We start from the raw sequence: 144,179 nt of genomic DNA on the forward strand, positions 1-144,179 counted from the left end.
AACAAAAACCCACTAATTCTGACAAACTCCAAGAAGTGATTATGAAAGAATGGGTTGCTATCAGTCAGGATTTGGCCCAGAAGTTGATTGAGAGCATGCCCAGTCGAATTGCAGAGGTCCTGAAAAAGAAGGGCCAACACTGCAAATACTGACTCTTTGCATAAATGTCATGTAATTTTCGATAAAAGCCTTTGAAACGTATGAAGTGCTTGTAATTATATTTCAGTACATCACAGAAACAACTGAAACAAAGATCTAAAAGCAGTTTAGCAGCAAACTTTTTGAAAACTAATATTTATGTAATTCTCAAAACTTTTGGCCACGACTGTATATATACACATATATGTATATATATATATACACACACACACACACACATAATTATAAATACATTATACATATTTTACATATTTTTCTAAAATATAGGCTATACATGCATGTACATGTATACATAATAAATAAAGCTTGCACAGTGCACACACATATAAAATGAAAATAGCCCGAATTTTTTTCTTCTATCATTTCGTATGTCAGGCTTCAAAGAGTAAAAGCCTGAATTAAAACTGTTAACCATATAAGCGATCTTTTTGTTTATTTAAACCGCCCAGTTTATCGATTGCCTATGTGTTTAATCATTTGAATCCTCAAGTTTTTTGCTGCAGACTTTGAGTGGAGGGGAATAGAAATATCTTAACTGTATTATGAAGATGATCGAAAGTCTTATGATTAGGAACGCTTCCGATCAGTAAACGACGACAGAATTTCAATTTTTAAGTGAACTGTCCATTGAATGTTGTTGTTTCGTGTCTGAATGTATCCCTATGTTACTGTGGTATATTATGCTAATTACATGATACTGGAATTTTAGACAAAAAAAAATATAGTTTTGCTCTGCGTGTTGAAAGTGTAGCTTCTAGCTTGTCTCCAGCGCTTGTGACAACTAGCCCCGGTGTGTTTGTGCGCTGTGTGGGCGGCAGCAGCATCACTCAGAGTCAGACTCAAACTCGCTCGCTCTCAGTGAAGTCACATCTGCTCATGGTCAGGTGCATGCGGCCGATGCGATCTGTGATTTTACTCCATGATTTCACCGAAGATGGTCGCGGCACACACCTCCAGCCACCCGTCCACCTCTGCTGAGTGGATCATCTGTCTGGATAAGAGGTACATCGTTTACCCTCAACAAACTTCATTCGTCTGTCCTAATGTTGTTGTTCAGCAGTCTTTTACACATCAGTGCCTCATGGAAAAGACATCCCAATCACTCTTGATTTGTTAAACACTGTCAGAGTATAAGTTTGATGTCAAGAATGTCAAATGCACTGGTCAGTGAGATTTATATAGGCTACTGCATGTGTTTCATTCACAGTGCGACAGATTTCAGATGACACATTCAATGCAAGCTTGACGTCTTTCGCTGCTTTCGTTGTGAATGTAGTACTTGTGAACTAAAGTGTATTGAGTGGAGCTTGTAAAGGGTTGTTTGTCACCTGGAGGAGGTCACCAGTGCTGCAGTGCTTACCGCAGATGCACGAAGACACACTTTCTGCTGTGGAGGGCTTCAGCAACCCAGAACAAACTTAAAGGAATAGTTCCCCCCAAAATGAGAATCCGTTCTTCATTCACCCTCAGGTCCTATTAAACCCATGTGCTTCTTAAGTTGAGCACAAAACAAGTTTAGCAGAATGTCCGGGGTGCTTTTTCATACAGCTAAATGCATGTAGACTAGATGGTTAAAGGAAAAAGGCTGATAAATAATGAAATCAATTTTTTTTGTTAGTTTTTTTTTGGTCTTTGATGATTATTACTATTATTATTTAGAAACGTTGAACTGAAGCAAGAATTTAATGTGAATACAAAGGTACTAGCGTTAACAGCGTTATTGGGAGAACGAACTACAATCCCATGAGGCATTGCGAATGACATCAAATTAAAAACAACAGATAAAAATAAAAACACATATTGATTTAAAGTTGATTTAAACTTGTGCACTTGAAATTGAAGAAATGACTTGTGTAGACTTCTTTAATTATACATTTATGGTGCTGATTTCAATTTTTTGTGGCAGCTGCTGGTCTTTTGATTCCATAATTTGGAAAGACACAAGGGTTAATGATGAGTCTATGGACTCTGGCCATGATAGCCTAGATACAGGACACCTAGGACATATCCAGCATTTTAAAGCAGTTAACAAACATTACAGGCTCATGATCAAGCATGGAGCAGAGATTTGTGTGTAATGTGTTTATGACATACTCTAATGCGCTCCGACCTGCTCTTCCTGCAGTGAATGTCTCCATCTCGCTGTAGATCAATATTTACACACCTAAAGCAGATGGGCACAGGTCTGTTGAAAAGAGTAAATGTGCCAGTACTCTTCCCTCCTAGTTCCCATCTTTATCTAATTTCACCTGACATTGTTTGGATGGAGAGATAGATGCATAACAGCAATGTCCAGACGTCTTGAGTGGAGCTGTATTTGATTTTCACTGCACTTGTTTCCCCTCTGGCTCGTATGAAAACATAGCGATTGCTGCTTCAAAATGCAAATATTATTGATGTAACTGATGTAAATGCTCCAAGTCTAACCCCCTGAAGCTAGGAGGTTGTTCATATCATTAACCCTTTAGTACTTGCTATGGAGGGAATGTGTGGTTTTGATGAAAACCTTTGGGTTAATCATGTTGGTCACGCTGACAGTGTTTTTCAGGTTTTGATATAGAACTGTTTGCATAGTAAATGGATTTTTAATCCCTGTTAAACACTCTGAGACACATAGGCACATGATCACATATTGTTTGCACAGGTGTGTCTGACCCTTAAGTGGACATGTGCAGCTAAGAGGGAAGACCATTAGCTTAGACTTAGACTTAGACGAAATCACTGACTGCTGGGTGCATATTTCACTCAAAACAGGAAAAGGAAGGGCACACATTGTTGTAATTTTAATCTTTATCATTGGAAACAAAATAGGATTTGCGAGGTTGATATGCTGAACTAATTCCAAAGCTATTGCTAGATATGTGGATAGTAAACGTTCTGGCTGTAAACGACTGATCATGTTGTTATAATTTTCTGAGTGAAACCTAGAGATACGTTCACAAACTTGTGCCTCTTTAGTTTGCAAGACATGTTAAGACTGCAGTGTTTTGCTTGACTTGCTCTGTGTAAAGTGTTAATTAGCCGTTACTGTCAATATCCCATTACTCCACACTGCTTAAACCTTAAAGATTCATGCGTGATCGATCTCAGTGCCATTCTGCTTGGCCACAGCTGTTTCATTAGAGAGTACCTGCATTGTATTGGCTCTCTAGATATCAGCATTGGTCATCTAAATCCTTTATCGTTTTACCACTATGTCACATTATTGTTACTACTGTTAAACCATGTTAAATTTGTATGGGATCACCTTCAAGCCTTTCAAAAATCTGTATTAAATGAGCATATATCAATGGAGGTATATTTGAACAAAAATGCTTTTATGTAAATAAAAGCAAAGCTTAGATAATATGCAAAACACATTACTTTATTTGTCTACAAATAGCTGCATAGATACTGAGTAGCTTTTGCCCTGAGCCATAGATATATAAAAATAAAACATTCCCACAAAATGTGCTATATATATATATATATATATATATATATTCTGCAATCATACACTATAGAAATAATGAAAAGCACATTTTTCTTAAGGCATGCCTTTAGCTCTGTTGTACCCAAAGTGTTTTAAATGGACTAGATCCACCATTGTGCAAAACTCTATAAGCAAATAAATGAAAAGGCATGTGAATGAGCAAATAATGTCATTTTAATTTTCGAGTCAGCTATTGCTGTACTTTGTCTTGTATGTGTGTATGCAGACCAGAGGAGCGTTCAGGGGAGGATGTGGACATCATCTTGGCCCGTCTGAAAGGTGTGAAGGCCTTTGAGAAGTTCCACCCTGCTCTACATCAGCAGATCTGTCTGTGTGGCTTCTACGAGTGTTTGGAGAAAGGCATCACATGTGAGGCAAACACACACACACGGGATGAAACCATTGTTTGTTGACAGAATTTCCTCACACAAGGTGGCATTGTGACTGAGTTTGGTGTTAGATTATGAGTTTTAAATAGTGCGCTACTTTCTGTGTGTGTTTGTTAGTGTACAGGCAGGGTGACATCGGGACTAACTGGTACACCGTCCTGTCCGGCTCTCTAGATGTCAAAGTCTCAGAAACAGCAAACCATCAGGTATGTTATCACTTCAGTCATGTTTTTAAATACTAGAGAAGAGCTCACCCTCTATCAGAACTATCGAAGAAATGAAAATATTAACATCATTTTAGCCCTGTAGTATATACTCACTGCTTCATAGCATATGTAGTATGTACTGTGTGCTATATACAGTTGCAAATCTCAACTGTTTGTCTGTTTGTACCCTTGCAAAATTATTATAAGGTTAGATAATGTATCGGCATATAGTATAATCGCATAAAGAGCTAATTATACCAAATAAATCTCAACTGTATTTGAATATATTTAATGTGTATTGTGTAAAGCACTATATAAATGAATCTGACTTGATAAAAGAACACACAGTACACATGCTCACACATTCACTATAGTTCATCAGGGACAAACAGTTATGTAAATTTTAATTTACATATGTTATTGCACCACATTAACAGGTCTTACTTAAAATGAGTTATATGTACAAGACAATTATGAGAGGAGATTGAGCACTCCCATCTATAAAGTTGAAATAGTGTCACTGCGATAGCAGGCTAAATTCTGTTCAGGTTGCTGAATGTCCCTCATTTGTTGTGTCACTCTGGTCTTTAGCAGACGCTTTTTTTTTGTTCTTTGTGCTTGTGCCGTGAGCAAACACTACTAAGATAAAAAAAGTCTGAACTGGAACCAGAATCACTTAACTGCTTATGATCATATGCTCACAGTGGACGTTTTATTTTGAGTGCAGTTGCTTAATATAGACCGCAGCAGAAAACTAGAGCAACTCCTATCAGAGCTGCGTCTTACATTACAAGCCTTTGGGACAAATGAGCTGACCTCTGTCTTTCCCTGTGTGTGTTGAGTGAAATTGCCTCTGTCCTTGAGAAAGGCCTGGATCTAAGAGGAAGCACAGCAGTCTCTCAATCAGAAACCTCTCAGATGACCGGTTTGAAAGAGTTTGCTCTGACCTGTGTTCCTCTTCATGTTAGGATGCTGTCACCATCTGTACACTGGGCATCGGCACAGCTTTCGGGGAGTCTATTCTGGACAACACGCCGCGGCACGCCACCATCGTCACCCGGGAGTTCAGTGAACTACTGCGGATTGAGCAGAAGGACTTCAGGAGCCTGTGGCAGGTGTGATATTTCTTTTAAGAAAATACTGAGAATACACACATGTCACCTGTATGAATAATCATGTTTGAAGTTTTTAGGTACAGTATCTGCTTTGTGAGTTTATTGTGCAAATTAGGCAATTAGAAACTGGAAACTGGAGTTATGCTGAAATAAACTAGAATTATTAATAATCAGATTACAACCCTTATGATAAGTACACTTCAGCATACTTTTGAAAAGAGTACTTAATACACTTTAATACACTTTAAAAGAATATACTTAAGTTCTTATATTACTATACTTAAGTTCTTAGCTTATATTAAATGCTAGTATATAAATATATATAAAATCTTAAATTTAATATCAAATAACACACTACAGTTAAAACTTCAATCAAGTACTTTACACATTTTAGTATGTTAGTCAACTCTTCAAAATAAGTGGACTTCTTTTTATGAAGGTAAATCAGTAGCACAACTTGAGAGGTTGAAGATCTGATTTTGAGAACTTGTCATATTAATATTTGTATTTGTAAGTTAAAATTTACACTTACAGCTCTGATGTGAAAAGCTGAATCTTTCAATTTGCACACACAGACAATGATCAAAACACCCGTGTTTTGAATTGGAAGTTGTAGAATAATAGATACAAATGTGTAGAATGACATTCACACAAAGAAAATGACATACACACATGTTTACGACATATTTACTTTTGCACTTTACTTCAGTTTCGCTGCACAACGTCAAGTCGGCACTTACAACCTCTCAGATCTGGAAGTACAAGTTCAAATCCTAGCGCTCTGACTTTTGCTACTCTTTTTGCGGTATCCTGTTGCAAAACTCACTTGTGCACTTGTATATGCAGATGTGAGAGAGCAGAGCTGGGGGCGGGGCTTTGGTGCGAATGAAGACATTTTATTGGTCGATGCCCGACCAATGAACAACGCCAATTGTTTTCACTGAATATCCTTAGCTTTGACAGGATTTTAAGACACTTTGCCATTCAGGTATTATCTAGTAGACAAATAATGCAACATATTTTATATGTATATCCCACTGCATATCACTCTACCAGAGTTGCAATATAGTGCTGTTTTTATTATTTTTATGTTTCGTAAAAATAATTTTAACTTCTTCATTGGGTTAAATTCCTAATTTGTTTGTCAGTAATGAACCTTTTTAAATGCAACATTATTATTATTATTATTATTTTTTATAAAAATCGAGTGTTTAATAATGTCTAAATTTACATTAAACAGCAAAACCTAAAAAATAAGCACTTATGACCAGAAATACTGTTTTGAACAACTAGTAGAGCTAAATACATGTATTTATTAAACATCAACAAGGCCATCTAGTGTTTAAGCAATGGAATTGCATATGAATATTATCTTTCTGGCCACCAAATTACTCTAATTTAAAGCGTGCCTCTTTGCACAGGAATTTAAACCTAAATACTGCAGTTATTGTAGTATAAATAATAACCATATTAGAAAATGTTATATTTCAAATGGTCATTCATGGATCATAATTATTGCGCATATTATTTAGTACCATGATCTCTTCAAATTAACTAAACAGGACTGAGTTAACATGTAGTACAGTTATTTTATTGGTTAAAAGTTACACTTACTTGTTTAGTCACATTTTAACTGCCAAGGAGGAGTATGAGAACATAATGCTGTTCCATTCTCCAGTATAAAATGCTATTGTAACTAGGGCTGCAACTAACGGTTATTTTGATAATCGATTAATCTGTCGATTATTTTTACGATTAATCGATTAATCGGTTTATGTACTTATATTTTAGTTTTTCCCATTCCCCCCCCCCCAAGTAAATTATTAATAAATGGTCTTTATCCTTCAGCATAGATTTTTAAGAGATTTTAACCATTTTGCACTGTCATATCCTCATCAAAAATATACCTGGAGTTGTTTTGCTGTGTTAGTAATCTTTTGTCGAACTCTTCTGCAATCAGAACACTGACCCATACTCATATTGAAATTTCACAAGGAGATTTCAAATAATGTTTTCACCATGGCAGTCCTTAGAGCTCCTAAAGTAGTTTAACATCCCGAACAAAGCTTATTAAGGAATCTTTCAGAACATATTTTCATTAAGAATAAGGATAAAACAATAAAATTGCAGTGCATTGTATTTTATTATTTACTGGAAAACCGCTTTATAGCTTTTGCTGTGAAATTGTAAACAATCCTTCGGAAAAAGTGCCAATGGCATGAAACCTGAATGGAGCTCAGTTTAAAGTAAAATCCATCAGAAGGTTGTCCAGAAAAAAAAATTGGACACACACAAAAAGCCTGCTGTGTGAAAAAGAGCAGTGAATACTTTTCAGATATCATTTCAAATATCTTTAAACATTTACCTCTCTCATTCAGTCATAATTAGGCTGCACGACTGAATTTTGAACTGGTAAACGACAAACTGATCACAGAACATGTTCGTAAAGCTTTAAATGTTAACTGTTAAAAAGCAATGTTATCAGCTTTTACGACTAAACATTTGCAAACAACATTGTACTGGAGAATCTGCACAAATGAAAGTCTTAGGGGCTGTTCACATATCGCGCCTAAAAACGCGTGGAAAATGCTAGGCGCACCGCTTTCTCCTTCTTTCCAAAGCGCTCGGGCAGAAGCGCCCCTGAGGCGTCTGCCTTTGCTAAGCAACCATGACGTGCTCTCTGCTTGAAGACGCGGAAATTTCAGCAAAGGATAAATGGATTTGCAGCTCAAAAAAATCGCTTGCAGTAGCTCTGCTACTAAATTTATTTCAAAATGGAAATCCATATACAACTATGATCAGCTGTTCCTTTCATCTTGACTGAGCTTTTAAAGTTGTTACGGGAAAGGATGAAGCTGATTGGTTAGTTCTTGTCACATGACCCGCGGTGCGCTTGCCGCATTCTGAAAAGTTGAAATGTTTTTAACTCGATGCGGTGCGGTGTTGGAAATAACGAACTTGAGCGCGCAAAAGACGCGATATGTGAACGTCCCCTTAAACAGTTCAGTAGTGCAGAGTTTACAGGTTACTCTTCTTTTTTGAAGGCTCAAAGTAAAGCACTCCCACATCATCACGCTGAATGCTGCAGAGACGCTGTTCGGGAAGCACGTGACATAAAACGAGGCCAGCTATTGGCTATTCGCTACTTCTCCTGCTGTACTGGCTGAGTAAAACCTCTGGTGGCTCATTACTGCCACACTTTGGTCACCGCAGATTTGAAATATGCACGAAATGAGCCGTTTACGGCTAATAAAAGTTATTTAGCAACGAATCGATGACTAAATTAGTTGACAGCTATTTTAATAATCGATTTTAATCGATTAAATCGATTCGTTGTTTCAGCTCTAATTGTAACGCATAGTCATTAGTCAACAGTCAACGTAGTTATCCATGTATAATCAATGCACTTTAAGTGTTACAAATTAGAAATCGCTGCAAATATAATGAAACTGCTGTCTGTCCCAATTAATACATTTCAACAAAACGTCTAGTTTAGTACTATTGATAGCTCCATGAACCACGTGACCACGTGGCGGTGAGATCAAAGCATGCTCTGGTTCAGCGAGTTTACTCTGTAATATGCAGTGGGATATACATATAAAATATGTTGCATTATTTGTCTACTAGATAATACCTGAATGGCAAAATTAATGCAGTGTCTTAAAATCCTGTCAAAGCTAAGGATATTCAGTGAAAACAATTGGCGTTGTTCATTGGTCGGGCATCGACCAATAAAATGTCTTCATTCGCACCAAAGCCCCGCCCCCAGCTCTGCTCTCTCACATCTGCATATACAAGTGCACAAGTGAGTTTTGCAACAGGATACCGCAAAAAGAGTAGCAAAAGTCAGAGCGCTAGGATTTGAACTTGTACTTCCAGATCTGAGAGGTTGTAAGTGCCGCCTTGACGTTGTGCAGCGAAACTGAAGTAAAGTGCAAAAGTAAATATGTCGTAAACATGTGTGTATGTCATTTTCTTTGTGTGAATGTCATTCTACACATTTGTATCTATTAATCTACAACTTCCAATTCAAAACACGGGTGTTTTGATCATTGTCTGTGTGTGCAAATTGAAAGATTCAGCTTTTCACATCAGAGCTGTGAGTGTAAATTTTAACTTACAAATACAAATATTAATATGACAAGTTCTCACAATCAGATCTTCAACCTCTCGAGTTTTGCTACTGATTTACCTTCATATCTTTTAAACATGATTTATGATTATCCAGACAATTATTTAAAATATAGTTAAAAGTATTAGTGTTACACTAACAAGTGTGTTAAGACACAGTCATAAAAATGTACACTTGAGTAGCATTTGATTTCATTAATATTATATTGTCTGCAAGTATGGTACACTGTGCCAGTTGGGTGGGTCTGAGTATTTTAGCTGTGTTATCATCAGAAGCCAGCAGGAGGCGGTGGAGGTGTAAGAAATGTCCTGTTCTGTGCTCTTAAAATGTTGTCATCATCCTCTAGTTCAGTGGTTCTCAGCCAGGGGCCAGAAGTCAGGAGCCAATCCCTCAGCACACTTCCAAGGGGGCTCAAGATGGTTTAAAACAGCCTTAAAATAAGATAAAAGAGCTAAACATAAAGATGTCTTATGCCTTCCTCACGAGCCACTGGAAAATGTACATTCATAGGCCACAAAGAACTCTGAAGAACATTATTAAGAATTATTTAAATTGACTTTTATTAAATTAATATAATTACGTTTTATTATACTGGAACTGGAAGCCAGATTTATCATTACCACAGCATTACTAAAAATATTTGTGGGTACATGGCTTTGAATGATGAATGTCTTCAATAATGGATGGCGTTGCAGTCAAAAGGGATTGAGAAACACATCTTTGGTGTGACACTATAAATAAATAATTTCTGTATCGTTCATGTTGAGAGTTGGGAGATCTTAAGCATGTTAAACTCCATTCCCAGCACTCATACTGAATTTTCTATCACTTATTTCTTCAAAAACACAATAGATAAAAATGCTCTTTTTGTCCTTTTCTATCTTTGGCAAAAAAGACAGGGCCGTGAGTTTATTTCCATCTTAGTCTTTCATTCCCTCGTTTTGTACTTTCTGGCCTTTGGGCAATCAGAAATACTGGGCCTGATGGGAAGCTTTTACTGGAGCAGGTCAGAGAAGGACAAAGCAGCCTGGAGCTACACCAGAATGAGAGGAAGACAGGGAAAACAGGAGAGAGAAACAATAGAGGAAAGGAAGGAGAAGGTTGAGGAAAGATATCAGAGACAGAGTTTCCCCTGAGAGGGGCTGCACCTCTGCTGAGTGTGTGTGTGTGTGTGTGTGTGTGTGTGTGTGTGTGTGTGAGTGAGGAGCACGCTGGGGTACCGAGAGGATTCGCAAAAGTTCTCTGCTGTATCTGATATAAATCTAAGGTGATGTCTTATCTCATTTCTGTTTCTGGATGGATGCATTCATAGTCTTGTGCTAATTTTCTGTTATGAAGAAAGTATTTATGGTTGTTTTGATGTGGTGAGTAGTGCTTATATGAGAATTAGTCCAGAGCAAGTCAGTGTAGTGTAAAGATTGTGTGCATTTGTTTATCTGAAAGACAGAATAGGGTCAGATTTTATAAGGTCAAATTCTCACTATAAACTGTCTATTAACTTTGTTTTAGTAAACTAATTTTTTTGCTGCTTATTAATAGCTAGTAAGGTGGTTGTTAAGTTTAGGTGTTGGGTAGGATTAAGGGATCTAAAATATGATCATGCAAACAAGGCGTTAATATGCGCTTTATAAGTACTAATTAAACGGCCAATATGCTAGTAAAAAGCATGCTAATAAGCAGCTGGTTAACAGTGAGAATTAGTGTCTAAACTAGTGTTACCCAAAATAGACAGGTTTTATGAACGTGCCTTTGGTCAGTCTCAGTTTCATTACATTGTTGTTTTTATTTGTGTTGGACACTATTCGGCTCTGTATTGAGATTTTGCAGCAGTGTCCCTTTATAAACAACATTGCTGAATGTACTGAAATCAAATGTGGTATTGTGGTTTGAATAGTTATTTGAGTACAGCTGATATACGCTCAGAGTCACACATTTTCACCTGAGTTGTAAAAGTGAAGGTTTGTGTTAATTGAATCTTCACTGGTCAGTCATGCTGTGCTGTGCTGATGTGATAATGTTGATTTGATTGAAACATGTCTGCGTGAACAGATCCTGAACAGAACAGTGAAGTTCAAATGCTGTCTGATTGCCTCTGCTGGAGTGAAGCATCATGGTGTTGTATCATATAGACAGGTCTTTGTACGGTCACTTTAGTTCTGGCATGGTATGTGAAGCTTAACTTATGATCGATCACAACTCCTAGGTTTCTGGCTGTCCTGGATGGATTGTGGTTGACGAACCTAGCTGTATAGAGAAGTTGTGATGAAGTTCTGGGTTGGCTGAGACCACAAGCAGTTCTGTCTTAGCAAGGTTGAGTTGAAGATGATGGTAATGAATATTTACCTTCAGATCATCTGGTTGGAATGATAAATACAATTTAGTGTCATAGGAAAAGACATTTTTCTGAATGACTGATGCTAAAAATGACATGTAAATAGAGAAAGTGGTCTAAGCACTGAGCCCTGAGGAACCCCAGCAACAAGTTGTGACTTGGAAACCTCACCCCTCCAATATATACTGAAGTACCTACCTGAGAGGTAAGACTTGAGGGTGGACATGGGGATCTGGTGGTTAACTGTGTCAAAAGGAGCAGACAGATCCAGCAAGAAGAGTACTGAGGATTTGGAAGCTGTTGATAATGTGCTTGAGCGCAGGTATTGTCATGATTCTGCCTTCTTGTCTCTGATTTTCCTTGGTCTTGAGGCAGGATCATGACAGGCCCATGTTTTATGTGCAAGCACATGGCCATTTGTTTGGGCCATGTGCTTGCGTTGTCTTATCACCTTACCCCGCCCCCTTGTCATCATATTGTAATCATTAGATTGTTGCTTTCACCTGTGTCACCTGTTCCTGATTAGTTTGCTCCCCATTTAATCCCCTCATGTTCTCTGTCCTGGGTCGGTACATTGTCTAACATTGCGTGTTAATCAATGTGAGAGCTGTCCGTGAGTAAATCTATTGAAAGTCTTGTCTAAGTAGAAGTTTGATCCTGTTTTTGTTATAGTGTAGTTTGTCAAGTGTTAGTCTATTTTGTCTTCTCTCGTCAGTCTTGCCCTTGTTTTGCCCCCTCGTGGGCTTTGTTTTTCCTGTTATTTGTACAATAAACTTTGTTGCTGTGACTACTGTCTGCAATTGGGTTCATCTCCTGCATCTTCATAACGGGTATATCTGAAGAGGAAATGGACTGAAGGGTATGAGTGGAGATAGGATCAAGTGGACAGGTAGTAGAAGGATGGGAAAGGATAGTCAGTTAATTCTATAGATTACCTTAGAAGGATTAATACTTTACCTCCAGACTTGCAATTTGTGATTTCAATGTAGCGCTTTCTTGATTGATTTATGGCAGACTTTAAGTTGTTTTACATTTATGTAGAGTCAGCTTACTTTAACCAAAATAGCAAATGACTGCTCAACTGCTTTCTGACTCCTTTCCGTTTTACAATTATAGACTTGTTCATAACTCTGCTGGGAAATAGACATGTGTATGGGTTTGTGTGTCTTTGTAGTGTAATGCTGGGTCACTGGGTGGGTTGTACAGAGAGCTGACTAACAGGAAACCAGAGAAACACTTTTGTGTCTGTATTTGTCTGCGCACTTATGTGTGTTTAGGGGATTTGGGATGGGCAGGATGACCATGTTTCCATCCCACCCGTACCAGCTTACACACAACCATTATGACTGCATATACACAAACATATGAGCAAGTTTCTGGAATGTGATTTTGAGCTTTTTAAATATTTGAAATCAACAGCTGTACATGCTGCCAGCATTGATTATTATGGCAAGTGGAACTCACAGATTTGGTTTCCAAAACACTCTAATTGTGAATTTTCACCAGTAGGACTTAAATGGATAGTTCACCCCAAAAATGAAAATTCTGTCATTTACTGATCCTTTTACTCACCCAAACCTGAGTTTCTTTCTTCTGTGAAACTCAAAAAGAAGATATTTTGAAGGATGTCAATAACCAAAAAGTTTTGTTTCCATTGACTTACGTTGTCCACGGAGTGGCAGTCAAATGCAAAAATGTGTAGTTACAGCATTCTTGAAAATATCATCTTTTGTCATACAGGTTTGGAGTGACATGAAGTGAGTAAATGACAATTCTTTTTTTTTTTAAATTTTGGATAAACTGCCCCATTAAGAAGGTTAGATCAGCAATATCCTGCACCAAAGCATAAAATTACTCTAATTTTCAGAGATTTTGGAACCATGCCGAGTTTAAATACTGGATTCTCTGAAAGACTACAGCCAGTATATTTCACTGTTAAAATTAATATAATGTTGAATCCTAATTTGTAATGATAATGTAAAAATTCTACAGTAAAAACCTTATTCTGCAAATAAAAGAATCCCCTTACTTTGTATATGGTGAAAAACTGTAATAGTGGAAAAGCTGCTTGTGATGAACTTTGATTTATCTTTTTTTTTAACCACCTGTGTTTTAATGTGGATATAAGTATTTTATAAAGGTATATATATTTACATATATTTTTGATATTTTGCCTGATACTAATTATAGAATAAATAGTTTATTTATTAATGCAGCATCTCCAATTTATATTTATTTCCATTTATAATTATCATTAATTATCAATATAATTAAGTAATAAATAGTACCTGGTGTTCCTGTTTTGACTGCTCATTGGCATTTCGAGGAAACTATATTCATAGATAAAAGACAGCTTTGGCAGGAAGCAGCAGCACCTGTAAGTAACTCATTTCTATTTCAAAGCCTGAAGCTCTGCACTGGGTAATTGTGATGTTTGCTTGAATGACAGTTGTCTCTTTTAAAGCAGCATGTCTCTGTGCCTGTATAGAGGGACAGCTGGCCTTTAATCTGAGACAAACAGATCCTATCACTGCACAGAGCTCTGCCTGTCTCTGAATTAAACCCAACTGCAGACACCGTGTGTCTTTAGGAACTGATCAAAAACAGTGTGGCTTTGCTGCTGTACTATTTCTATCCAAGGTCTTTGACTGGTTGCAGGTGGGTTATTTCACCCCAAAATATCCTCCTGAAACTTTTGAGATCCAAATAAAGCAGTTTGTGTGTCAGTGTTTTGTTGTCAGTTGACATTGTTGAAAGTGTCTGGAAGGGCTGTTAATGTGACCCAGGACTAGTGAAGAACAAAAAGATTAAATCTATGAATTGAGCACATGCGTTGGGTGTCATTAAAAAACAATGAGCAGTATTTTTATAGCTTGATTTTTATTTTATTTTTTCCAAGTTACATGCATGAACTTTTGAAAGTGTATTATGAAAAAAATACATGAATTAACCCTTGTGCATTGTTCAAATGCACTACCCTTTCGAGTTGTTCGGGATTTAAACATCCACTCAATTAAACTGCTGTAAAAATATATCAGATTCAGAACTTCACTCCTGATCAAAACTACCAAATGTTAAAAGAAATCCAAGATTTTAACTCTTTAATTGCCAAGTTCATAAATGATGTCACTGGTTTGGGGGAAAAAACACAGAAAATGACTTATTTTCAATATAAAAGTAATTGTGGCTGGATTTTTTTTTTTTACTTTTTATAACAGTCTTGGGCATGTCAAAGATTAGTAGCAACATTAGCTTTGATGCATTTTTAGTTTTTGTGCAGCATTAGATTTTAATTTTTTCTCCCTCATTTACTGTTCGTGGCTGTTTTTGCCCCATTGACTTCCATTATAACGACATTTTTTGATTGCAAAGCCATGACACCATGTAATCATGCATTCTTGATTGTTTGTGGTTTTCCCTTTTGGGAATAGGTAAAATTTGTTATTTTTACAGTTGATCACTAGGTGGGACCATTAACCCTTTAGATAGGCCTGTGCAAAAAAAGCTTCCACACTGAAATGGCTTTCTTTCTCTGATGTCATTTTGTCGGACGGCTTAACCACACATGCTGGTGGATTCTGTAAAATTAAATTTGGATTATGTAAATGTCGTTTTATATTGTGACCAATAGGTGGCTTCACAGCATCGTGCCAAAGACGTTCTATTTTTGCATTATTGACACTGTTTTCCTAATGAATGTTGTTCAGTTGCTTTGACGCAATGTATTTTGTTTAAAGCGCTATATAAATAAAGGTGACATTGACATTGACATTGACGTTCTTTTATGCATTCGTAAAATACAGCTACGAATTTCAAAATAGCTAACAACCAAAATGATCAACATGGGAAAATTTGCTACATTTCAACTCGGTATGCCACACCGAACCAGACCAGTCACATCAACCCCGAAATTTTGCAGAGTTATAGAGCTCATTTTAACGATCCAAATGCAAAGTGTAAAGTGCATGGTGCAGGTGCACTCAGGGCGTGTCCAAATCCACTTCTGCTATTTTAACGACGTAATTGGTGAGTAATGGGTGTAACATTCAATAAACCAGAGTGTCATCTCCCATTCTCTTTTAAGAGCGAGATGCGCTTGCGCCAGGGCAGATCGCTATTTACATGGCAGAATTTGTTGGCGTAAAAGCTGAACGCTTCTCAAGCAAAGAAACTGATCTACTCGTGCGCGAAGTTAAAACGCGCGCACAGATCATCTTCGGGACAAGCAGGAATCCACCAAAGCTCCGCGCGATGAGTCAGTTAATATATATGTATGTATATATATATATATATATATATATATATATATATATATATATGTGTGTGTGTGTGTGTATGTGTGTGTGTGTGTTGGCACGATTGTTCAATTAATTAGCCAATTTCATTCGTCATTATAAGTAGTAATAGGCTGAATTGTAAATAGGTAGCCTGATTCTTATACACGCTATGACTATCCATCATTACATTTTTTTACACAATAATATTCTTTTACACTGTAATCCTTTTGTTTTTAATATTTGGCATGTTTGTGTCATGCGCATCCCTGTGTGTAATAAACAAAGTCATTGCGCACTATGGACCCGCCCAGGGGCACATTTTCTACCAACACACTCTTTAAATGACAAAAAATATTGCGCCATTGACTTTAGACTTTAGACCAGGTTTGAGATGGACTATGGCGCAGTCTGTTTTCAGCTTCTTAAAATGTGCCAGAGCACACCTCTTTTTTAGACCAGCACGCCCATGGGCGCACAAATGGGCGCAAATGCATTTGCTAATTGAACCACGTGGCACTGGATGGGAAAATGCGAACGGCACCGGACTGAAACTAGCAAACACACTTGTGCTGCAACTTGTATTGCATTCGCCGGGTGTATGATAGGGCCTCATAACCTTACATGTTCCTCATGCACTTGCATGGGTCAAAGAAAAGAAAAAAATGAATTTAGTTTTTAGCCCTTACACTTCAAAAGTTATTATGCAGCTTTGACAGTTGGTAGCGCTAGAGAGTTTGAGGTAGATGCTTCAAAATAGCTGTGGATAATTTTGAGACTATCTGTGTGCCAAATTACCTAACTTTCTATGGGGTGAAAATTGTTGCTTTATTCCAAATAAATAGATTATGATCCACAAATAAATGTAACAAGATTCACAAAAATATATCAAATTCACAAATAAATGTACAGAGTTTCACAAAAAAATATAAAACTCACAAATAAATAAAATGAGATTTGCAAATAAAAATATATATATTTACAAATGTGTTTAATGTCACAAACACAACTCTACCTGGTATTTATTTGTGAACCGCTGTCTGTGCATTTGTAAATCACTGCACGCATTTGTGGATCGGTTCCTGTGCATTTGTGGATTTGAAACACTTCTAGCGTCGACGTGCAGATAAATCCACAAATAAGTGGACTCCACCCACCGTTTACTCAAGCCAATCAAATAACGGCCACATTGAGCTGACCAATCGTAGCACGTTATCGCTTCAACCAATCACGTTTTGGCTTAAATCCAGGGGGGGGGGCGTCTTGCCTGATCGGCCATGTTGTGCGTACTTGTCTGTAACGTTACTTGTGGACTTGTGAAATGTCATCAGTCGCTGCCCAAGTACTGTTTCCCTTTTCAAAGTTCACATCTAGCCAAGTCCAGTTCAAATCCCCGGATGTGTTCTTGCTCCGCTCCTTTTACCGAGGATGCATGGAGAGGTGACTTGTGCGGACTTGATACGGGCCATAACCCAGAATTCAGCTCGAACCAGGTTAGCATCAATGGCGGAGGAGAAAACTCACAACTGTAAGTTATACATTTCGAAATACTATTGTTGTTTTATCACAAAATGTAACGTAGTTCTAAGAGTTTTGATGCCAGAATGTTGTTTAAACTTCAAAGCTACCGTCGAATTTTGAAAATTTGCTCAGACTATTTCGTTACGAGTTGAAAAGTAGCCTAACCCTCGGCAAGTCCTCCTAAAAAGTAGCTAGGCCCTGTAACATTTTGTAAAATATGGGGCTGCCTGTGTTGATTCTGTAGTGGATAAACATTTGATATATTTTGCTTTGGGTATATCTAATGGGCAATTGTTTTGCCTGAGGGAAAAGTTTCCTAACTAACGTTTGCCTAACGATACTTATATCAAATGCAAACCTTATTTTAGAGTGCTCTTGTCATTTTAACCAAATAGTTTGCTTGTCTTTATTTAAAATTTTTTTACAAATTCTTTTATAATTGTATTATTTTTCATCAACTTAAATTAAGCATTATTTTTTATCAAGGGACTGCTGAGGAAACTCGGGCCTTGATAGAGTGGCGGGCGGCCAACGAAAGGCTTTTCACCGGGAGGCGCAATTCCTCCAAAAGTTGATGGGAGTGAGTATTCATTTTGAGTGCTTGTATAATTCCCTGCATGTCTGAAGGTTTGGAGCTAGATTTGGACAGTCTTCATCCATAAAAATGAATACGTTATTGAAGTGGAATCATGTAAATCTTTATGGTTTTGTTTTGCCTATAGGCATTTTGTTCCACTTCTGGTTTGGCCATAACTGCCAAACAGGCAAAGAAAAAATTGAATAACCTAAAAGATAAATACAAGGTAATCTGCCTGTTTCTCTACTTTCTGTTACTGAAAGAGGCTTACCAAGATGTGTGTAAAGACTTTCCGGTCATATTTGAAACCTAACATAGATGCATTGGCCCTTACATTTTATTTTGTAAAATGTAGTTTACTCCGTTTACATTGTTTACTCTGAGACTGTAAAAAGAATAGTTCACCCCAAAATGAACATTCTGCCATTCACCTACAATTTTAAGTTGTTTCACACCTGTATACACTATTTATTTATTCTTTTTTTTTTTTTTTTGCTTTACACAAAGGAAGAATATTTGTAACCTAAGAGTTCTGGGGCACCACTGACATGTGTAATTTTTTGGTGCCTCAAACTGTTAGGTTACAAAAATTCTTAAGAATATCTTCCTCTGTGTAGAGCAAAAATAAAAAATGTCTAAAAGTGTGGAACAACGTGAGGTGAGAACATGACAGCATTTTGCTTTATTTCAGGAGCTTAGGGACCCACCCACAGGAAAAGGGGTAGAGGCCGGTAGTGTGACTGCTGCAACCTGGCAGTGGTACACTGCAATGGATGCTGCACTCCAGGGGCAGCACTCAGTTACTATGCCCGTAGTTGTTGCATCAAACCCACTGCCACTACAGGTGGCTCAGTCAGCACACCAGGTTCAGCCCCTTCTGTGGAAGCCAGGAGTAGCCAGCAGTCAAGAAAGAGGCGACGGGACAGCCAGGCTCTTCTTTAGTTTCTAAAAGAACAGGCAGAGAGGGAAGAGGAGAGGGAGAGAGAAGCATTGGCGAGAGAAGAGGAGAGAGAGAGGGCAGCAACAGCCAGAGCAGAGACATATGTCTCTTTTTGAAAAACTTAATAAATTCTAAATTAATGTTGTATTTAATGATAAATGATTTTATATAGATTATTTGAATAAAAAAAATAAAAATGAATGTTTCAATTTCAACCCTGGCAAATCATTGTTATAGCAACAGTGTATTCTTTATATTTACAACAAAAACACAAATAATATAAAATAATGTAATATCCAATGTCTATAGTGGTATACAATTATTTACAATCATGCAGTTAAATCTCAAGAAGAACATACCAACATTAAGAAAATGTATAAATGTATCTATACCCATCTACTTGCACATTTATTCATACCTATCTTTCTAATCAATGTCATAGCTATTTCAACTGTTTATGTTGCTCTTTTAATGAACATGACAACATCTGGAAAGGTTTACTGTCTAGATGTAGTACTGTTCAGTTAGACACCCAGGCAGTTCCACGGGAGAAGAAAGCTGAGCAGCCAGACGTCCTCGGAGATGGTTCCCTGATAGGTCCCTCTCACCCACTGCTGCATTCTCACCATCCTCGCTGTCTTCTTGTCCTTGGCTTTCCTCCTCCTCCTCCAAGAGATCACCTCCCATCACACAGATGTTGTGGAGGATACAACAGGCACCAATCACCTTTGGGGCGAACAGTGGCCTGATCTCTAGGGCCCGCAAGAAAATTGCACGCCAGTGAGTTTTTAACATCCCAAAAGTGCGCTCGATGATGTTCCGTGCTTGTGCATAATGCCTGTTGTATCGGGCTTCAACTTGGCCTGTTAATCAAAAATCGTGTAGAAAATGTGTAGTGTATTGCAAATTCATAACAGTAAAAATTTGGTTTATCGTGTGTGTGTGTCTGTCTGTCTGACATAAAAAAAGTGTTCTTACTTGCGACAGGCTGGCGGTATGGGGTCATGATTGCAATAGGATGCTGCAAGCAAGGGTATCCCCCATCTCCCAAAAGATAGTATCCAGCTGGTGAATACAAAGCCTGCTGGTACATTGGTGATCTGCGCAGCACAAGGGCATCCTGTACAGAGCCTGGATTGCCAATATACACATCTATAAATATGCCTTTAGCATCACAGGTGCCCTGTAGAATGATGGAAGGGAAGATCTTTCTATTTATGTAGCATCTTTTTTGTGGCATTGCAGGAGGAACAATCCTGATGTGGCACCAGCAGCACAGCGGAATGCCTCATGGCCAGCAAGGCCCCCCACCTCATCCATTTCCTCTGCTTTTGGAAAATGAATAATTTTGTGGAGGATGGTCATCATCTCCTCCACAACATTGTGAACAGTCCTACAAACTGTTGAAAGTGGCATGCTGAAGTCATCTGATGTGACCCTGTAGGATGCTCAACAGGCAAGCCAATAAACCGTAACAAGTACTTCAATTTCACGGCTCCATCCATGGGCTTTTTGACGGGGCAGCATCTGTACCAGCATGTTGATGCTGTTCCTGGAGAGCCTGAAAGCTGGCTTTAAATCCTCTCCAGAAAAAAACTTGACCAGGATTGGTACCTGGTCATTGATCTGTGAATACCTGCGAGTGGGACTTTGTTCCTGTTAAAATATATAGATAATATATTAAGAATGTTTTTACTTTTGTTGTATTATGTATTTGTTATATGTATTGCTTTTAAAAAGTTGTTACTATATGTACTGTCGTTGCATTGTATTTATTATATTTTTGGATTTAATATAAGCTATATACTCAGTTGTTTTAAGGATTTTGTCTAAAATTTACTAAAATCTGCCATAATTAAATCTCCCTCTAACATTTGCTCTTTTCGTGAAGTATTTCTTTATACTCTATTTCGGTTTCATTCATTTATTGATAAGCTCTAGCACAACATTCATCCCCGAGTCTAAAAGTTGTAGCCTATATGATTATTATAGATATTAAATTGTCCTGTTTGTGTTAATGCAGTAATATGATGTGCACCTAGCTATATAAAGATGATAAACTATAAACTTATTTGAGCACCACAAAGACAAATAAAAGGTGTGTGAAGTGTAAGCTAGTTAATTTAAATGTTATCAACTGTCAAACCTATTGTACTTGTCAGTTTATTTGGTATACTGAAAAATCTAATGTTGTCTCATTACATCCCTGCAATAGTTTACATAACTTTTTGTGAGATAGTACTTTGTAGTCTGTTGATAGGGTGCCTATATGATACATTATAATAAATTTTTATTATGACTTTTCATTTGGATATACCTAACTAAGTCCACATAAGTATATGGGCAGTTTATGAAGAAAGAATAATTAGAAAAACGTACAATGCTAGAGAGACATGCTAATATGGCACGTCTCTTCGCCATCCTCCGCTGCATCCTGGCTTTTCTTTGAAGGATTTGTCTCCTCCGTTCGGCAGCCTCCTCTTCAGCATCTTGATAAATAGCAATTGCAATGGCAATCCTAAGCTGTTCCATTTTGATTTACACTTATTTACAATTGATTTACACTTTTCAACCGTATTATTTAAATTGTAGCTGAGTGGGTTTATTGCTAGATTGTTCTTAATGAAAAGAGGCAGTTGTTTCCACATATTTTATTTATTTTGAACGACGTAAATATAATCACAGTATTAATGTTACCTGAACCACATATTAATGTTTAATAGTTTTTAAAATAAAAAAGAGACAGTCGTTTAATATTATATTCAATTTCATTATAAATATAAAGTGAAAATAATCAGAGTAGGTAAATATTAGTTTTTTAATACTAATATATTTAATATATTGAAAATAAAAAAGAAGTTAATTCAAGTAAAACATGCATGCTGAGTGAAGCTATCAAGTACGCTGCCGTTCCATTTGTAGAATGACTGGACTCGCGTCCTCCCGTCCTCGAGAGTTCGTTCTTCTGAGTCCAACTTGGCATGTCCAAACTCGGAAGGACGGAAGTCCAGACTCTGCGAACTTGGTATTGAGAAATGCCCTGACTGTCTGTTGTTGGTCTCAAGTTCGGTGTCTATTCCCGCAGTTCCCCTGGCTGTAAGCCAAAACGTGATTGGTTGAAGCGATAACGTGCTACGATTGGTCAGCTCAATGTGGCCGTTATTTGATTGGCTTGAGTAAACGGTGGGTGGAGTCCACTTATTTGTGGATTTATCTGCACGTCGACGCTAGAAGTGTTTCAAATCCACAAATGCACAGGAACCGATCCACAAATGCGTGCAGTGATTTACAAATGCACAGACAGCGGTTCACAAATAAATACCAGGTAGAGTTGTGTTTGTGACATTAAACACATTTGTAAATATATATATTTTTATTTGCAAATCTCATTTTATTTATTTGTGAGTTTTATATTTTTTTGTGAAACTCTGTACATTTATTTGTGAATTTGATATATTTTTGTGAATCTTGTTACATTTATTTGTGGATCATAATCTATTTATTTGGAATAAAGCAACAATTCTCACCCCATAACTTTCCCTCAAGCGGTTCTGTGGGCTACCATATACTTCCATAGCTGAAGAGAAGAAACTGGGAATGGTAATGAATGTCCGGGATGAATGTGTCACTGGGTCATGGATGATACATTTGTCAAGTCCTTTGATGGTCTGTGATGGAGAGCAGGTGTGTCTGATTCCACTGTCTCATCAGCCCACATGGCCAGGTGCCTGCCGTTGTCCAGAGCAATGCTAACAGGTGCTCTGATGACTGGCCATAAGAGGAAACATCTCTTACTGTAATGATGCTGCTGAAAGTTCAGCCTCAGTGGGAAAGAGCATCTTTGTGTCTCTCTTTCAGTCTAATAATCACAGTTCTGCTGAAGACAGAAAGCAGAACACCAAACACAAGACGACAGGATGCAGGGGTCTGTTTTACAGAGTGATAAATGCCAGGTCAGTGCATGTGAAAAAGAAATGCACTTAATTGTACTGAATGTGTACTTCAAAATGTGTTTACTTCAAATTTAAAAATATATGAATATATATTCCAGATAATACAATATTAATGAAATAAAAGGATACTTAAGTGTATTTGGAGAGAGACGCTTTCACAACAAATTTAAGTACACCTTTGAAAAGTAAACTTTGTAATAATGTCAAATTAAAAGTTCTCCTTTAAAGTACATTTTAAAGGGGTCCTATTATGCTCTTTAACAAGTTCGTGATTTTGTTTTGGGGGTGTACTAGAATAGGCTCTCATACTAGGTTCGAAAAACACATAATTTTTCACGTATTTTACATTATTACAACAGCTCTGTCTCTAGTCTGGCCTGAACGGCTCAAATAGTTCCTGTATCAAATGAAGGCCCTGCTTTCTGAAATACGAAATGTGTTGTGATTTGGTTGGCTGGGCCAGTGTGTGTTGTGACTGGTTAGCTGGGCCAGTGTGTGTTGTGATTGGTTGGCTGGGCCAGTGTGTGTTGTGATTAGTTAGCTGGGCCAGCGTGTGTTGTGATTGGTTAGCTGGGCCAGCGTGTGTTGTGATTGGTTAGCTGCGCCAGCGTGTGTTGTGATTGGTTGGCTGGGCCAGTGTGTGTTGTGATTGGTTGGCTGGGCCAGCGTGTGTTGTGATTGGTTAGCTGGGCCAGCGTGTGTTGTGATTGGTTAGCTGCGCCAGCGTGTGTTTTGATTGGTTGGCTGGGCCAGTGTGTGTTGTGATTGGTTGGCTGGGCCAGCGTGTGTTGTGATTGGTTAGCTGGGCCAGCGTGTGATGTGATTGGTTGGCTGGGCCAGTGTGTGTTGTGATTGGTTGGCTGGGCCAGCGTGTGATGTGATTGGTTAGCTGGGCCAGCGTGTGATGTGATTGGTTAGCTGCGCCAGCGTGTGTTGTGATTGGTTGGCTGGGCCAGTGTGTGTTGTGATTGGTTGGCTGGGCCAGCGTGTGTTGTGATTGGTTAGCTGCGCCAGCGTGTGTTGTGATTGGTTGGCTGGGCCAGCGTGTGTTGTGATTGGTTAGCTGGGCCAGCGTGTGATGTGATTGGTTAGCTAGGCCAGCGTGTGATGTGATTGGTTAGCTGCGCCAGCGTGTGTTGTGATTGGTTAGCTGGGCCAGCGTGTGTTGTGATTGGTTGGCTGGGCCAGCGTGTGTTGTGATTGGTTAGCTGGACCAGCGTGTGATGTGATTGGTTGGCTGGGCCAGCGTGTGTTGTGATTGGTTAGCTGCGCCAGCGTGTGTTGTGATTGGTTGGCTGGGCCAGCGTGTGTTGTGATTGGTTAGCTGGGCCAGCGTGTGATGTGATTGGTTAGCTGCGCCAGCGTGTGTTGTGATTGGTTGGCTGGGCCAGTGTGTGTTGTGATTGGTTGGCTGGGCCAGTGTGTGTTGTGATTGGTTAGCTGCGCCAGCGTGTGTTGTGATTGGTTGGCTGGGCCAGCGTGTGTTGTGATTGGTTAGCTGGGCCAGCGTGTGATGTGATTGGTTAGCTGGGCCAGTGTGTGTTGTGATTGGTTGGCTGGGCCAGCGTGTGTTGTGATTGGTTAGCTGGGCCAGCGTGTGTTGTGATTGGTTAGCTGCGCCAGCGTGTGTTGTGATTGGTTAGCTGGGCCAGCGTGTGTTGTGATTGGTTGGCTGGGCCAGCGTGTGTTGTGATTGGTTAGCTGGGCCAGTGTGTAGTGTGATTGGTTAGCTGGGCCAGCGTGTGTTGTGATTGGTTAGCTGGGCCAGTGTGTGTTGTGATTGGTTAGCTGGGCCAGTGTGTGTTGTGATTGGTTAGCTGGGCCAGTGTGTGTTGTGATTGACCCCTGGTTGGCAAATGTCATGCCCCTTACCATAGTTGCTTGCTGCGTACCCCAGAGTAAATATTGTGTCCAAATCGAATCAATTTGAGCATGATTTAAACACAGATGATTGTAACCACTCTAAGTTTGTCTGTTTTGGGAAAGCTAGCGTTTCTCCAGCAGAGTGATAACACTCGCTGCCTTCTCTAGAGCAGCTCAACCAGGTCTCGTCCCATTCGTCTGTATTGTGATATTACAAATCCTGGAAAATATGCTTTGTAGTCCAAACGAGTCATTTGTTGTAGTTTTTGAAAAGTAATTTCTGTTAAATAAATATGTCCTTTTGAATTAGACTTTTATGCGCAAACAGCAACATTACAAACTAACTAAAGTTGAAAAAGTTAAAAAAAGCATTAAATAGCTCCCCGTTTAAATAATCTTTTTAACATACTTTTGTCCTGACTCAAAGAAGTACACTTATTTTGATGTGTTCACTAACATGCTAAAACTCTTGTACTTGATTACAGTTTTAACTAGTGAGTTATTTGATATTACATTAAAAGTTAATGTATTTACAACTTCATCATCACGCTTATTTAAATGCATGACTAACAAGTTTAATTAAAAATGATATTAAGTATAATTTAGTTTATACCCTAAATTCTTATCAGTATTTTATATTTCAAATATAATAGTAGTGATGATTTAATTACATATAATGTACTGAAATTCTACTTAAGTGGGTTAAAAAGTTCAGCTGTTTGCATTTAATAAACTTTTAAATTAAAACATTGTCATTTCATTGCAATTAACATATAATTACGTACTTGTTTACACTTAAGTGTATTATTTCCATAATACTGTATGAAATCTTTTAAAAAATATGCTAAAGTGTACTTTTTCACTAGAGAGTGCAAGTCACATTTGTTATGTATAATACACAGCTTATAAAGGCTTTTTTAGCTTTGTTTTACTTTATATAGAATTTCAAACGAATGCATTCTTCTCAAATCGGTGTAATAAATAGCGAGTTCCCACTTAGGATGTGGCAGCATGTGTCAGCATTTTTTTTTTCTTCTAGGGCAATTTAAATATTCAGCTTTTTTGTAGTCAAATAGTTTTGTGTCAATACAAAAAATAACTTTCAGAAATATTTACCCTGAGAAATGTTCACTTGAGAAAAGTGAGACAACAACACCCGGTCTCCCCTGTGTAAGTGTTTGGTTATACATTTTGTGCCACTGGATTGATTTTGATTTATAGCTGATTTTGAAAAAGATTTTATTGATATTTTTCTGATTGAGTTAATGTCTCATATATTATACATCGGTCCAGATGGTAGCATACACTCACTTTGTGTCCGTCTTCTTGAAAACACTGAATTATTAAATAGTCATGTTACCTTTAACATGCCTGAAGAAACAAATACAATTTTAAGCACATTAGACTGTGAATATAGTTGTTTTTAAGTGTTCTGTTGTGTGCTTAAAAAATAAACTATTAGAATAAATACCTAACTAGTCGTTATTATTAATAGACCCTGAACCCTTTTGAACAAAATTCAGATTTTACACACATATGTTTGTGTGTATGTGTGCATGTGCAGTCAGTCGTCGTCAGACCATGATGATTGGAGTACTCAAATCACCTAGCAACCGCTCCGCTCTCACAGGGAGGGGGTCAGCTCCCCGTTCAGCCCTGCACACACACTCACTACATCAGCACACTCTTCTGACTGCCGCTCGGACCACTCACACACACACACACACACACACACACACACACACACACACACACACACTACAGCATACTTGAGCTGTCGTATAGAGCTTTCTGTGTTAGACACTGATAGCTAAAGTGAGAAAAGAAAGATGGAGTTGCATTGACTGCTTCGGTCTGTCACTCATGGATTGCTCACTACTGTAGGTAAGTGTGTGAGCGCTCACTTGATCTGCTTTTGATTTATTTGTGGGGGGTTTTCGGTGACTCTGATGTGTGCTTGATTTTTCTGTATTTATCCTTGTGTAACTTTCTGCACTTACAGGTTTAGGACCGTGAACTGCATGCATGTGCAAGTGTGGATGTGTGTGTGTGTGTGATACTGAGGTTTTTGCTTTTAATGAGGTGAGGTCTTGAGAGAGGAGAATACTGTAGGTTATGTTGAGAATGTATGTGAATTATGTAATGAATGTGTTCAGTGAAAAAAGTGCAGTGAAGCACAGATGCATTTGTATGTCAAGCATGAAAGAGACACAATTTAACATAGTTCTTTCATATTGCTTTCTATACTGTAAGAAAGGAAAAACTGTAGGAAAACTGAAAAGCCACTGATAATTTTCTGGAAGGATATTATGCATATGTTTCCTTTAACCCTAAAACAACACAATCCCAGTTTACAAAATATATGTTATAAGAATGTTTTGATAACATTATGAAAATGCTATTTCTGAATATAAAGGTATTTTTTCTTGGTTATATGAGAACAGTAAGAAAATATTCTATTTTATCTTTAATCAAACATTACTTTCGATGTTCCCTGAATGTTCAGAAACAAATAGTACCATTTAAAAACTTTATGAATGTCCAACTAAAACATTACAGAGTGAAATGTCCCTTTTTGCCCATCAATACCACAAGTTTTAATATTTGGCGTACTATTTAAACACACTTTCATGAGATCAGATTAAATCAAGTGATATGCCAGACAGAGAGTTCTATACTTTATACTATAGATTCAAGACATACCATATGATGCGATTTAATTTCAAGTTTTCCTTTCTCTTTGAAGTGTTACAAGCAGTTCATCAGATAAGATCTAAAAAAGTTGGAAAGACTAAAAGAGATATTCTTAATAAAAGTTAAGACTTGTCCATACCCTACTAAAACACCCTGTTTAAACCATAGACTTTATAAAAACATGGATGTAGTGTCCGTGACGTCACCCGTAGACTCCTGAAGAGAGTTTTTGAAGCTTAAAGTGTATAGAGCGGCCATCGCCATCTTGGCAGCGCATCACCACGCGACTCTCCCGGACAATCGAAAATGGGCAAAAAGGCGGGAACTGTTTGTGGAAGCCACGCCCACCTAGCGCGACAGTGGTGACAGTATAGCGGCAATCCACCTGTCACTCAAGTGACCACGCCCTTAATTATGCATAACTTTAAGGCTTAATATATTTTAAACGGATGGGTTATAAAAAAAATTCACCCCCCTCACAGTTGTCATGAAGGGCAAAATTTAGCTATTTTTTTAAATTATTGTTTGCACCAGGCTGAAAACATGTTTTTTCCTGCTGTAAAGTTGGGCATTTTAACATGGGGAGTCTATGGGACTGACTCCCTTTTGCAGCCAGCCTCAAGCGGCCAGTCGATGAATTGCAGTTTTAGTCACTTCCTTATTGGCTTCACGAGAGAGAGCGGGAGGTTGGCGCTTGGTTTAAACACGCCCCCACGCCTACGTCAAAATGTGGGAAGATTTGCATAATGTTGCCTAAATGTTCACTCAAAGAAATAAAGTGTAACTTTGACTCTCATTGTTGCCACCGGCACCATGTTTTGGAAACGCTGTTTCGTTGTGAAAGCCAAAATACTTAGTTTGGCCTTCCAAAAGAGGACAAAACTAGAAATCAGTGTTTAAGTTGTATTCACAAATGCAAACATGGTTAAATATTTACGTGGTGCAATGCAACGCGTAAAAACACAGTATAAGTCATTATAATCAGTAATTATGTCCCCACTGGATGCAACAAATGGCTCGTTTGTAATGGGCTTTATTGTTTTGTCTCGCCAGTGTTCTGACTGGGACACACATCACAGTATGACAAGAGGCGTAACATTTCCGTCACACGCTTGAGGCATTCGGCCAATCACAACGCACTGGATAGCTGGCCAATAAGAGCACACCTCACTTTTCAGAACAATGAACTTCGTAAAAAAACAACAACACGTTTCATAAAGGCGGGGCATAGAGGAGAAAAAATTATATACATTATGTGGAATTTTTTTTTACAAACTCATTGCATGTTTTTGCAATGATATTAGCACAAATGAAGCACTAATTTTGTATGTGTTCAATACTTCCATCATAATTTCATGAAATGCTTAAGATTAAACATAATTTCACTCTGTCTATATCATTTATATAGCAAACCTATTCATATGGCAGCATGTAAAGCAAGTGCAAAGTACATTTATTCTGGGAATTTCCTTTGGCATTGCTAGAGGCACAGAAATAACATAGCAGCTTAAATGCAAAATATTTATATTTATTTAAATATAATACTTATATATTAAAAATATTATAAAAAATATTAAAATACTATTTGTTTTGTATATAGCAACCACATTTTGATATTTTATTAAGCAACACAAAGATCATCAGCTAAAGATCATCTTAATTCAGCGGAGCAAAACCTACAACCAAGCATTTCTACAGAACGGAAAGTATACTCCAGTTAATATTTCTCAAGGGAAGTCCAAAAGTCATGTCTGAAAGTGAATTTCAGGATTGACAAACGTAAGAATTCAATGCACCATTAAGCCACATTTTGACAGCTTTCAGACTTTTGTGGTAACTAAGTTTTACACACGGTGGATGTGTGACTGTAGCCCATTATCTCAGCACATTTGCTCCAAGTCGATCAGGTTTGGGTGACACCTGTGCACTGCAGTTTTGAAATAATGCCAGATATTCAGGTTTTTTGAGCCAGTCCAGTGTTAATTAGCCTTCCGGTTTACTGTGCTGCTGGAAGGAATTGAGTTTCTTTGAATGTTTCCCTGAATCCTTGTGCATGAAGCTCAGCTTCCTCCTCCATACTTCACTAAAGGAATGTGGATGTGGGCAGTGTTAGATTTGGTCCAAACATATGGCTTTGAAGATTGCATGTCCACACAGCTTTGTTTGCTCTGATTTGACACAACGTCTTTCCGCATGTCTCAGTTGCGACATTGAGCTTTTTTTTGTTCCAGACATGGATATTTCTAAGTAATGGCATCTATCTTCTGGTTGATTGCTGTATCTTTCTCTTTGCCGGTGTCTGGATGGTTTGTGGCTTTCATCTCCTAACATTTGTACCTTCTTCCTAATTGAGGCATTAGTTTGACCTTATATCTCTGCTCTGTCCAGAATAATGATCAGTACCTATAAGGTTTATCAAAAAAACAAAACAAATGCTACTATCAATTATTCGTCGGTTGCAATGATAAGACATTACATTTAAAAATGAAAATGATTAATTTGAGGTTTTATTGGTTGGAAAGACAAATCAAAGAGTTGGGTTGCTGAATACAGTACATTGTTGTTTTCCAGCACACTGTCCGTTAATGGTCTGATGCCCCGCTGATGCTGGAAACACTCCTTAATCTTTACAGTCAAAAAAACTCCAAAGACAAACTCTCATTATCTCAGTGCATGAAGCAGGCTACTGTTGTCATGGCGATGAACACTCTTTTTAGTTCTGTGTTTTATTGTCAGGGTGGCAAAGATCTCACAGATGGTCTTTCATAAACTATTTATTTTCTTTTTTGCATAACAGTTTTGCAGACCACCTCCACAATGGCTTATTTTAGTGAGAATTGCTTTCATTTCCTGTTGATATATTGGCTTTCTGCATTGCTACAGATGTAATTGGCTTGAGTTTATAGTAAAAGCACTAATGAGGAGATTGTCAATGTGAGGTTTCATTACACTCCCAAAACTAACCTCAGTATTTCTGTGTGAGTGGAGAACAGAATTTCTGAGAAACTTAATCCGTGTAGAAGACCTGTAGCGATAAATACCACTTCCCAAAGGAAAGACAAATCACAAATGTGATCTCTCTTTAATATCTCTCTGGGATAAAATTTGGAGATAATTTTTACTTTTGCTGAAAGATCCCATTAAATCAAAATTAAAGTTTTGTAGCTTTTAAACATTCTTGTCTTTCTGCTTTAATGTACAATAATGTTGAGTTTGGTAAGATTTAAAACTTTTTGACAAGTCTCTTATGCACACCAAGGCTGCATTAATTTGAACAAAAATACAGTAAATACAGTAGCACTTTATTTTACAGTCCTGTTCTGCATGTTCATGCTATTATAGTAATTACGATAACTGGGTAATAACAAGGTACTAACCCTGAACCTACCTTTAAAACAAACATAACCAATATAGTTACCTAAGATTACTCATACAGTGTGTTTATCTAAGAAAGTACTATCTACATAAGTGAACATACTGTAAATCTAAAGTGCAACCATACAAAAGTAATATTGTGAAACATTTTTACAATTTAAATGAGCTCGAATTTTACTGCTGTGATGTGCAGCTGTATTTTACGCATCATTACTGTAGACTTCAGTGTCACATGATCTTCAGAAATCATTCTGATATGATGATTTACTGCTCAAAAACGGCTCTGATTATTATCAATGTTGACAGTTGTGCTGCTTCATATTTCTGTGGAAACAGTCCACTGTCATTTTTGATCAGTTTAATGCATCACTGCTGAAGAAAAGTGTTATAAAGTATAATTTATTATTATTATTATTATTTACTGACTCCAAACAGTTTTAATTGATTTAATACAATTTATATCAAATATATTTACATTTATGTCAAATTCTCATATTACAAAATAAAACAAAAACTGCAAACAATAACACAAAAATAATCAAGATAGGTTGCTTGGTTATATAATGAATATCACAGAAATGTTGATCTTTTCAAATCTAGATGACTTGTTTTGGCTGATCTAGTGAGTTTAATGTCTTGCTGTTTTCTGTCTGTTCAGAGATGTGATTCTCAGAGGTTTTTGAGTGTAGAGCTTGGTTATGTAAGAGTTTGCTTGAGATATTCACACACCCTGAGCATGAAGGCTTCATTACTCATTACTCTGCTCAGGTTGGATGCCTGCAACATAAAGAAACAAATCCTGCCACATTCAGTATCACTCCGCACTGCACACATGTGCATGTGCGTGTGCGCTTGTATTTATTGTCTCATCATAATATGTTCAAGTGAGTGACCATTTTTGGGTGATATTTATATACTGTATTTCACATACAGTATTGTCTCCTTCCAGCTTTGTGTGTGCACGCGCGTGTGTATGCATGCATGCCTGTGTTATTTTGTATTCTGTTTATTGAGAGTCTTGGAGTTCCCGCTATTGGAAACTCATTTTTAATTGAACTCATTACTGTCTTGAGCATCAGGTTGCTCCTTTAAATCAACAGCACTGCACAGTCACAGTGATCTAATTATAAGGGTTTTTGTTTTGTATTTAGTGCTGTAGAAACACTGAATAGAAATGTGATTTTGTGTGTGCCGTTTGTGTGTTTGTGCATCTGACTGTGTAATTGTACAGTATATCAGCCTCCACTAAGCACCTCTGGGCTGGCATGTCTCCTCCAGTCACAGCACCCCACTAAAGCCCCATGGGATGATGGGTAAATTATCAGTGTTCTGTTGCTGTACATAATTTAAGTCGTTATAGTTTAGTGTATAGCATATATGCAGGGTTAACTAAACTAAAACTAAAAGCATACTAACACTTTTGTTACTTGAAACAAAATGAACATATATGTAAAATAATAATATAAATATTATTGTAACACTATGTGTAGAGGAAAGGCACACAAAGACAAAAGGTCATCTACACAAGAATTTAATAGAATCCAAAATGATAATCCGTGAAGGCGAAGGGAACACGCAGCAAAAGATCAACAATACCATACCAGGAAGAACTGAAAGGGGGCAACTTACTTGCACAGACCAAGTTAAGATAATGCATACAAATGCATCTCAACACAGGTGAACAATGTTGAGAGTGTCCAAAGGAGAGGCAGAAACTAGGTCAAACTCAAAATGGGCATGAAGACAAAAACTAAATGAAAACACAACAGAAGTCCATATCTGTTACAGTACTCCCTCCTCCCGGAAGGTGGGACCTCATGCCATAGCCGGGCGAGCAATGGAGGGAGGAAAGGGGGAGGACAAGGTGTTGGCATGGGCAGGAAGAGAGGCAGGCAGATGACCAGGGTGGCGACGATGGAGAGAGAAGCCAGTGAGGAAACAGAAGGGACCATTGAGGATCTGGCAGACGGAGGAACCAAGGAGGAATCAGAAAGGACCATGACGGATCAGATGGAGGGAGAAGGAGGGATTTGGAGCAGGTGGAGGAGCCTGGGTGGGACCCAGACCGCAGCCAAAATGACGGCCCATGGTGGAGCCGATAGAGGGAGCAATGGATGATTGGGTTCTGGGTCTGGAGTGGGGCCGGCAAGAACAATGGTGAATGGCGAGTCAATGCTCACCAGCACCCACTCCACGAAGGTGGTGAAACCCTCATGAAGACGAAGGTCATCTACACAAGAGTTAAACAATCTAAGAAGATGATAATCCATGAAGGCAAAGGTAACACACAGAAAAACAACATCAACAATACCGAACCAGGAAGAACTGAAAGGGAGCAACTTAAATTCAAAGACCAAACAAAGATAATTAACTAACACAGGTGAACAGAATGAACTAATCAAAAGGAGAGACAGAAACTAGGTCAAACTCAAAATGTGCTTGAAGAAAAACCCATGTATGAATAAGCATTAACATTCATTAAAGTGACAAGGTTCAAAAACATGATGTTTGTGTTTCTTAATTGGGATGTTATTCATTTAGCTAAAAATTTGTGAATGGAGTTGACTTTTCATTCTGCACTCATAAATACAATAATCCAATGAAATCTTTATAATACATCTCTTTGTCACTTTACCTCCTAATTGTCATTTCATTTTCTTGTGTTTGAGTAATTGACTCTAATTAGTTATTTTGTTTACTCCCCTACAAATACTTTCAGGTTTCCCTTAGTCGGGGTCCATTCTCGTTGATGTTTTTTGTTCATGTAATGAAGATTTATTTGCCTGTCTTTTGGATATTCTAATTAAAATACCTTTTTGTCGACCTCCTTCGTCCTTGTGTGTTTGTGCCTCACCAACTGCACTGCTATACACAGTATGTTTATATATATTAAAACATCTACTGTATAATAATTTAATGTTAATGTAAAGGTTTGTTCCACTATGTAGGAGTGACTGATCAAATTTAGAAAAAAAGCTACTTTCTTTAAGAACTCATCCTTTGAAAAGCTTATAGTTGACTCTGCATGACACGACACTCTAATCACCTTTATCACCCGCCTCATACAGATCTTAACACATGTGACGATCCAGACTGCTTATAAAAGAGTCTCCAAATAACCACCATGGAAACTGCTAAAGTCATAATAGGGGCCCATGTTCAGCTCATCAGTCCTAAAAGACATTTAAATTACACTTTTGGGCTTTTTCACCTTTAAATCACAGGACAGTAGCAGAAGTGACAGCTGTTGCACACGTTGGACCGAGATCCACTAGTCTACGGCTCTGACCTAAAAGACAGTCTGTTGTGGTTTTGGAATTTTTCAGTCATTCACAATTCTATAAACATCTCTCTCGCCACTTGGGTATTTATACTGCGTAATATTTTGGCTAATTTGATAAGCATATAGAAATCTCAGTTCCATTTAACCCAGGTTTAAAGTACAGTATTGAAAATTCTTCATATATTCCATAAAATTGGTACAGAAATGTGATTTTGGGGGGGGGGGGCTGTCAACACTGCTGCTTTCACAAAACTATTCAGGAGCCTATTTGATGATCAGTGGAATAATGAGCATTACATACTGTCATCATTTAATATAATTCTCCTCAGGAGAGCTCTGTGCCATTCGTCTGATTACCATACAAAGATAAATCATTACAAATACAATAGAAACATGACAGAGGCAGAGTAGCGCTCTGCACTGAACTGTCAGATGTTCTGGAGCTTTAGAATGTGAGCGGTTCCTTTCTAGAGATAAAGAAATGTTATTTGTAAGATGACTGGAAAATACAATATATGTTATCCCTTATGAAAAGTTACATGTAAACTGAATGGAATGTTTTCATACACTTATCTGAATGTTAACTGCAATAAAATAATTCTTGTTTGAATTATGTTAAATTCACTTATCTGGACCCACTTAAGCATGACTAAAGTACATAATTACTTAATAGTTATTTTTATTTTTTTTGGAATATGGTTAAAATACTACTGAATGCACTGACAAGCATTTATGATAAATGTAAAATGTACTTTAAAGTTTAACTTTTAATTTGACATTATTAGGAGGTGCACTTTTTAAAAGCGTGTTAAGAATCAATCATGAGAGTGTGCTGTTTTTAAGCACACTTTTTAAGTGGCATTTTATTTAATCCATATTACATGATTTGCTAGTACCTTTTTTTTTTTTTTTTTTTTTAAAGATTAGAAGAACACAACAAGTGTACTTTCCATAAAATTTAGTGCACTTCATTTTCACAAGGGATTGCTGATTGTGAATGGGGTTTGACATGTCACATGAGATGACAATGGTGATGGAAATGTCATTTTTGGGTGAACTGTACCTTTAAGTGTCCATACAGATTTTGGGGCCCATTGTGCACACTCACCCTCTGACTGTTGTGTTTAGTTGTTGTGTTATTTATCGATACATAAAGGTTCAGTTTGTGTGATTTATGGGATGCATCAGTCAGAGATAATTACTTGTCCTCTCTCAGAGAGATGTCCACTCCCCAGAGAGCCAGACAATCAAATCTGTGGCACAGAAAGGCCACATTAACTGTCCCAGGTGTCCTGGTTAATGGCTTAGGCCGCCTCTATGTCATTAGTCACTGAGCTTCATTTATTGGCACCTCCCATTACTAAAACTTTCAGCTTTGAGAGTAATAAAATAAGCTTCTTCTGTCACATTCTGTCTATATAATGATATTTATCAACTGTGTTTTATTGCATGTTCTCCAATCTGAATCCTTTTATAAAGAGACAGTGATGTATAACATCTTCAGTTCTGTATTAGGTTTGATGGATCAAAACAGATATTAATTAAATTTACTGACATATTGCATATGGCCTTTGGGGATGTGTGAAACCGCTGCATGTGGTGGGATCTTTAATAAATTATGGACGAGCTGGACTTTCTGCTCTTTTGCCAAACACTAATTGGGCACTAATCTCTCTTGTGTCTCTATAATTAGCTAGTGCTTTTGTCCAAAGCAGCATAAAGTATACACGTGTTCTCCTCCAGAGAAATCCAAGGTTAAGTGCCTCACCCAACGGCCGGATCTGCCCATCTGTCTGTAGAATTTGTTGTCAGTTATAGATGCTAATTGATATGTTGAGGAACCTTGACTGTGTACTCTTTTATTATCATCTTTTTTTTCTGCAACATTTTGTTTTACATTTTTTTTTTTTTTTTAGTAATGTTTTTCAATAACTTGCTTTTGTAGAACACTGTAAACATGTCAAAATTAGATCCTTTCAAACCAAAATTTTGTGAAATGTTTTATCCTTTGTGGAAAATAAGTGTGCTTAATTGTGTTGAATGTGCACTTTTAATGTACCTATCACATCTTAAAAGTACATAAAAAAACTTGTAAATATACACTTTATGAAAACATCTCTTTAAGTACACTTTGTACACAGTGGCTTTTCATTTCATTAAATACACTTTACGTGCACTTTTTATAGAGCACTTTGTAATAATGTGAAAAAGGTTTTACTTAAAGTACATTTTAAGTTATTATGTTTTAATGATCTTGCCACAAATCAAGCCTCTGTGGCTCCCTCTGATCACCACCAGAGGACTGACCATTCTCCGGACTTCATTTTCCACAATGCTGTGCGTGGGACTGATTACCTGCACCTCATTCGTGGTACTATTTAAGCAGCTCTCAATCTCATTGTGGAGTCTTGTTTTGTGTTTGCAAACATTTCGTGGCCTAGTGGTTAGAGAGTTTGACTCCTAAACCTAGGGTTGTGGGTTTGAGTCTCAGGCCGGCAATACCACTGAGGTGTCCTTGAGCAAGGCACCGATCCCCCAACTGCTCCCCAGGCGCCGCAGCATAAATGGACGTGTGTTCACAGTGTGTCTGTGTTCACTGCTGTGTGTGTGCACTTTGGATGGGTTAAATGCAGAGCACGAATGCTGAGTATGGGTCACAATACTTGGCTGTATGTCACGTCACTTCACTTCATTTTATTGCAATCCTTCCGTCTTCCCTCACCTGACACGAGCATGCCGCCTCCTAAACCTTTACAGACCACTTCCACATCAGCCTCCGCCACTGTCAGTCTTCGTCTGGATTTTCCTAAGAAATTTGATGGCTCTCCTAAGTGCAGAGTCCATTCATCTATTCCTTGTTCAGTCACCTCAGAACCCTGTGATTCTTGGACTTCCCTGGCTACAGATGCATGATCCACAGATTTCATGGACTGAGAAACAGATAACCCATTGGTCCGACTGCTGTCTCCAACCTTGTATTCTAACTATTCCCCAAAAACTATTCCCCTATTGGAACCCTCTTCCATTCCCAATCTCCCACCAGAATATAATGACCTGGCCAATGCCTTTTTAGTAAGAACAAGGCTTGTCAACTTCCACCTCATCGCTCTAGTGACTGCACCATTGATCTCCTAGCCAGCACAACACCTTCTAAGGGCAGGGTCTTTCCATTAACACAACTGGAGTCAGAGGACGTTAAATCTTGCATTAAAGAGGAGCTGGCTAAAGGCCCGTTCACATCAAGAACGATAACTATAAAGATAACTATAAAGATGAGGATATTAGCGTCCACACCAGCGAATGATATTGTCTGTGTATTCTAAGCGGACGCGCGTCTGCTGCTTTAAATTCTCGAGCTCATTACAGCAGGATTGATTCTGATTGGTTGGCAGTATTTTTATCGTTCACCAGAAAAAAAAAATCGTTCTGAAAGTGATTCCAACGATATTGTTTCTCTGTGCCTTTATTGTTAGTCGTTAGTTGTGGTGTGGACTCCGCTATTCTTTAATATTGAGAACGATTTTTAGAACTATATCTTTATCGTTATCTTTATAGTTATCGTGCTTGGTGTGAACGGGCCTTAAGGGTTTCATCCGACCTTCTAACACTCCGGCTTCTGCCGGGTTTTTCTTCATATCTAGAAGAATGGGGGACTTCGTCCTTTGCATCGAGGCCTGAACAAGATTACTGTCAAGTTTTGTTACCAGTTCCCTCTGCTTCCAGCAACCTTTGAACAGCTCCGCACTGCCAAATATTTCACCAAGCTCAATCTCCACAGAGCATACAATCTCATTTGAATCCGTGAGTGTGACAAATGGAAAACGCCATTCTCCACCACATCAAGGCACTTGGCTACACCTTTCGGGCTGGTCAGTAGTCCTCCAGTCTTACATGCCTTCGTCAACGACGTATTAAATACACTGCAGCAATGGGGGGTGGGGGGGCACGTAACACTTATCCTGGTCCAACTTCTCTCCAGTCACTTCTGGTGGCCCACTTTACCATCAGATACTATCACCTTTATTCATGCCTGCCCTACCTGTAATATCTCTAAATCTTCCAGACAACTGACTGCTGGACTGCTACAACCATTACCAGTCCCACAATGCCCTTGGTCACACATTACCATAGATTTTGTCCCTTCCATGGGTCACATAACCGTTACCATTTGACCGGTGATTGAACTCTGCCAATCAGTTTTTGATTTTTTATTAATAAAGCTGCACAGGGATCCCAACTCTGTTGACTCATCATTACAGATCTGTTGTCATGTAGTAATATGTGTTGTAATATGTGACCCTGGACCACAAAACCAGTCTTAAGTTGCTGGGGTATATTTATAACAATAGCCAAAAATACATTGTATGGGTCAAAATGATTGTTTTTTTTTTCTTTTATGCCAAAAATCATTAGGACATTAAGTGAAGATCATGTCCCATGAAAATATTTTGTAGATTTCCTACTGTAAATATATCAAAACTTAATTTTTGATTAGTAATATACCAATGGAAAGCTTATTTATTTAGCTTTTAGGTGATGTATAAATCTTATTTATATGACTGGTTTGTGGTCCAGGTTCACATACTGTCTAGTAAAGCACATGCAAAATACTTCATTAGAACTAGTGTTATTCAATATTACATTTACAGTTTATATTTATATTAAATATACTAATATGCATCTTTATTTGAAATGTGTAATTACAAATATACTTAAATACATGACATACAATTTTCAAAAGAAATTACATAAGTAGATTTTAATTTACTGTAAATGCTCATCTGTATTCGGTTCTACACTCATGACGCTTAGTATCCATATTTCAAAGACAATATAATTAAATATCAAATTACATATACAAATGTACTTAAGTCCTATTCAAGTGGGTCAAAAATGTACAGTATTTAACAAACATAAACAATAACAAATAACAATTAACATTCAGTTAACCCTTTAGTTTATTTATTTTTTTCAATTGTAAGTTTTGTAAGGTCGCCTGATCTTTGATGCAGAAATATTGATTTAATCCAGTGTAATCTTTTCTGATCTGCAGTCAGACCTGATTAAAGAGATTACAGACGGCACTCCGAACTCTTCCTCTAGAACTGCTTTTCTTATTTGTGCTCAGATGATTCCATCGTTCTGGGGAGAAACTCTAAAGCTAAACTAGATTTTAGGTGGCTATTGCAAGAAATGTCATTGGATGTTTAGGCACTAAAGAGAAAAACCTTGAGAGGAAGCAGACTCAGCTGGGAGACGAGGTTTATGGTGTTTTTCGTGTGTGTACCTTTACTCAAACCTCATGTTAGTGATGTCTCTTATACTGTAGCTTTTACATCACTGAGAAAATGTGCGTGTGTTCATGCATGTCTGCATATTTTATTAATATATGACCAACTCTTTTACCCATAAGAAATATTTTTTACAATCCATTTACCTCCACGTTCTGAAATAAAATGGGATATCCAACCAAAAAAATCTTATCAGGAGTTGATTGGATCATAAGAAGTGTCTCTATATCGCAAGTGATTTGCAGAGAAGGGCTAAAAAAAAGTTACATTTGAGAGGCAAGAAAATAAGGAAAGTTTGGCTGAAAGACTGAGAAGTTAAAAATATTTGGATTAACTGACGAAGCTAAGTAATTGGGGTTAAATTTAGTTTCATGTTAATATTTTATTTATTATTGTAAGTAATTGATTAATTTCTTGGTTTCTTTTCAGTGTTTTTGTGCCACGTCTCGTACGTATGTGACTGTAGTGTTGTATCTTTCAGAGTTATCGTCAGTGTATGGCTGGTCTGCTGGTCCCTCCCTACGGTGTTATGGAGAGCGGCCCAAATGCTGACGGTAAGTACAAACACTTGGCTTTGTTCACCAACAATGATAATCCTGCTGTCATTTTTTGTTCCATACATATATGACTTTCATTCTTATGTGGCGCAAAGAAGATAAGTTTTGCCGAATTTCCGAACTTTTTTTTCCCCCAATAAAACTAAAGCGTATAGTGGTGAAAAATCTGTAAAAAATCAAGCAAAACATCAGATTGGAAGTATCATATACAGTAAGCAGTGCAGTGTATGTGCTTGTTAAATGTCCTCGGAAGTCATACAATAGCTTTTTGTGAGAAAAATACCAAAACATACACCATGTCTTTTATTTACACCAAAGATGTATTTATTTATCAAATATACAGAAAAATAATTAATATTGTGAAATATTATTCCGATTTAAATAACTGTTTTGTATTTGAATATATGTTAAAATGTAATTTATTCCTGTGATCAAAGTGCTGAATTTGTGCTTCTGCATAATCAAACCTGTCACATTGAGAACAGCTCTTGATAAGAAGAGTGTTTTGTTTTTTTGGCTAAGAAGTTGCTGTATATAATAATTTATGCACGTAAACTAGCACGTTTTATTTTTCAGATTTCTATGCTAATGTGTGTAGTTCAGTCAGTGTCATATGTTCTCTAAAGAGTGATACGCTGTTGTCCAGGGCTGGAGTTATTGTTCCTGAAGGAGGAAGCTTTTGTAGTGTGTGCACAGTGCTCCCCACAGCCCCTTCAGGACCCATTACTGAAGATTACACACATCCCACAGCCCCATGATGACTTTACACACTATATTTAACCTTATTTCTTAACTACCACTTCTGCTGAACCTGCTGATCTTCAATACATTTTACTCTTGCCATGACTAAATGATGCTGCTCAATATTTATCTATTGCATTTATCATTAAAAAAAAAATGTTTAATTTGTTTACAAGGAATGCCTGACAAAGACAATCTGAACAACAGTTCTGCCGGATCATCATCCAAACACTTAAATAAGGTTTGTTTTAATCTTCTGTCTCTTTCATCTCTTCAGTCAGGGCACATGTTCACTCTTCTGTCCAAAATCATGACCATCTGAGGTCAGTATCTGTCATGAAAATCTGTCATCATCATTTACTCCCCCTCATGTCATGAGTGCTCCAGAAAGCACAATAAAAGGACAATAAAACATCTTAGAAATATGGGTAGCACTTAAGTGCAGGGAACACTTGTCACTATTAACTAGTTGCTTATTAGCATGCAAGACACTTCACATCTATCCCTCACATCCTTGTTTTCATTCCTGTCAAAAATTAAATATGGTACTACACTGACTATAGTATTCCTTACATTATTGTGGTTTTTGACTGTGCATGCTCAATTTTATCTGCATAAAAACTCTTTTTGACAACATAAGATGTCCTGTTTAAATTTATTTTGAAGTGGTTTGTGAATAATCTAGTGCTCTTAAAAAAAATAAAGGTTCTTTTTTTAATTGAAAAATGAATTTCTCCTAGTCAGTTCATGAGAAGTTCCTTTTGGTCCAAATTAGACAGTGCTTGACTCACCTTATGAGCAAAGAGCAGAGTTTGATTCTTGTTATTTCTCCTGTGTGTCAGTTCTGATATAACTGCATCCTTCCTTCCCACCATCTCTCAGACAGAACAAGAATACATTTGTTTGAAATGTAAAATGAACTGGGCAGCTCTGGCATCCTCTCTTTCTCATTTCTGTGTACGTACGTGTTCCTGCTCCTCTGACTCATCTGGTCATTTCCTGTCCACTGCTCATTCACACAGCACTTCTGTCATTTTTACTGCCATAAAGTGTGTAAAATCATGCTGTAAGATGCTGAAGAGCTCAGCTGACACACTTAAATTGATTCAAACTTGGATGAGATCACAGTTAATACTGCTCACAGTCTGTTCTGTATGAGTTAAGCTCTGCATTAGAGAAGCTTGGCTGGACTGCAGACAGAATCTGTTCGTTTGGAACAGAAATATTTTTGAGATTTTTACTTTGTTTCAGTTAAAGGGATAGTTCAAATTAAATTTTGGTATGTTTTAGCTTACCTCAAGGACATCCAAGATGTAGGTTTCTTTGTTTCCTCAGTATTTCCCATTTTGATATTTTTAGGTCCAACCGTTCTTGTCTGTGACTCACATAATGGATGTCTATGGTCACCACCTCAAAGAGCATGCACAGAGGAGTCCAAATTAAACAATTCCCCATCATAAGTACACATTGATGACCTAATACACGAAACGAGCGGATTGTGTAAGAAAACGGACAGTATTTATATCGTTTTTACTAGGGGTGCTCCGATCACGATCGGCCGATCGTTAATGCGCATCTCGTCAGTAATGCAGGTTCTCTAATCAGCGGTAAATTCCCTCACGTGCGTGATTTCACATAGAGCAGCTGTTACTACACAGAGCCGTTGTTAACTGAGAAGATGCGCAAATAAACGCTGAAAATGAACGTGGATTTGCACATCTTCTCAGTTAACAACGGCTCTGTGTAGTAACAGCTGCTCTATGTGAAATCACGCACCTGAGGGAATTTACCGCTGATTAGAGAACCGGCTTTACTGACGAGATGCGCATAACGATCGGCCGATCGTGATCGGAGCACCCCTAGTTTTTACCTCTTGTACACAACCACATCCAACTGATCTGAGTTCGCGAGTGCTTCCCGATGTGACGTGCGCGCGCGCGCGCTCTGGCTTAGTCTGGGCAAGCGCGGAAAGCACCGGAAGCGATCTCTGGCGCGTACACATCACTCATTGTTTACCACACGCTACGCCACCATCTGCACTGTCTGAAATATAATACAGTAATTGTAATAAATTAATGTTTATAATGCACCCTATACTTGTTGCGTTTATAATAAAAATACAACACATTACTCACTCTATTGACAGCATGCCATTGGGTCCCTCTGGCATTGGACGTCGCCTCCAGTTTATACGTGGCAAACTAAACACAACGTGCAAAACGCTGCGTCTCAACAGCGGAGAAACCTCAGGATCTTCAGTCAGGCAGGTGTGTGATGCGATACTGTCAATGTCTTGTAGTTGTTTCATTCGTGACAACATATGCTCTCCACTTCTGTTGGCATCTCACAACACTTGCTACACCACCAATTTTAAAGAGATCTCTGTCTCTGAGGCTTGAAGACGTGCTGCTGCAGCGGATCGCTCCTGAGTACTTGGTCTGTGTATTCTGTTTCAAATAAATATGGTTGTGAAAAAAATTCAACGTTGTCTATGGATATATTGAAATCGTCTTCCATTGCAATTTCCTGTACGTCTAAATATGTTTAGATCTTCACAGTGAAAGGTAATACTTCCGAAATCTGTGTCAACCATAGGCAGTAAGTGTAAACAATGAGTGATGTGTACGCGCGAGAGATCGCTTCCAGTGCTTTCCGCGCTCGCCCAGACTAAGCCAGAGCGCGCGCACGTCACATCGGGAAGCAATCGCGCACTCAGATCAGTTAGACGTGGTTGTGTACAAGAGGTAAAAACTATATAAATACTGTTCGTTTTCTTACACAATCCGCTAGTTTCGTGTCTTAGGTCATCAATGTGTACTTACGATGGGGAATTGTTTAATTTTGACTCCTCTGTGCATGCTCTTTGAGTTGGTGACCATAGACATCCATTATGTGAGTCACAGACAAGAACGGTTGGACCTAAAAATATCAAAATGGGAAATACTGAGGAAACAGAGAAACCTACATCTTGGATGTCCTTGAGGTAAGCTAAAACATACCAAAATTTAATTTGAGAGTGAACTATCCCTTTAATGGTGTTTTTGAACTGGGAAGAAGTTCTGAGTTCTGAAAGCATGTTTTAATTTCATATACACACACAGTATATATAAATATATAATTTGCATGCATTTCTAGAACAGGAATCTGAACATTGGATAATGGCAGGGTCAAAATTCTTGTTTTCTTTTGTTGACATATTAAAGGATTTTACAGAAGGGATTTTGGATGTAAATAATAATAATTAAACAAAAATTGTCAAGAGCCAGAATTTTTTTTTTTTTTATAAAATATTATATAAATTACACAAATTATGCCAAGGATCTAGCCATCCCACCAGTGTCAGTGTTTTTGATTTTTTGCACCTGCCTTAATCCAATTAAGAGATGCTTATAAACCCACGCTCACAGACACCTAACCACGTCTATCGTTTATGTGTAAGTCTGTTATGTGTGTGTAAGTCATCATTAAGTTTGTGGAAGACACAACGGTGGTAGGTCTCATCAGCAACAGTGATGAAACGCACTACAGAGAGGAAGTGGCACAACTGGCTGAATGGTGTGGCACTAACAACTGTCCCTCAATGTGGAGAAGACAAAGGAGGTTGTGATGGACTTCAGGAGAAACTCCATTGACCACCCCCCACTGACCATCGCCATTCTACTGTGGAGAGAGACAGCAGCACTAAATTCCTGGGGGTGCACATCCCAGAGGATCTCACCTGGAACACCAACACCATGTCACTCTCCAAGAAGGCACAACAGTGCCTACCCTTTCACCACCGGCTGAAAAGAGCAAGTCTCTCTCCACCCATCCTCACCACATTCTACAGAGGAACCATAGAGAGCGTGCGGACCAGCTGCATCACTGTCTGGTATGGGAACTGTAGTGCAGCAGAACGCAAGACCCTCAAGTGGACAGTGAATACAGCTGCAAAGATCATCATTGGTGCCCCTCTCCCCTCCATCCTGGACATTTTCACACGATGCTCCAGTAAAGCTCCACCCATCCCTCCCACAGTCTCTTCCAGCTCTTGCCATCAGGAAGACATTACCAGAGCATCAGAGCCGCTCCACCAGACTGCTCAACAGCTTTTCCCCCAGGCTGTGAGAGCCCTGAACTCAAACCACCCTGCCCTTCTCTGAAACCCCACTCAAACCGCCTACCTCCTGAAACATGAACCATCTCACATCCTACATCCCCAAACACCCCCAACCTTTCCACATCACAGAAAAACTGCCTGAAACATTTTTGTGCAATTAACTCTATGCCCGCTAGATACTTTTCACACATACTGTATGTACATAATCCCACAAAAGAAGTAATATGTGTGTTTACATGCTCATGCACTACAAATCATCTTGCACTGTTCCCCAGCCAGCTGCTTGATTATGGTGTTTCTCTTTGCACATGTACAGTACTATGTGAAGCATTCTTATAGTCTATATATTTTTCTGTTTCTGTCTATGTATAGCTCAACATTTATATATAGTATAAAGTAAAAATCTGTCAGTAGGTTGATTGTGTATAGGTGTAGTATTATTTGAAGCATTCGTATAGTCAGTTCTCTTACGAGAGCTCTCTCGTACTGCGTCTTAGCTAAGACGCTACGGGAAAAGTCTCTTTTCACGAAATACTGAAGCAAAAAATTATCCTTAATTTTGTATTTTTGTAAAGCGCATTTGCAGCAGTACACAGCCATAGGTGAGACGGCTCGTTCGCTCATTGGCTTGTTCTGCGGCAACTGCACAGCCTATCGAGCGCGGGCTGATGCAACATCAGACCAATAAGGGCGCTTCGCGCACTTCTTGCCACTTCCCGCCGAAACGGGTGTGGCCCAACCTATAAAAGGAGCTCGAAAAGGCTGACTCACCTGATTTTTCATCTCTTCAGCGAAGCTCACGCATCGCTGGATCACGGAGGAAGCAAGCGCCGTCTGAGAAAGCACATCAGCAGGACGAGCCATTCTGAAGCTGCTGGCATCGCCGCCTTCCACTGCCGTTCCTGCTGCGCTATCCGGCGCCTATATCCTTTCAATCCTGTTATATCCAAGCTGTTCTTTATGTGTGTGTGTGTGTTCGCCCTGCGACACACACTCGTAAAAGAGCTCGCGTCTTTTTTAAGATGCCTTCCTGCGGCTCGTCAGAGCCCCACTCAGCGAGGGAGACCGGTACGTCATCTGTGTCTCCTGCCTGGGTGAAGATGCAGCGCTCGCTCGCTGACGGCGGATGCCCCCACTGCGAGCTGTTGCCATGGTGACTCTGAGGACTCACCTGGCCTTTTTCTCTGAGCCTGCATTCTCCGCTGCGCTGAGGCGCCGTAAAAGCATCGCTTCCAGCGGATTCCGGAACCGTCTTCAGCTCAACCGAGCTCGCCGGTTCGCCCTGCTTCACCGCCCCCCCCCCTGCATCGCTTCCCGGTGGGCAGCGCCCGCTGTTTGCCGGCGCGTCGTCGGGAAGAGGACACGCGCTCTCGGCTAGCTTCGGGCAGTGAGGGCTGGGCGAGCTCCGAGGATCTCGCGCCTTCTGCTCAGAAGCCCAGCAGACGAGCTGACATCGAGAAGGAGCCGGGGCGGATGCTTGTGTTGGCCGCGATGAGTCCACCAGCGTCCCCCCTCTCGTTCCCGGCTGGATGGTATTTCCCTTTCGGATGAGCGTACTTCTCAAAGCCTGCCTCTTTTCTTCCTGAGCTTCACGAAGAGGTGGCGAAGGCTTGGAACGCTCCATATTCCACTGTGGCAGGGCTCTCACCTAAGCGCGCCGCTGTTTCAGTTTCCAGAGATTGTGACTGTTTCAGCGTTTTTTGCGATGCGCAAGCCTGTACGGTTGCCCGCTTGCCTGCACACGAAAACCGTTATCACGGCAACCCAGATATCTCCCGAAAAATGTGTAATTTCTGGTGTCCCGGCCACGGCCGATGGTGCTATAAATGTAGTGACGATGCCCACTGCTCAGTGCCCATCTCCACATATAAGCACAACCCTTCACACAGGGCTCGCACCCATAAAAGCGACTCAAGTCGATCACGCGCACTACATAGTAGACGTGCCCACTCCTCAGTGCCCACAATCACTATGTCACACGCGTCATGTGGTTTCTGTAAAAACGAAACCCGTGCACGTTCGTCCGGCCACGGCCGATGGTGCTATAAATGTAGTGACGATGCCCACTCCTCAGTGCCCATCTCCACATGTAAGCACAGCCCTGCACACAGGGCCTGCGCCCATAATGTCGACTCAAGTCGGTCGCGCACACTGCATAGTAAACGTGCCCACCCCTCAGTGCCCACAATTACTATGTCACACGCGTCATGTGGTTTCTGTAAAAACGAAACCCGTGCATGCTCGTCCGGCCACGGCCGATGGTGCTATAAATGCAGTGACGATGCCCACTACCCAGTGCCCACAGGGCTAGCGCACATAAGATCGACACAGATCGGTCGAGCGCGCCGCATAGTAAACGTGCCCACTTCCAAGTGCCCACAAACACTATGTCACATACGGCGCGGGGCTTCTGTAAAAACGAGGCCCGTGCACGTACATTCTGCACAGGCAGACAGCGAGTTGAAAGTGGTAAAAGTGCACACATGCAGCCCACGGTTACTCGCAGATATATCGAGTCCCACGGGACCCGCTCAGCCTCCCTCCAGTCGGTTAAGCGCCGGAACGGGGTCGAGGAAGAGCGATCTGCCCGCTGTGATCAGCGCGCTCCCCGCCTCAGATGCGCAGCACACTCGAGCGCCGCCGTTGCCCAGTCAACAGAGCGCGTTTCGCATCCAGCCCTTAGCCATTCATGCAGATGCATGGTCAGTGCTTCCAGGGGTTTCGGATTGGGTGCTAGGCATTATAAAGAGAGGCTACTCGCTACAGTTTTCTCGACGCCCACCGCGCTTTTCAGCGCGCGTCGAAACTACGGTCAAAACAGAAGTAGCACACATACTTCGGGCCGAAATATCAAAACTGTTGAGCAAAGGGGCTGTAGAGCCTGTGTCTCAAAGCGAGGGGGGGCTGTACAGCAGATACTTTCTGGTGCCCAAGAGAGACGGGGGTCTCAGGCCCATACTGGATCTAAGACAGCTGAACAAGGCATTGATGAAACGCAGTTTCAAAATGCTCACGACCAGGAAGCTCCTCGCGCAGATTCGCAGAGGGGACTGGTTCATGTCAATAGATCTGAAGGACGCGTATTTTCAAATACAGATAGCGTCAAACCACAGCCGATATTTGAGATTCGCCTTCGAGGGCCAGGCATACCAGTTTGCAGTCCTGCCATTCGGCTTGTCCGTAGCTCCTCGTACGTTTTACGAGGTGCATGGATGCAGCGCTCGCTCCTCTCAGACTCAGAGGCATACGATTGCTGAATTATTTGAACGACTGGCTGGTTCTGGCCCGATCATGAGTGGAGCTCGTGGGCCACAGAGCCGTTTTACTCGATCACCTCGAGAAGCTCGGCCTCAGTGTCAATTGGGCGAAGAGTTCGCTGAACCCCAGTCAGACGATCCTGTTTCTGGGTATAGTTCTGAACTCGTGTTCCATGACGGCGCGGCTGTCACCACAGCGCGCGATGGGCATTCAGCGTGCAGCGAGTTCTTTCCGCTGTGGCGCGACTGTGTCGCTCAAACACTGTCAAAAGATGCTGGGTCTCATGGCCTCAGCATCTCCGGTTCTGCGGCTGGGCCTGCTCCGCATGCGCCCCCTGCAGTTCTGGCTGAAGGCTCAGGTGCCGCGCAGAGCGTGGGCGTCTGGCCGGCTGCATTTCAAGGTCGATCAGAGCTGTGTTGCGGCTCTAGCACCTTGGACAGCGAACGGCTGGTACAGATCAGGTGTAAGCCTGGGGACATCCCCGAGTGTGAAAGTGGTGTCGACGGACGCCTCCACTTCGGGATGGGGAGCGCTGCTCGAAGGCAGACCGTCCTTTGGCCTATGGTCAGAACTGGAAAAGCTCCATCATATCAACTGCCTGGAAATGCTGGCAGTGGAGAACGCGCTGACGCGCTTTCGTCCCCATATCAAGGATCACCACGTCGTAGTCCGTTCGGACAACATGTCCGTGGTGTCCTACATAAATCGCCAGGGCGGTCTCGGGTCCCGAAACCTGTGCAGGCTGACGGAACGCCTCCTGATTTGGGCTCAGCGCAACATGCGCTCGCTGAGAGCAGTGCATGTGCCTGGACTGCAGAATCTGGGTCCAGACAGGCTGTCCAGAGGCAATGTTCCTACGGGCGAATGGTCTCTACACCCGCAAACAGTCCGGCTGTTGTGGGAGAGATCTGGCATGGCGGAGGTGGACCTCTTTACGTCCCACGAAAACGCTCACTGCCCCGCGTTCTTTCCAAGAACGAAAGCGCGCTGTCACGGAGATGGCCGTGCTGCCCGCTTTATGCGTTCCCTCCCATCTCCCTCCTTCCGCAGGTGATAGAACGGGTGAGAGAAACGAGATGTTCAATACTACTTGTAGCACCTCTTTGGAAGAACCAACCATGGTTCCCAGATCTGATGCAGTTAGTAGATGTCGCCCCGTGGCCGGTACCGTTGAGGAGAGACCTCCTCTCGCAGGTCAGGGGCTCGATTTGGCACCCTGAACCGGAGTTGTGGTCCCTCTATGTATGGGCACTCAACGGTTACCCGTTGATCTCGCAGTGGGAGTGCTAAATACCATCACTCAGGCTAGAGCTCCGTCGACACAACGTCTGTATGCCTCGAAGTGGTCGGTGTTCTCCAGCTGGTGCACAGCTCGAGGTTATTTACCCCTTAGTTGTGAGGTGACGGAGGTCCTCTCCTTCCTTCAGGAGCTGTTGGATAAGGGCAGAGCCCCATCCACGCTCAAAGTTTATGTGGCTGCCATCGCGGCGTTTTCTGAAACGGCGTCCGGTCAGTCAATAGGAAGGAATGATTTAGTCATCCGGTTCCTCAGAGGATCTAGGAGGCTGAATCCTCCCAGACCTCCGTCAGTCCCTATGTGGGACCTCGCGGCGGTTTTGGAGGCCTTGAAGGGTCCCCCTTTCAAGCCTATCCAATCGATTAGCCTTCAGCATCTGTCGTTCAAGACAGTATTCTTGTTGGCTCTCGCTTCTGTGAAGCGTGTGGGTGATTTGCACGCGCTCTCGGTGAGCCAGTCGTGCTTGGAGTTTGGGCCCAATGACTCAAGAGTCATACTCAAATCTAGGCACGGTTATGTGCCGAAATCCCTCAACACACCGTTTCGGGCTCAGGTTATTGCCTTGTCTGCCCTGCCGGTGTCAGGGGAGGATGGAGACTCGAGTCTTCTTTGTCCTGTCAGGGTTTTAAGAGCTTTTGTGTCTCGCTCTGCTGCCTTTCGGCAGACGGAGCAGCTATTTGTCTCGTTCAGTGGGCGTTCCAAGGGAATGGCTGTTTTGAGACAGACGCTATCCAGATGGATAGTTGACGCCATAGCGTTAGCTTACGCTTCCAGGGGCCTTCAGTGCCCGTTGGGCGTCAGAGCAGAAGGCCATGGAAGAGAATGTAGAAGAGGCTCTTCGCCGGGGTTACATCCGGCCTTGTACATCCGGCCTTGTACATCCCCTGCATCTTCCATTTTTTTCTTTGTAGCCAAGAAAGATGGAGGGTTAAGACCTTGTATTGATTATCAGGCCCTTAACAAGCAGACCGTACTGTATAAATATCCCCTTCCCCTGGTACCAGTGGGGCTTGAGTTGTTGAAATGTGCTTGCATTTTCACCAAGTTGGACCTGCGCAGTGCGTACAAACTCAACCGGATACGGAGGGGGGATGAATGGAAGACCGCCTTCATCATACCATCAAGAGATTTTGAATATCGGGTCATGCTGTATGGGCTAGCCAACTCACCCTCCATATTCCAGGCCTTCATGAATGATTACCTGCATCGTTTTGTGATCATTTACATAAATGACATTCTAATCTACTCCAGGAATGAGTCAGACCATTGTCTCCACGTTGCGCAGGTCCTCCAAAGACTGAGGAAGAATCACTTGTCCCCCAAACTAGAAAAAGATGAATTTCATTGCTCCTCTATTCAGTTCCTGGGCTACATCATCGATGCCAAAGGTATACAAATGGACCAGAAGAAGGTGGACACAGTCCATCAATGGCCCATTCCCACTTCTGTTAAGGAACTTCAATGATTTCTGGGTTGTGCTCATTTTTATTGCCTTTTTGTCACTAACTTTAGCACCTTAGCAGATTCCCTCACCTCCCTCCTATGGAAAATGCCCAAACATCTGTCATGGTTTCCAGCTGCATCAGAGACCTTTTCCCAGCTCTTCACCTGGTTTCAATTCACTGTGACTTACCGTCCAGGAACAAAGAATCAAAGGGCCGACACTCTTTCCCGCATCAATTCCCCTGACCAAGCTACCTATCTACCAGAATCCATTCTCCCTCCAGCCATCATCATCAGTCCCATCCATTGGGCTCTAAATGATCAGATCGTCTGAGCAACTCTCACTGAACCTGCTCTACCTGGAGTTCCCAAGGGGCTGACCTATGTCCCATCAGCTCTACGACTGCCCCTCATGGACTCGGTACACTCTTCCATAGGGTCAGGACATCCAGGCAGACAACAGACCCTCTTGCTCATCTGCAATCGATATTGGTAGCCTGGAATGTCCTGAGAAGTCAACCGCTTTGTTCAAGATGTTCCACCTTTGCCATCTCCAAGGTACCACACCACACCACACCACATCTTCCAGAGGGGAAATTGCTTCCACTGCCTAATCCTCGCCGACCATGGTCACGCCGATGAAGCCCTATTTAATCAGGTATTCTGAAACCATGGACTACCTGAAGACATTATCTCTAACCGAGAGCCTCAGTTTATTTCCAGAGTTTGGAGGGCTTTCTTGCGTCTCCTAGGTGTGTCAGTGAACTTAACATCCAGCTATCCCCCGCAATCGAATGGGCAGACTAAAAGGAAAATACAGAAGATTGGATGACTGCATCATCCGTCTTCTGGAGCTGCCCGTGGAGGAGGGGGTACTGTAACGGATCCTGCCATCCCACCAGCGTCAGACCCTACAGCTCCACCTTCCCGTTCCAGCTCACCCCGAGTATTGATTCCTCGCACCTGCCTCTGCCCAGTTAAGAGATGCTTATAAACCTGCACTCACAGACACTTAACCGTCTGGTCTCGTCTATCGCTTGTGTAAGACTTACCCAACTCCTGGTTTCCTGTTGTCAGATCGTCATCGTCTTTTTCAGCCGCTGGTCATTTGTCATCGATTCCTATCCTCCCTGAAGTACACAAGGACTGGTGATTTTGAGATAATTATATCTGATACTGGGCATTCACGTCGTATCAACTTACCCTGAGTGTTTCCCTTAAATAAAGTCCTGTGAACATTCGTCTTGTTTCCTGTGCTTCAGTGGTTTGTGACAATATGTTAAGAAGCCCTTGTGTAAAAACTTTCAGAATATCAATTGTTTATCAAAGTGTGCAATATGCTGATATATTTTAGACATTTCCGAGCTGAGCATAACTGAGCAAAGATGAGCAAAAACATTCCATGTTTGGTTAGAAAAAATAGGTTTTATTTTATCTATTGCCATGATTTTTCATGGCCTGGATTTTTTTTTAATTCCCTGATAAAAGAGATCAGACATGCGGTGACTGGACTGCTTTGAACAAGTTGGACAGAGAGCGTGCGCAATCCCATAAAGAATGAGCAATGTGCTATTTTTGCTTGCAAAATTGCACCCAAGACACATGCATCACAGAAACACATTGACTGATTGATTGAAGCAGTGTGAAGTGTGTCTAGTAATCACCGTGGAGTTGCTACAGTACCAGTACAGTCTGGTTGAGGATGGTCATGAATAATGTAAACGGTTTGGTATAAAATGCAGCACACTGGCCCAAGACCAGCATCAGGAGGGAAAGCAGACCTGCTGCTCAAGCACTGAGAAACACTGCAGTATGACACCATGACATGAGTTATATAATTTGAGAAGAAAATATCTGCATCAGCAGAATTCTACACAAGCTGCTCGTGATTATCTTTGTTCTGATATTAAAGCACACAATTTAATGCTAGTGGGATTATGGCAAATTTTTACTTTCAAGGAAGTAATAAAAGCATGTTTGCAACCAATATTTACTTGCCAGAATTTTGTGGCATGTGAAAGAAACAGTAATTAAATGAATATATTAACTAAATCATTGGGGTATAAAGGTTCAAGTAAAAGAATGAATGAATGAATGATCAAACAAACAAATTAATGATCAAAGATGATTAATCAAAAATAAATGAATGAATAGGTAACATGATTATGTGAAAATAGAAAAAAGGATAAACAATGAGATTTTTTATTTGTCTTTTTCCTATGCTGTAGAAAATGTGCAAATGTTGCTTTCCAAGTATTACAATTTTATGTCATCTTTATTTTATTTTTTAATAGAGGGTGACATTTAATTATTGTACCTCCTGCACCAACTATCATTCAAAGCTAGTTTTATGTGAGTCCTGATATTGTAAATTCTTTATAGAAAAGTGTCTATAGAAATGAGATGTTATTATATTGCTCACTAGGCATTTTGCCTTATATATGGTGTCAGTCTGGCTGAATGTTTCACATTTATTATTGAAGAGTTTTACAGTTTACTCTGTCACCCAGAAGCAATATACAGTAAAACTGTCTGCCAATATTTCACTGTTCAATTCAATTTTATATTCAAGTTTATTTGTATAGTTCTTTTCACAATGCAAATTGTTGTAAAGCAGCTTTAAAAAAAAAACAAGTTTCTACATTGTGGTAAAAGTTAACAAAAGACTTAAGAATAAACCTAACGGTCCCGCATTCCACCTCATCCCCATCTTTTTTCATGAATGTTTTCCAGAAATCATTCATTCAGAGTCCCACCAAATTTCACCCCGAATCCATTACTCAGGTATTTGAACCATCCTGTTATCAGTCTGACAGCTGTCAATCACAGTGTTGAGTTGTGTGGTATTATACATCCTGTGTTATGTGTAGAGTGCTTTATGATTGTCTCTCTCTCTATTTGTCTCTCAGGTGCTGTCAGAAAAGATCCTGCGGGCAGGTAAAGTGTTACGAAACACCATCCTGTCCAGAGCACCTCACATGATCAGAGACAGGAAGTACCACCTTAAAACATACAGGTAAGTGTAGGAAGTGTATAGTAAGACATAAGAATAATAATTATTCTAATGTAGCCCCTATTGTATCTGTATGTTTTATTATTATTATTATTATTTTTTTTTTTTATTAATCGCCAATGGGAGTCTATGGCAGCCCTATGAAGGGAACATAGGAAAATTATGAAATTTGGCATGCTTCTAGTTATTATTGTTATTGGATTAATTATGATGTGCCGTATTCATTATTACATTTTTTTCTTATAAATTATTTATATCATTTTATTATATTCTTATCTTTTAGAGTTAATTATGTTCTGATCTCAGTGTTGAGTGGTTCAGTGGATTACCTGTATTCTCTGTGTGTGTGTGTGTGTGTGTGTGTAGGAGGTGCTGTATGGGCACGGAGCTCGTTGATTGGCTGATGCAGCACACTTCCTGTGTTCACTCTCGTGTTCAGGCTGTAGGGATGTGGCAGGTGCTGCTGGAGGAGGGCGTCCTAAACCACGGTGAGTGTGTCATACTCATACACTAGCAGTCAAAAGCCTTTTTTATACTTTTATTCTGAAAGGACTGATAATGTTATGAAAAATATATATATTTCCATGCTGTTCTTTAGAATTCAATTTTTTCGAAGACTCAGGGATTCAAAAAAAAAAAAAAAAAAAAAAAATTAAGCAGCACAACTGTTTTAAACATTGAAAATAATCAGAAATGTTTCTAAAGCAGTCAATCAGTATATTAGAATGATTTCTGAAGATCATGTGACGCTGAAGACTGGAGGAATGATGCTGGAAATACAGCTTTGATCACAGGAATAAATTACATTTACTATATATACAAATTAAAAAGTTACTTATTTTTACAGTAGATGTACTGCTTTTTACTGTATTTTAAATCAAATACATGCAGTCTTGGTGAGCATAATTAAACAATTCATTAAAAAATCTTACCAAGCTCAAGGGTAGTGCACATGTATAATCACCGATTACATGCAGGTCAGTCACTGATTAATGCACTAAACCACAGAACAATTACTGAACTTAATTAAAACAATATTAAACAAAATAATTAACTGAATAATGACACCATTGCCTTCCGAAGAGCTGCTGTATTTTCGTAACTGAAAATTGATGAATTGTACAACAATGTTATTTTCCTGTTTATTAATGTGAAGCTGATTTGAAACAATCCGTATTGTATGAAGCACTATATAAATACTTGTGACTTTACATCATAACACATGAGCACGGTTTGTGGGAGCTCTTAATTAAGATCTATAATGCAGATGATCATTTCTTCATACACTTTTAGAAAAAAGGGATAAAAGCAGTCACTGAGGGCGGTACCTTTCAAAAGGTAGAACTATAACAGTGCATATTAGTCTCATAAAGGTACATATTTGTAAAATATCCACACCAGTGACCGCTTTTGTCCCCTTTTTCTCAGAGAGTGTAGAGTGAGCCACACAAGAGCTCAAGTGTTCACACTACAGATGTGATGTTGGTCTTCATTACTGTGTTTGTGATGTGTTTTCTGTTCTGTGTTTGGCTACAGTGGACCAGGAGCTGAGTTTCCAAGATAAGTATCTGTTTTATCGCTTCCTGGACGATGAGACCGAAGACGCACACCTCCCCACTGAGGAGGAGAAGAAAGAGAGTGATGAAGAGCTACAGGACACCCTCCTGCTCCTCTCTCAGCTCGGACCTGACGCCCATCTGCGAATGATCCTGAGGAAACGGTAGGTTCTCCTTCAGAAGCAGCAGGAGCGCCGGTTACATCCCCCAGAAGACTCAGGGTTATTAAGAGAAGGGCCTCCGAGTGATCTGATCTGTATCTGAGACTGTTTGGATGCTTTCCTATGAACCTTCCCACAATTCTGATCATCTGAAAGTCTCTAAAGGCAGATAAGACTTGCTGTAACTGAAAAAGAGACCTTTTAAAGGTCCTGGGGGATGTAATGTCTGCACCAGGACAATGTCAGAATAATTTTCAAAGTCTTCTCTGGGCTCCCTGCTCTTCTCTGCAGGCCTGGCCAGAGGACAGTAGATGACCTGGAGATCATTTATGAGGAGCTGCTGCATATTAAAGCCTTGTCCCATCTGTCCACCACTGTAAGTGCACACATCTCAGTAAAAGAGACAAAAATGAAACTTCTGTGCGACTTTTGCAGAATGTCCAAGCTTCGGTTTCTCACGAAATGAAAGGGAATAGGAAGCGATGCTGTTCATCTTCACGAAAGACACTAAAATAATAACCACCCATAAGATGAAAGCTGAAAAAAAGTGTGCTTATTTGTATCGCATGTGCTCTTGTAGTGTACTTCAAATCCTAAAACTTAAAGTACATCACGTTAAATCTTGTCATGGTTTATGGTCCACTAGAATAGACGATGTTGTGTTTTCTCGTCAGGTGAAGAGGGAACTGGCTGGTGCTCTGATATTTGAGTCCCACGCTAAAGCAGGCACAGTGTGTGAGTGTCAGAATCATTATTCCAGCTTTAAATGAGGGCTGAATTTCAGTGTGGGATTGCTATTTGTCTAATATGGGTTTGATATTCATTATCGATGTCTTTTGTTCCTAGTGTTTAATCAAGGGGAGGAGGGCACGTCATGGTACATCATCCTGAAGGGCTCTGTTAACGTGGTGATCTATGGAAAGGTCAGACTAATGAAGTGTTTCATGTGTGATAATGCGGACCAGCTCTCTCTCATCACTCTCAAGCCAATTCTTGTACATGCAGACTGTGCCAGGAAAATGCAAATCATATTACAGCTGGAATATGTTTTCCTAACTGTCTGTTTAGATGTCATGTCTGGTTTCAGGGTGTAGTGTGCACGCTACATGAGGGAGATGACTTCGGGAAGCTGGCTCTGGTGAATGACGCACCTCGGGCAGCGTCTATCGTCCTGAGAGAGGACAACTGCCACTTCCTGAGAGTGGATAAAGAAGACTTCAACAGAGTCCTCAGGGTCAGCGCGCATTAGTCACAACAAAACAAATGCCCTACACTGAGAAAAGGGCTTTGTCAGATAAATGTTGTTTTGTTGGTGCAATATTTAAGTTTATTCAGTGATTCGAAATAATATTGTAGACTGTAAAATAAAATAAAATAGATCTAAATTAAGTCGCTTTATTTAAGATATGATATGACAGATTTAACATGTAATGCCATGGTACACAGATGCATACACTACCAATGCTCAAATGTTTCAAATGTATTCATAGACAAATGTAAATAGTATCAGTGTCAGTAATATGATTTATATATAGTACATATTAATATTTGGCTTTTATTTTTTTCGATTTTCAGCCTACAATTTTAATAATAAAGTTGTAGTAATTTTAGTAATTTTAGTAATTTGAATTATTATGAAGTTTTCGTGTTTTTATTGTTTTATTGTTAGTTAGCTGTTTTTTTATTATTATTATATGTATTTTTTTACCTAATCAAAATAAGCCATCTGTAGTTTGATTGAGATTAATTTTAATGCACAATGCAAAAAAACAACAACGAAAAAACATTATTAGAGTTATTCTTCATACTGTATGTTAATGCAATGACAACATGCCTCTGTCTTCCCTATAAAACAATTAGTCAGTAAATGTTTAATTTCTTATATTAATTGAAAGGTTAGAACATTACTTAAAATCTCAAGTGTACTTTTAAAAAGTCAATTCTAACTTAAAGTCATTTATCACAAGCCTTCAGACAAAATGGGTTGAGAAGCCCAGCTGTAACTTGAGTATCAGTCTCCCTCTACTGGTCATGATGCTGGACTACAACATACAGTACATCACCAGAGTGACATTGTGGACCACTTTACACCTCCAGTCGATCATTCATGATTCAGCTGTATGACCTGAGCTCTCGGTTCATGGCTGTAATCGTGAGTTTAGTGTGCATTGCTGCTAATCCATCCAGTAGCTCATGTCCTGAACACTGTCCCAGCAGCACTAATCCACCATTAACTGAGCACATCTGATCTTAGTGCATTACATTTGATTTGTTATGATCACATCTAAGACTGTTTCATGTGTGTGTGTGTCTTCAGGATGTGGAGGCAAACACGGTCCGTCTGAAGGAACATGAGGAGGATGTGTTAGTTTTGGAGAAAACGAACAACAGGAGCTCCAGTTCCTCTCCTCTAAAGTACATTTCTATTCTTCTGTCAGTTTTAACATTAATACCTCAAACTGCATGTCAGTGCGTGAGCCTTGTGCGCTTGTTCTTCAGGTACACCGTGATGTCAGGAACTCCAGAGAAGATTCTGGAGCATCTTCTGGAGACGCTGAAGCTGGACTCGCACTTCACTGAGTCAGGTGCTTTGCAGTGCGTTCAGTGAGAGAAATAATATGCAGCAGGAAGTGGCTAAATGCAACCTTATTTTCTATTTTACACATGCTTCACGTTTTGTTCGTTATGGCGTTAATGCAGAATTATCCTGTTTGGCCTGAAATATGAGCAGAGCTCACCAACATAATCAATCACATAAGCTTTCAATTAATAAACAATGCAGTATTTCCCACACTAATGGAAAACCAGGAAATATGATGAATTTTTAAAGTTTTCAACAACTCAAAAAGTCATGAAGAGTCATATAATGAACATATTTCATGTTACTGTATGCTGATCCCTAAAATGTCATCATATACGCTACTGTTTACTTATTACCTATTTATTCAGCAAGGATGCATTAAATTGTGGAATGTGACAGTGAAAACATTTATAATGTTACAAAAAAATTCTTCTGCAAATAAATACTGATGCTGAGAAACGTTTTCAGCATTGATAATAATCAGAAATGTTTCTTGAGCAGCAAATCAGCAAATTAGAAGCATCATGTGACACTGGAGTAAAGATGCTGAAAAATCAGCTTTACATCACAGGAATAAATTACAGTTTAACATATATTCCAATATAAAATTGTTATTTTGAATTTTAAAAATATTTCAGAATTATATCACAAAATTATTCAACCGTAAACATTTTTCCATCCCCATAACTTTGAACGATAGTATAGATTCTGCCCTTTTGTACAGCATTTGTAAAACTTGCTTGCAAGTCATAGTAATGTTCAATTAATCAGTCAAACTGGTGGGAAAATGGTGTCAATGATTCATTAATAAATCAACGATCAAAATGATTTTTAAAAGTCTTTATCCAGGAAGCACACACAGTAATCACAACTAGAAAAAATGTCCAGGGGAAATCAAGAGTGGCAACTCTGTAAATATACATTATACAGTGCATAGATGAAACATACATTACATGCGTTTACTGAAGAAGCCAATAACTTTTCTTTTCTCTGTCTCTGTAGATCCTGCTCTGGATGACTTTTTGCTTATGCACTGTGTTTTTGTCCCAAACAGTCAGCTGTGTCCACTGCTCATGGCCCAATATCCTTTCTCTGTAGTTCATCAACTTGATTAAGATGGTCAATGTGCCATAGCTGTGTCCTTTATGAACACCAGATGAGAAGCCTACTGAACTGTGTGTGTGTGTGTGTGAGGTCCTTAGCTGTCGTTCACCTATCACGCTCAGCCGTCCCAGGGCAGTGAACAGGAGCGGGTGGAGTACGCTCTCAATAACAAGCGCAGGGTGATTCGTCTGGTCTTACAGTGGGCCGCCGTCAACACAGACCACCTGCAGGAGGAGGACAGCTCGTTCAACTTCCTCCAGGTCAGCAGCTTCGGGAGCCTTTCTGGTCCCGCCGGGATTCAGTGTGTGTTTCATTGTCCGTCTGAGCGTGTTGTTTGTTGCAGGAGTTTAATGAGACAGTGTGTGATGAGTCCAGACTCCTTCCAGCTCTGAAAGACCAGCTGCCTGAACTAGAGAAGATCATCAGACAGAAGTAAGAGCACAGTCTTACAGACCTGAGCTTTATAACCCTGTTTAGACATACAGTATAAAGTCATAGTCAGAAACATCTTCTGCACATGTGTTTTTGTTGGGTATTATATTTGATAAATCAAGCTTTTTTTTTCCGCTCATATACTGTTAAAGTGATAATATGAAGCTTATACCCAAGGTGGAAAAACACTTACGTTTTATTCAAAGGCCCTGAGAAAAAATTATGCAATTCGGTCAAGATGCTGATATTTATAAGACCAAATATTAAGATGATATTCAGACAGCTTGTATTGTAAATCGATGAGATCCTTATAACAGTGTGACAAACTTACATAAATGCATATAAATAAAAAAACTCATACATTTATTCACAGCTGTGAGGAGGGCCGGCCCTCTCAGAAAAAGGTGAGGGGACGATAAAAACAAAGCGTTTCTGTAGGGTTCTCTGAATAAGTGTCCTGTCATAGTCCTTCTCTCTCGTTTCAGCACAAAGTCCTGCTGCGTCAGTTCAGCACGGGGAACGACAGACTGCAGAAGAAACAACCAATCAGAAGCACAGACGAGAGTGAGTCTGTAGCTGACACTTTTATTTAGTTAGTTATTTTGAGTGGGATCAAAAATGAACAGAAGAACGTGTTCTTTTCAAATATGTGTGTGTGTGTGTGTGTGTGTTGTTGAAGTCCTCTTTAAGGTGTACTGCAGTGATCATACGTACTCCACTATCCGAGTGACCGTCGCTGCGTCTGTCCAAGAGGTCGTCGCCGCGGTTACTGATAAACTGGGGTCAGGAGATGATCTACTGCTCATCCACCTCAACTCAGCCGGAGGTGAAAACACACACACACACACACACACACGCACACACACACACATCCATAATGCCACTTTGGCTTGAGTTGACATCACATTCACATGGTGTGTCTGGATGCTATAACAGTGTGCTTTATAATAACCTTCAACCTTTGACCCTCTCTACATCATCAACACTGCAACATTACGACAGTGTTACGTCTCCATATCATGCTGCTGAAGCTTTTCTTCCTCTCTTTTGCTCAATGTCTTTGAATCAGCTGGTGTTTTGGTGATTTTTGTGAATGAATGAAGTGGAGAGAATCACACTATAAACAAACTGTCACGGCCGGGATCCAATGAGGCACAGAGATAGAACCAATTGCGAGTAAGTCTTTTATTAAGGGCAATCCAAAAGGGTAAACAGTCCAGGCAGAGGTCGATACCAAACAAAACCAAACCAAACATAAACAAACAAGGACACAAGGCAAGAGCACGACAAGATGACGGACATGAATTAACATCACATTAAACAAGGACTCCGTGACTAAGACTCAGACAGACCAGGTATAAATACACAAAAGGATAATGGGGAAACAGGAGACAGGTGGGGAACAATCAATTAACTAAACAAGGAGGAAGGTGACCAAATAAGGAGACAGGAAGTGATAATATGATAAACACCGTGGGAACTGAGGACACCTAGTGGTAACCCAGGGAACACAACCCAGACACTGTGACAGTACCCCCCTTCTACGGAGCGGCTCCCAGACGCTCCAAGACAGACACAAAACAGAGACCAGGAGGGAGGCGGACAGGTGGAGGCTCAGGGAGAGGGACGGAGGGCCAGAAAAGAAAAACATGGGGAACAGGCACCAGAATGTAACACAACACAGAAAGACCAGGAGGGAGGAGGACCGGAGGAGGTTCAGGGGGAGGGACGGAGGGCCAGACTAACAGAAAGGAACAGGGACAGACATTAACACAAAAACAAAAGGAAAAAACAACATGAAGCCCCCCAGTGCGGAGCAGAAGACCACCACACCCTTGTGGTCAAGGCCAGAGTCCTCCAGGGCGGAGCGGAAGACCACCACAACTGTGTAGTCAGGGCAAGCGCCCCCCAGGGCGGAGCAGAAGACCACCATGTCCGTGTGGTCAGAGCAGAAGCCCCCCAGGGCGGAGCAGAAGACCACCACGTCCGTGTGGTCAGAGTGGAAGCCCCCCCAGGGCAGAGCAGAGGACCACCACGTCCTCGTGGTCGATGCCAGAGTCCCCCAGGGCGGAGCGGAAGACCACCACAACCGTGTAGTCAGGGCAAGCGCCCCCCAGGGCGGAGCAGAAGACCACCATGTCCGTGTGGTCAGAGCGGAAGCCCCCCAGGGCGGAGCAGATGACCACCACACCCCTGTGGTCGATGCCGGAGTCCAACAGGGCGGAGCAGAAGGCCACCCAGTGACTTGACCTGACTCTGAAAGGTCCACGATGACTAGCCTTGTCTCTGGAAAGTCCATGGTACCTAGCCCTGGCTCTGGAAGGTCATCAGTGACTGGCCCTAACTCTGGATGGTCATCGGTGATTGGCCCTGACTCTGGAAGGTCATCGGTGACTAGTCCTGACTCTGAAGGGTCATCGGTGACTAGCCCTGACTCTGGAAGGTCAACGGTGACTAACCCTGAATCTGGAGGGTCCACAAGCACCTGACTAGCCTCTGGAAGGTCAACCGGCACCTCACTCAACTCTGAAAATTCAACAGTCACCTGACTCGACTCTGGAAGGTCAACAGGAACTTGACTCGACTCTGGAGGGTCAACAGGAACATGACTTGATTAAAGAGGAACAACTGGAACATGACTCGACTCTGGAAGGTCAACAGGAACTAGCCCTGACTCTAGAGGGTCAACGGTAACTAACCCTGACTCTGGAGGGTCCACAAACATCTGACTCGACTCTGGAGGGTAAACTGGAACCTGACTCGACTCTGGAAGGTCAACAGGAACTAGCCCTGACTCTAGACCGGTCTCGGGCACCGCATCGGGAGTGGCCTCGGGCACCGCATCGGGAACGGAACTGGGAGTGGCCTCCGGAACAGCATCGGCCTCCGGAACTGCATCGGGCACCGCCTCGGCCACCGGAACAGCATCGGCCTCCGGAACTGCATCGGGCACCGCCTCGGCCACCGGAACAGCATCGGCATCCACCTCGGCCTCCGGAACAGCATCGGCATCCACCTCGGCCTCCGGAACAGCATCGGGCACCGCCTCAGCCTCTGGAACAGCATCGGGCACCGCCTCGGCCTCCGGAACAGCATCGGGCACCGCCTCAGCCTCCGGAACAGCATCGGGCACCGCCTCGGCCTCCGGAACAGCATCGGCCTCCGGAACGGCATCGGGCACCGCCTCGGCCTCCGGAACAGCCTCGGCCTCCGGAACGGCATCGGGCACCGCCTCGGCCTCCGGAACGGCATCGGGCACCGCCTCGGCCTCCGGAACCGCATTGGGCACCGTCTCGGCCTCCGGAACAGCATTGGGCACCGTCTCGGCCTCCGGAACAGCATCGGGCACCGCCTCAGCCTCCAGAACAGCATCGGACACTGCCTCTGGAACGTCCTCTGGGCTTTGAGGAATGGTTGCCGCCTGTCTCCTCCTCCTCCGCCCTCTATGATGGCGAGTCGGTGACACCTTGTCTGGAGACTCAGGCGTTGAGTCGGCCATCTTGTGCTGTGGCTCCAAGCTGGTGGCCATCTTGTGCTGTGGCGCTGGGCTGGCGGCCATCTTGTGCTGTGGCTCTGGGCTGGCAGCCATCTTGTGCTGTGGCACTGGGCTGGCAGCCATCTTGTGCTGTGGCTCTGGGCTGGCAGCCATCTTGTGCTGTGGCTCTGGGCTGGCGGCCATCTTGTGCTGAGGCGCTGGCTCAGCAGCCATGACGTTAACCGTCTTGGGAATCTCTAGGATCTTGGACAGCTTAGCGAAATAATCCAAGAATGAGTCAGCGGCCTTCTTGGGCGTTGGGCCTGAGCTGGCGGCCATTTTGCACCGTGGCACTGGACTCGCAGCAATCATGGGCAGTGGCGCCACCGTGGCGGACGTGCGCTTCCTCTCCCCTCTCCGTCCGCCATGGTGAGACGGTGGCTCTGATCCATCCCACACGAGCCCCGGGTCGAAGGGAGGCCATGGTTGAGAGCGATGCTGAGTCTCCTCTCGACCACTCCCTCCTCGGCGACCTCCCCTGGTCCCCCAGAAAACCACCAGGCGAGTTCCCTCAAAACCGTCTCTCTCCCGCTCTGTGGCTGGGGATGAGACATAGGCAGACATACCGCTGGTTCTTACTGTGACGGAGTCCTTCTGTCACGGCCGGGATCCAATGAGGCACAGAGATAGAACCAATTGCGAGTAAGTCTTTTATTAAGGGCAATCCAAAAGGGTAAACAGTACAGGCAGAGGTCGATACCAAACAAAACCAAACCAAACATAAACAAACAAGGACACAAGGCAAGAGCACGACAAGATGACGGACATGAATTAACATCACATTAAACAAGGACTCCGTGACTAAGACTCAGACAGACCAGGTATAAATACACAAAAGGATAATGGGGAAACAGGAGACAGGTGGGGAACAATCAATTAACTAAACAAGGAGGAAGGTGACCAAATAAGGAGACAGGAAGTGATAATATGATAAACACTGTGGGAACTGAGGACACCTAGTGGGAACCCAGGAAACACAACCCAGACACTGTGACACAAACATGATCAACTAACGTTTCGCAAACACAAAGTGTCACAGTTTATCATCTTTTTAAACCGAAGCATGCCCTTTTAATAAAATAAGCATATCTGTTGAGTATTTCAGAATCAGAATCAGAATCAGAAAGAGCTTTATTGCCAAGTATGCTTGCGCATACAAGGAATTTGTTTTAGTGACATAAGCTTCCAGTAAACAGAGACAACAACACACAGACAAAAAAAAAAAAAAAAACAAAAAAAAAATTACAGGAGATTTACAAATTGGCAAATAAATAAGTGTATAAACAATTGTGCTATAAATGATAATGGAATAGGATTGAGTGAGATGCAGGAATGTTCTAGGATGGAGGGGTAACAAATAAATAAGGATATTGCACATTTTTGCATAAGTTTAAGTGGGAAACATTTAACTGTTCATGAGGTAGATTGCCTGGGGGAAGAAACTATTCTTGTGCCTTGCTGTTCTTGTATTTGCGGCTCTGAGGCGCCGGCCAGATGGCAAAAGTTCAAAGATGGGGTGACTTGGATGTGAGGGATCCAGAGTGATTTTCTGAGTCCTTTTCCTCACTCTGGATGTGTACAGTTCTTGGAGGGTGGGCAGGGGAGCACCAATAATCCTTTCAGCAGTCCGAACAGTTCTCTGTAGTCTTCTGATATCTGATTTTGTTGCTGAACCAAACCAGACAGTAATTGAAGTACACAGGACTGACTCAATGACGGCTGAGTAGAACTGTTTCAGCAGCTCCTGTGGCAGGTTAAACTTCCTCAGCTGGCGAAGGAAGTACAACCTTTGTTGGGCTTTTTTCACAATGGAGCCAATGTGATTGTCCCACTTCAGGTCCTGAGAGATGGTGGTTCCCAGGAATCTGAATGACTCCACTGCAGTCACAGTGCTGTTCATGATGGTGAGTGGGGAAAGTGCAGGGGGGTTTCTCCTAAAGTCCACAGTCATCTCCACTGTTTTGAGCGTGTTCAGCTCCAGGTTGTTAAGACTGCACCAGACAGCCAGCTGCTCAACCTCCTGTCTGTAAGCAGACTCGTCACCGTCCTGGATGAGGCCGATGACTGTAGTGTCGTCTGCAAACTTCAGGAGCTTGACAGAGGGGTCTTTAGAGGTGCAGTCGTTGGTGTACAGGGAGAAGAGCAGAGGGGAGAGAACACATCCCTGAGGGGCACCAGTGTTGGTGGAGCAGCTGTTTGACATGAATTTCCCCAGTCTCACTAACTGTTGCCTATCTGTCAGAAAGCTGGTGATCCACTGACAGATAGAGCTAGGAACAGAGAGCTGGGTCAGTTTGGTCTGGAGGGTTGTTGGGATGATGGTGTTGAAAGCTGAACTAAAGTCCACAAACAGGATCCTCACATAAGTCCCTGTTTTGTCCAGATGTTGCAGGATGAAGTGCAATGCCATGTTGATTGCATCATCCACGGACCTGTTTGCTCGGTACGCAAACTGCAGGGGGTCCAGTAAGGGTCCAGTGATGTCCTTCAGATAAGCCAGAACCAGTTTTTCAAACGACTTCATGACGACAGACGTTAGAGCCACAGGTCTGTAGTCGTTAAGTCCTGTTATCTTGGGTTTCTTTGGAATGGGAAACGACAAGCGTTTGAAGCAGGAAGGCACTTCACACAACTCCAGAGATCTGTTGAAGATCTGTGAAAAGATGGGGGCCAGCTGGTCAGCACAGGTTTTCAGACAGGCTGGTGTAACGCCATCTGGGCCTGGTGCTTTTCTTCTTTTGTTTTTCTTGAAGACCTGGCGCACATCATCTTCACAGATTTGAAGAGCAGGAGGTATGGAGAGGGCGATTGCAGGAGGTGTTAATGGTTGTGTAGGGAGATGATCAGAGTGGGTGTTGGGGGTTTCAAATCTACAATAAAACTCATTCAGGTCGTTAGCAAGTCGTTGATTAGCCTCAGTGCAAGGGGATGGTGTCTTGTAGTTTGTGATGGCTCTCAGTCCTCTCCAAACTGAAGTAGAGTCGTTGGAAGTAAACTGGTCTTCCAACTTTTTAGCGTAGGTCTTTTTAGCCGCTCTAATCTCTTTGTTCAGTGTGTTCCTGGCCTGATTGTACAAGACCCTGTCCCCATTTCTGTAGGCATCCTCTTTGGCCTGAAGAAGGTGTCTGAGTTTTACTGTAAACCATGGCTTATCATTGTTGAATGTTAAATAAGTCCTGGTAGGAATGCATATATCCTCACAGAAACTAATATAGGATGTTACGGTCTCTGTGAGTTCGTCCAGATCGGTGGTAGCAGCTTCAAAAACGCTCCAGTCTGTGATGTCAAAACAAGATTGTAAATCCTGCTCTGTTTCGCTGGTCCATCTCTTCACAGTCTTTACTACAGGTTTAGCAGATTTAAGTTTCTGCTTGTAGGTCGGTATAAGATGAACCAGACAGTGATCAGAACGTCCCAAAGCTGCTCGTGGAACAGAGTGATATGCATCCTTTATTGTGGTGTAACAGTGATCCAGTATATTACTGTCTCTGGTGGGACAGGTAACATGCTGTCTGTATTTTGGCAGTTCACGGGAGAGATTGGCTTTATTAAAGTCCCCAAGAATGATTAAAACAGAGTCCGGGTGTTGTTGTTCTGTGTCTGTGATCTGATCAGCGAGTTTCTGTAAAGCCAGACTTACTTGCGCTTGAGGAGGGATGTAAACACTAACCAGAATGAACGAGTGAAACTCCCGCGGCGAATAGAACGGCTTGCAGTTGATAAACTGCGTTTCTAGATCAGGACAGCACATCTTCTTTAATACAGTTACATCTGTACACCACCGTTCATTGATGTAAAAGCATGTCCCGCCGCCACGCGATTTCCCCGTTGATTCTGCTTCGCGGTCCGCTCTAAACAGCTGAAAGCCCGGCAGATGGAGTGCGCTGTCCGGTATGGCGTCATTCAGCCAGGTTTCCGTGAAACACAGAGCAGCAGAGTGAGAGAAATCCTTATTTGTCCGAGAGAGCAGAAGGAGTTTGTCCGTTTTGTTGGGTAGAGAGCGGAGATTTGCGAGATGGATGCTAGGCAACGGCGTTCGAAATCCGCGCTTCCTGAGTCTGACGAGCGCTCCCGCTCGCTTTCCCCGTCTGCGCGTCCTGAAGCGCTTGATCAGCGCCGCTGCTCCTCCGATAACAATGTTCAGTAAAACGTCTGTATAATAGAAATCCGGAAAAATATCATGTGGTGTGTTCTGCCGAATGTTCAGCAGTTCATCCCTGGTGAAACTGATCGTGTTTGTTAAACAAAAAACAGGAAAAACGAACAAAAACAGTACAAACACTGGAGAGCCAAGCACTGAAGCAGCCATGTGCGGCGCCATCTTGGATCTTCAAGGAATATTCAGAGAATATTTGTAAAATCTTAACTTGCAGATAATATAAATGTAATGAAATAAAAGGACATTTAAGTATTAGTGTTAGGTTAAGCATAGTGTTTATTTTTATCTTAATACTGTGTCACACAAACATTATCAGCAAGGCTAATAATGTTGTCTGTGTGTGTGTGTGTGTGTGTGTGCTCTTGTTTTTGTGACATATCAGGACACAACTCTGTATAATGACATGGGTATAACACAGGTATTACAAGGAGAGGGTGACTTATGAGGACATAACCCATGTCCCCATTTTTCAAAACGCTTATAAATCATACAGAATGAGTTTTTTTGAGAAAGTAAAGATGCACAAAGTTTCCTGTGAGGGTTAGGGTTAGGGTTGGTGTAGGGCCATAGAATATACAGTTTGTACAGTATAAAAACCATTACGCCTATGGGATGAACCCACTATTCACAAAAACAAACGTGTGTGTGTGTTTCTTGTGGTGTGCTGATGTAAGAGGCAGCTGGTTGAAGGTGAAGTAATTTTCTTTTTTTTCTGAAAATGTACTCACCCTCAGGCCATCTGAGATGTAGATGAGTTTGTTTCTTCATCAGAACAGATTTGGAGAAATGTAGCATTGCATCAGTTGCTCACCAATGGATGCTCTGCAGTGAATGGGTGCCGTCAGAATGAGAGCTGATTAAAAAAATCACAGTGATCCACAAGTAATCCACATGAAGTCGAGTCCAGCAATTAATGTCTTATCTTTTAGTTTCACAAGATGTTAACTGATGGACTTGAGTGGTGTGGATTACTTGTCAATTATTGTGATGTTTTTTAATAAGCTCTCATTCTGACGGCACCCATTCATTGTAGGGCATCCATTGGTGAACAACTGATGCAATGCTACATTTCTCCAAATCTGTTCTGATGAAGAAACAAACTCATCTACATCTCGGATGGCATGACGGTGAGTACATTTTCAGAAAAATGTAGTTTTGGTGAACTATCATTTTAACTTATGTTTTGCTTTTTAACATGTAAATATTGCAAAGAAATGCTTTGAGAAGCAGCTGATAACTGACATCTGTAAAAGCAGTAATACTGACGACCTGGTGTTTGTATTTTTCAGATAAAGAGCTTCTAAAGCCATCAGATGTGTCCATCTTCTCATCGCTGAGTATTAATGGCCGTCTGTTTGTCTGCCCGATGGACCAGATCGACTCTTTGGTGTGTAAGAGCCCCTGGAGACTGCATTTAAAACACACAGGATCAAACATACATTCACTTACTGGCTGACTAACCTATCAGTCGATTGACTTGTGCATGTAGACTCCACTGCCCGAGCAGGAAGGTCCGTCTGCTGGCTCCATGTACACGTTTGAGCTCATGAGCTCTAAAGATCTGGCTCATCAGATGACTCTCTACGACTGGGAGCTCTTCGACTGCGTACATGAGGTACATACATGAACACACAGTTCTGCTTCTGTTTTAAAATGACTCTCACTTAAAGGGATAGTTCACCCAAAAATGAGACTAATTCATCACAAAAACACAAATTAAAATATTTTGAATGAAACCTGAGGAATATCTGTCCATCTATTAAAAGTCTATAAAACCAAGATTTCAAAACATCCATGAAGACATTTTAAAAGTAATCCATATGAATAAATCTGAATAAATTGCTTTATATGATGAACAGATTTAATTTAGCCTTTTTTTACATATAAACATTGGTCAATGCTCATACATACTCTTGTGAAAAATAATTGTGCTTAACTTCATTGAATGTGCATTTGTTGTGCACAAAAACCTCAAATAGTATTCAGATCTAATCTCTTAAAACTAATCTCTTAAAAAAACTGAACTGTCAGATAATATAATATTAGTGAAATAAAAGCCCACTTAAGTATACTCAAATAGCGCACACTTCCTAGATCGTTTCTTAACACACTTAAATACAATCAGTAATTAAAAATTAAAAGTGCACTTTGTAATAATCTAAGTGTAACGATCAGTCCACTGAAGGTGAGCGTACATGAACCCAAGTGCAGTTTATTCACAGTGAAAACCAAAACATCCAAACATAATCCAAACCAGAAACAAAGACTTGAATTGACTTGACGGGACGGAAACAGACTTGACATGAACAGACTTGATTTGAACAGACTTGACTCGAACAGACTTGACTCGAACAGACTTGACTCGAACAGACTTGACACGAACAGACTTGACACGAACAGACTTGACACGAACAGACTTGACACGAACAGACTTGACACGAACAGACTTGACTTGAACAGACTTGACTCGAACAGACTTGACACGAACAGACTTGACTCGAACAGACTTGACTCGAACAGACTTGACTCGAACAGACTTGACTCGAACAGACTTGACTCACCGACAGCAGGTTACATACGTTAATACACGACAAGGCACAAGGACAAAAACCTGACTACTTATAGCAGACAAAGAAGGACACATGACATAAACAAACCAATGGGGAACAAGGCACATGACTAAAACAACCAAAGAACTACCAGAACTGATAAATCACATGACAAGACAATAACCAATGAGAACATGACACATACACAAGACAGAGATACATGAGGGCAAGGGAAGCATGACACAAACGGCATGAAACAAACTACAAAATAAGAGACATGAAAACGGTGAACAAGAAACAAAAGCCAAAACAGAGATTACACTAAGTTTTACTTTTAAATACATCTCAATAGTTTTCATATAAAAAAGTACTAATTGTGTGTGTGTGTATGTGTATGTGTATATATATATATATATATATATATATATATATAATTGAATATAAAAGTATTTTCAACTAATAGTATTTGTTTCACAAGAGTGAATCTCTATTAGTATGTGTGTATTTCATTAATCCCCATTTCCAGTAGAGTTCTAGTAAGTGTCTGTGTATTTGTGTTTTAGCATGAACTGATCTACCACACGTTTGGCCGTCAGCACTTCAAGAAGACCACAGCTAATCTGGACCTGTTCCTGCGGCGCTTTAATGAGGTTCAGCTGTGGGTGGTCACAGAAGTTTGTTTGTGTCCCACGCTCAGCAAACGCGTACAGCTGCTCAAGAAGTTCATCAAGATCGCCGCGCAGTGAGTCTTTATTCACGTGTATGTGTGTGTTAATGATATTAATGTACTGGATGTACACATCTCCTCCCTTGGGAAGAAAGGACACTTTTAAGTCCTTATAACGGAAATAATGCTGTAAAATAATATACTTAAGTGCAAACTAAATGTAATGATTTTGGACACCTAATTGCATGTTAATTACAGCTAGATAAAAAAAGTGGTTATACTTTATTTTAAGGTGTCCTTGTTACAGTGTTATTATGCATTTCAGTACTGAGTAATATTCATTGACTACATGTACTTTCTATATGGTTAGGGTTATTTGCATGTAATTAGGCATAATTAATTGTTATTATAATAGTAAGTACATGTAACAAGGACACCTTAAAATAAAGTGTTACCAAAAAGGTTTGTCAAGGCCAATTTAATTTAATTAGACAGACAGACTGATACAAAGAACAGACAGAGTCAGACAGACAGACAGACAGACAGACAGACAGAGAGAGTCAGACAGACTCAAAGAAAAAACAGACGGACAGACAGAGTCGGACGCACGGACAGACGGACGGACAGACAGACAGACAGTCAGACAGACAGACAGACAATCAGTTAGACAGGCAGTCAGACGGACAGACGGACAGACAGACAGACGGACAGTCAGACAGACAGACAGTAAGTCAGACAGACAGACAGACAGACAGACAGACAGACAGACAGTCAGACGGACAGGCAGATGGACGGACAGATGGACAGACAGTCAGACGGACAGTCAGACAGACAGTCAGAAAGACAGTCAGACAGACAGGCAGACAGACAGACAGACAGATGAAGAATACTATACAAAATTATACTCATCTGATATGGACCCAAATCAAGAAGACATAAACCAATTCCTCGATAACACCATTCTACCAAAACTCAACCCGGAGCAAATTACCTCTCTCGCATTACCAATCACTGAAAAAGAACTTCACTCCGCGCTGAAACACATGCAAAATAATAAAGCACCAGGACCGGATGGGTTCCCTGCTGAGTTCTACGAACATTTTTGGTCAACTTTATACCCACTATTCAGTAGAACAATAACGGAAATAAAACAAAATGCTAAATTCCCATCCCACATGAATACAGCACTTATATCACTCATTCCTAAACCTAACAAAGACCACACCCTCACATCTAACTACCGTCCTATTTCACTTATAAATGTCGACATAAAAATCATTAGCAAAGCATTATCTCATAGAATTGAGAAAATTATATCATATATCATCCATCCTGATCAGACCGGCTTTATAAAAGGTAGACACGCATCTAACAATACCCGCAGATTATATAATTTAATGCAGTATTCATCAGTACAACAGAAAGATACTCTCATTGCTACATTAGATGCTGAAAAAGCTTTTGATAGGGTCAACTGGAAATTTTTATTCACCACACTACAAAAATTTGGCTTTGGAGAGTCATTTATTAACTGGATCAAGATTTTATACACATCACCATCTGCCACAGTCACAACCAATGGACTAACATCACAAAGCTTTACACTGCACAGGGGGACGAGGCAGGGATGTCCACTCTCTCCATCTCTATTCACTATTTTTATTGAACCTTTAGCAGCAGCTATCCGCCAAAACCCAGCAATCAAAGGTATTGAAACACCACAACAAACACATAAAATCTCACTTTATGCAGATGATATTCTACTATTTATACAAGAACCCCTAGCATCTACTCAAGAAATAATTAAAATAATCCAGTCATTTTCAAAAATTTCAGATTACGCAATAAACTGGAACAAATCTTCCATCCTCCCTTTACACAAAACCAAATGGGACAGTGGCACCCCAACAAGCACCTATACTTATATGTCATGATCACATCACTTATTTAGGCATTAAGATTTCCTCCAGACTGTCAGAATTGGTAACACTCAACTTCACACCACTGTTAAAAAAAATAGAAGACGAGTTGCTTCGATGGCTCAACCTTCCAATCTCCATAATTGGCAGGATAGCAGCAATAAAGATGACAATTTTACCAAAAATTAATTATCTATTCTCAATGATTCCAACCCACCCCACACTCACCTGGTTTAAATCACTAGACTCTATTATCACTCACTTCTATTGGAAAAACTAAACGCCAAGGATAAAATTAACCACACTACAAAAAAACAAGGATCAAGGAGGACTAGAAGCACCAAATTTTCATTATTACTCAATGGCTAACCAACTGCAATACATATACAAATGGATCCACCCCACCCAATCCGATATTATATGGCTAGATATAGAACAATCACTATGCAAAGAATTAAATACAGCATTTTTGTTATTTTTGTCATTTTTTTTTCATTACTGTTATTGTTATGATTACTATTATTATTTTTATTATTGTTGTAATTGCTCTTATTATTGCCGTTGCTCTCATCATTGTTATCACCATTGCCATCATCATCATCATCATCATCATCATCATCATCATCATCATCATTATTATTATTATTGCATTTTGAAATTACTAACCTGGTGTCCACTATTGTCAGTACTGCTATAGTTAAATCAATTGATTATTTCCAATTCTTTTCATGTGTTTTTAATGCACCACAACGTAGAATAGAAAAAAAAAAGTATATATATATATATATATATATATATATATATATATATATATATATATATATATATATACACATATACACAATTGAAAAACCACATAAACACTCAGGCAGGCAAGACAGGTAAGTAGTTTCCATAGGACAGCATCTCTGTCCCAAGTTGAGACACTCTCACACTGTACCCCTTCTTTTAATGCACCTTAGACACTAAGGGGGGGTTATCTTATATTATCTTCTATTATTATCTTATTATCTAAAAATTAATTTGTCTATAGAGAGTGCTGACAATGGTAATTGTTACATAGGAGAAAAGATAGAAATAAAAAATAAAAATTGACTAATACAATGTTGGCAGTATGATGGTAGTGAGGAGTGGTGGTGGTGATGGTAATGAAGATGGTAATAAAGAATAAATGGTTACTTTGCTTACGCATACACACACACACACACACACACACACACACACACACACACACACACACACACACACACACCTATACATTTATACACTTTTATTTTAATTCTGGAATTACTAGATTGCTTGTTACTGCACTATTTTGATCTGTATGTCTGTCTGTAAAACAAAAAAAGACAGACAGACAGACAGACAGTCAGATGGACAGACAGACAGACAGTCAGACGGACAGACAGACAGACAGTCAGACGGACAGACAGACAGACAGACAGACAGAAAGACAGACAGACAGTCAGACAGACAGACAGACAGACAGACAGTCAGACAGACAATCAGTCAGACAGACAGACAGACAGACAGACATACAGACAGACAGACAATCAGTCAGACAGACAGGCAGACGGACGGACGGACGGACGGACGGACGGACAGACAGACGGACGGACGGACGGACGGACGGACGGACGGACAGACAGACAGACAGACAGACAGACAGACAGTCAGACAGACAGACAGACAGACAGACAGACAGACAGACAGTCAGACAGACAGACAGACAGACAGACAGACAGACAGACAGACAGACAGACAGACAGATAGATGTGTGTCATAGTAAAGATTGTGTGATGTGTGTGAATCATGCTCAACTCCAAATGGTGTGTGTTCAATTTTTTTAAAAGCTGTAAAGAGTTGAAGAATTTGAACTCATTCTTTGCCATTATCATGGGTCTGGGAAACCCTGCAGTCTGTCGGCTCAGTCAGACATGGGAGGTGAGCATCACCACGCACACACACACACACACACACACAGACCTGGTGCCATGTTTAACGCTGATTCTCTGACGTGCGTTCTCACAGAAACTGCCTAGCAAGTTCAAGAAGTTTTATGGAGAGTTTGAAAACCTGATGGTGAGTTCAACATTGTTCATCTGCTGGTGATCCATACATGTCACCTGATATCAAAGCTACTTAACGAGGATTTCAGAGATCTGTTATCTTTCTCATCACAGGACCCCTCCAGAAATCACAGAGCATATCGAATTATGATGGCCAAGTTAGAGCCACCTATCATTCCCTTCATGCCTTTATTAATTAAAGGTGAGCTTTACATTGCAATCACACACACACTTGGTCTTTTTCCCACGTTTTGAATAAAAGAAAAGTCAACAGAATGGAAAATGTAATAAATGGAAGTATGGGAACTCCTCCAATACTGTATATTTAAAATTGAATTTCATGAAGACTTAGAGGCACCATATATATTTGTCAACAAAAATGTTCAATTAATACAATATGTGTTACAGTTTTATTAGTAGCATTCTCCAGATTTTTAATCATTTTAAATTAATTAATAAAACATCTTTTATTAATTAGTTGTGACACACCTATATGATCTTATTAGTAGCATTTTCCACATTTTTTATAATTAATAAAAATATTTTATTAATATTACAATATATTACTGTAATAAGTTGTATTTTATATATAATTTTTTTTTTTTTATGAAATTCAAATGTAACTTTAAAATTTTGTTAGGTTTATTTGAATAATTATTCAAATAAATGTTTATAAACAATACCCCTATGTTATAAAATATTATGTATAATAAATATTGCCTCTTTTTAAATATATGTTAATTTAAGACAACAATGTTTCATCATCATAAATTATAATTATAACCATTCTTATTTTTTTCTTATTAAAAATGTCATATTGAGTACACAACAAAATTAGACAATAAATTAAATAGCACTGTTATACTTTTACCATAAAGTACATTTGGATATTAATTCACACACACAGTACATTATGTGTGCGATCAAAGCGATGAGAAACTAATAAGAGGTTACAGTAACTGCGATATTCTGATGAAATCAAGCATCAAAATACTCATTTAACGGAAACCACATAATGTTGTGAAGAAGTGTTTAGTCTTATGATAGAAAAAAGATTATTAGTGCTTAAATGTCTAATGTCCATCTCTGCATTGCAGACATGACCTTCACACATGAAGGTAACAAGACGTTTACTGACAGACTGGTGAACTTTGAGAAAATGGTACGTTTGCAAGGGATCTTTCTCACCGTCTCTGAGATGGTCTTACATTAGACTTGTTCACTGTTTCCTGTGTGTTTTCCAGAGGATGATTGCAAACACCGTCAGAATCGTGAGATACTGCCGGAGTCAGTCATTCAGTAAGACAACAGGAGAAACTGTACATCAGAGTCATGTCTAAGTTCATCTGATTCAGCAGAACTCAGTGTGTTTCTCTTGATTTCATCTCTATAGATCAGGAAGCACCGCAGGCGACTGGTAAAAGCCATCAGGACGTGCGGAGCTATGTGCGTCACATCAGTGTGATTGATAACCAGCGTACCCTGTCCCAGCTGTCCCACAGACTGGAGCCGCGCCGGAGCTGATCAGTGCTGCTTCAGCTCTCTGTATACCAGTCAATAAGCTCTCGCTGTCCACCAACAGAAGCCTTGCTCCGCTGCAGCAGCTGCACACACAAGGGCTTTCCCTTTCTTTGGCTGCTTGTCTGAAAGCGTGGCTTCATTTCAGTGTACGTCTGTGGATGTGCAGACCTCTGTTCCTATATTCTGCCAAGGATGAGATGTTCCCCTCTCTTTCAGGTTTCGTTTGGACAGTTTGACACCTTACATGGAGTTTTAGAGTTTGTAATCATGAGCTTATTGTTTTTTACAATGAGTTTGTCCTGTGGGAGCTTTTGGAGACTCTTTTTTTATCATTTGAAGGACATTCTGAGCTTGTTGAGTTCTCGATCTTACAAATAATTTTTTTTTTTTTTTTAGAAATTAATACTCTGCAATTCAATTGATCAAAAGTGACAGTAAAGGCATTAATAATAATACAAAAGATTGCTATTTCAAATAAATTATGTTCTTTTGAATTTTCTGTTCATTAAAATAATCCTAATGATTATATTATATTATATTATATTATATTATATTATATTATATTATATTATATTATATTATATTATATTATATTATATTATATTATATTATATTATATTATATTATATTATATTATATTTATAATAAATAAATGCAGCCTTGGACAGTTCTTACAAAAGATATTAAAAAATATTACCAACCCCAAACATTTGAGAGATAGTGTATATCAATCATCTAACATTTTACATTTCATTTCAACAATTTATTTATTTTAATTTTTTTTGGACTCAATGTCAATTTTATTAAGATATTTATATCATCTCATGCATGAAGGGAAAAAAAAACCTTGAAATGGTTTAATGATGAAATATGAGCACATTTCAAAAGCCTCATGGCTTGTGTGCAAACTTAATACCTCTGTGTGTATTGTGTAAATAAAACTGTCATTAGACGACACATTACAGACGTCATTGTCTTTTTTTAAGTCATTTCAGTTCATTCAGCTTACAACTCAAGCAGAGACTTTCTTTAGTAAGCAGGTCACAAAAACTGTTATCACATGTTCAGAATATAATTGATGCATCTCGATCGTGTATTGATCACGTATCTTGATCCCATTTTCATAAAAGATTCAAGTAGTTTTTAATATATGATTATATGTTATAATAAATCACTTTAATGATTGTAAATACACATTTAAAAATCAAATTACTACATATTTATAAACAATTTATAAAAAATATGTATAATTAAATATCACATACTTGATATTTTATGTGTAATTTTAAAAACAGTGACCATAATAACCCTGTTTTAAAAGGCTATTATATTATGAGAAGTCGTTCTTAATTTGCATCCTGTTTAATGACTGGTGTGTGAAGGGTGGGTCTGTACACAGTCTCTTGTGTGTTGTGCGCTGTGTGTTGTGTGTGCTGTGTGTGTTGTGTGTGGTGTGGTGTGTGTGTTGTGTGTGCTGTGTGTGCTGTGTGTGGTGTGTGTTGTGTGTGCTGTGTGTTGTGTGTGGTGTGGTGTGTGTGTTGTGTTTGCTGTGTGTGCTGTGTGTGGTGTGTGTTGTGTGTGCTGTGTGTTGTGTGTGCTGTGTGTGTTGTGTGTGGTGTGGTGTGGTGTGTGGGTTGTGTGTGCTGTGTGTGCTGTGTGTGTTGTGTGCTGTGTGTGTTGTGTGTGCTGTGTGTGTTGTGTGTGTGTGTGTATTGTGTGTGCTGTGTGTGTTGTGTGTGCTGTGTGTGTTGTGTGTGTGTGTGTGCTGTGTGTGCTGTGTGTGTTGTGTGTGGTGTGGTGTGTGTGTTGTGTGTGCTGTGTGTGCTGTGTGTGGTGTGGTGTGTGTGTTGTGTGTGCTGTGTGTGTTGTGTGTGGTGTGGTGTGTGTGTTGTGTGTGCTGTGTGTGTTGTGTGTGCTGTGTGTGTTGTGTGTGTTGTGTGTGCTGTGTGTGCTGTGTGTGTTGTGTGTGGTGTGGTGTGGTGTGTTGTGTGTGCTGTGTGTGGTGTGTTGTGTGTGTTGTGTGATGTGTGTGGTGTGTTGTGTGTGCTGTGTGTGTTGTGTGTGGTGTGGTGTGTTGTGTGTGCTGTGTGTGTTGTGTGTGGTGTGTTGTGTGTGATGTGTGCTGTGTGTGGTGTATTGTGTGTGCTGTGTGTGTTGTGTGTTGTGTGCTGTGTGTGTGTTGTGTGTGCTGTGTGTGGTGTGTTGTGTGTGTTGTGTGCTGTGTGTGGTGTGTTGTGTGTTGTGTGCTGTGTGTGTTGTGTGTGGTGTGTTGTGTGTGTTGTGTGTGCTGTGTGGTGTGTTGTGTGCTGTGTGTGGTGTGTTGTGTGTGCTGTGTGTGTTGTGTGTGCTGTGTGTGTTGTGTGCTGTGTGTGGTGTGTTGTGTGTGCTGTGTGTGTTGTGTGTGCTGTGTGTGTTGTGTGTGGTGTGGTGTGTTGTGTGTGCTGTGTGTGTTGTGTGTGCTGTGTGTGGTGTGTTGTGTGTGTTGTGTGCTGTGTGTGGTGTGGTGTGTTGTGTGTGCTGTGTTGTGTGTGCTGTGTGTGGTGTGTTGTGTGCTGTGTGTGGTGTGTTGTGTGTGCTGTGTGTGTTGTGTGCTGTGTGTTGTGTGTGCTGTGTGTGTTGTGTGTTGTGTGCTGTGTGTGTTGTGTGTGGTGTGTTGTGTGTGCTGTGTGTGTTGTGTGTGTTGTGTGCTGTGTGTGGTGTGTTGTGTGTGTTGTGTGTGGTGTGTTGTGTGCTGTGTGTGGTGTGTTGTGTGTGCTGTGTGTGTTGTGTGCTGTGTGTGTTGTGTGTGGTGTGTTTTGTGTGCTGTGTGTGTTGTGTGTGTTGTGTGTTGTGTGCTGTGTGTGTTGTGTGTGGTGTGTTGTGTGTGCTGTGTGTGTTGTGTGTGCTGTGTGTGTTGTGTTGTGTGTGCTGTGTGTGTTGTGTGTGCTGTGTGTGTTGTGTGTGGTGTGGTGTGTTGTGTCTGCTCTGTGTGTTGTGTGTGCTGTGTGTGGTGTGTTGTGTGTGTTGTGTGTGCTGTGTGTGTTGTGTGTGGTGTGTTGTGTGTGTTGTGTGCTGTGTGTGTTGTGTGTGCTGTGTGTGGTGTGTTGTGTGTGCGTGTGTGTTGTGTGTGCTGTGTGTGGTGTGTTGTGTGCTGTGTGTGGTGTGTTGTGTGTGGTGTGTTGTGTGTGGTGTGTTGTGTGTGTTGTGTGTGCTGTGTGTGTTGTGTGTGCTGTGTGTGGTGTGTTGTGTGCTGTGTGTGTTGTGTGTGCTGTGTGTGGTGTGTTGTGTGTGTTGTGTGTGCGTGTGTGTTGTGTGTGCTGTGTGTGGTGTGTTGTGTGCTGTGTGTGTTGTGTGTGGTGTGTTGTGTGTGCTGTGTGTGGTGTGTTGTGTGCTGTGTGTGTTGTGTGTGCTGTGTGTGGTGTGTTGTGTGTGTTGTGTGTGCGTGTGTGTTGTGTGTGCTGTGTGTGGTGTGTTGTGTGCTGTGTGTGTTGTGTGTGGTGTGTTGTGTGTGCTGTGTGTGGTGTGTTGTGTGCTGTGTGTGGTGTGTTGTGTGTGCTGTGTTGTGTGTGCTGTGTGTGTTGTGTGTGCTGTGTGTGGTGTGTTGTGTGCTGTGTGTGGTGTGTTGTGTGCTGTGTGTTGTGTGTTTTGTGTGCTGTGTGTGTTGTGTGTTGTGTGCTGTGTGTGCGCTGTGTGTTGTGTGCTGTGTGTGTTGTGTCTGGTGTGTTGTGTGTGCTGTGTGTGTTGTGTGTGCTGTGTGTGTTGTGTGCTGTGTGTGTTGTGTGTGGTGTGTTGTGTGTGTTGTGTGTGCTGTGTGTTGTGTGCTGTGTGTGGTATGTTGTGTGTGCTGTGTGTGTTGTGTGTGGTGTGTTGTGTGTGTGGTGTGTTGTGTGTGCTGTGTGTTGTGTGCTGTGTGTGTTGTGTGTGGTGTGTTGTGTGTGCTGTGTGTGTTGTGTGTGCTGTGTGTGTTGTGTGCTGTGTGTGTTGTGTGTGGTGTGTTGTGTGTGTTGTGTCCGCTGGGTGTCGCTGTTTCTCTCCGGTTCTGCTGCGTCACTGCGCACACACGGGGCTGATGTGGACGGCTCTGATCAGGAAGAAGTTGTTACACGTGAAATCACCGAAGTGACCGGACCCTGGAAATATCAGTCGTAAGAAGAAGCGAGATCCTCTTGACTGTTGTCCATCATTCCCGGGAAAACTGACAGCAGAGTACAGGAGTACGGGTACGTGTGTGTGTGTGTGTGTGTGTGTGTGTGTGTGTGTTTGCTGGGATGACAGTGTGTTGTGGATCAGGACTCTATAGGGGTCTGTCTGGACCTGTTCTGGACCATCAAGCATCACAGCGCAGGGAGAGTTTCTGATGAAATACTCACTTATTATTAGACAATAAGGAACAATGCTGCAGTTGTTATCTTCTAAAGGAAAGCACGTGTGGTTTCAGAGCCAGGTGTAGCCTAATATAGAAAAGAGTTCATATAGTAGTTCATGTAACCTTTAGTGTTTGCAGCAGTTATAGTCTGTTGTATCATTTACAAAAATACAATGGTAGCAGTGCACTGATGGTATCAGATGGTGCTTTGATGTTCATGTTTTACTTCAAGGTTCTTCTGCATGTTCTTATGTGGTAATTATAATGTAATAACGCGTTTATGATTTGTAAGAAAGGAGAATAGCCTTGTTACATCACTTTATATAGTTTCGGTAAATTAAAGATGAGTTTTAGTTTTAGTATCATTCTGCTGTCCGACTGCATGCAGCTTTGTGTGGAGAGCTGTATGAACAACGACTTCAGATTCAAAGTCGACATTTATGTGATGAAAGTAGCACAGTACAGATTTATTTGTAACAGTGAAGCTGTGTGTTTTAGTAACAAAGAAATATCTTTAAAAAAACCCCTGTTTCTAAGCTGTGACTGAGAAATCACAGAACAGTGTTGACATACTTTTCTTTGCTACTGAATTACAATACAGCGATGAATTTTACCTGTATATTAAGGTGTTTAAAACATGCATTTTGTACAAAGATTTCTTGTCCTGTTGCGCCCTCTATAGCACCTATTCTTAACCATAGGGCCGCGGCCCACGCTTGGGCCATGAACGCCACCTGGAGGGCCGCAAAAAACTTTACGTTTTCCACCCGTGGGCCGCAAACAAGTTACAGACACTACAATGACCACTGTTATCCATGAGACAGTTACAATACACCATCCCACCACTAGTGGCTGTAATGCCTCAGTTGTTTAACAAGCGCTAATAAGCAGAAGAAGACACTCAGTCAACCGTAGCCTGTAGCAAAAGTTACGCCTGTTTCACCCGATTTCCACTGCACACGTCTGTGGCTCGTTACGGCTCCGACGCGGCTACCGGAGCTGATCGCGGTCACTCTAGTCTATGCTTGTGTTTACACCAGACGCTCCGCGGCACTTTTCAAAAGCGTCCCAGAAGTAGCTCTCCGCACCTCTTCGCTAAAGATAGACGCCTAGTCTATTTCTGACGCACCCCACGTCCAAACCGCACAGCAAATACAAAATAGAGGTCACAAAATCATGTGCATTTCAAAATAAACACCCTGTGCAGACCCCCAATCATATTTCACATTATTATATTCATTACAGTAGACCGTACACACAGCTTCAATGGAGGGACTGAGAGCTCTCGGACTAAATCTAAAATATCTTAAACTGTGTCCCGAAGATAAACGGAGGTCTTACTGGTTTGGAACGACATGAGGGTGAGTTTTTAATGACATAATTTTCATTTTTGGGTGAACTATCCCTTTAAGGTGATTCTTACCTGCTTGTGTATTTTTTGAGGAGAACTGATTCATTCATCCACCAAAAAACAATAGAAAACAAAAAAAAAACGCTGATTAAAATACTGGACAAAAATGAGGAAGGGAAGTTAGTGAAGCCCTCGTGAAAAAGAAATGTGCTTAATTGTACTGAATGTTCACTTATGTGCTTCAAATCCCAAAAGTTTGTGTATATATATACACACACACACACTAGGGATGTGCACGGATAGTCGAACATTCGAATATTCGTTCTGCTCTAATTATTCGATAAATAAAAAAGATATTCGAATATCGCAAAAAAAAAAAAAAAAAAGTTCACAATAAAACCTAATTTGGTCACTTTTTGTGATTCTCCACGGCATATTTGAAGGTGTATGCAAGCAAAAAATAATTAATGAATAATTAAGGGGCCATTCACATATCGCGCCTAATAAGGGTGGAAAAGGCTATGCGCGCCGCTTTCTCCTTCTTTCCAAAGCGCTCGGGCAGAAGCGCTCCTGAGGCGACGCGTTCTCTCCATGAAGACGCGGAAATTTCAGCAAAGGATAAATGGATTTGCAGCACAAAAAAATCGCTTTCAGTAGCTCTGCTACTAAATTTATTTCAAAATGGCAATCCATATACAGCTATGATCAGCTGTTCCTTCATCTTGGCTGAGCTTTCAACGTTGTTACAGGAAAGGATGAAGCTGAATGTTTAGTTCTTGTCACATGACCTGCAGTGCGCTTGCTGCATTCTGAAAGTTGAGATGTTTTTAACTCGATGCTGTTCGGACGCGCCTGGAAAAAACGGGACCGCGTCGCACCGCGTGCGCATCGCGACCGCGTCGCTTCCATTATGAGCGCGCATACCGCTCGCTTACATTAGAAATAACAAACTTGAGCATGCAAAAGACGCGATATGTGAACGCCCCCTAAAAGAACTGCGGTCTTCTAGTACTTCAAATATGCCGTGGAGAATCACAGAAAGTGATCCAAGAACATTGTTGCAGCATCTCTCAAGCAACGAATAAACGCCGCTAACTTGGAGAATGCAGTGAAAACTCCTCTTCTCGCGTCTGCCCTAGACCCTCGGCACAAACATCTCAGGTTTCTCGATGAAAACATGAGAGAAGTAAGAAAAAAAACATTTTTTTAACATTATCAGAACATTTTCCTTGATGCGAGTGGTGCGGATGCAGCCGCCGCCACAAACGATGAAGAAGATGCAATGCCCACTCGTCCGAAAAGGCTGAGCCAGTTCTTCAGCGATGATTACAGAGAGTCCAGCCGAGACGAGTGGGAACAGTTCTTGCTGGAGCCATGTATTCCATGTATTCCACCAGATGAGGATCCCATTCAGTGGTGAAACGAAAACACGAAGCGCTTCACAAAACTTATTCGCTTAGCACACCGTTATTTGTGAGTCCCGACAACGTCTGTGCCGTCAGAGCGCGTTTTCTCCACGGCCGGCCTTATTGTTAACAGACTGAGGAGCTGACTTTCCCCCGATCAAGTTTACATGCCCGTATTTCTTAACAAGAACATTTGAAACAATAGAAAAAAAGCAAAAAAGATTTGCTGACAGTTTAAAAGTTAAGTGTAAGCTACATTCTGTACAATAGCCTAATTGCTGCAGGCTGCTTTACGTTTTTTATTTGTTAACTTTTTTTTTTGCTTTTAATCTGTACTTTTGTTTGTTTGCACGCATTGTTAAAGGTTTTCAGCTACAAAACACAATGTGTAATGTTCAAGCTTATTGTAAGCTTGTTCAAAATGACGAAAACAAATGTTGCTGAAAAATAACCTGACTCATTAAACTTAATTTAAATAAACGAATATTCGAATATTCGCTTTTTGTGAGCTCAAATATTCGAATGTGATATTTGTGGAAAACGCCCATCCCTAACACACACACACACACACTAAAAGCAAATTATATAATATACACTTTCACTTTCATTAAGTTCACTTTGTAATAACGTCAAGTTGAAAGTTTTACTTTAAAATACATTTTATTTTTAAATATTTTGTTATGCTTTACATAATAAAGCACATGCAAAGTTAAATTTTAACTGTAGTTACTAGTTTGTTATACAGTATAATAAAGTTAATGTACTTTAAATGTACAAAATTGCAACTTTTTTATTACAAATGAGTAAATACAACTGATTTACAAGTGTAATTACAAAACATTTAAATAGAAATGCATAGGTGTATAGGTGCTCTTTTTAAAAGTATGATGAAGTCTCCTTCTTTTTCGCTATGGGAGAAATGTCCTGCAGCATTTGATGACACTTGCATTAATACTTTGTATCTAATTCAATGACATTCCAAGCCATTTTGAAGGCACTGTATTTCTAAAGATGTGGCAGTGTTACTCTTTAGGTTTATATATCCACTAGAGTTTGAGTGTGTGTGTGTGTGTGTGGATGTAAGGCACCAGTAAGTCGTTCTGCTTCCTGCATTGCTAAATATAACATAAATCAGCCCAAATCCGGAAGCTGCTGCGCCCCAGCAGTCCAGCACAGTCCTCCAGAATCCATCGTTACTGCACTGAGAACGAGAAACTAACGAACAATACACCAATGTCTTTCTCTCCTCTGTGTCTGCTTTAATGCATTCATCATTTGAGAGCATCATAAGCACAGAGAGACACTGTGGGGTGTTTGTCTCTAACGGATAGTTTTACAGACAAATACATTTTTATGGATTTTATTTTATTCAGAGTGTTTTGGGTGGATAAGATGTTACTGTGTGGTTTCTAGAGCATTGCTTATGTGTTTGAGAGGTTGGCATGTTGCTGTGCAATTTTCACACAAGTGCATTAAGTCTTTAAATGGTCTTTAAGTACACTTTAAATGGCCTTTCATTTAGTTAATATTATACTGTATGTACAGTGTTTAATAAAAATATACTTTTAAGATTTAAAATACACTACATGTGTACATTCAATATAATCAAGTGAATTTTGGCTTCACGAGAGGTTGCTGCTGCTGATCATGATCTACACTAGTAGTAGTAGTCTGCTGTCAGCTGATCTCAGATGAGTGTGTGTGTGTGTGGATGAGCTCGTGTCATTGCTCTGATTGCACAAATGAGGAATTCCCTGTAAAACAGAGAAATATCAGCCTCATACATCTTCAGAGAGGCAGGCAGCAGGGAGGGACTGTCCGTTTGTTGATCATACGCCAAACCTTGAACCTTGTTGTTATGAGTTCTGCTGATTTAAACAATAGCTCACACAAAAAAGAAAATCCAAGATGTAGATGAGTTTGTTTCTTCATCAGAACAGTTTTGGAGAAATGTAGCACTACATAACTTGCTCACCAATGGATAATCTGCAGTGAATGGGTGCCGTCAGAATGAGAGTCCAGTAAGTAATCCACAGTCCAGTCGACAGTCGAGTCCAGTAATTCATGTCTTGTGAAACAGAATATGTATGTCTGCAAAAAAAAAAAAAAACTATTCCATTATTAAAGGGATTGTTCACCCAAAAATAAAAATTCTGATATTAATTACTTGGTGTAGAATTGTTGCATTATTCCAAATAAATAGATTATGATCCACTAATGTATATAGATTTACAAAAAATTAAACATATTGACAAATAAATAGATTGAGATCCACAAATAAATCTGAGAGTTTCACAAATGTAAGTTAAATTCACAAATAAATAAAATGAGATTTGCAAACAAAAACATATTCACAAATAAATTTTTATGTCACAAACGCAACTTTGCCTGCCATTCGTTTGTGAATGGCATCATGTGCATTTGTGGATTTTGAAACATTTCTTGTCAAGACGCTGACAATCAACAAATACATGACTCCACCCACCGTCTACTCAAGCCAATCAGATAACAGCCTCACTTCTCTGACCAATCATAGCGTGTTCTCGCAGAGTCTGCGTATTTGTTGGTGAACGCGCGTCAAAGACTGACACAGTAGAGTAAAAATTTTCTGAATAAAGTTGCATTTCAGGATCAGAAATCTCTCGGATAAAAATATAAAACATATCTTAATGTTCTGAAGATGAACGAAGGTCTTACAGGTTTGGAACGACATGAGGGTGAATAATGGCAGAATTGTTATTTTTGGGTGAACTATCCCTTTAAGACGTGTTTATCTTCAAATTGTTGCTCCCAGATAAAATATGAGTCCTCTTTTCAAATGTCTTTCTCCAGTGAAAAATTAGTGTTGTCTGAATCAAGAGAGAAATCTGCACAGATCAAGAAGTAAAAACATCCCAGAAGAGCTCTAAACAACCATGTGGGTGGATTTTGATGGGTGGGTGGGGGGTTTGATTTGAGAGGACAACAAGAGATGGACTTTTTCTCTGGAGGAAGTGTTATTATGGGCAGAAGCGGTGATAAGAAAAAAAAGCCTTAATGATGGATGTTTCCTTTTTTTTTTACTTTTCACTTCACAAAATATGAATTGCTGGACTCGACTCATGTGGATTACTTGTGGATTATTGTGATGTATTTATCAGCAGTTGTGACTCTCATTCTGACGGCACCCATTCACTGCAGAGGATCCAATGTGATGTAGTGATGTAGTGCTACATTTATAAAAAACCTGATAAAGAAACAAACTCTCTACAACTCGGATGGCCTGACAGTGAGGACATTTTCATTTTTAGATGAACTTTTCCTTTAAATATAAACTGTGTTCATCTTCACCAGCAGGGCAGGCATGTGTGCTGTCACAAAAACACATAGGCCTAAACACACACAGCACGTTCACACATTACGCTCACACCAGCCTGTGACACTTGAGCAAAACTTGTAAAAGGGAGTGGATTTTGCCTGACAGCTCGCGGCACGCGCGCGTGTGTGTGTGTGTGTGTGTGTTCACTGGAGTAGAAGTGAGCAGTTCTCTCAGTAGCAGATCAAATCACAACATCTCTCCTCTGAGGAGCCTCTTCTCTCATTCTCCTCTCATCCTCTCCTCTTTTTCTTGGTTCTTTAGGAGAGAAGTGTGTTTCGAAGTGCCATTATGCCATGGCATCTCTGGGCGCCTCCTTTGTGGAAATCCGATTCGATGACATCCTCTTCTACGAGAACTGCGGCGGTGGGAGTTTCGGGAGCGTGTATCGCGCCCGCTGGCTCTCGCAGGACAAAGAGGTGGCAGTGAAAAAGCTTCTGAAGATTGAAAAAGAGGTGGGAGTGAGAGTCGGCCCAGCTTTTATGCTCACATGCTTTAATTGTCAGTGTGATAATCATTTTAATTGCCTCTCAGTGTGTCGACTCCAGTCCGAGCGGTGCGATTACACAGAGTCACATGCTCTCTCTGTGAACCAAATACATAGACTATGTCTTTAAGAGAAAATTGTTGCATAATTAAGTCATATTAGTTTCAGCTGAGTGCAGTGTTTGTCTTTGGAGTGAAGTGTATTTACTTTTAAGTGCTAGATTCATTGTTGTCTTTGTTCTTCACATGGTGATTTTAGAGCATAATGACTTTGGTTGCGTTTTGGTCGAGAGTAAAACAGTTTGATTCCTAAAAAGTTCACACAAAAGTAGTGAATTGCGTACATCAAAGTTTTGAAAATGCTGATAATTTAAAGCCCTTAGAAATGTGTGTCATACATGATGACACAGCAGGATTTAAAGAATTCATTGTTATGCTGAAAATATCATTATTTGTAATGAAACATTTTGTATTGGATTAGGAAAGAACACAGATGTATTGAATAGTTCCTTGTCGTGCTGTTGTTGTAATCTTTGTGTTGGCTGTATTTCCAGGCAGAGATTTTAAGTGTTCTCAGTCATCGAAACATTATCCAGTTTTACGGAGCGATCCTGGAAGCGCCCAACTATGGGATTGTTACAGGTCAGTCAAACATGACTCATCGCTCTGAAACGCAGCATTTATTACACTGTTTGCAGGGCACGGCTCCACTGATATTACACAAACACATGCTTTTTTTATTATCCACAGTCTTCTGCAATTAATTCAGCTGGAAGGATTAGCATAGAGACTCCATGGAGACTTTGTTTGGTAGATAATTTGAGTCTTTTTAATAAATATCATTCTTTTTGTCTTCATTCTAAATACTCTACTTGAAGAAAATTAAGATTAAAACAAAAAAAAATTGTGTAATTTTTGTCATTTGCATAATAAATTCTTTCCTATATCTATTCTTGATATTACATGCCAGTGTCTGTCTAATGATTTATTTTAGCTGACTTGCAAGCACTGGGGCTTCCTTCAGGAAATGCAGATTTCTCAGTTTATCTAAGGCCGGTTAAAGTGCCCTTTTGGTCCGGATCCTGCTGTGCTGAGCAAATGTGACTCAATGAAGCTGTAGTGATTGTAAAAGATCATAAAGTGATTTGTAAAGAGTCTTTGGTCTGCAGTACTGAAAGAGTGTAGAATCTCTCTTTTAATTAAAAGTAAATGTAATAAGTGCAGATGAAGGTGCTGTTTATGACCAGCTCAGCTTTGTCTGGGAGGTTATTAATTTCCCCTATGTGTGTGTGTGTGTGTGTGTGTGTGTCTCTCCATTTGAGCCTGATAACCTGACCATTATATTATCTGATGTGTGCTCACAGTGTGTCACAATACTGTGCCGGAAGCAACACGGAGTCAAGAATAATCGAGAGAGCCTTTATTAATCCATCACAGGGGTAAATCCAACATGGCACACAGGATGAAGACAAAAGTACTGACTTGTAGACCCGACAAACACAGACTGAAAGGACATGGGTTTTAAAGACAGGCTAATGAGGGACTAAGGAGACACACCTGGGAACTAATCAAGGAGGGACAGAAGCTGTGTCACACAGAACATGGGCACTGGAACACATGCAGGGAAAACACAACATGAGTCCAGGGGTGTGACATTACTCCCCCCTTCCGGAAGGTGCGACCTCGCATCGTAGAAACAACAGAGGGAGGCGTGGGTGGGAACTTGGGAGGAGTTTCCGGTGGAGGACGGACTCCCTGGAAAGGGGCCAGCAGACAGGGAGGATGGAGGGAGGACCCAGGGAGGAGACAGGAGGGACCTGGAGCAGGAGGAGCCCAGCAGGACCCAGGCCACAGCCATAACAGCCCAAGGTGGAGCCGACGGTGGAAGGAGCCATGGAGGAGGAATGGCCGCAGACTCCAGAGGGGCGACCAATGGTGGCGGAGCAGCTGGAGGAGGAGCCCGAGGTGGAGATGGAGAGCTGAAGAGCCAGGGTGACGGGGAGGGTCCGGAGGTCCTAGGTGGAACTGATGGCACCGGCGACCGACCTGGAGATGTGGATCCGGGAGGCTACAGTGAAGATAGAGCGACAGAGGACTGAGGTGGAGCCAAGAGGATGAAGGAGCCTGACGGAGCCTGACGGAGCCAGAGGAGTGGAGTCCCGAGGTGCAGGATGGTCGATGCCAGACCAAGGCGGAGCCGGAGGGACGAGGGAGCCAGGTGGAGCTTGTGGACTGCCAAGCAAGACGAAGAGGAGGAGGGAGCCATGGTGGAGCCGACGGGTCAATGAGCCGAGGCGGAGTCCAGGCCTCGGAGGCAGGAGGCGGAGGTGAGGGAGATTTAGAGCATGGCGACGCTGGAGGATGGCAGTCCCCGCAGAGCTTGCACTGCAATGATGGTGGGCTGAGGGCGAGCTGAGGGGCTGCCAGACGATAGTGGTGGAGGAGCGGGTGGGAGGGAGAGCGGTCATTTTGGAGGAGCGGGCACTGGAGGACACATTCTAGGAGCGGGCACTGGAGAATTGGAAGCACCTTCAGGGCTGGACGAGGAACCCAAGGACGAAGGAGGGCTGGACGGGACCAGTTGAAATGACAGAGAGAGGAGGGGGGGCAGTTCAACTTCCAGTTCGGATTCCTAGCCTGTGAAATCCACTTCCTCATTTTGGCATGCCATTTCCAGCTCACCCTCAGCCGCGGTGGAGGGGGTGGAGCTTTTCTCTGCGCTAACCTGTCCGTGTCTCACCTCATGGCAGGCTGTGTTGCCGGCTCATACACCTGGTCTGATGTCAAGCCGTCTGGCTCCACGGCAATCCTCACCTCTGTTGCTCTATGCGTTGATGGCTCGTCGGTCGTGGCGGGCTCAGGCATGCCCTCTGCACATGGGGGAGATGGTGGGCTGGGCTCTGGGTCCGGAGTGGACCTGGCGAGATCCTCCATCGGGCAGATGGTGACATGTGACCCTTTCCCGCCAAAGTCAACTCCACGAATGCGAATTCCTCCCGAGGACCATCCTCGGATGACAAAGCTTTGCACTCGGGAGTTCAGGCTGGTGTTATAGAATGTGCAGAGCGTGTGGTACGGGTAGCTGGTGATGTTAGCTTGCAGTAGGAACTGTCTCATATGGTCCTAGAGAGAACGCCCTTCCTGTTCCAGCAGGAGGAGGAGGAATTCAGGGCGAAGGAGGGGAAAAACAGGCTAATGAGGCTAATGAGGCTAATTAATGAGGCCACAGGCTACAGGCTAATGAGGGACTAAGGAGACACACCTGGGAACTAATTAAGGAGGGACAGAAGCTGTGTCACACAGAACATGAGCACATGAACACATGCAGGGAAAACACAACATGAGTCCAGGGGTGTGACATTTATTTTATTACAGGCACAATGCATATTAATAAACATTTCTGTTAATAGGCCAGAGTTAGCCAGAAGGCTATTTTTCACCTGCAGTGTGACACAGTGACCAAAAGCAAAGCTAAATTTATTCATATTAAGTCATTCGTTCGTGTTATGTCTCTATATTTGAGTTTGCATTCTTTTGGGAACACGTTGTGTAGTGTGACATGATTTTACTTTTATTATTTATTTACTTTAAAACAGTATTTTATTAAATGATATATAATTTATCAATATTAATATTAATTTAATACTATTTAATAATGTAATTTAGAGTCTTGCTATAAATCAACTTGTAACAGGGCTTGAAATCGAATACATCATCTGATTAAAGCTTAAAAAATAAGCTTTCCATTGATGTATGGTTTATTAGGATCTGACAACGTTTGGCCGATATACAACTATTTGAAAATCTGGAATCTGAGGGTGCTAAAAAACTCCTGCCCAGTGCAAATGTTACTTTTTTTTTTTTTTTTTGCATTTTAATTGACATTCTGTGTATGTGTGTGTTTGTGTTATGGTATGGTAGAGTATGCCAGTGGTGGATGTCTGTTTGACTATCTGTCCAGTGCCGAGAGTGAAGACATCAGCATGAAGCAGATTATGACCTGGGCAATGGACATTGCTAAAGGTATTATATATACTCTCACACACTTAAATGCACAACAATACACACTTGCACTGAAAGTCTAGCAGAAATGCTTATACAGTTTTATAATGGACTAGGGATGTGCCCCACGACTAATTTCACTGTTTAAGCTGAGATTTTGTAACAGACTATTCGACAAAAAAAAAAAAAACTTTTGTGGAGGCAATACATCTGAAATAGCCTACTTAATACCCTCTGACATTTGCCTTGAGTTAAATATATTGCCGTGTTTGTGTTAAAATTACACATGGCAATATGACACTGGTGTGATATAATCAGTCACCAGTCTTGTTTGTGCGTATCTTGTCTAAGTTATATCTGATCTTTCTAATCTGCAAGTAAGGGACCCGTTTGTTTTCAGTCTGTACTTATAAATCACTGTTTACATGGAGCAAACAACACCAGACAAAACTGAAAGCGTGATGTTTAACCACAAGTTTGTCCGCCTAGAAAAGGACATTATAGGAGCACACTAACAAGAACACAAGCTTGACATTTCAGTGTTTAAACAAGCCTGTATGCACACTACTTTAAACACATTTCCTGTGTGTTTCTACACACTGAGAAACTGGAGAAGCAACGTATGTCCCATTCCTTCAGTAAAATAATCACTACTTCAAAATCAAACTCTCTCACTTTGTGTGTTTCCTCTCATAGGCATGCATTATCTGCACGCCGAGGCCCCGTTTACAGTCATTCACAGAGACCTCAAGTCCCGAAATGGTAAAACAGTTCTCTCTATATATTTGCTGCTATATTTTCTGTGGCCTGACCAGCTCTGTGTGTTTTCATTCCAGTTGTGTTGACGGCAGATGCAGTACCCAAGGTACACAATGACTGTCTGTTCATACACACAGAACCAAGCCTTATTAGTTAAAGAAGACAAATCAGCGCTTGTTGCACAACCCGCTCATTAATTGGGCTCTCCATGTCCTCAGATCTGTGATTTCGGGGCGTCTAAGTTTCATTCCCACACCACCCACATGTCTCTGGTGGGCACGTTTCCCTGGATGGCCCCTGAAGTCATCCAGAGCCTCCCTGTGTCTGAGACCTGCGATACGTACTCGTATGGAGTGGTGAGTGTGCCATATCATACCGTCCACGATAATACCGGAATAAATTATATATCGTTATATCAAAATATCAATAATCAAATGACGTATGGTGGATACGTTCACTAGCATGCACAACAACAACACAACAAACCCAATAGATGTGTTGAACTTGAAGCAGCGCTGTGCAGACTGATCGCTGTATGACAACAAAGTATCGCGAGAGGGGTTCTAGAGCATATTCGAGCGCACACTCTTACCTAGGCAAGGAGCTTATCTTTAGTAAAGCGGCGTGGAGAGAGGCGAGGGGTCCAGTGATTTCAACTGACTGCATGAGGCCATCGTAAAAAGACGGCATGCGTGTCGTCACGAAAGCTTATCAATTCCACGTGTTTTAAGCCTAACGAATTTAAACATTTAAAACAGTTTAAAGCATTCAAACAGAAGACGCGGAAAAACTCAGCTGAGAGTTCGCGCACCAAGTTCAGTGTGAACACGGAGAGCCACGCAAACACCAAACCAAGAACGAACAAATACACCTTGCCAGTGTAAACATACAAGTACAAAAAGACATGAAAAGCTTAATTCAGCACCTGCGTTGTTGTTCGGTGCGTACAGTGTGCATGCCGAGAGCCGCGTCTACAGCCTTTAAACACCAAACTGAGTTTTGTGTCTTCTTGCTCTTGAAATAACAGGATACATACAAAATTGTCACCTCGAAAGTATCCTTGAAAAAACGGTTGGTTATCTCTTAAGTGAAAGTAACCAGTTGCGAAAGAAATGGAATGTGTATTATAGGATTAGTTCACCGAAAAATGAAAATTATGTCATTAATAACTCACCCTCATGTCGTTCCAAATCCGTGAGACCTCCGATTATCTTCTGAACAGTTTAAGATATTTTAGATTTAGTCCGAGAGCTCTCAGTCCCTCCATTGAAGCTGTGTGTACGGTCTACTGTCCATGTCCAGAAAGGTAAGAAAAACATCATCAAAGTTGTCCATGTGACATCAGAGGGTCAGTTAGAATATTTTGAAGCATCGGAAATACATTTTGGTCCAAAAGTAGCAGAAACTATGACTTTATTCATCATTGTCTTCTCTTCCGTGTCTGTTGAGAGAGAGTTCAAAACAAAGCAGTTTGTGATATCCGTTTCGCGAACGAACCATTCGATGTAACCGGATCTTTTTGAACCAGTTCACCAAATCGAACTGAATCGTTTTAAACGGTTCGCTGTTTCTAATACGCATTAATCCACAAATGACTTAAGCTGTTAACTTTTTTAATGTGGCTGACACTCCCTCTGAGTTCAAACAAACCAATATCCCGGAGTAATTCATTTACTCAAACAGTACACTGACTGAACTGCTGTGAAGAGAGAACTGAAGATGAACACCGAGCCGAGCCAGATAACGAACGAAAGACTGACTCGTTCACGAGTCAAGAACCGTTTCTGTCCGACGTGTCTGATTCGAGAACCGAGCCGCTGATGATACTGCACATGAGTGATTCAGCGTGAAGCAGACCGACACACAGGGCGTCTGAACCGAACTGATTCTTTTGGTGATTGATTCTGAACTGATTCTGTGCTAATGTTATGAGCGCCGGTAAACCGAAGGCTTGAATCAAGGGCAATCATCGCCAATGACGCCATAACGTCGAGCGCAATAGAACCGGTGAACCGTTTTCTTCAACCGGTTTATTGAATCGAACTGTCCGAAAGAACTACTGGTTATCCGAAAACCGATGCAACTGGTTCTTCACTCGAGAACGAGTCAATCTTTCGTTCATTATCTGGCTCAGCTCGGTGTTCATCTTCAGTTCTCTCTTCACAGCAGTTCAGTCAGTGTACTGTTTGAGTAAATGAATTACTCCGGGATATTGGTTTGTTTGAACTCAGAGAGAGTGTCAGCCACATTAATAAAGTTACCAGCTTAAGTCATTTGTGGATTAATGCTTATTGGAGACGCGAGCCGTTTCAAATGATTCAGTTCGATTTGGTGAACTGGTTCAAAAAAATCCAGTTACATCGAATGATTCGTTCGCGAACCGGATATCACAAACTGCAGTGAAAGTGCTCACAACAGACAGAGAAGAGAAGACAATCCTGAATAAAGTTGTCGTTTTTGCTATTTTTGGACCAAAATGTATTTTCGATGCTTCAAAATATTCTAACCGACCCTCTGATGTCACATGGACTACTTTGATGATGTTTTTCTTACCTTTCTGGACATGGACAGTAGACCGTACACACAGCTTCAATGGAGGGACTGAGAGCTCTCGGACTAAATCTAAAATATCTTAAACTGTTCAGAAGATAATCGGAGGTCTCACGGATTTGGAACGACATGAGGGTGAGTTATTAATGACATAATTTTAAAATTTTGGGGTGAACTAACCCTTTAATGGATGTATTATCTCATAAAGTGACCTCTATCTCTATTTAATTTATACAGTAAAGACTATGTAATGCTATTTACATTTGATTATTCAGTTTCTGTACCTGGACACCTACAAACTTGAACAAAAACTTAAACGTTGCTTCATTTGTATATTTGTTTATTTGTGCTACTTACACAATTTCAAACAGGGTCCACCAGTAAAACCTGCACCGGAGCCCCACAAACCCCAGCTACGGCCCTGTACACCGATCGGTCTGCTTCAAGTGAACACACATCTGCTGCTGCCACTTTATGACAATAGATTTACACTTCAAATTAGTCTTTCATCGATGACAGTAGCTCATTGGAAAAGGAAAAATCCCCTTCATTTTGTTTGCACTAATAAATTATGCTGCCTGCCAGTTGCAATCACCAATAAAACACTGTTCCATGTTTATTTTTTTCCATATTGTCGTTAATATCGCCATCACAAATATTCTTGAATTATCGTGATGTAATTTTGAGACTATATCACCCACTCCTAGAGCGTATCATTTTTTTTTTCAGTGTGGTTGCACTGTTAAGTCAGTTGTTTGATGCATTGAGCCTATGCATCACAGCCCACAGAGCTGTGAATAATGCGTGGGTTTCTTTCAGGTCCTGTGGGAGATGCTGACTCGTGAAGTTCCCTTCAAAGGTCTGGAGGGGCTGCAGGTGGCCTGGCTGGTGGTGGAGAAGAACGAGGTAAAGGCCGATTCTGATCGACTGACGTGTCTTCAGCAGCTCTGACTCGGATCATTTCTGACATGTTTCACGTGTGTGTTCTGCAGCGGCTGACGATTCCCAGTAGCTGCCCGGCCAGTTTCGCCTGTCTGATGAGAAGCTGCTGGGTGACTGAACCGAAAGTAAGACAACAAATACACGTTTAACTTGATGTGTAAATGAGGTCACGCCATAGATTATGACCACAGACTAAACCACTGCTGTCAAAATAATTCAGTGCTCGAAAACATCATATGCAAACATTCTTCCTGAAGATCTAGTGTCAGCCTTTTACATTAATTTGCTTCTCTCCTGCTCTATGTGCTCACATACTGTATTAACTCCAAAACTGCAGAAGATTTCCATTCAAACCGAAAGCTGAAATCTAGGCTGCGTGCCGGCAGAAAAATGCATTTCACTCACAGATGCGCTTAAACTGACTTCGCTTATACTCGTCAGCAACCTGCCAAAATAAAAGCTTATGGGCTTCTGAAACTGTATGAATGAATTTCTTCTGTGTGACATGAAGACTTTTTTTTTTTTTTTTTTTTTTTACAGTGGAAGTCACTGCTTAGCTAAACTGATTGGTTACCAACTAAATATTGGTTTAAACTATTTTTTGCGGTTCACAGAAGAAAGAAGGTCATTCAGGATTTAAACGACTAGTGAATCAACTCTTTTACTGTATGATTATCCAATGAGATCATATTTAGCAAATACAGTATAAATTGAATGCAAACATACAATAAACCACAGATAATTACATGCATTGCAGAGCAGTAGCAATATGTTACAGTATACCAATACAGTAATTATGCAGTGCTTAAGTAGATTGGTATTTATTCCATGTTAAAGTGAAAAGCATTAATGCGTGAATAATAGATAAGACATGCTGTTTGGTCAGGACATTAATAACCGCTGTCTTTATTAATATATGACTGTCTCTTATCCTGACATTTTTAATTCATCCAATCAAAGTTCACGTCAGGGCTTTTCCCCCTCTCAGTTTCAGTCTGTCAGGTGACACATCTCCTCTGAACACTTTAATTGAAAATGCTGTTAATGTGTCACAGTTTAATTGTTGTATGAAGCGCTTCGACCTCACAAGCCCTTGTGAAAAAGAAGTGCAAAGTTGTATTGAATGTGCACTTGAAGTGTACTTCCAAAAGGATATATTTTTTAAGTACTTTCAGATATTGTAATATTATTAATGAAATAAAATGCTACTCAAGCTGGGCTTGCTTATGTTTTTAAAAACAGAAAACCCAAAAGTTATATTTTGGCACCTGTAAAGGCCTCAGTCCTGATTCCTCTCAACACGGGGACAGGAGAGGTGACAGTGAACACATGGTAAAACATTACTTATTTAAAAAAAAAAATCACTTTATATTTAAAAGTAATGCATTGCTTTACTGGTTACTTGAAAAAAGAAATCTGATTGCGTAACTTGCATTACTTGTAATGCATTACGGCAAGCACTGTTTATGACTATGTTTCTAAACACACTTAAGCAGACTTTTAAAAAAAGTGCACTTTTAAAAGTTTTACTTTAAATGACATTTTAAATAATTCTAAAGCACGTGTAAAGTACTTTTACTATATTTAAAGTTAATATATTTTAAAAGTACTAAATTGCAACTTTGTGATTCAACTAATTGCATTCAATACAAATTTAAACTATAAAACATTTTTATTTAATTGCAACTATCATGGCGTCTAAAAACGTTACATTAAGTTTGCACTTAAGTATATTATTACCGTAACAAGTACTTTTTATTTTATTTTATTTTTTTAAGTATTGTAACGTGTACTTTTTCACTTTTTTTTTATTAGGGTGCATTTTGGTGTAGCCAACCAATACATTTTGATAGTCTGAAATTTCAGTCTTTCAGAAAGTGATCTGATGTGTCTCGTTGGGAAATGCTGCTGTTTTAATGGAGATGTTGTGCTGGTGTTGTAGGACAGGCCTCTGTTCAAACACATCCTGTCCACGCTGGAGTCCATGTGGAGCGACAGTCACTTACCGGAGGAGTGCAACACCTTCCTGCACAGTAAAGCAGAGTGGAGGTACAGCAGCTCACCTATGATAACATCCTGCACAAATATCAAGATCATATTCCTGCCAGTTGTTGGTTTTTTTTTTTTTTTTTCGCGTTACTACATTGCATAAAAATGCAACACAGAATTCAACTAAAGTTTAAATACTGCAAAGATTAAAGTTAAATTTAATATGTTAAATATAATATAATAAACACAGTACCATGTGTATCTCTATTGGTGGTCTAGACATATTTGGGTGTTTGATGCTATATTAAGACTGGAAGTGGGCTACAATACAGAGACAAGAGGTTCCTGTCCCGCCCTACAGCTAAACAGAGAAACAGACAGAACCACAGAGGGAACGAAGAGAAGAAATGTGATGGGCCAAAAAGAGGAAGAGGGCATGTGAATGCAAAAATTTCAACAGTGTTTCTCAGAAAAGAAGCTGACAAGGAAATGAATCACATGGGATGTTTGGGCTCGGAGCAGGGGGCGGGGCTAAACGAGATGGGAGGAGTTTGAGGACTTGAATTCTAGTTGCTGTTCATTTGTAAATAACTGTTGTCTGGAGACAGTGTGTAGCTCCCTCTGCTGGTTTCATAGCATATTACAAACGAACAATGACTCAGGCTTGACTGTACACACACCTATAATTAAAGAAACACCGCTGGACGATTCTGCACTAAATGTTGCCGACCAGCTGAGAAAATGTCTCACCTTTAGCAGCATTTATGCTGTCTAGAGAATAAAGACAGCATTCAGCCATTATTCTTCCGTCAGAGCTGTGTGTGCTGTGACAGATGGCCAACCCAATGAAATCAGCATACAAAAACAACAATTTCTTCAAAACACCGTATAGCCATTCATTAAAGCATGTGGAAACATATTTTAATACAAAATAAATACCTGTTAGTAACAGTATAGACACTGTGTGTGTCTAAAATGGGACATTTGTATACAGGTTTAACAAAAACTATGAGTATGTTAAGACCCCAACAGTCCTTTTTTTGCCAGTTGTTGTAACATATTTGAACACAAATGTCTTAATATATATGTTTATTTTCTTGAAGTGTTTTTTTTTTCTTTCTTTTTTTCTGTTGTTCTGGTCCTAAGTCCAGTGCAATTTATAATAATATTGCCAAAATTGTCAGTTCAATCTAAAAGTGTTAGTGATGTCATAAAATGAGTTACAAAATAATAAATAATAATAAAAAAACTGATGTGATATATATATCACCTAATCCTAAATATATTTACATCTCCATAAATATTTTATGTACATCAATGTATGCCACATTATGCAAAAATGTAAATAGGAATGTTGTCAGTGGCAAACCAGTTAATCACTGATTGATCTGTTTCTGAACAGTGGTGATGTGTTGATGAACATGATGTGCTCTGTGTGAGCAGGTGTGAGATCGAGGCGACTCTAGAGCGTCTGAAGCGGCTGGAGAGAGATCTGAGCACCAAGGAACAAGTGCTGAAGGAAAGAGAGAGACGCTTAAAGATGTGGGAGAGGAAGCTCATCGAGCAGTCCAACACACCGGTGAGTTATCGTTTACTCCAAAGCAGTCTGAATCATTTCTGTCATGCAGGTTTTGGTATCAATTTATTAAGGTGTCCTTGTTACAAATGTTATATGTACTTACTATTATAATAACATGCATAAATACATGCAATTAACCCAAAGCCAAACCCTAACCATATAGTATGTACATGTAGTTAATTAATATCACTCAGTACTTAAATATATTATCACACTGTAACAACCTAAAGACCTTAAAATAAAATAAAGTGCAATCCACTTTCTTCTAGAAGATTTTTAAGTACACTACAAGTGCACATTCAAAACAATTAAGCACACTTCTTTTATCACAAGCAAAAAGTAGTCCGTACAAATTGTGTTGTTCTGTGAGTTAATTGTGACATTTTGAGTGAACTGTTCCTTTAAGAGATCTCTAACGCACATTAAAACAAGCCACTCGTGTATGTTACCTGCGGCTCACCTGAGCATCATGGGATGCAGTGTTTCACTGCACAACTAAACCAGACTACAGCCTCCGCAGATCCTTTATATCTATGCATTTGTGCAGTCACTGGCTTTTATTCAAATCAACTTGTAGTATTTAGTGTTCAATGCATGTATTTTGTCAGATTACATATTTCATGTGGATCAAAAAGTGCTGTGCTCTACTGTTTGAGCTACAGGAACGATGTATGAATAAACACACTTGACAGCAGAAATAGTATTAGCTTGTTTCATGACTATTTAAAGTGTTGTTAAAAAGGAAGCACAATCTTTTCGTTGGCTGTACGCTTTTCCCTCATCACTACCTTCTGAATGACAGTTAACCTCTGATGTTACTGATTTCCTTCCCTTTATTTCTTCTTTTCCTGTCTTTGTCCTTCTGACTGTGTCTGTGTTCTGTTGTCTTCTGTCAGTTCTTTCTTCCTGTGGTGGCAGTGTTAAGCTCAGAGTTGTTCGTTGACTCGAGTGTGGAGGAGGATCTGAGTTCAGAGGCGTCATGTGATGGAGAGCTGCAGGACATCATGAGGGAGTTTGATCAGATGTTTCCTCTGGAGTTCCCCTCGGCCAATCTGAACTCGCTTACACAGGGACACCAGATCCCCGTGCCTTTGAGCTTAGCTGCGTTTGACTCATCTGATGACAGTGATTAGGACCCCAGGACACTGTTTTGGGGTGTCTGTTAATTGCCTACCCACGTCACCTTTTTTCCTAGCGGGCCTACTGTTTTAGATAGTGGGAGGCCCTTCCAGTTTGAAGAGGTTTCACTCAAAAAATAATTTCAAAACATAAAGTTGCACTATAAATAATCATTATCTGTCAGTTTGACTCAATAAGTTGTACACTTTCTGTTTTCAGACATCAGAAGAATAATGACAAACTTAATGTGACGTAAATCTATAACAAAAATATCTGTGCCGTGATATGATTATTATATATTTTTTCCTTTGTATTCTGCTGTTAATATATAACAAAATATAACATATGCTGTACACTGTAAAACAATTCCGTAAAATTTACGGTAAAACACTAGCAGAACTTTTTTGCCAGAGTTTGCCAGAATTTTACCGTAAAAAATTATGGTGTCCTTCACACAAACACTAAACACCATCATGGTAACATACACATGAAACTAAAATAATGCAATAAACATTAATTTAACAACATTAGATGTAACTTACATTACAGTACATTACATTTAATCATTTAGCAGACACTTTTATCCAAAGCGACTTACAAATGAGAACCTAACCCTAATGTACCAACCCTTTATTGAACCAATGAACCAACCCTAATGTACAAAACGGATAAAAAATGGAAGAAACATAGTTATTTAAAAAGACAAAACAACAACAAAAAGACCATCAAATTTGCAACGCATGGAATTCTTGGAATGTCAATTTACGGTTATTCACTGTAAATAATTGTAACACAGTACAAACTTCACAATCACCGGAAGAAGGAGGCGGGAACCGGCGGACATTTAAATGAAACTTTAATAACCAAATAAACACAAAACAGCGCGACAGCCCCTCACGGACAACTGTCGCGCACAAACAAAACCAAACACAAAGTAAAGCCCAGGCCTGGTCCTCTCTCGTCCTTCTCTGTCGTAACTCCTCCTCTTTATACTTCCGATCTCCTCCGTGGGACTGGAGACCGGTGAGTGGAGCAGGTGTCGCTCATCTCCAATCACTCCACTGGCCTCGCTCCATTCCCACGGCTCTCGGCCCCGCCCCACTCGTCACAATAATGAAAAAGAATTCACTCCCAAAAACGCTACTAACGTAAAATTACACGTAACATCCAATACAGTTTTTCACTGTTTATAGTAGGGGAACTTACCGTTAACCATTTAACAGGTTTTAGCATTTTTACAGTCTTTTACCGTTAAAGGGATCATATGGTGTTTGTTTAAAGATCATTATTTGTGTGTATGTGGTGTAACCGAATATGTTGACATGCTTTAATATTCCAAAACACATTATTTATCAAATACTGTACATTATTATAGGTCCCGCCTCTTTCAAATGCGTTGTTTTCTACAAAGTCCCGCCTTCTGACAAGCGCAGTCTGCTCTGATTGGCCTACTGACCCAGTGCATTGTGATTGGCTGAACACCACAAGCACTCGTCAGAAATGTAACACCCCTTTCCATAATCGTAAACTTCATCTCTCAAAATAAATGTAAAGACAGTTAATAATGTCCTTAGTTTTACCATCATTTCAAGATGAAAGAGGTTCAGAGTGACATGACAGACACAGTGATGAAGCTCGTATGTGTTTCAGTACACAAGCCACAGACGGTTAATACAGCTGACTCCACTGTGTGACCCTGTCTCTCTCACTCTCTCTCTCTCACACACACACGTGCGCGCACACAAACACACACACACAAACAAAACTCCACATTTGAACATTCAGTAGCAAATACTTAAACTTATAACAAAACATACTTACAGTCACTGATTCAGAAGCGTCAGATTGTCGTAGCAAAGTCAGAATGACCTCCTCTCTTAGGTTCATGAAAAGGTCGTCCATAAAATGCGTTGCTGTTCTGTTGTAAGTAATCTTAAAGCTTCCTATATGCATCTACTTTTGGAAGACCACATAAAGTGCTTTTGCTTTCTCCTAGATACACACAGCATCTCCCTGACATGACTGCTTCAACACTAACTGCAGTTACTGAATCAGATCTTCTTTATGCACTAAAATTTAAATCACATCATATGACCCCTTTAAATTTACGGTCTTTTTTTACATTGATTTGTGGTCTTCTCTCCTGATTTAGTTTATGATATATCACATGAATAATGAACTGGAATGCACTATGCACTCTTGTTTTTCTCCCCAAACCCTCATGTCTCGTCGCAGGTTTGTTTCATACAGATGCTTTTGTCTTTTCACTTCTTATCCCTGTTAGCTGTGTTTACTGGAATGTACCCAGTTTTTTAAATGTTTATAAATGCATTCACAGTGTTGGGGAGTAACTAGTTACATGTAACGGCGTTACGTAATTTAATTACAAAATTATTGTAACTGTAATTAGTTACAGTTACTACGAACAAATGAGTAATTAAATTACAGTTACTTATGAAATTTTTTACGATTACAAAGGGGATTACATTTGAATGTTTACACGCATCCACATACAGATTTAACTGATTTCTTTCCCGAATTGCACTCACTATTCTGAGACATACCGCCCTGATAATTCCCGGGATGCGGAAACACAGTCTGGTTCGTAGAATCCACTCATAAAAACGAAATGCCTATCGCGGACGAAATATGCCACATTTTGGATGACTAAATCAAAAGTAGGTCAGTACACTTGAATCAAAACATGACATCGACTAGTGTCTGTGAATATTAAGCCCCAAAAATGCAATATATGACTTGCACATTCTGCGTGTCTGTGGAAATCAGGCGCGGACTGGACACCGGGAGAACCGGGACAATTCCCGGTGGCCTGGCAGCCGATTTTGCCCCACTATTTAATATCATTATTGTATAATTGCCTGCCGAATGTACTAAAGTGATCATTTGCGAATCCGCCATTTGATAATTAAATCTCTAATAAGTCATGAATTGTTAGTCATGACTCGCGCGCTCTCCGCGCCTCCACCAAACGGTTTGGATCAGACTCAGAGTAATCAATGAGAGAGAGAGAGAGAGAGAGAGAGAGAGAGAGAGAGGGAGAGAGAGAGAGAGAGAGAGAGAGAGAGAGAGAGAGAGAGAGAGAGGGAGGGAGAGGGAGGGAGGGGGAGGGAGGGAGAGGGAGAGGGAGAGAGAGAGAGAGAGAGAGAAAGAGAGAGAGAGAAAGAGAGAGAGAGAAAGAGAGAGAGAGGACTGCTGGAGCAGAGAAGCAGAACTACTGTTCAGGGTTTCAGGTCAGTTTCATCTGTAAAGATGCTTTTTTGTCTTTGTTTTTTTTATTTATTTAATCAAGCAGCAGCACGTTGCTCATCAGTCATTACTCAAAATACTATATAAAGGACATCATTATTATCTGTTGTAATGTTACAGTAGTAATTTAGCTGAAAAAAATTCAGATTTTTTTTATAGGTTTAGGGGGAGCTACGACAGACAACAACACAACCCTTACGAAAATTAACATTTTAATATTTAACTATAAATCCAGAGAAAATGGTTACTATTGTTTAACTGTGATAACCAAAAATGTAAAATTATTTTACAAATGCATTTATTTAAAAATAAATACAAATCCATCCAAAAAAAAAAAAAAACAAGGTTATTTTACTTTTATATAGGCTAATAAAAGCATGGCAATTTTTTGTAAGGGAAAAACATGACTCGTGTACAGTATTAGGATTTTTCTATAAAGATATTGTATTGTAGAGTATTGTATTGTAAAGTATAGTTTTGTTCAATCTTGAGTATTAAAGTCATGAGAGAGATGGATAACGGCAAAATAAAGAGACTGAAGAGAAAAATGGAAGTGAAGGTGCAGTTCAGGAGAGAACTTTTAATTATTTTACATGTCCCCAAATTAAAGATTTAAAATAGATAAAAAATAGTTTTGTCCATGAATTTGTTTGTATGAGTTTGAATTTTCCAGTCTGAATGTTTTTCCCAGTCCGCCCCTCCTGTAAATTAATGGCAAAGACATGGTTTCATTTACTACACATAGGCCTACTGAAGCTCGCAGTGTTTTCAACCCCTGCCGCCTCAATATAGGAGTACACGAACACATAAACATAATTTCTAGAACTGCTCTGTGTCACTTCATGTGCATTTTACTTATTTTGAGAAAACTATCATCATATACAAAGAGACAGCAAAAACACAAATGTTTAGGAGTTTATTACACAGTATACGTCACATGCTTATTAGATAACTGTATTTAAGTTGATGTATATGCTTTTATTTATTATTCTTTAATTTTCACAAATTTAGAAAAGTAATCAAAAAGTACTCAAAAGTAATTAGTTACATTACTTTAATAAAGTAATTGAAAAGGTTACACTACTATTACATTTTAAACAAGGTAACTTGTAATCTGTAACCTATTACATTTCCAAAGTTACCTTCCCAACACTGTGCATTCATAGAGCAAACCTTTTGCTAATTGTTTACAGTTCAGCGGAAGTTACTCCCATAATTTGCGCAAAGCATCATGGGTCGTAAGAAAAAGATGGATAGTGTGGTTCAAATGAATTTCCGAGCAGTATTTTACTGTCAGATATAATTTCAGTAATAAGGATAGCTCTTTATTTAGCACAAAAAATATTTTAACCCCTTAGTCTATAACACACAGTGTACTGTGGGCGCTAACAGGTTAACCTAAAAAATACACACTATTAAATTAAATTAAATATACACTATTAAAAACTAATAATTTTTTCTAATCATAAGCAAATTCATCAAAACACAAACTGCTTTTATTGCTTTACTTATTCATTTACATGAAAGTACATGTTAGTGTTCGTAAAGACACGCACAGTTTATAAAGCTAATTTGATCATTTAACCAGAAGTCTTGAAACTTAATAACTTGAAATAGACAAACATTTCACTGGTAGTGGTCTTATCAAAATGAAGATTGATTAGGATTTAGATTGAGTGTGTTTTTGCATCTTTTGTTGTCTCAGAAACCGTATTTGTGTGCTGGATAAAATGTGTTTTTTAGACTAGTTTTAAGTGGAAGTAAGTGGTCTGTGGTGTGCTGTGGGGGTTAGAGCAGTCACTTCCCTTGATTCCCAGTAAAGGCTGTATTAGGTGAGCCTGCTAGACGCCCACCAGGTCCTTATGGATGTTATTTATGGCAAATGAAGTGGATGTATAGCCACATGCTGAGGAGAGCGAGAGAGAACAGCGTGTCAGCGTGGCGAAGACAGCGCACACTTATGAACAACTGACATTTCACTGACATTAAGATTGGCCAATTTGAGCAGTGTGAAGACTGTGAGGAACTCACGCGCCATCAAGAAAGAGAGGGAGAGAGAATGAAAGACACGGGCAAGAAAGAGTATTTCAATATTTCTTCCAGTGGAACTGAAATGCATTACATCTGTTCCTCTAATCAGACTTCGCTCAGACTAGGAAACCTGAAATCCTGTCAGAAACAAAAGACAGCACTGTTCACTGGATGTATCGCTAATATGAATTCGGGTAAAGTGTGGTGAAAACTATAAATGATGTAGATGAGACTGTAATATCTGTACTGATGTCTAGAGATCTGTTTTACTGACAACACTCAATGCATGCATACCGTATTGTGCTGAAATCAAAGCACTGTGACTGTTATGACGTGTGATTCACTATCAGTCTTGACTGAGATATATTGTGCATCAATCTGTCTGTCTGTTCTGTTGGAACTGGATTATGTTCTTACAAGTTTGAATGAAATTTTATGGAATAATTCATTACTTTAAAGGGTAAAATATGATGTCATCACATGGGATACAGTTTCACATCCTTTTATTAATAAATTTTTTAATTGTAATTCAAAAACAAAATAATAAAGACAAAAGCTAACTTTTATTTTGTAAAAGCTTCAACATTTGCTGATTAAAAAAAGTAGTCATTGGAAACAGGCTGAGAATGTCAAAAATAGCATCCTTGCAGCATCTAATAAGAGTTCATGTTAAAATAATTTTTTACACATATGCAAATGAGGGATTATACCAGTATTATTATTTTTTTGGATCACAAGTGAGCATCATATACAGTCGTGGCCAAAAATATTGGCCCCCTTGGTAAATTTATCTGCATTGTTAATCCTTTTGATTTTTGATTTAAAAAATTCACGAAAAAGTATCCTTTCATTGGATAATAAGAATTTAAAATGGGGGGGGGGGTCATTATAAAGGTTTTTCTCAAATACTCGTTGGACACAATTATTGGCACCAGTAGAAATTCTTATGAGTAAAATATCTCTGAAGTATATTCCCATTCATATTCAACAATTTTGAGCACTCCAGCATGATAATAAACATGAAATTATCCAGCCATGGCTTCCTGTTTCACAGAAATATAAAGAGGAGGGAAAACAAAGCCCAAATGCCCTTAATCATTCATCACAATGAGAAAAACCAAAGAATATATTTCTGATGTGCAGCAAAAGATAATTGAGCTTCACAAATTGGTGAAGTGGCTTTAAAAAAGAAGCAGTGGAATTTCCCATTTCCACCATCAGGGCAATAATTAAGATTTTCCAACAAACAGAAATTGTTTCAAAACTTCCTGGAAGAGGACATGTGTCTATATCGGTGAGGAGGAGAGTTTGAGTGGCTAAAGACTCTCCAAGGGTCACAGCTGGAGAACTGCAGAAAACGGTTGAGTCTCTGGTTCAGAAAACCTTAAAAAAATTGTCAAACAGAACCTACATCAACACATGTTGTTCGGGAGGGTTTCAAGAAAAATTATCCTAGCTCATTCAAAAACAAACTAAAGCATATTCAGTTATAAGACATGACTTGAACTTTTTAAATGGGAATGGCTTCTATGATCAGATGAAACTAAAAAATGAGCTTTTTAGCAGCAAACTCTCAAGATGGGTTTGGTGAACAAAGAGAAAAAAAGTACCCCATGTGTACAGTGAAATATACTGCTGTATTTTTGATGTTGTGGGTCTATATTTCTGCTGGAGGTCCTGGACATCTACATGGCATCATGGATTCTATCAAATACCAACAGATAAAAAAATCAGTAAATGACTGACTCTGTTAGAAATCTTATAATGGACCATGTTTGGATCTTCCAACTGTACAATAATCCAAACACAAACCTCGAAAACAACACAGAAATGGGTCACTGAGCTCAAAACCAAGCTTCTGCTATAGCCATTCCAGTCCTCTGACCTGAACCCTACAGAAAATGAGCAGAGTGAACTGAAGAGGAGAAGCTGGGAATCTGAAGGGTCTGGAGTGATTCTGGATGAAGGATTGGTCTCTGATCTCTTGTCAAGTGTTCTCTAACCTCATCAGGCATTTTAGGAGAACATTTAGACCTGTTAAACTGGCAGATGGAGGTTTTAAAAAGTATTGAATTAAAGGGTGCCATTAATTGTGGCCAATGTGTATTAGAGAAAAACATTTATTTCATAATGATACCCCCCCCCCCATTTTAAATTCTTATTATCCAATGAAAGGATATATTTTTGTTCATTTTTTTAAATAAAAAAACAAACAAAAGGAATAACAATGCAGATGAATTTTCACAGGCTTCTTTGATCATATTTACCAAGGGGGCCAGTATTTTTGGCCAAGAATGTACTGTATTATGACCGAATTAGAAGTTGATAGAGTGATTGTGAGTATTCAGTCACTCTCAATACTGATAAATCCACTCCATATTACCATTTAGCTGAATGTCTTTTGTGTGAGTCATGTGAGACTTTTTTGTGTTTGACAGCTTCTCCCAAACCTGGCAATCCACTCCTGGACAGAAGAACATGTGGTGGGTAGATATTTCTCAATACAGATGATCTGATCTAGATTTTTTGTTCTTTTTTAATATAACTTGTCTTCACAGCAATTCTGGATGGAGCAGATTTTTCAAGGTGAGGTTTTTCATCATATACACTGCTGGTCAAAAATTCAGTAATTGGGTCAGTAAGATTATATAAAAAAAGAAAGAAATGAATACTTTTATTAAATTGATTTTAAGTGACAGCAGAGACTTTCACATTTACATTCATGCATTTAGCAGGTGATTTTATCTAAAGTGACTTACAGTGCATTCAGGCTATACATTTTTTTTCCAGTATGTAAAACATTGTTACAAAGACTCCTATTTGAAATAAATGCTGTTCTTTTGAACTTTTTATCGATCGAAGAAGCCTGAGAATATCAAGCAGCACAACTCTTTTCAACATTAATAATAATCAAAAATGATTCTTGAGCAGCAAATCAGAATGATTTCTGAAGGATCATGTGACACTGAAGACGGAAAATTCAGCTTTGATCACAGGAATAATTTACTTTTTAACATATATTCAAATAGGAACTCTTTATTTTTCATAGTAAAGTCCAGAATGGTTTCTTTGATGTTTGACTTTTGAGTTTTTGTGTTTTAGGTGTAGGGTAAGAGAATAGGTCATAATATCATTAGGTCAGTATAAAAACAATAAAACTGATGCAGTCAACTGAAAGAGTCGCTGCAATGATAGAAACATAAGCGTGTGTGTGTGTGTGTGTGTGTGTGTGTGTTTGTGTGCGTGTGTGTTTGTGTGTATGTGCGTGCACATGTGTGTTTGCATGTGTGTGTTTGTGTGCATTCACGTGTCTGTTTGTCTGCGTGCACGTGTGTGTGTATTTGTGTGTGTGTGTGTGTGAGTGTGTGTGTGTGCATGCATATGAGTGTGTGTGTGTGTGTGTGTGTGCTTGCACGTGCACGTGTGTGTGTGTGTGTGTGCGTGCACGTGTGTGTGCTGTGTAGGTGATGGAGAGCTGCAGCAGTACGCTAACATCTTCCAGCACAACCACATCACAGGACAGAGGCTGCTGCTGCTGTCCGAGACTGACATGAGAGACCTGGGTGTGACGTCTAAAGGACACATCATACATCTGAAGGTACCAGGCTGCTTCCTCCAGTGCTAGCACTGATGCTAGTGTGCTAAACAGCTCACTGGCACACATGTAAATGTATTAGCACACTGAAGAGTGATATTTATTTTGAAATCATTCATTAATACACTGGGACTGATGATTATTTCAAACTAGGCTTGTGAATGTATCAAATATCCATTCTGCGATAATTGTTGAAGCTTTTATCACTGTATTATTATTATTATCGTCTTATAACAAAAACAATTGAACATTTAAATACAGTAAATCAACATGTAAAAATGTATTAAGTAAACAAAAGTATTAAACTGATTAAAGTCCAATAGTATTATAAAGAACCTCTAGTTTCTCAACAATGCTCAATATGAACAATATGAATGATTTGAGGGAAGCCACATTCTTTTTGGAGCATGAAACTATATTTTACATTCTTGGAATTATTTTTATTTCCGGCTAAGGAATTTGTTAAATATCTCTGACAGTGTTGATATTTAAATGAAACTCAAGCTCTGAGAAATAATTAGTCTTGCTCTGGGATCAGTGGAGGCTGCATGACTCGTCTGGTCCTGTGAGGCATGTGTCTGCGTGCTCCATCCATACAGAGCCTGGTTTGTTGAACGACTTACTCTAGATGTATATGACATATGCCAGAGTCATAAGTGATACACAATGGTAATAATTGTTGTTTTGCTGCTGAAAGTCCATTAACAGGTAATAATTATGTTACATTCACACACAGCTGGTCAGTGGCTGATTGTCAGTGCGCTGCATAAATCCATCTCGTCATGTTTTAAACATTCTGTCGAATCTTTCTTTTTCAGACCGAGATTGAGAAACTTACCCACGACTACCTGAACCTGTTCCACTTTCCTCCGTTGATCAAGGCATGTGTTCTTTTGGTTTCATTGCTTCTTACATCAGAGTTGAGGGGATTTTGCATTTGAATAATCTCTACACTGCTTTAGCTGAATTTTTCGTCATCTGTTACATTTATTAAAGAGTAACATTTGCAGAATCACATTTTTATATGGAAAATGTATGTATTCTAATGCACCATTATTCTTTAGTATTATACTGAACTGCTACCAGAAACTTCAATGATTATAAAAGGAGCGTTTTGAAGAAATTCACAAATAGAATGACTTTTTTTTTCAAGTGACTTTTTGACTTTTCTTTTTATGAGTTAGGCAACATGGTGGTCGCACCAGTGTGACCACTCACAAAATGTAGCTGCACCGGCAAAAAAAAAATGGTGGCAGTCTGGAGCGCTGTAATGTATTTACATGTACATTCACTCTTAGGATGGTTTGGCCACTGAGGAAGCAGAGGAAGAGTGGAGGAAGACTGTAAATCTGGAGTTGGTGTTTGGATATCACTGGAAAGCAGGCACAGGCCAGACGGTAATCACACCACTACATATCATGTGTGTCATATATGTAGTTACTGATTAAATGGGTCATAGGATGTGATTTAAATTTTTTTTCTTTCTCTTTGGAGTGTTAAAAGCTCTTGGTGCATAAAGGAGATCTGTAAATTTGTAAAGACTAAAATCTCAAATCCAAAGAGATATTCTTTATCGAGGTTAAGATTCTGCCACCGACTTGCGGTGATCGTCCAATCACAATGCACTGGGTCAGTTGGCCAATCAGAGCAGACTGCGCTTGTCTGAAGGAGGAACTTTGTAGAAAATGACGGGTTTGAAAGAGGCGGGGCACAGAGGACCTACAATAATGTACAGTATTTGAAAAATAATGAGTTTTTTGAACATTGAAGCATGTCAACATATCCTATTACACCAAATACACAAAATAACGATCTTTAAAAAAGCATCATATGACCCCTTTAATCTATGTTAGAAAACTCAATCCATCAATTATACTGGGATGCTGTTGAGTGTTTTGAGTGGCTGTTTTGAGGGTTTTGTTGAGGAGTTGGTAGCTAAGCTGCTGTTATGTGGTTGGCTGGGTGTCGAGGTTGTTGTTTGATGAAAATCATATTTGGACCAGTGATGTAATGCATATATATGAAGGTATTCAAAATACATTAGAAATGCTTTTCGATTTCTGCATTACAATTTATTTTGATATTTCTGTTGCATAAAATCATAGTGATAAAACTGCTTTTGGCTTGATGTTCCTGTGGCTCAGTGGTAGAGCACTGCATTAGCAGTGCAAAAGGTTGTGAGTTCAATTCCCAGGGAACATATTAGTAATACGCAGGTCAGGTCTTTTTCAGGTCATATTAATAACAAGATAATGATCAACATTTACAAAGCCGCATTTGTATTCATCTAATAGGCTAAACTATTTAAAAAAAAATTTTCCAGATTTGTATTGACCTACAGTTTACAGCCTATGCTACATAACCACTGAACTTTTGTTTTATCACACGGAAATGTTAATTTAGTGTTTTTAAATTTGCTGTGAAAAAAAAAGCATGTCATCCACTGTACTCGGATCTTTTAATCTTATCAAAGAACCTAATAAAATATGAGAATAGATATTGCAAATATTCAATATAGGCTATAGGGAATTGCACGGAACATACATGGTTTAAAATAAATAATAATAAATAATGACCTGCCCCAATCCGCCCCACAAATAAAGTGACAATTTCTTTACCCACCCCAAACCGACCCACGGGTTATGAGACGACCCGCGCATCACTAGAACACAAGACTCTCCAAAAAGGTTTCTGAATTAAAAAATTATTTGATGTTTGATATTTGTAAAAAAAACAATAAAAAAAAACTTCAAATAGCCTACATTTTAAAAAACTTTTTGGAAATTAATGATTGAGATGTGGACAATCGCATGCATTCAAGAAAATCTTTACAAAACATTTCAGATTAGAAAATGGTAGAAAGATGATTACATTTCCAAAAAATAAAAGATTTCCCTTGCCATCGACTCGTGTCCGAACACTTAAAAAGAGTCATTGCATTTTTCGTGGTTGTCCCTAAGATTTCTTCGTTATTTGCTGTCATTATTTTTGCATCACGGCCTGTGTATCATCTCCTGTGTTAACAGGGGGCTTTTGTTGGCGATGTGATGCCTTGTCATGACTGAGATGTTTTGTCGCAATTGCAGTGCTCCTTTATTTGAAGTTGTCTTTCTCAAGTAAAAGATGCCTGTTATCGGCAACTTTTACTGTCTCGTCAAACGCATTTTGGGTTCCCAAGCCTCTTGTTTTTCTTCCTCTTTTTCGTTCTCTTAAAAAAGGCGGTGAGAGATAAATAATTTTTCATCCGAGACACCACGCAGCATCCACCCCCTCTCGCCGGCGAGCCTTTGTTCGGGCCCCTGACACAGGAGAGCGACTGAGTCTTCACTTGCCGTTTGAATTTAATCAAAAATTTAGCCAGAAGTCATTTTCTTTTTAAAAGGCAAATGTTATTTAATCTTTCAGCTGTTCATTGTCCCATCATAAATAGTCCCCTTTCAAGGCGTGCGGCGGGGCTGAAGCGGGGCCGCTAATTGCCTCCTATTTCTCCTGACATGTGGTGGTTTGGTTGGGAGGAAGCTCAGCGGGAAGAAGGAAACAGGAGTCTGAGAAAATGAGAGCTAATTATTTTCCCCTGCCTGGTGTCAGCCTCCATGTCAGCCTTGTTTTTACAAACTGCAAGGTTTTTTGCACTAAATAAAACAAACCCGCTCTGCTCGAGGTTTTTTTTCCCTGCTTTTTTCACTCGCTCGCTCTCCATCTCTCTCTCTCTCTCTCTCTCTCTCTCTCTCTCTCTCCTGGCGGTGTCGTGGTACCAGCTGCACTTCTCAAAGCCTAAATGAGACCCTGCGATTGTGCCTTGCCCATCTGACAGCAGAGTGTTTCTGTTAATGAGGATATCAGGGCTTAGTCGCCGGAAAGGTGCTGAATTATGCATGAGGTGTCATTAGACGCTTACCACGCTGGCCGTCATTACCGCACATTGTTTCTGCCGCTGCTATTAGGAAGGGCTAACGTTTGGCAAACACTTGGTCAGCGCTTGGCCGACGTGTTACTGGACGCCTTTAAGCCCCGTCCAAAACAAACAGGCACACGCTCACGATTGCCTTTTCATGCTTCCTCGCCTCTCACACTCTTACTTGCACTTGTGCTCTGTCGAGATATTGTGGAAATGTGAACGGCCACATGCTTTAAGCTGTTACCTTTGACCTCGGCGCGGGGCTTGCAGATTGGACGGATCATTACCGCTCTGTCGTGTCTAGCTTGGCCTCCCGGTAAGGAGCCTCATCTCCATTGCTAATGTGACTGAGAATGGATGTGAAGGTCTCTCGCTCTTGTTATGTCTGAGAAACGAACACGGCCGCTTCTCTGCACTCTGATCTCCCGTCTTCACATCGTTCTGTCTCAGAAGAAGCACGTGTGTGTGTGAATGAATACTCTCCCACTGACACTCAAACATTCATTCTCACGCCTGGCTTCCTCCAGGATGTGTTTGCATTTACAGGCCACACCTCAATGTCATATGGCTTAACAACAGAGCAAAGTTCAACATTATCTGTAACACTCGACGAGCTAGTGTTAAATGTGTCAATATATAAGCACTAAACGGTTATCCTATTGTACGAAGGCCCAGAGACACCGAACCATCGTAAAAGAACTAGCTGCAATGAAAAGCTGACTTTCTGGTATTGTTGTGTCTTGGCCAAAAAAGTTGTGCTTGAACACACCCCAAATATTACAGTGAGTGACCAGCTAGTGTGTAACGCTCCATACCAGCAGGTGGCAGTAGACTATATCTGTCAGTCTAAAGGAAACCAGAACTAGAACTGCAGATATTCCAGACCGTTCTCATCCCAAGGCGTCATGTACTGACCCTTTTGACATTTCGTCAACATCCTACGCACATGGCACCCTCTAGCGTCAATATTAGAAGCAGATAAAAATGGGCCAGAAGGCGCCTCCTAGCGGTCTAACCCTAACCCTCACCCTAACCCTAACCTTAACCCATAATCTGTGTCTCATATTGACGCTAGAGGGTGCCATATGCGTAGGATGTTGACGAAATGTCAAGAGGGTCAGTGTATGACGCCTTGGGATGAGAATGCGTTAGATATTCAAACTGTAAACAAACAAGAGCTTGTTTACCATTTACTGTCCTAGTTTGAGAGGGAGACAATTATTAGTGTTTTTATCTTAATAGTTTTTGACAAGGTAAAACTGGTGTTGTTTTACACAACCATTGAGGAATTTTACAGATGTAAAAGTTTTGAGGGAGTGTGCAGTTGGCATGCTGACTGCAGAAATGTCCACCAGAGCTGTTGTCCATGAATTGAATGTTAATTTCTCTACTATAAGCCGTCTCCAAAGGCGTTTCAGAGAAATTGGCAGTACATCCAGCCGGCCTCACAACCGCAGACCATGTGTAACCACACCAGCCCAGGACCTCCACATCCAGCATCTTCACCTCCAAGATCATCTGAGACCAGCCACCTGGAGTGCGGCTGCAACAATCGGTTCATCGTCGTAACCGACTTGAGAGGGCAAATGCTCACATTCGATGGGACTATGTAGAGGTGTTCCCTTCACAGATGAGTCCTGATTTTCACTGTAAAGGGCAGATGGCAGACAGCGTGTATGGCGTCATGTGGGTGAGCGGTCTGCTGAAGTCAACGTTGTGGATCAAGTAGCCCATGGTGGCCGAGGGGTTATGGTATGGGCAGGTATATGTTATGGACAACGAACACTGTGCATTCAAAATGCCATCAATAAAATGCACAGAGATACTGTGATGAGATCCTGATGCCCATTGTTGTACCATTCATCCACGACCATCACAACCATCACCTGAGATGTCACCCATTGAGCATGTTTGTGATGCTCTGGATCGGCGTATACAACAGTGTGTTCCAGTTCCTGCCAATATCCAGCAACTTCACACAGCCACTGAAGAGGAGTGGACCAACATCCCACAGACCACAATCAACAACCTGATCAACTCTATATGAAGGAGATGTGTTGCACTGCGTTAGGCAAATGGTGGTCACACAAGAAAATGACTGGTTTTCAGACCCCCCCCCCCCCCCCAATACAGTAAAACTGCACGTTTTAGGGTGGTCTTTTATTGTGGCCAGCCTAAGGCACACCTGTCTAATCAGCATCTTGATATGCCACACCTGTGAGGTGGATGAATTATCTTGGCAAAGAAGAAGTGCTCACTAACACAGATTTAGACAGATTTGTGAACAATATTTGAGAGAAATAGGCCTTTTGTGTACATCAGTTCAGCTTCAGCTCAAGAAAAATGGGGGCAAAAACTAAAGTTAGGGGTGCTCCGATCACGATCGGCCGATCGTTATGCGCATCTCATCAGTAAAGCCGGTTCTCTAATTAGCGGTTAATTCCATCAGGTGCGTGATTTCACATAGAGCAGCTGTTACACAGAGCCATTGTTAACTGAGAAGCTGCGCAAATCCACGTTCATTTTCAGCGTTTATTTGCGCATCATCTCAGTTAACAACGGCTCTGTGTAGTAACAGCTGCTCTATGTGAAATCACGCACCTGATTTTGTTCAGTGTAAATATAATTTTTATCAATTAGATTTTTTTTAAGTAATTTGATTTTGAAGTTTTAACCCAACAATGTGAAAATCATTTTGTATTATACAGTACAGGGCAGATTCACCCTGGTTTGTGTTGTCTTTATAAGTGTGTTCTTAACACCCATTATCATCCTCTAGGTTGTGCTGTTGGGTTATATCACCCTCAAACAGCTAAAATCATACAGATCTACATTTCTGTTTGTTGAAAACGTTCATCATTTTTATGGCCACATTTACCTACACATGATGCTACACTTTAACCTCATTCTACCATCTGTATCTCTGTCTTTCTGACCTTTGCAGGACTGCAAATGGAAAATGTACATGGAGCTTGATGGGGATGAGGTGGCAATCGCATATATCAAAGACGTGACCTTTAATGCCAACAGGCCAGATGTAGATATATTAAAGATGACCAAGGTGCGAAATGTCATATAACTGTAAATTACATCTCCATTATGTTTGCACTGTGTTTTGAGGAATGCAGCAGAGGTTGTATAGCTGAGATGTGTCGTTATGCTTCCTCACAACTATGTCTACTCCACCAAAACAAGTTTTAAATGTGTTGTGAGTAGAAAGAAGACCTGATACATGTTAGGATGGTGTCATGGCTTCCGGCCTTAGGTTGATGTGCTTTTCTGTTTGTGTTCAAATCTAAATGACACTCCAGCCTCCGTTTGTGATGGATAAATGGATCGTCGGGATATCTGGCACACAAACTGTTGACTGCACAGTGAACTATGAGGTTAGTACTAGACATAAGACTACCACAGTACAGTCATCATAAAATAGCACTTTATTTCACAGTCTTTTTCTGCGTGTACTTACCAGATACTATATTAATTAGTAATAACCCTCAACTCATCCATGAACAAAACCTAAAAGCTTAACCCATGTAGTTACTGACAATTTTCTTGGGTAAGTACACAAAATACAGTGCATATACTGTAAAATAAAGTGCAACCAAAACTTTCGAAATTTGTCTTTTTTTATAGCAAAACTTGCATATTCTATAAGGATAAAATTGTTAGATGAGACAGCAACAAAAGTGTCAGAGCAAGTTTTGATTAAATATTTATTGTTACTTTGAAATAATGGAAGATGTGCACAATAACAATAACCTTGCGAAAAAGGTACTACTTAGTATACTTTTATATAAGTACAATTAAAAATAAACTTTTAAGATTTGAAGTACACTACAAGTGCATATTCAATGCAATTATGCTCACTTTTTCACAAGGGTAGGAATGCATATATTAAGAAAATAAATGTTTTTAAATTTCGTTAAATATGAAGTTGGTGTTAAAGGCAACATTTCACTAGAAATTTCTTTGTTATTTAATTGTACTTTCAGGTAGTAAACTGATAATGTGTACAATAATAGTATATCCCGCTTCATAAAACTCCTTAATTTAGTGTACGATTATTAGGGATATTTTGTAGTTAATTGAACGCAGCATTTTCAAATGTGCCATTAAGGTTACAAAGGGACATGTTTCAGCTGGTAGTTTGTCTCTTGGCAGAGTAACGTGAGATCTCCTAAGTGCACGAGACATGAGCACAGAGTGCAGTGGAGACCAGACAGCGGGAGGGACGTGATCAGACCTGTAGAGCTGCTCATCGAGACGGCGCCAAACATCAGGGAAGGTTACAACAGAAGCAGGTCCAACTCAGGTAATACAATATTGATATTTAGTTTGTACTTCCAAGACTGAATGTCCTTTCAGCCCTATTTCGCATATTCATGGAAAATGCTTTGGTTTTTCATTCTGTCCCTCGATCAGGTGTTGATCCCAGATGGATTCACAGTCTGAGAATAAAGCAGATAAGAGAGCATGCTGCCCCGGAGTCCCCAGGCAAGATGACCCTCCCTCAGTTCCTGTCCGTCATCGGGAGCCAATCATCATATGCCGCCGCTGTCAGGAGATCGCCCAATCGCAGTCCTCTCACGCCATGGACAGACTCGCGGAGTTCCTCTCCCACCCTTTCTGTCAAACTCTCCAATATCCATCTGGGGTCAAAGGGCAGCAGCCCGTCCAGCACGACATCTGAGAGCACCTCGGAGCGAGAGCGGCCCCCTAGTGCTGGAGCTCAACACAACTACCACAGAAAAACATGCTATGACCACACGTTTAAAATCTCTGGAGGAGGAAGAGGAGAAGCGGAAGCTAGAAGGTCTAATCAAATATCACAGAGAGGATCTAGAGGCTTCCAACATGCTGGACGGCCACGAAACAACAACTCCTATATAACACCAGCAAACCACCAACCACGCACAATACCAGGGATGTCAGTCGTCAGTGAAGGGGTGAAGCAGAAAGAGACCGGGTCTGGTGATGGGGACTGGATTAGAGTAGAAAGAAAGAAATCTAATAAACAGGATCAAAAACATCAGGAAGTGAGGCAGGGCAGAGGCCGGCCGCGTAGAGGAGGGAGAGGCGGAGGCCGTGGACGAAGTTGAGCGTTTATAAAGCGTTCGGCTGATAGAAGGGGTTGCTAATGAATCACGTTTGATCTACTGTAAGGGCTGGAGAGATGGTGTATAACCAATGCACTTAACCCTAGTTGTTCATAGGAGATTATTGGTGTACTGTAAGCTTTAATGCACCATGAAATGGATGTACTGATCTTAAATGTCAAAATTATGTTTTTTCTAAAAAATAAAAAGTCTCTGCTCTTTCATAGTTTACATTACCTTTCCAGGTTTAAACTTGAATTTGACTCTCTTGTGCTCACTGGTTTTCTTTCGTTTCTTTTTTAAAAAAATGTGTTTAATACTATGTTCAATTCTTAAGTGAAGATCATAACTGAGGGCTTTTTCTATTAAACTGTTTCTGCCTGCAAGGAAAACTTGGTTATATTGTTCTAATTAAGATTATTTCATTTATATGATATTAAAGATTTATTTATTATATTGGTGGAATTTTAAACTTTTGACAATGTGTAAGATGTGAATAAAATGTAAATCTTAAAGTTTCTCAGCTTGTTTGATTTTAGTCAGCATTTCGCGCGTTTTGTGTGTGCTTATGATCTCTGAGGTTTGGCGCCACAGCGAAAGATCCTGTAAGCGCATGCAAAGCCAAATAGACATGATTATATTGAGTATTATTTAAATAACCCAGGACTTCTAATACGACTATATCAACAAGTGTATACTCAACTCATAATTAAATAGATAAAGCAGCTCTTGAATCTTCAGCCTGTTCGATTGTGTTACTTTATTAGTTTTACGGAGCTTCCAGGACTCGCGTGTGGCGCGAAGAGAGTCACGCCTCTTGAAGAATTACCCGCCAACTTCCAGAAAAAACCCCGCGCCAAAGCACAGACACAACACATTCACAGAGGACTCAGGCTCACTGTACACCTACACACCCTCAACACAATGCGCTCCAAGGTACAGTAAAATATATCAGCTTTATATATATATATAGTTTTCTATTGACCTGAAAGTACAGTTGCTGTTGTATGTGTGGGTTTCTGAATGAATAATGCTCTCGTGGCGAGTGTAAAGTTTGTTTCAACGCTATAAAAGAGTGAAATCACTTTCAAACGGTTGATCTTGTTATGGTAGCGTTACATTAATTTATTGGATGTATGGATAATATTGCCGTTTTAGTTAAATAGTATGCTTATGTTTAGTGGGGGATGGGGTCGAAAAAACTTTAGATAAACATGTAGTCAATATTTGTAATGTACAGTTAATCAATATTATGAAAGGAAATTACTGTTTGTCTACCCACTAAAGTTAAAATGTAATTTCTCAACGTTATACAAGTAACTTGTTCTTGCAAAAATAACTTGGTGTAAAAATAATTAAATTCAATTTTGCCTAATATTCATGGCCTCCAGGCGTTTAAAGAGAGTCAGTTTCACTTTTACTTCTCACCCATCTGCACTCTATTTTATATTCATATCTACATGTGATTTCCAGTGTTTACCTACTTTGAATTGCCATTACTTGCTGTGTAGAGGTTGCATGTTTGAGACCGCTCTCTCCTGGAAAGCGGACTGATGTGTGCAGGTTTGACTCTTTGTGAATGTGTTGTTGTGCACAGAGGCAGCAGGTGAGCTCTCCCTCCACCAGGATGAACCTGCGCAGTTACAGGAGCACTGCTGTGGTACCTGTGGAAACCTCCTCCTCTTCCTCCTCCGATGACAGCTGTGACAGTTTTGGATCTGATGGTTTTGGGACCTCGGTATGACGTGACCTTATCCATACAGAAAATGATCCAAGACCACTCTCTAAACCTCTCTCTTAAAGTCATTCGATAATAATGTTTTGCCTTTTTATAGAAGAGACCGCTGAGACAGACGAGAAGCTCGGCTCCGATTGAGAAAGTGTTTAACGTTTTACCTGCGACGGAGAAAGAGGATGCGTGCAGCGGCTTTGAGAAAGACCTGAACGACGACATGACACACATGGTTTGTTACCACAGGCCATATATATAACGGCTTTTGAGATGATGAGTACATTCAAATAACCAACTGTTGTTGTTTTTCCAACAGAAAATGGACTCTGATTCTGAGACCGGTTCACCGGTCAGAAAAACTCGCAAATCATTCACACTCAGAGTAGCCATGAAGTTCCCCAACAAACGAGCCAGTCCATCAAAGCCCGAGTCCAAATCTAAACCTGAACCAAAAGACTCAGAGGGCGAGAACTTCATGCTGAAGAGAGCGCTGAACATCAAAGAGAACAAAGCTATGGTGAGGACGTCGACTTCTACATGTGCACCTTGTGCTTTTTATTTATCCAACCCTAGATATCACTATGCCTTTATCATTTCAAGTTTGAATGTAATTCTTAGGAGAATAATCTTCACTATTTTTTAAGTGTGTGTTGATTAGGTTGAGTATGAATCTAGTTTTAACAGAATTGTGATCTCTTGTAGCTCGCTAAGTTAATGGCAGAGCTGGATAAGGTTCCTGGACTCATTCCCAGAAAGGCTTTGTCGCAAGGCAACACGGTAAGAATTGACAGTGTGGCTGTAATAAAAAAATATATATATATATATTAATATAAATACTACTACTACTGATGATAAAGTGACACTAATACATTTATTAACAACAATTACTGTGAATAACATGGTAATGCAAGTAAATTACTACTAATATTATGTGCAACACAATGTTACTAGTTTAGATTCTTGTTAGTTCTTGTTGTTTAACTTGATTTGATTTGATTTCTTTTCCCCTTCTGTCTCTGTACAGCCTCGTCGTGCTCCGCGCCGCTCTCTGGACCTCAACAGCGCTCGCCGGCGAAACCCGGAGCGAACGTCACGTCCTCACACACGTTCACGGTCACTGGTGGATGGACCACCCTCCCCGCCTCCAGAGGAAGAAACTGAGGACAAATACAGCCTCGTGCGCAGAAACCCAAATTACGATGATGATGATGATGATGAAGAGGAGGTGTGTTTCAGCCTTTAATATCAAGAGATGTTTTTTAATTCCCGTTCCCGTGTGCATGTTGAAATTATACAGTACTGTTCAAAAGTGTGGGTTGGTGAGAGTGAAATATTAAACTTTAATTATTATTATTTTTTTTTTTCTAATTTAATTCCTGAATGCATTTTAAAATGTAATTTCTGTGATGCAAAGTTGCATTTTCTAGATGATTACTCTGGTCTTCAGCAGTGTTAGCATAAACACATTACAGTTAACACGAGTTACGTAATCAGATTACTTTTTTCAAGTAACTAGAAAAGTAACGCATTACTTTTAAACTTACATCAAAATATTATTTACTTTTTCAAACAAGTTACACAAGTTACTTTGTTTTCCCATTTATTCACTGTGACTCCTCTCGTGTCCCGTGTTGAGAGAAATTAGAAGTGAGGTGCAGAGTCACTTCCTTCAAACTTTTAATTTTTTTTATTAAAAATAAGCAAGCCCAACTTGGGTGACAAGTAACAAAAAAATTAACCATGCATTACTTTACAAATAGTTACTTTTTATAAAGTAACTTCCCCCAACACTGATCTTCAGTGTCATGTGATCATTCAGAAGTCATTATGATTTGCTGATCAAGAAATGTTTATTTCTTTTTCTTTTTTTTATCAGTGTTGAAAACAGTTGTGCTTAAGACTTGTTTTAGGAACATTATAATGTCTTAAATGCATCAAGTTTGAAAAGTTGAACATTTCTTTGAAAAGGATCAATCTGGTTGTCCCCACAGTAGTGTGCGTGCACTCTCAAGCTTTCATGTTAAATTAATGCGAGTGCCTCTGTATTGTTCGCTCGTGTGTGAGCAGAAGGAGCCACGTCGGCGCAGTTACAACAGCTCTCTGACGATCCCTCACGTCGTGAGGCCTGTGGAGGAGATCACTCGGGCTGAACTGGACAACATCTGTGTCAACGTCAGAGAGAAGATTTACAACCGGGCCACTGTAAGTCCCCCTTCCCAATCTAATGCTTTTACCATCACAACACCTGTTCGGCACCCAAGCTTTCATTTCTCAGCTTGTTTGAGGCACTGTAGACTCTTGATGAGCGTGTGGGCTGTGCTTTTGTCCATCAGGGATCAACCTGCCATCAGTGTCGACAAAAAACAACCGACACCAAGACCAACTGCCGCAACCCAGAGTGTGTGGGTGTTCGAGGGCAGTTCTGCGGGCCTTGTCTCAAGAACCGTTATGGAGAAGACGTCCGTGATGCCCTCCTGAACCCGGTTAGTCTTTATGCATATTGTAAAAGCATTGGCATCAGCATATGGGTTATTATAATCAGATCAGCTAGCATTTTTCTAAACGATTACATCGTGTTTCTGAGACATCACTGTTGTTTTCTTCTTCCTCTAGGAGTGGCTTTGCCCACCGTGCAGGGGCATCTGTAACTGCAGCTTCTGTCGTGCCAGAGAGGGCCGCTGTGCTACAGGTGTGCTCGTGTACCTGGCCAAGTACCACGGCTACGACAATGTCCACGCTTATCTGAAAAGGTATGCAGCTGTGTTCGAAAAACAGCTTGGGCTGCCTATCTAGACAGCACTTTAAAGCATCGTCTGTAGACCACTCACTTAGAGACTGTTGTCAGTCACTTGGTTTTTGGGTGAACCTGTGAAAGCATGACCGTGACCTCTGACCTCTCTCCACAGTTTAAAGAAGGAACTGGAGGAAAGTGAATAAGATGGTTGCCATGTTCTGCGGAGTCGAACCCGAACTGACATCATCATCCTCAAGTAGCTCAATCATTGACATGTGATTCACTGAGCTTTCTTAAACTTGCTGCAGGTTGAGAAGCTTGCTGTTAATTTGAGTAGACCGTTGTGAGTTGTCTACATGAAATCCTTAAGTTTGCATTGTTTTAAATGTCTTTTTTAAATTCTTTTTCAAAGGGAGTGTTTTTATCTCTTCTGTATTGGTAAATTGTACAATTGTTGGCGGCAATACTTGTCTTTGCTGTTTTTTACGATGATTCTTCAGTCTGTAGGTTCTTCAGACGCTGTTATAACTGCGCTATGTACTGCTCTAGTACTTGAATAAAATTTGGGCTTTTTTAAGTTCTGTTGTCTTTGTGGGGAAATGTGAATCTTGTTCTTTGAAAATCTTTTTGTCACAAGTTTTGATGTTAATGACAGGGTCTCTGCAGGATTTTTAAGCTCAAATGTAAGACCTTTTTAAGACCTACACAAATAAAATTAATTCGGTGAGCGGGGCTGAGCAATGTCTACAGTACCATATTAAACTGTAAAAAGCATAATTTATAGTTCAGATACGAGTTTTCACAAAACATAACATTTTATAAAATGTTAAACTTTACATTTAAGCCTTTAATCCATTTTTAAGAAAATGGTTGAGCCAAAAGTATATATTTTAACAAGTATTATTGATAAAATCTATCAGTTAAATAATATAAATTAGGAGTATGCCATATCAACAAAAAATTATATCTTGATCATTTTCTTGGATTGTATCGATAACTAATTGCACAATATTTTGCTGTAGAGTGTTACTGTGCTGATATCTATAATTGTGCAAACAGCTGGCTCCTGAATTTTTTGCTATTCATCTTCTGTGTGAGAAGTTCAAAGCAATGATAAAAATCAATCATTTCCTACTAGTTTTAAGGCCATTTTTACCTTTAAGCCAATTTTTTCTAAAAGTGTGCACCATTTTTTGAGTCAAAATCTTGCATTTGGGGTGTTATGCAAATGAAATCAGTCTCAACAAAATTCATCTTTGCAATGCAGAGGAAACAGAAGCTGCATTAGAAGTGTAATTTAGATGCATTTACATACTGTTTTATGCAGCTCTGAGGGACATGGAATACTTTAACTTATAAAACATAAATAATGTTTTGATGTTCTAAACATAAAACAATGAAAACTGACGTTTGAAATTATTTAAAAAATGAAAGGTTAATTTAAATGTGAAATTAAAACCACAAGTAGGTGGCAGCAAGTCACTAAGTGAGTCATTGCGTTTGAACTGAATCATTTACATGGGCTAATTATTCAGAAACGAAACACCGTTGTGGCTGTGTTTGGAATGATTTTTGTTGAAGAAATAGTATAAAACAGGAAATACAGTGTCTATAACTTAAGTCTCTTAATATTGAGTCCTTGTTTACTGAACTTGCATAAATCAATATCACATTTGTAATCATGCTGACTTTTGGAGGAAAAAAAAATGTCACTCTTCACGTGATAGTAACTAACCAGATATCAAAAAAGTTGGGACACTCTAAAAATTGTGAATAAAAACCGAATGCAATGATGTGGAAGTTTCAAATTATTTTTTTTTTTATTCAGACTACAACATAGATGACATATCAAATGTTTAAAAGTTGGGACAAGGCCATGTTTACCACTGTGTGGCATTCCCTCTTCTTTTTAGAACAGTCTGCAAACGTCTGGGGACTGAGGAGACAAGTTGCTCAAGTTTAGGAATAGGAATGTTGTCCCATTCTTGTCTAATACAGGCTTCTTGCTCAGCTGTCTTAGGTCTTCTTTGTCACATCTTCCTCTTTATGATGCACCAAATGTTTTCTATGGGTGAAAGATCTGGACTGCAGGCTGGCCATTTCAGGACCCGGATCCTTCTTCTACGCAGCTATGATGTTGTAATTGATGCAGTATGTGGTCTGGCAGTGTCCTGTTGAAAAATGCAAGGTCTTCCCTGAGAGAGACGACGTCTGGATGGAGCATATGTTGTTCTAGAACTTGGATATACCTTTCAGCATTGATGGTGCCTTTCCAGATGTGTAAGCTGCCCATGCCACACGCACTCATGCAACCCCATACCATCAGTCATGCAGACTTCTGAACTGAGCGCTGATAACAACTTGGGTTGTCCTTGTCCTCTTTAGTCCGGATGACATGGTGTCCCAGTTTGCCAAAAAGAATTAAAAAAAAAAAATTTCCACTTTGCCACAGCCTTGGCCCAGAGAAAACACCTGCGCTTCTGGATCATGTTTAGATATGGCTTCTTTTTTGACCTATAGATTTTTAGCCGGCAACGGCGAATGGCACGGTGGATTGTGTTCACCGACAATGTTTTCTGGAAGTATTCCTGAGCCCATGTTGTGATTTCCATTACAGTAGCGTTCCTGTATGTGATGCAGTGCCATCTAAGGGCCCGAAGATCACAGGCATCCAGCATGGTTTTCTGGCCTTGACCCTTACGCACAGAGATTGTTCCAGATTCTCTGAATCTTTGGATGATATTATGCACTGTAGATGATGATAACTTCAAACTCTTTGCAATTTTTCTCTGAGAAACTCTTTTCTGATATTGCTCCACTATTTTTCGGCACAGCATTGGGGGAATTGGTGATCCTCTGCCCAGCTTGACTTCTGAGAGACACTGCCAATCTGAGAGGCTCTTTTTATACCCAATCATGTTGCCAATTGACCTTATAAGTTGCAAATTGGTCCTCCAGTGTATGTGTATACACGTATATATTTGTCATGCCAAGCACTATTTTATTGGGCATGAACTGTAAAATCCTAATCTTCATTCAGTAACTCGCAAACTTTTCTTTTTTTTTATGATAAGGAAAATGCCTTTCAACATTACGGTTAAATTATGTTGACTTAGTCTTGATTTTACTGACAGTTAACTTCTGAGACTTCTTTTTTTTTGTAGTTAAATTCTAAGGACAGTTGTTAATAATAAAATAGGTGTTATAGAATGACAGAAATGACCAGCAGGAGTTTGCGTTCCCATATTTACCAAATGAATGGAGAAGCTCCTCTTGCATCTAACATCAGCACCACCCCCGACAAACATTTCATACTACATCAGTGAGTCCACCTCGATGTCTAGTTCAGCAGAAATTCAATCACGAAGGAATATCGTGGTGATTTGAACATGCCCTCAGCTCTTGCTCATCGTGCCCCTGTGGGTTAAGAGGGCATAAAGAGGGGGACGAGGGGGGGGGGGGGGGGGCTATTACCCCCCAGCCAGAGCCCTGCAGAGGAGAACAGAGCGCTGTGATATACTGCAGTCTGCTCGTGTCCCTCATTAAGAGCTGCCACTAATGGTGTGGAAATAATTAGCAGACTCTAATGGGAAATCTTATACCTGTGAATCATTTTTCCCCGTTAAAGCTCTTTCACAACCCTCAGCTCACTTGTTCCTTGATTTGTTTCCATCCTCTCATTGAGATCGCCGCTGACTTTCTGAAATAAAACTCTTAATCCAGCTTTCACATTCTGTGTGATGGTGTGTTAGTCCCATGATACCACCAGTTCAGTTAGTGAGTGCTGTATGAAGCTGTGGACAGTGATGGATGCTTTCTTACCCAAAGTGTCCACAGTACACGGGACGTTCAGACTGAACATCATCAGATCTTGATCAGTGGTTTCCTGGATAGATTCAGGCAGAGGCAGAGGATTTCATCTGGTGGGGAAAAAATAAACACCAAAAAGTGAAGCTCAAAAGTGAAGAAAACAGAAGCTCATTTTACAAATTCAACTCTTGAGAACTCTTGACTGTTACTTTTAGCAATTGTGTAACTTGCACGATTTGTACCAGTGGAACCCCCACGAAAAGCTTTGGGCTAGTTACTATTGAGAGGGTTTGTTGTGAAAACCTGGCAACCTAGTTTCTCATAGAGTTTCTCTGCCTATCCTGAGCCATTTCCACAAAGTTTTCTGATTTCTTTCTTCTTTTATTTATTTTCTGATCCTAGTGGAAGGCTTTTACCAAGGTATTAAAGTTACAGTACAGTAGTACCAGTATAACTATTGTATTTGATGTCAATGCTGGTCTCTTTTGTCAGTGCAGGCCATGCCCCCAAAAGAGTGAATCTTTTCGGATCTGCAGGAATCAAACCTTCAAAAGTATTTATTTGCATAATAAAGATGCACTCGAAAATACTGGTATTAAATACCAATGATCCACTTTAGGGTGATGAATATTTAGGGAAATAATTGTTTACGACGCTCGAGCGTCGAGCTGATCTGGTAATCAGGCTATGAAATACAATATTTATTCATTAGAGCGAACTTAATGAGGCCTCGCGGCGCTAATTATGAAAAGCAGCGTAGCGCTAAATGAGCGCGGGAGAGACGGGAGCGCGCGCTTTTTCTTACCTGTTTCCCGCGCTGCGGGGTCAGCGGGCATCACGAGCTCTGCGCGTGATTATGTGTGATGATGGCCACACAAACACTGCAGCATTGCTGCACGGACTGGCAGAAGCAGGAGTGCTCGTGACTGCTGTTGTATTCGTGAGTAATGTGGAATATTGAGTATTTATTACGAGCCCGTTCCCATTGCGCGTTGTTCAGATGCGTGCTTCTGTTTGAGAACACAGCTCACACAATCTCCCGCGGTTAAACATTGATTGAAAGAGCGGGAGGAAGAGAAGGGGTGAAATTAGATTCTAGCTAGTTTATATGAGAAAACAGAGTATAAGAAGATATACATTTCGCTTTAATATGGAAGTCACAGAAATGTAATGCACTAACATATATTGCCTTATATTCGAACAACACTGCCTCTTTAAAAGTACAAAGGTACCACTAAAAGTACAACTAAAAAGTACGTTAATAATAATCATCATCATCATAAAAAACTAATATTTAAAATAATAATTATGTGATTGCTTTCACTGATAAATGCAAAAATGTATTTGGAATAGCAAGCCTAATATTTTTCCTATTTCTACATATAGTGTATTTACTGCAAAAGTAATTAGTCAGTAATTAGTTTCACTTGATAATAATAATAATAATAATTATTATTATTGTTATTGTTGTTGTTGGTGGTTTTTATTATTATTATTTGAAATTACAAGCAGCATGTATTCAGTAATATTTAGTGAATAGTTGTTTCTATTCTGGGTCAAGTAAATGAAGTTAAAAATCATGACTGATATTACTTCAGGTTTATTTGTCACACTGGAAATGGAAGGGCAGATGCATTGTGGGATATACTGTTCCATGAAGTGTGCTCTGTGGTATACTGCACATTTTAGCCAATGCATTAAATCATTTGACATGCATGCATATTATCTGTATGCACAGTGTGCATACTGGAGACTGCAGTAAGAGTGAGAGCGCTGTTGTGGTCGAGCAGATCACAGCTTTCTGGACTGGACTGCACGCTGATCGTCTGAGGTTTCTGGGATTGTGTGACAAGTCCCCAGCAGTGCTAGTCCAGCTCTGTGTGCTGACTCTAACAGTAGCTCATGTCAGAGACGTTATCAGAGAGAGATGCCCGACTAGAGTAGTTCAATCTCACAGGAAATTGCTAACTCACCCTAACAAAACAAAGCACAAGTGCACTCACAGTGCAGTCCTCAGAGCAAGCCAGATAACATGACATTATAAATAGTGCATCTCTCTCTCTCTCTCTCTCTCTCTCTCTCTCTCTCTCTCTCTCTCTCTCTCTCTCTCTCTCTGCTGTGACATTAAAGCTGTTTTAGAGACTTTGAAAAGCAATTTGAAAAAGTGCCTCACATCTTGAATAAAATCACAGAAGGATGCATGTGATAATATACAGATTTAGAAACTAAATAAGCACAATCTAAAATGTTAAACACAATAAAGAGCAATACTCAATTATATAGTGCTAAAACATTTCTGACTACAGCTTATAGATGCACAGAAATAACTATAGAGAGAGAGCATCATGAGATGCAGTGCAGTGTTTCTCCTGGAGGGGGAGCTCTGATGCAGCACACCTTCTGGAGCCAGGCTTCACACCTGTCAGACTGAACTGTGTCAGTGCATATAAGTCTCATATTTGTAGTCTAAAATTGTTTCATCAACCAGGAGGGTTTCGGCCACCAAAGGGGAAATTATATTTTAGGTTAGACAGCTTGTTGGTCAATGAAAAGCCACACTGGTAAACCTTTAATGTAATACGAGACAGTTAAATATATAACATTTAAGAATATCGCTGTTTTTTTTTTGCAGGTACAGTAAAAGTTATGGTTATTTACATATTCTGTTGGCTGGGAACAGATGCATTAATCCTTTTTTTTATTGTAAAATGAATTGGAGATTGTTTGGAAATTGTTATCTTAAATTGTATTCACTTTGTCTTAAAAAGGAAGGATATAATACATTTTATAAATAAGAAATCAAAGTATTTTAATGCACTAAAATGTGATTATTTTGTTTGCAAACATGCTATAGAGAATATAAAACAAAGCATAGTTATGGAGTTTCAGATGCTCAATTACATTAAATATCATCATCAGTTTCATGTTAGGAAATGATGACGATTGTTTTTAATCAATCTGATGTGCTACTGCAGATCTATATGTCATAAGCAAAAGAAGCTTATTAGATTGACAATTAGGTTAAACGAGAGTAAAATACTTTTGAACAACAAGGAACTAAAAACAAACTGCGAGGCTGAAAGATTCTTGCAGATGATGAGTAAAAGGTCTTGTGTTTGATGTGTGCATGGATGATGGAGACGGGACAGCAGTGTGTGGAGTTATTCAGGGGTGTGAGAGGGTTTTATTGAGCTCATCCGTTACTCTCTCAGCTGTGATGTGAGGCACTGCTAAGCTTCATTAGTTTTTACCTCATTAATCTGCTCTCTCATAATCTGTAACACACAATTCACCTCAATTCATTACACCACAGGCCCGCGCCAGAGCCCTCCATTCATATAGAAATATACCTGATTCATGTAAAAAATATATTTCATAAGGATTGATGGAAAACATATATATTTTGTAAACATTTAAATAATTTAAAATAAAAAAAATATTCTAAATTAAAATAAATAAATAATAATAATTAAAAATGTATCTAATAATGATATGAAGTTTTAGGTAATATTCTTATGCACTCTCAAAAATCCTATTACATTAAAATAATATAAAGTACAAAGTTTAGTTATTTATACAGTATATATATATATATATATATATATATATATATATATATATATATATATATATTAGCCTCTGTCTGAATATTGTGTGTTTATTTATTTTATTAAATATTAAATTTATTTTATTAATTATTACATATTGATTAATTTATTTAGCCAAGCTGGTCACCTAATTCTTTTTATTAATCTTTTTGTATCACATACCCAGACAGAATAATACACAAATAAATATTTTCCCCCAAAATTTCACAAATGCTCTTTAAAAACTCTTTTCCCCCCTTTCATTTTTATCTGCGTCTTCATAGCTCTTTTTTAACCAATACAATAAAATTATCTTGCCATACTCTGATATTATTTCCAACTAAAATTGCATTAAACATAATGGTTCTTTTAATTATTTTAGGGAAAGTACTGTGTGGTTATACATTAACAGAACTCATACTAACATAGAGCTTCTGACATGAGGAATTATGAGTGTGTGCATCTGTAAGAAAGTAAATATATATATATATATATATATATCTGTGTGTGTGTGTTACAGCAAGGAGGTGGTGTCCAAACCCCTGTGACACACAATTTAACAACACTAACTGTGTTTACCAGGCACATGAATCGCAATATTATTTCTCAAATATTATGAGTGGTCTTCTGAAGGTGTGAAACCTTTTTTTTCTATTCTTACATGTGAATCAAGCCCATTAAAACACTCATGCAGAGACATTAAAATGAAGGAATGAATGTTCGGCAATTAATCTAATGATTTCATTGTCCTTCAATATTCTCTGTTTGATTCAGTCTGAACTATTGAAGTGAAGCTTATGTGCTCGTTATATCAGCTTTCCTTAATTTACAGTCATTTGACTGAAAGAATTTCTCCAGCATCATCTATCTATCTATCTATCTATCTATCTATCTATCTATCTATCTATCTATCTATCTGTCTATCTGTCTATCTATCTATCTATCTATCTATCTATCTATCTGTCTGTCTGTCTGTCTGTCTGTCTATCTATCTATCTATCTATCTATCTATCTATCTATCTATCTATCTATCTATCTATCTATCTATCTATCTATCTATCTATAGTGTTGTGCATGTTTGATATAATAATGATTCTATTCGAATGTAACTAATTCTTCTGCTCTCAGAACAGGAGCTGGTTTCTGTGAAACAGGGAATAGCGCAGCGTGTTGACTGAATTCTCCCAAAATCCCAGAAGTAATGCATTGTTTAAAAACCCCTAATATATCCCAGAGCTAAAATAATTTAAATAATACATTAAAAAATTGTCACAGAAAAAAAAAATGTAATTGCAAAATATCAGATTCCACCCTGGAGCTTGATTCTTTAACCAAACATGCTCTGGCTGGTTAGGTTCTGTCACAGAGGACCAGGCCGCCACGCACACATTAATTTCTCCTCTCTCAGAGGCAAGAAAACAATTAGGTGTCTGGAAACACATTTCACCATCAGCCACTTGACACAGTTTTGGACTTATCACAGGGGCAACTGTCTGCGGAAGGGCGAGAGACAAAGTCATTACCGTCAGGTTTCTAGGAAAAGCTCACGATTTAAAAACATTTCAATTAGGGGTGATGCTAAACAGTCTAAAGCTGTGATTTTTAAGCGGTGAATCGTGACCCATGTTTTAGACTAACCAGCCAGAGCATATATATATATATATATATATATATATATATATATATATATATATATATATATATATATATATATATATATATAAATACAACACAAAAAGACATAAGCAAAACTGCAATTGCGAGATATGAAATCACAATACAAGATCAACATTTATCATTGAAATTAAAATAAAATTTACAATTGTGAGATAAAGTTACAAATCTTATTTATTTATTTAATGAGTTACTTGGTTGTATCTATTCCTCTGTAGTTCCTAAATTGTAGAAAAATAAATAGTTTCATATGCAAGACATGAAGTCACATTGTGATATATAACCCTGTAATTATGATAAACAAAATCACATTTGTGACATAAAGTTACAAATCTTTGTCACACATTTTTTTGTGACATAATGTATCTATTTCGATTGGTTGATTGATTGATTGAGGCAGAAACAGGCATCCATCCCTATACAGTTCAGAAATTGTGAAAAAGAAATACAAATAAATAAAACTGAAATTGTGACAAAGTCACATTGTGAGAGAAAATCACATTTTGATATATAAAGCCAAAATTCTGAGGAACAAAATCACATTTGTGGGATATGAGGTCATTACAATATTGATGTTTATCATTGCAATTATGATAAGTTTTGCAATTGCCAGATATAAAGAGGCAGAAACAGGCTTCCATTCCTACGCTATAAAAAAACAAAAAACAAAAGCAAGATATAATTTCACATTGTGAGATATAAAGCTGTCGTTGCAGGACATTAAGTGACTTTGCAAGATCAATATTTGTTGCTTGCAATCATGATAATTTTTGCAAATGTTAAAGTTTCAAATAATTTCTTATGTTTTATTATTTTTAAACTGAACTGGAAATAGACTTCCATCCCTATGCAGTTCTTGGTAATATATATATATATATATTTTTTTTAATATATATAAATCAATCTTTGATATTAAGGACATTTTTGTTTACTTAAAGACAAGCACTTTTGGTATTTTTTGGTTGTCACATGATGTCAATGTAAAATCTTGGTATTGAAGCAAAACCAGTGGTCTATGACTTCTGTTGTGTACTTTATAGATGTCAAGTGTGTGTGTGTGTGTGTGTGTGTGTGTTCCCTCCTCCACCTGTGTTCTCAAAACAAGATGAAGTGAGTGGTGTTGCTGTGTGTGGATGGTCAAACAGAGCGCTATCACGTGTGTGTGGTGACAAGGGCAGTGCGTACAGATATACTTTAATTGTGCCAGGCCTTACTGCCCCTGTCTGTCAATCACAGCGCTTTGAACTGCACGAAATTTGCTCCATTCCTTCAGTTAAATGATGTATCCAATTAAAAGCGTTCAAATTCATGATCTTCACTCAAGGTTAAATGAAGGCACTCGCTGCTGTCACTGAGGGTGATTAAACGCTGCCTACATTAGCCACAGTCGGCACAAAAAATTATAATTCTAGTCTAAAGCTTGAATCTTTATTCATTATCAAACACACTCGCAGTATAAATGCGTCACACTTTTTCTCTAATCACCAAGTTCACTCTGAAACTGCCCACTGTTTCCACACTGAAAAGGATGTGATCTTTAAATTGTGCTACTTTACACACACATGCACGCACACACACACACACACACACACACACACACACGCACACACACACACACACACACACACACACACACACACACACACACACACACACACACACACACACACACACACACACGCCACACAGTGTAGAGGTTTAAAGGCCTCTCATGGGGAAGATAAGGTAGGTTTGTCACACTATCACACTTTTAGTCAAGCTCAGATCAAACCCCTGCACATCTGAAAGAAACTTTCATTAACTGTTGTGGTAAACATGACCATGTGTGAGGTCTCACTCTTATTTCACTAGGGTAATTAAAACAATAATTTACTTCTTATGAATGTTGGGAAAAGTTAGTAGCTCAAACAGTTAATCATGGGGCTGGAAATGCCAAGGTCATGGGCTCGATACCAGAGGATGTGAACTGATAAAATGCTTAAATCAAATGTGAGTCTCTTTGGATAAGAGCATCTGCCAAATACATAAATATAAATGTAAGAAAATCAAGATTGATTTCAGGAAAAAGAAAGAAAAATACACACAGCAGTTTCAGAGTTATCATTTATGAAAATGGATTCTGATGCATTGGTACACATTATAAAAAAATAAATAAAATAATAATAATAATAATGTTAACCACTGAAAGGTCTTTGAATGTCTCTGAAAATTATATTTTTAGCATTTTTAGTTTTTGTCTACTAAAGGCTAAATAATGCAGCCTTGCTAAAAAAGTTAACTACACCAGCATACTCAAAAAAAAAAAAAAAATTATACAATATAAAATCAAATAAATAAATATATGCATTTAGCAGATACTTTTATCCAAAGCGACTTACAGTGCATTCAGGCTAACAATTTTCTCCTAACATGTGTTCCTCGGGATTCGAAACCCCAACCTTGCGCTTGGTAACGCAATGCTCTACCACTTGAACAGGGACACGAATATACTGTATATAAACAGAATATTTAAAATCCAATGTTTTGGACATCAAATTGTGTGTTCTTTACAATAAAACTTAATGTATTATATATTCAAATGTATATTAAGTCCAGTTAGATACTTAAAAGTGCTTATTTTTTGAGCCACTTGAGTAGGACTTAAATACATCATTATATCTATTTTCATAATTATGTTGTATATGTTTAAATACACTGCCAACTGGTAAACTAAAATACATTCTAATACAATTAAGCTATAATAAATTAAACTGTAAAATTAAACTATTATAATTTTAAATGTCATGTTTTTAAATATATGTGTAATTACACATTCTTGACGATGAAGTTGCTGTTTAGTTCATTTAAATGTAATATCGAATAACACACTCCGGTTAAAAATACAGTAAAATACTTTACTCAGTATGTTAGTCAAAAGCATGGCAAAATATTATTGAAATGATTTAAATTGCACGTTGAATTAAAACATTTAATTTGACATTATTACAAAGTGCACTTTTTTAAGAAACATTTATATTCTCAGAGTAGGCCTACAGTTTCTTAAATACTGCTATGATTTGAAGCACATAACAAGTGCACATCAAAACAATACTGACAGCTAGCGTTAATAAGGGGACTGCAATAATGACAAATAAGATTTGAAATTAAAAATAGCATTACCATAGGGATACACATTTCCCACTTCACAATCAACTGCAAAAGCCCCAGAAACCCACAGGTGTTATGGTATGGGACGCCCACGTTTCACTAGTCATGATGGGTCAAATCAAGTCCCGCTTTACATTTCAATTATTCCCTCTTGAAAACGTCACTTTATTATGGTGAATGCGATATTATGTCTGTGATTAGAGATCTTTTGTGATATTTGGGATGCAGTGAAATCCGTGAAAAGGTAAAGAATGGCTGAGAAGAGCCCTGTTCTCGCTCTCCTTCTCTAGAAATAAAGACCTGATTAGCTTCATTTCAGCAGCCCACACAAACCCTTATAATCCAGTGAGTGAATTACCTGTCAGAGTCTGCAAGTTTCACAAAAGTACAAAACATTCAGTGGACTAGAAAATGACAAAAATGAGGCATAGCATGCTGCGATGTGCATTAATTTGCTGCGGTAAGATAGATTGTGGCGGGGTGTTTATATGCATGCAGGTGGGGGGATATGTTTTGTGTTGAGGGGTGATAAATGCAACCGACTCCAGGAGGACAGCAGTGAATTATGACCTTATGATAAAACACAAATCAGCCAGTCCACACCACACCACTTGCCTGCAAACTTTACCATTTCACACTTTTAATTAGCCCTCGAAGTCTTTATTTGTGTCATCTACAATAACTGAATAAACAGATAAATCAGTAATCACTGACACTTTACTGGTCAGAGAAAAAAAAAACTGTTTAAAAGTGCGCTTAATTGTATTGAACATGCAAAATCTTAAAAGTATTTTTTTTTTATTTAACTTGCAGCTTATATAATGTTAATTAAACAAGCAATTTAATAAAGAGAGTACATTTTTATGACTGTTTTCAGCACACTTACACTTCGTAATTACGTAAAAATGTAAATTTTACTTTAAACTGCATTTTTTAATCATTATGTTTGAATAACCTTTTGACATGTTTTAAAGAAGTACACTTATTTTGATGCGTCGACTAATATACTAAAGCACATGTAAAGCACTTGATTATAATTTAACTGTAGTGTGATATTTCATATGATGTTTAAAGTTAATATGTTTTAGATTGCAACGTAATTATATAAAATGTGTAATAACAAATATATGAAAAATATATTTGACAAGTTTTAGGTTTCTATAGAAGAGATATTAAAGCATATTTTAGTACACTACATTTAAAAAAAAAAAACCAACAGAATTATGAAATCACATTTAAAGATGCACTTAAGGACTTAAGAAAAAAAAACTCTAAACTATATACATTTTCAAATAATTGTATAATCAATTAACATGCAATTAATTGTGCTAAAACATTCGATTTTTAGTTTTTAAGTATTATTTCTATATAATATTATTATATATTATTCAGATTTTGTGTTCCTTTTATAAAAGCGTTTTATTTCTGTAGTAAATACAGTTTTTAAAAGTATGCAAAAGTATTTCTTTTATCACAAGAGATTTACAGACCCTCATGTGATTATTGAAATGTTATTGAAATACAAAAGGAAATGTCAGAGGAATGTCCAAGCTGCTCTTAAAGTGAATAGCGACTGGGGCTGTCAAGCTCCAAAATGACAAAACAATACCACGAAAGCATCATAAAGCAGCTCTTTATTTGTGCTGTATCTCTCAAATCCCATTCGCACTTGTCTTATACTTAGATACTTTGTCAGGATTCATTAATATTTAACCATAAAGGTAGGGGATAACATTACAGTCAGTAAATTATTTAATTTCATAAAAGTAAAACATATTTTTGTCTTGAATATGGATGAAACTCTTCATTCTCATTCTTACTCTCACTGCTATAAAGCAGCGCACATCTCCAATCGGTTAGGCTTCGATTGTTTTACTGGCTGACAGAGTGTCTTTCCCACTCAAGGGTGCGATATTTATAAATAAGATTTTGGATAACAGGAACACGACACTGATGGCAGCTAAACAGTGAGTGTTTTCCCAGAGAGCATCACCCAGAGGAGCCGAGCTCAGAGCTCAGAGCTCAGAGCCCAAGCAGCAGTGGGTCTCATTTAAACAAGCCTGAGACAGCGAGCAAATAAATACGGCCTGCAGCTCTCCTGCCCTTTAATGTATTCAATTAAACCAGTCCCTCTGGAGACAAGACACACACACACACACACATGCACACGCGTGAATGCTCTCAATACACTCCATCTCATTGGAAATTTCCCTCAACAGGTTTCTCCTAATTAAACCTCCCAAAAGGTGATGCACTCTCACGCAGACGGGAAAATATCAAATTCAAACACATTCAGTGAAAGTTTGAGGAAATAGCGTGGAGCAGAATGATAGAAAGCTGTTTACAAAGACATTGTGGAGGTTTGATTCATCTGGCTGGAAGGCAGGCAGGCGAAGTGTATGAAAGAACAGGTATACAATAGTCCCTGTGCATGAGGAAAAAAAACATAATTACACAGCTGGATGTGACATTGCTTCAAATGGCACCGAACTACAACTTCGCTCGAGGATGGCATAAAAGATAAAAGACAAACGTGTAAACTTCACACCAATGTTTCTGGCCCCCTGATGTCAGTCTCTCGGAAAAGAGAATAAAATAATATAAATCTTACAGTCATAAGCGGCAGGTGAACTCAGACGGTAGATGGCTGGTGCAATTATGAGAAATGTGTCTGTGACAGAATTAATCTAGTGTCCCTTTGTACTTCCAGCTAATTTTCCATGCAGCTCCATTGTGTTTTAAAACCCCACTGAATTTGTATCTATTAAAATGAATCTCTTATTACGGTGCCTACATGCCTCTCCTCTGCCCTCACATTTTTTTTCCATAACAAATCAACTTAATCAAGCTCATTAACTGTCATTATTAGACATTTATTGTTATCTTTCCATGAGCTCCCTTGACAGGCGGTCCCCTCCCACACACATCCCTGCAACACTGTGGCCTTGACACACACACACACACACACACACACGCACACACGCACACACACACAAATACTCTCGTCTTCTTTGTCTTGCTCTTAAACACACACATAGCCATTTTACCTTCAGGTAGCTACATGACAACATCATTTCCAAGTGCTGCTTGAATTTAACATCACGTCATGCAAACAGACTGAATATACTGAAAATATCAATAATATGATAAAAGAAAACGTTATTGTGAAATGCATGACTAAGAACTCCATTAAAAGGACAGTTCACCCACAAATGAAAGTTCCGTCATCATTTAATCACCGCCATGTTGTTCAAACCTGTATGAGTTTCGTTCTTCAGCACAACACAAAAGAAGATAACAGTTGACGGTAGCCATTGACTTCAATAGGATATTTTCCATACTATGGAAGTCAGTGGCTATACTGTTTGTTTCCCAGCATTCTTCAGAATATCTTCTTTTGTGTTCAACAGAAAAGAGAAACTCATACATGTTCAGAAATAACACAAGGATGAATAAATGATGATTAAATGCTCATTTTTGGGCCAATTATTCCTTTAATGGTGTTCGTAGTCATGCATTTGGCAGATGTTATAGCAATGCTATAACTCATTCAATCAGCACTGGCATTGCTAGCACCATGCTCTACTGTTTGATACAAGAATACATTAGCCAAGGATCAATTCTGTTTCTAATGTTTCTTTTAAAACTCCTCAGATCGTTTGGTCTGGAAAGAGATAGATGATTAATGATTGTGTTCATATTGAGCGATCGAAGACTTGATTGCAAACTTTGGCAAATCTGAGTACAACGTGAGGCATTTTTGAGCTCTATTCTGAGGTTAGACAAGATTACATGAATGCATTTTACAGACACTTTTTTTATCCCCCTTGTGAAAAAGAAGTGTGCTTTATTGTATTGAATGTGCACTTGTAGTGTACTTCAAATCTTTTAAAATACTTGCAGATACTTTATGAAATCAGAGTGAAAGTGTATTTAGGCATTGTTCACTTTCATGACTATGTTCCTTAACACACTTAAGTACACTTTTAAAAGGTGCACTTAGTAATGTAATTTTTTTTATTTTAAAGTACATTTTAAAGTAAATTTTACATTTACATAACACTAACTTTGATGTGTTAAGTAATATACTAAAGCACATTTAAAATTCTTAAAGGGGTTAGTTCACCCAAAAATGAAAATTAGCCCATGAATTACTCACCCTCAAAGTCATCTTAGGTGTATATGACTTTCTTCTTTCAGATGAATCCAGTCGGATTTATATAAAAAATTGCCTTTAATCTTCCAAGCTGTTTAATGGCACTCAGTGGGAGTTGTAGTCCATCAGTCGGTAAGAAGTGAAATAAAGCGCATCCATCCATAATAAAATGGGTCTCATGTGGCTCTGGGGGTTGAACAAATACCTCCTGTAGCAAATCCATGTGTTTTTGTGAGAAAAATAACCATATTCAAAATGTAATAATCACAAATATGTATATATATATATATATATTGCAGACTTTTGTATCTTAGGAAATCAGAAACTAACAGAAACATGAGGAGAGAATACTTTAGATAAAGTCTCAGATTGTTTCATTGCTGTCTAGAATAAACATTCAGTTGTGATTTTCTTTCTGGAAACTTCTTTAATGGTTTTTAGCAACAAATTCATATTCTTATAGCTGAGGATGTGATTGAGTGCCAGAGTTTCAGAGAAGTTGGTGAAGTTAGTTTACTGTACACACATGTTTATGAAGGACTGTGAATTCTTCTTCCTGACGGATGACAGCTTCCTTCCTCTCTCTCTCTCTCTCTCTCTCTCTCCCACACACACTCATTCAGAGCCATGAACAGCCTGCTAATTAGAGTCATCTCCACTGTTGTGAGCTATTTAGTGTGACTGATTATTGTCGACACCACTAACATCTACCAAACCAAGATCTCAGAGTTACACAGAGTACATCCGAGTGTGTGAAAAAAATCATTTTATTTTGAATTAAAATCAAAATGCTGCCTAAAGATCCAAATTTTATTTTAAGATTTTGAAGGAAAACAAAAGTTTGCAGTCAATGAATGATTAAAAATGATCTCTGGTTTAGTTATGCTGCTTAATATTTGTTTTTTGAATCATTTGATGAATAGAATGTCGAAAAGAACAACCTTTTTTGGGAAAAAGGATATTTTGTAACAGTATACTGTACATGTCTTTAATGTTACTTTTGATCAATTTAATGTGTCATTGCTGAATAAAAGTATACTTAAAAAAAAAAAAAACTCAGTAACAAAGTAACTGTATTATAAATGTGAGATAGCATCCCAATATCTCAACTGCTTCTCCAATACAACAATGAGAGTAAATGCTAAAAACTATTAGAGGTAAATTAAGCATATTTAGATGCTAATCAATCCAGGCTCATTGGAACCAACGCCACATTTCTGTAAAAAAAAAGTTACATTGACATCACACTGCAGCTTATTCACGTTTTGAGGCACTTTGAAATGTGATGGTACAAGCATGCACAGATGACAACTCTTTATTACAAGTTGTTGGTTGTTGTATGTATTATGGTAGTTCAGAAATGAAATGTCCAGCAAATGGCACTACAAGGTTAATCGCATTTGAAAATAATCCTAACCAATAGTGTAAAAAAAAGCAAAGGTGAGATACAAATGCATTTGCTGAAACAATCAAGTCAGTTTGCTTGCTTCTAGAAGACTTTGAGTTCTTTTATCATGAATTGTTTCATGGGATTCATACTTGAGCACTTTGCATTGCAAGTGCAAAGCTGTACGAGGTGAGCTACTGAGCAAGTTTACTACATCAGAAAAGCAACACATAGCTGATTATGTGAAGAAAACATCAAAATGTATTCATTTACAAATCATCTTAAATGTGTTTTGAGGTCTTAACATAGTATTGTGCAAAGAAATACTGTTTGTTTTACTTCCACTAGTGTTCATTTCAGCTGGAAACTGAAGAGAACTGTATGCATTCAAGTACATTTCTGGAGTTTTGCAGAAAGACACAGTTTCCCCTCTGATTATGTTGCAACAAATCAAAAGTTAGAAGCAATTCGTTCTTTTATAGAAAAGCAGAGCGTTAAATTTAACTTTCCATCAAATGATAACCATGTATGATAGAGACTGTTAAATAAGCAGTTCCCTTAAAACCTGAAATGAACAGGTTTTCATTTTTTTAAACAGGCTTAATTGCATCGCATTAAGCAGTTTCTTGAAAAGTGTGCCTAATTGCATTACAGTCTGGAAGGGAGAGATATGCAGAAGATAGTCTTTGCAGTTTAAAAAAAGAGAAAGAAACCGTATGGATATAGGTTGAGAAATATGCAAATAGAAAGATATTTGTTCATCGTTAATGAGCCACACAAGCAAAATCAGAACGACAGAGTTTCAAACGCACAGCAACAGAGATGTTTAACCTCTGCACATCTTACACATCCGAGACCACCATTAATCTGTCCGTGCATCATTAAATTTACACGTTCAGTCACGCAGGACGTCTGTGTTTCTTTGAACCGTTTGTTACTCTGTATACTGATTTTAAATGCCAAAGTAAATGCAATGGTTAAATGACATGTGACTCCCCTGAAAATGTGCTGATAAAGCAAACTTAACAAACAACAGTCTGAGAGTTTGATATTTATGTTCTTAAATATAATCCAGCGTATCCCAAGTCTCTCCGACACAGTTTAGAGGGACAAACTTTCCGGTAAACACAGCGTCTGATTATATCCCAGCGGTTCTCTCACCTACAATCAGGAGACAAATATACCGGCAGGAAAAGTGATACAGAAATTGTAGGATTTTTGTCAAAAAGTCTATTTACAAATCAGTTCCATAGAGAGTGTGTACGAGAACCCCAGCCATTTCCTTCCCAGCAAGACTCGCTACATTACACGAGCTCATTTTCATCTCTCCATTTCAGACTTTAATCAGACTTTAACTGCCGCAATATGAAAGTGTCTTAAACAAAGGGCTCTGCTCTCTACAATAACACTTAAAAAGGCCCTTTGTGTGGCTTTTTCCCCCTACGAACAATAGCAAATTATATCGGGGTAAGAAATCTTTTATAATGAATCACACATTTGCTGATTGCAAATAATTGCGTTAGGCGTGCGATATTGGCGGGGTCGTAGAGGTGACTGTGCTTCGAGTAATGTGAGGATTTGATCTCTGGTCCTCGCTGATGAGGTCTATTCACAGCAGCGCTGACCTGCCACTTCACTATGATGAGGAGAGTGTTGGTTAAAGTTTGGAGCGAGGTGCGATTACAACAGAAGCCCCTCTCAACCCGTCGCCCCCGCGCTCTACCTGCTCGTGTTTCTCTCTGACCTCGCAGTGAAACTGAGTTTGTCGCTGAGAACGCACACGGGACAAAGCGGTGCTCAATTGCCTGTTCAAACAAACGTGGCACAGGTTAACCAGCGATACAGTGATAGACAATACAAAAGCTGCTAAATGTGACTTCATTAAGAAAACAGCGTTTTACCGAAAACCGATTTGCATTTAAAAAGGCCTGTGTGGCCTACTTGAGCATGTGCTGCTGATGAGTTCAAATCCAGCCCTTGATGTTTCTTGATGATCCGGCCACTGTGAATAAAGAGCAGCCATTTGACTTCAGCTTACACATAGGCAGCATGCTGCTTAACTAATGGTTAAAAATATGTGGCAGTCAGACAAATTTGGTTAAATACTGGGTAAAATAAATATCTGGATACAGTGTCATTTTGAAAACAAGTACATTTTACAAAACAAGAGTCCCTACTATGGAAATAATATACTTTAAAAGAATATGCTTCAGTGCAAGTAACTGAAAGTAATGTTTTCTGACTAAACTGCTTGCGTTATTTACAATTAAATTAATGCCATGGTTTAAACGTATGTTAAATGAAGTTAGCTGAACTTCTGAAAGCTAGTAGTAGTGCTTTATACAAGTATCCTTTAGTAGGACTTGTATAGGTCATGCTTTTAAATATATTTGTAATTACGCATTTGTAAGTTGCATTTTAGTATTAACTTTTTTTACATATGGACTTTCAGAGTTATATTGAATAACAAGTTCCTTTACATGTGCTTTAGTGTTTCAGTCAACACATAAAATAAGTGTACTTTTAAAAGAATGACAATGTCATTGCTTTTAAAAAATTATTGAAAATGCCTCGGGCATTCAACATCATCAACAACAAATCTGCACATTTTGAGATGGCAAATACTGAGATTATGGATGACAGAACTTGAGATTTGAGTGCTTTGGTTAAAGAGAAGTTGTGTTCCTCATGCAAAGCTGTTGTGTACGAGTAGAATGGACAACTTTTATGATACTTATATGGTGCTTTTGTCATTTTTCTTGCATTGAAAAGAATTGCTCCTTCATGCAGTTTTTATTTATTTATTATTATTATTCTTTCCAGAGACATTTTAATAGTCTCTGCATAACCAGGTCAGTTATATATTATCCTTATTTGCAATTGTGAATCGTACAAAACCAGCAGCATTAAACACATTCTACTATGTACCGCTTCACCTCCCAAAAAAACAAAATAAATCAATACAATAAATCATCACATTACGACATGCTCCTTTTGGATTTGGATTGTTTTGTAAAACAAAACACTATTCAGATGCATTGTACTGCATGATTGCCATTTACACTCGTGGTAAACCTGAAGCTCTCTCTGATAACTGGTGAACAAATGTGTGCGAATGAGCTCTGAAAAACTGTGAATTAACTCTCCCCTCGTTTTCATGTGCCATTGTTTCCTCATGCCAGAAAATTTAGCGCAATATGACAAACACTGTGGTGTGTGTATCAGTGACTGCTTGACCCTGTCATTTGGCAACCCTCAGATATTAAGTTTTAGGCTGGCAACAGATGAACGCGGCTTATTTACAGCGCTCCCAACATAATAAATACAAACAAACATAATCGAGTCATTGAGCACATTGTTCTCCGTCTGAAAGGAACTATCCCGGGAAATCCTCAATGGGACAAAACATAAAATTTGAAATGAATTCCCCTTTAATTACTTCAGGGTATCCTGAAATTCTCTCATGGAATGTGCCATAAATGTTGTGGTACAACCACACAATTTTTTTAAAGAAAGAAAAAAGAAAAGAAAAAACAACAACAGGGAGGATCAGTCACACACACACACACACACACACACACTGTGTGAGCCTGCATGCTACAGTTAAAGATACTACGAGTTATTTACTAGAAATAGACAGCAAAAACATTAAAATAATAATAATCAAAAAACAATGCATGTTATTTACAATAAAATGAAAATGTATTATAGTTTAAATGTATATTAAATGCAATGAGTTAAACTTACGAGTGTTATTAGACCCATGTAAGTAGGCTACTAAGTATCTTTAACATGTCATTTCATAATTACTTCTGTTATCTCTGAAATATGGTTAAAGTGTACTGTCCAATATGTTGAAAAGCATTTATAGTAAACTAAAATATATTTTAATGTCATTTCTATCGAAATTACATGTAATGTATTTAAATATATTTGTAGTGT

The 144,179-nt window shown here is 39.6% G+C and overlaps 3 protein-coding genes across 9 annotated transcripts; all 3 read left to right on the plus strand.

The window, feature by feature from the left end:
• The first annotated feature begins 1,039 nt into the window (after window positions 1-1,039).
• LOC132152649 (rap guanine nucleotide exchange factor 4-like) lies at window positions 1,040-76,566 on the plus strand. Of its 7 annotated transcripts, XM_059561426.1 has the most exons (31): window positions 1,040-1,161; window positions 3,858-4,000; window positions 4,138-4,226; window positions 5,195-5,341; window positions 40,058-40,130; window positions 41,051-41,115; window positions 53,705-53,755; window positions 53,881-53,987; window positions 54,351-54,472; window positions 55,521-55,704; window positions 55,993-56,077; window positions 56,376-56,436; window positions 56,548-56,624; window positions 56,789-56,935; window positions 58,019-58,116; window positions 58,201-58,286; window positions 59,285-59,363; window positions 59,496-59,646; window positions 59,730-59,818; window positions 60,192-60,222; window positions 60,304-60,382; window positions 60,498-60,644; window positions 68,802-68,899; window positions 69,002-69,127; window positions 70,625-70,803; window positions 74,501-74,591; window positions 74,679-74,729; window positions 74,831-74,918; window positions 75,814-75,878; window positions 75,961-76,015; window positions 76,110-76,566. In XM_059561426.1, the coding sequence occupies exons 1-31, from the start codon at window positions 1,079-1,081 to the stop codon at window positions 76,238-76,240; spliced, it is 3,078 nt and encodes a 1,025-aa protein (XP_059417409.1). In that variant the 5' UTR covers window positions 1,040-1,078; the 3' UTR covers window positions 76,241-76,566. The 7 variants fall into 7 exon arrangements, 6 of the variants coding, with proteins under 6 accessions (XP_059417409.1, XP_059417407.1, XP_059417410.1 ...); XR_009436558.1 differs by having other exon boundaries at window positions 58,019-58,286; window positions 74,806-74,918; window positions 76,110-76,125; XM_059561424.1 differs by having other exon boundaries at window positions 58,019-58,286.
• A 3,696-nt stretch (window positions 76,567-80,262) lies between these two features.
• On the plus strand, window positions 80,263-118,110 carry map3k20a (mitogen-activated protein kinase kinase kinase 20a). Its single transcript, XM_059561430.1, has 20 exons — window positions 80,263-80,436; window positions 86,959-87,149; window positions 87,735-87,822; window positions 91,102-91,203; window positions 91,879-91,944; window positions 92,019-92,047; window positions 92,160-92,297; window positions 95,311-95,397; window positions 95,484-95,558; window positions 97,376-97,482; window positions 98,866-99,001; window positions 107,857-107,901; window positions 107,977-108,004; window positions 108,883-109,016; window positions 109,832-109,894; window positions 110,312-110,410; window positions 115,856-115,972; window positions 116,223-116,297; window positions 117,076-117,226; window positions 117,337-118,110. Exons 2-20 carry the CDS (start codon window positions 86,991-86,993, stop codon window positions 118,011-118,013), a joined length of 2,376 nt encoding a protein of 791 aa, XP_059417413.1. The 5' UTR covers window positions 80,263-80,436; window positions 86,959-86,990; the 3' UTR covers window positions 118,014-118,110.
• A 678-nt stretch (window positions 118,111-118,788) lies between these two features.
• LOC132152652 (cell division cycle-associated protein 7-like) lies at window positions 118,789-123,053 on the plus strand. Its single transcript, XM_059561431.1, has 10 exons — window positions 118,789-118,946; window positions 119,608-119,748; window positions 119,846-119,974; window positions 120,059-120,259; window positions 120,445-120,519; window positions 120,767-120,967; window positions 121,810-121,944; window positions 122,076-122,225; window positions 122,356-122,492; window positions 122,649-123,053. The coding sequence occupies exons 1-10, from the start codon at window positions 118,935-118,937 to the stop codon at window positions 122,677-122,679; spliced, it is 1,212 nt and encodes a 403-aa protein (XP_059417414.1). The 5' UTR covers window positions 118,789-118,934; the 3' UTR covers window positions 122,680-123,053.
• Window positions 123,054-144,179: the final 21,126 nt, after the last annotated feature.

Source organism: Carassius carassius, chromosome 11 (assembly GCF_963082965.1).
Source record: "Carassius carassius chromosome 11, fCarCar2.1, whole genome shotgun sequence".
Taxonomy (NCBI): domain Eukaryota; kingdom Metazoa; phylum Chordata; class Actinopteri; order Cypriniformes; family Cyprinidae; genus Carassius; species Carassius carassius.

Coding starts and splice junctions, on each gene's coding strand:
- LOC132152649 (XM_059561424.1), top strand. CDS start 1,079: ATGATTTCACCGAAGATGGTCGCGGCACACACCTCCAGCCACCCGTCC. Junction 4,227..5,194: donor CAGAAACAGCAAACCATCAG/GTATGTTATCAC, acceptor TCTTCATGTTAG/GATGCTGTCACCATCTGTAC. Junction 74,919..75,813: donor CATGCCTTTATTAATTAAAG/GTGAGCTTTACA, acceptor TCTGCATTGCAG/ACATGACCTTCACACATGAA.
- map3k20a (XM_059561430.1), top strand. CDS start 86,991: ATGGCATCTCTGGGCGCCTCCTTTGTGGAAATCCGATTCGATGACATC. Junction 92,298..95,310: donor ATACGTACTCGTATGGAGTG/GTGAGTGTGCCA, acceptor GGTTTCTTTCAG/GTCCTGTGGGAGATGCTGAC. Junction 107,902..107,976: donor CCTGGACAGAAGAACATGTG/GTGGGTAGATAT, acceptor TTGTCTTCACAG/CAATTCTGGATGGAGCAGAT.
- LOC132152652 (XM_059561431.1), top strand. Junction 119,749..119,845: donor CTGATGGTTTTGGGACCTCG/GTATGACGTGAC, acceptor GCCTTTTTATAG/AAGAGACCGCTGAGACAGAC. Junction 121,945..122,075: donor AGATTTACAACCGGGCCACT/GTAAGTCCCCCT, acceptor TTTGTCCATCAG/GGATCAACCTGCCATCAGTG.